The 125,267-nt window shown below is 45.0% G+C and overlaps 3 protein-coding genes across 7 annotated transcripts; 2 read left to right on the top strand and 1 right to left on the bottom strand.

The window, feature by feature from the left end:
* Nucleotides 1–1,814: 1,814 nt before the first annotated feature.
* Nucleotides 1,815–38,431, top strand: RRN3 (RRN3 homolog, RNA polymerase I transcription factor). Of its 3 annotated transcripts, none has more exons than XM_023189715.1 (18): nt 1,815–2,006; nt 3,546–3,651; nt 4,803–4,859; nt 12,041–12,130; nt 12,232–12,361; nt 12,823–12,882; nt 13,998–14,061; nt 15,088–15,157; nt 18,489–18,587; nt 21,646–21,738; nt 24,658–24,796; nt 26,436–26,566; nt 28,208–28,338; nt 29,206–29,390; nt 31,145–31,253; nt 34,043–34,195; nt 35,799–35,886; nt 37,497–38,431. In XM_023189715.1, exons 1-18 carry the CDS (start codon nt 1,918–1,920, stop codon nt 37,656–37,658), a joined length of 1,956 nt encoding a protein of 651 aa, XP_023045483.1. In that variant the 5' UTR covers nt 1,815–1,917; the 3' UTR covers nt 37,659–38,431. The 3 variants fall into 3 exon arrangements, with proteins under 3 accessions (XP_023045483.1, XP_031790321.1, XP_023045484.1); XM_023189716.1 differs by having other exon boundaries at nt 1,856–2,006; nt 3,597–3,651; nt 37,497–38,027; XM_031934461.1 differs by lacking the exons at nt 35,799–35,886; nt 37,497–38,431 and having other exon boundaries at nt 34,043–34,729.
* Nucleotides 38,432–43,967: 5,536 nt separating this feature from the next.
* NTAN1 (N-terminal asparagine amidase) lies at nt 43,968–62,358 on the top strand. 3 transcript variants are annotated; one of them, XM_023189718.2, is made up of 10 exons: nt 43,968–44,163; nt 51,799–51,901; nt 51,978–52,043; nt 52,347–52,455; nt 55,512–55,585; nt 58,411–58,464; nt 58,956–59,009; nt 60,002–60,099; nt 61,547–61,660; nt 62,013–62,358. In XM_023189718.2, exons 1-10 carry the CDS (start codon nt 44,083–44,085, stop codon nt 62,190–62,192), a joined length of 933 nt encoding a protein of 310 aa, XP_023045486.1. In that variant the 5' UTR covers nt 43,968–44,082; the 3' UTR covers nt 62,193–62,358. The 3 variants fall into 3 exon arrangements, with proteins under 3 accessions (XP_023045486.1, XP_023045487.1, XP_023045488.1); XM_023189719.1 differs by lacking the exon at nt 51,799–51,901; XM_023189720.1 differs by lacking the exons at nt 51,799–51,901; nt 51,978–52,043.
* On the bottom strand, nt 61,549–121,577 carry PDXDC1 (pyridoxal dependent decarboxylase domain containing 1). The gene is made up of 24 exons (XM_023189717.1): nt 121,339–121,577; nt 103,867–103,940; nt 103,292–103,357; nt 99,557–99,637; nt 97,084–97,230; nt 94,849–95,038; nt 92,602–92,670; nt 91,690–91,768; nt 83,906–83,990; nt 82,958–83,006; nt 82,702–82,803; nt 80,822–80,947; nt 77,340–77,390; nt 73,407–73,470; nt 71,172–71,260; nt 70,081–70,186; nt 68,242–68,413; nt 67,119–67,237; nt 66,702–66,823; nt 65,765–65,857; nt 65,590–65,686; nt 64,608–64,712; nt 63,910–64,142; nt 61,549–61,714 (listed from the first exon to the last, which is right to left on the bottom strand). Exons 1-24 carry the CDS (start codon nt 121,357–121,359, stop codon nt 61,655–61,657), a joined length of 2,400 nt encoding a protein of 799 aa, XP_023045485.1. The 5' UTR covers nt 121,360–121,577; the 3' UTR covers nt 61,549–61,654.
* Between the last annotated feature and the right edge of the window lie 3,690 nt (nt 121,578–125,267).

Consider the following 125,267-nt stretch of genomic DNA (forward strand, 5'->3'; position numbering starts at 1 on the left):
TCTCAAAAAACCAAACCAAAAAACCCAAATTGCTGTATTTTATTTTCTGAAATAGGGTCTAGCTCTGTCGCCCAGGCTGGAGTGCAGTGGTACGATCACAGCTCACTGCAGCCATGACCTGCAGGGTTCAAGCGATCCTCTCGCCTCAGTTTCCAAGTATCTGGGACTACAGGTATGCTCCATCTTATCTTGAACTCCTGGAGAGAGATACATATAAACACACACACACACACACGGTTTTTTTTTTTTTTTCTTTTTGAGACACAGTTTCGCTCTTGTTGCCCAGGCTGGAGTGCAATGGCACGATCTGGGCTCACTGCAACCTCTGCCTCCCGGGTTCAAGCGCTTCTCCTCCTGCCTCAGCCTCCCAAGTAGCTGGGATTACAGGCACCACCACCACGCCCAGCTAATTTTGTATTTTTAGTAGAGACAGGGTTTCGTCATGGCCAGGCTGGTCTCAAACTCCTGGCCTCAGATGATCCACCTGCCTCAGCCTTCCCAAGTGTTGGGATAACAGGCGTGAGCTACTGTGTTCGGCCCATACGTATGCATTTTTAAAAATTTATTTATTTATTTCGAGACAGGGTCTCGCTCTGTTGCCCAAGTGGGAGTGCAGTGATGCTATCTCCCCGGCTCAAGCAATCCTCAGTCTCACGAGTAGCTGGGACTACAGGTGTGTGCCACCACACCCAGATAATTTTTATTGTTTTTATTGTTTTTATTTTTTTGTAGAGATGGGGTTTCACAGTGTCACCCAGCCTGGATATTTTTGTATTTTTGATAGCCCTGTACAGTTTCCAAAGTTGCAACCTTTTCCCCTCCCTGAGGGTAGGGGCAGCCTCTGCTCTCCCTCTACATCCCCCACAGTCCGGAGGTTTTGGCCTCTGCTGTTTCCTGTTTCCTATGCTTCGCTCTTTTGTTGGTCTGGCTGACTCCTGTTCCTCTTTTAAAAATTTAAGTTTGGCCAGGCATGGTGGCTCATGCTTGTAATCCCAGCACTTTGGGAGGCCGAGGTGGGTGGATGACTTGAGGTCAGGAGTTCAAGACCAGTTTGGCCAACATAGTGCAACCCCGTCTCTACTAAAAATACAAAAATTAGCTGGGTGTGGTGGCATGCGCCTGTAATCCCAGCTACTTGGGAGGCTGAGGCACGAGAATTGTTTTAACCCAAGTGGCGGAGGTTGCAGTGAGCTGAGGTCAGGCCACTGCACTCCACCTGGGCAACAGAGACGGAGGTTGCAGTGAGCTGAGATCACGCCACTGCACTCCAGCCTGGGCAACAGGGCAAGACTAGGTCTCAAAAAAAAAAAAAAAAAAAAAAAAAAGTCAAGGTGGTAACACCTCTTGGAAACTCTCCTGCTATTTCTCATTCCAGCATCATCACAGCCTTGAGGCTCTGGGGTAGATCACTTCGTCGAGCTCGTTTACGTGAGGATAACGTTATCTTGGTGGTCTGTAAGAATGTTGCATTGAGTACAGAGCCCAGGCTCCTGGGTCAGCCGGATTCAAATCCCCTTTCCTCCGTAAGGATCTGGGTCAATTACAGTGCTTCAGTTTCCTTGATTTAACTGAGGGAGGCTTTGACTCCAAAAAATTAACACTCGAGTGTACCCGGCCACAGCTTAGCACATCCAGGGTATTTCCACCCTTTCTTTGGGATCCTTGGGTCTGGATGGAGCAGGACCTTCCTAACTCTCCTTACTCGCGCATTCGCGCTGGGTGGAACAAGTGGTCCAAGTAGAATGAGGGGCGGGGTTTGGCGGCGCTCTCGCTCGCAGAGAGCATACGCTCTCCCCACGCGGGGTCCCTGATTGGCTGAAGGTTGCGCCGGCAAGCGCAACTTCCGGGACAGAGGGCTGAGGCTGGAAGGAGCCGGGCATCCGGCCTGAGGCGCAGCGGTCGTGTTAGTTCGGCCCAATGGCGGCACCGCTGCTTCACACGCGGTTGCTGGGAGATGCGGCTGCTTCGGCCTCTGCAGTCAAGACGCTGGGCGCGTCGAGGACTGGGTAAGATTCAGGCCGCTTCCTTCTGCGCGTCCGAGACTAAAGCTCAGGACTGTGCTTAGGGGAGCGGATTGAAAGGGTCCGGGACAAAGCTAATGGCGTGTGGTAGGAGCACGGGATCGAGGGTCATCTCATGTTGGCAGGAATGAGCTCATTCCTCCTAACTGGGTAATAGACATGGGTGGGGCCCGGAAAAGTGAGTATATTCTCTGTTCTGGAGGCCCCCTTTCCCGACTGTGTTTCTTCATGATTTCCCAGGCCTCGGTACTGCCTTCTGCGCCTTGACTCCTCTTCCTTCCCGCTTCTTCGTCCAAATTTGGAAGGGATTCCGTGGGCTATTTTGTTTATCAGCCGAATGTTGTCACTCATGGCAAATTGAATATTGCATCTTTTTTGTTTGAAATTTGTTTCTACACACGTATTTGTTTAGCAGTCTTTATTTTGCTCCACTTTTAAATCCGTAACCCCCATAGCACACTTGGCGTTTAACTTTCAGAGTCATTAGAATGCTATGTTTTTTCATTAATTTACTCTGTGTAAGTGAAGCAGACCTTGTAAAACAATTAACATAATATGATTCATAATATTTACCGAGCTCCTGCTTATTGTGTTCAACACCGGGGACAGTGGTTTATCCAAAGACACTAATGTCCCTGCTTTCTAAGAGCTTACAGAGCTGACAGCCTGGGGGGGGAAGGCAGTACATAGGCCAATAAATTATGATGATTTCAGTTATACAGCAGGGTAGTGGGGGAGGGAAAAGGGAGAGAAGGAGTACTTGAGATTTCTCGTGGGGAAGACATCTGACATTTGAGCTTCCACTTGAATGAAGACAAAAATCTAGGCCGGGAGTAGTTGCTCACTCCTGTAATCACAGCACTTTGGGATGCCGAGGTGGGCGGATCACCTGAAGTCAGGAGATCGAGACCAGCCTGGCCAACATGCTGAAACCCCATCTCTACTAAAAATACAAAAATTAGCCGAGCGTGGTGGCGGGTGCCTGTAATCGCAGCTACTCAGGAGGCTGAGGCGGGAGGATTGTTTGAACCTGGGAGATGGAGGTTGCAGTTAAGCCGAGATCACACCACTGCACTTCAGCCTGGGCAGCAGAGGAAGACTCCATCTCAAAAAAAAAAAAAAAAAAAAATCCAGCCACGTAGAGATTTGGGAAAAGAGTATTTCCGATAGAGTGAACAGTAAGTGAAATGAGAACCAGCTTGGCATGTCGAAGAGCAGAAAAAACATTATGGCTATAGTAAAGCAAGGTGTTGGAGATGAGGTGAGAGAGGTAGGCAGGGGCCAGATTAATGTAGGATCTTAAATACCACACTGAGAGATTTGAATTTTTACTATAAGTGCAGTGGGAAGACAGTTTTCGGTTGCTGAGCAAAGGAGGGGTTGTTGGTTAGGAGTGGAAGCAGGGAGACCAGTAAAGAGGCCTTAACAATAGACCCACTGAATGATGTTGGTTCAATAAATGTTGGCCATTATAATTCTTAATATTTTCGTGAACTTAATAGCTTGTTAATTTTGGTTCCACAGGATTTCAAATATGCGTGCATTAGAGAATGATTTTTTTAATTCTCCCCCAAGAAAAACTGTTCGGTTTGGTGGAACTGTGACAGAAGTCTTGCTGAAGTATAAAAAGGTAAGAGGAGATAATGTATGAGGTTTGCTTTTGGTCAGGTCAGAATACAGCTATTGCTGTTATACTAAAGACCAATAGAAATAGCAAGCTTAATTAAGATACCAGTTGAGATCAAATATTGAATAATAGCATGATGCCGTCAGTGCAAAATTAAGAGTAATAGTGTCCTTTTTCCCCCACCTTGGCCCGTTTCACAGGTAATGAGAGAGTAACAATGTCTTTACTGAGGTTTCACCTCTTCACATGCTTCATTTATAAAGCATCTTTTAGCTTTAGCAAGTGCTGGAATTAAAAACAATTACAGAGTTTTATTTACTTATTTATTTTTATTTTTTTAATTTTGTGAGCTGGAATCTTACTCTGTTGCCCAGGCTAGAGTGCAGTGGAGTGATCTCAGCTCACAGCATCCTCCACCTCCCAGGTTCAAGCAATTCTCCTGCCTCAGTCTCCTGAAGAGCTGGGATTACAGACAGGCACCACCGCACCTGGCTAATTTATTTTTATTTTTTTAGTAGAGATGGGGTTTCACCATGTTGGCCAGGCTGGTCTCGAACTCCTGAGCTTGTGATCCGCCCACCTCGGCCTCCCAGAGTGCTGGGATTACAGGCGTGAGCCACCGTGCCTGGCCTGCAGCATTTTATTTTTTGAGGAACTTACCTAAGCATTACTTTGGGACAGTAAACCATCATCTGACTAGAGATTTTTGTTTTTGTGGTAGTTCAGAAGCATTTCTACTATATCTCAGGAGTAGAGGGAAAATGTTAAGTAACCGTATGTTTATATGTAATATCCATTTGTATCCATATTTGAGTGAATACTTTTTTAGATCCTCCTGAATAGATCATTATAGCTGGCTGTTTTTTTCCCTCATGCTTTTTGAGAATTCGCAGGAGTATCAACTGTTATATTCAAATGTCAATACAGAAGTATAGCCAAATGTAGTTTATCATTTTCCTTTTTCCAAGCCCTCTGGCTGCACTGACATGAGTGTTTAAATTTTTGTAGTCATGATTTTATAATCCGCAATTGACATGTGAAACTTAGTGTTCCTTTTATAATTTCATCTGATGTTAAGGTATGGGTAAAAGTCTTGCTGTTGCTACTAAACAGGAGACAAAAGCATAACCTAATTCTTTCCCCTTCTTGTTAAGGGTGAAACAAATGACTTTGAGTTGTTGAAGAACCAGCTGTTAGATCCAGACATAAAGGTAATTAATTTTGTGTTTGATCATTAGCAAAATTATTGCCACTTTATAGGGACATAGTTTGTTCTTTGGCTCCCATTCTGTCCTCCAGAACTTGCTGTCTCCATGGTCCTCCCTTACTTTAATCTGGTGGTTCTCAACCAGGGACAGTTTTACCCCCAGGAGACATTTGGTAATGGCTGCAGATATTTTTGTTTGTCACAATTGGGAGGAAGGGGTGCTACTGGCATCTAGTGGGTGAATGACAGAGATACTGCTAAACATCTCACAGTGCACAGGGCAACCTCCCATAACCAAGAGTGATCCAGCCCCAAATGACAACAGTGTTGAGGCTGGGAAACCCTGTTCTAATGCTTCCTTTCTATTAGATTACTACATCTTTCCTCCATGCTGCATGCAACTCTCTTGTCTCTTTAAAGCTAAAACAAACCAAAAAACAACCACTGATTCAGCTTTTCCAAGTTCAAGATACACCTATCATGTAGTAAAACTTTGATACATTTTGTTTCACCATTCTTCCTTTACTGCCCAATTTTGAAGAGAATGGTTTATTACCATGGCAACAGTAGTTAGATTGCCTGGAATAAAATTCCAATTTTATTATCCAGTGTGTGATCTTGAGCAAATTGTTTTAACCTCTCTGCCTCTATTTTTCACTGTGTAAAACCAAGAAAACAATAGAGATTTCAGAAATATGGAGTGTTTTGTTTTTTAAGAGATGAGGTCTTGCTGTGTTGCCCCGGCTATTCACAGGTGTGATCATAGTGCACTACAGCCTTGAATTCCTGGCCTCAAATGATCCTTTCTCTTCAGCCTCCTAAGAAGCTGGGACTATAGGTGCATGCCCCTGTGCCTGGCTTTAAACATGGAAATATTTAACAAGGATTCAATGAGCTAATATGCAAGAAGCACTTATAACAGTCTCTGACTCAAAATAAGGGCAGTAATTGTCATCTGTTGGTTTTGTTCCAGCTGACTTCGCTGTATCATTTCTCACTCACATTTAAGTCCACTGTTCTTATCACTGTAGTAATGAGAGGTGACAGCGTGCTGGCAGCCCTGGCTCGCTCTCGGTGCCTCCTTGGCCTCGGCGCCCACTCTGGCCACTTGAGGAGCCCTTCAGCCCGCAGCTGCACTGTGGGAGCCCCTCTCTGGGCTGGCCAAGGCCGGAGCCGGCTCCTTCTGCTTGTGGGGAGGTGTGGAGGGAGAGGTGCAGGAGGGAACTGGGACTGCATGCAGCGCTCGCGGGCCAGCGCGAGTTCCGGGTGGGCGTGGGCTCGTCTTGAGTTCCGGGTGGGCGTGGGCTCGTCTCGGCTGGCCCCTGCACTTGGAGTGGCCGGCTGGAGTGAGAGGCTTAGCATCCGGGCTAGCAGCTGCGGAGGGTGCGCCGGGTCCCCCAGCAGTGCTGGCCCGCTGGTGCTGCACTCAAATTCTTGCAGGGCCTCAGCTGCCTCCCTGCGTGGCAGGGCTGGAGACCTACAGCCCACCATGCCCGTGCCCGCCTCCCCGACGATGGACTCGTGCGCAGCCCAAGCCTCCCCGACGGGCACCGCCCCCTGCTCCGTGGCGCCCGGTCCCATCGACTGCCCAAGGGCTGAGGAGTGCAGGTGTGGCGCTGGGCTGGAGGGCGCCCAGCTCCAGCGCTGGGCTGGAGCCCGCGGCTCTGGTACAGGATTCAGTAGGTGAAGCCTGCTGGGCTCCTGAGTCTAGTGGGGACTTGGAGAACCTTTATGTCTAGCTAAGGGATTGTAAATATACCAATCAGCACCCTGTACCTAGCTCAAGGTTTGTAAATACACCAATCAGTACTCTGTGTCTACCTGATCTAGTGAGGACTTGGAGAACTTTTCTGCCTAGCACTCTGTCTAGCTAAAGGTATTATAAATGCACCAATCAGCACTCTGTCAAAACGGATGAATCAGCTCTGTGTAAAATGGACCAATTAGCAGGATGTGGGTGGGGTCAGATAAGGGAATAAAAGCAGGCTGCCCGAGCGCCAGTGGCAACCCGCTGGGGTCAGCTTCCACACTGTGGGTGGTTTGTTCTTTCACTCTTTACAATAAATCTTGCTGCTGCTCACTCTTTGGGTCCACGCCGCCTTCACCGCAAAGGTCTGCAGCTTCACTTCTGAAGCCAGGGAGACCACGAACCCACCAGAAGGAAGAAACTCCGAATATCAGAAGGAACAACTCTAGATACGCTGCCTTTAAGAGCTGTAACACTTTCCATGTTGGTCTGCAGCTTCATTCTTGAAGTCAGCGAGACCAAGAACCCACCAATTCCAGACACAGTAATTACCCGGACAGGTTACCCATTGTTTTTAGATGCTCATTTCAGTGGACTCTTTTTGAGACAAAGTCTCATTCTTCTGGCCTAGGCTGGAGTGCAGTGGTGCGATCTGGGCTCACTGCAACTTTTGCCTCCTGGGTTCAGGCGGTTCTCCTTCCTGAGCCTCCCAAATAGCTGGGATTACAGGCACCGGCCACCATGCCTGGTTAATTTTTTTATTATTAGTGGAGACAGGGTTTCACCATGTTGGCCAGGCTAGTCTCAAACTCCTGACCTCAGGTGACCTGCCTGCCTCGGCCTCCCAAAGTGCTGGGATTACAAGTGTGAGCCACTGAGCCCAGCCTCAGTGGACTTATTTTTTTAAGCCTTGTTTCAGCCGACACTGTTGGCCACCCCCTTCTTAAAACAGTGTTTCTGGGCCGGGCGCGGTGGCTCACACCTGTAATCCCAGCACTTTGGGAGGCTGAGGCAGGTGGATCATGAGGTCAGGAGATCAAGACCATCCTGGCTAACAGTGAAACCCCGTCTCTACTAAACATACGAAAAAATTAGCCGGGTGTGGTGGCCAGCGCCTGTAGTTCCAGCTACTTGGGAAGCTGACGCAGCAGAATGGCGTGAACCTGGGAGGCAGAGCTTGCAGTGAGCCAAGATCACGCCAGTGCACTCCAGCCTGGGTGACAAAGTGAGACTCTGCCTCTAAATAAATAAATAAATAAATAAATAAATAAATAAATAAATAAATAAAACAGTGTTTCTGATCCTCCTGTCTTGTGATCCTTTAATCTCTAATCTCTCTCGATAGGTTCTTGATCTTAAATTTGTTGTTGACTGGGCTTCACAACTCGACTCTTTCCTCACTCTGTAGGTTCTTCTGTTGATATCTTCATCTCCCTTCATGGCTTTGAAATCTACCTGTGTCCTAATATATTTGTATCTGTAGCCAAGATTGCTCTTGTGGGCTCCAGATTTGTTTCATTTTCATTTTTGGGGGCAGGGGCAGACCAGAGTCTTGCTCTGTAACCTAGGCTGTAGTGTAGTGGGATGATCTTGGCTCACTGCAACCTCTGCCTCCTGGGTTCAAGCCGTCTTCACTCCTCAGCCTCCTGAGTAGCTATGCTGCCACGCCCAGCTAATGTTTTTGTTTTTTCAGTAGATTTGGGATTACACCATGCTCGCCAGGCTGGTCTTGAACTCCTGACCTCAAGTGATCCACCCACCTCAGCCTCCCACAGTGCTGGGATTATAGGCATGAACCACTGCACCCGGCCTAGACTTGTTTCTTAACTGTCTGTTACATGCATTTACCCAGAATCATTAAGTGCTCCAAACTTAGCACATCTTAAAATAAACTCTTGGCCGGGTGCGGTGGCTCGCGCCTATAATTCCAGCACTTTGGGAGGCCGAGGTGGGAGGATCACGAGGTCAGGAGATCAAGACCATCCTGGCTAACACGGTGAAATGCTGTCTCTACTAAAAATACAAAAAAATCAGCCGGGCATGGTGGTGGGCGCCTGTAGTCCCAGCTACTCAGGAAACTGAGGCAGGAGAATGGCATGAACCAGGGAGGCAGAGCTTGCAGTGGGCTGAGATCGCATCACTGCACTCCAGCCTGGGCGATAGAGCAAGACTCCGTCTCAAATAAATAAATAAATAAACTCTTAACCTTTCTCTCACACCCACCACTTCTGCACACTTCTTTATGTGCTTAACTGTTCATTACTTCCCTCATCATTGAGCTAGCAACCTTGGGGTCTTTAGTACCCCTCAAATCCATTCACTGATCAAGCCCTTAGGGGGAAAGAAAGTCTTTCAAGCCTTCCTGTTTTGTTGGTTCTCTCTTGTATGGATTCCGGTAACCTCTTTAGCGGGTCTCTATGTTCCCAGTCCTCCTCTATCTCATACCTGTGTGGCCCTCACAACCACCATTTATTCTCAACAGTGTAGCCTAAATTATCTCTGGAAAGCACGTGTCTAGGCATGTCATTTCCCTAGTAAAAACTTCATGCCTATGGAAAATGAATATCAGCATGGCCTGCAACCTTTTTTATGTTTCCTCTTGCTAGATACTTTATTCCTGGAATTTGTCACTTTGCATCTTTATGCCTTTGCCTGTGCCTTTTTTTCCTGGCTGGAGGAGGTCCCTGTATGTACTTTATTTGCTACCTATTTGAGCACCGGCTATAGTTACATTGCCTCCCTTCTTGCCAGCTGTGTGACCAGGGACAAGTTGCTGCGCTTCTGTTTCAGTGTCCTCATCTGTAAAATGGGAATCGGTAGTAGTACCTACTTCATGGAGTAAGGATGACATGAGTTACTGTATGTTAAAGTCTTAGAGCAGTGCTTGGCATACAGTAAGTGCTATATTAGTGTTTACTGTTATTATTACTGTAGTTTAAAAAGCTCCTGCTCACCATTTAAACTGAGTTGAAGTGTCTTTAATGGAGCTTTCCCTGGTTCTCTAAGCACATGGTTGCTCCTTCATTGAGTCCGTTTCCCACACTTCCAGATCTCTCTAATTACAGACCTGGTTTACAAGGCCCTCCATGGTCTATTTGGTGCTTCTTTGTTCCCCAGATTTATTATCTGTTAGCTTGCTCACTATACATGACAGCCATACTGAACGTCTTTCAGTTTTCTGAAAACATACTTTTCCTTCTGTAAGAAATAGAACTTCCAGAAAAGACTCAACTGTGTTACTGTTTAAAGACCTCTGAAGCATCACTTTCTCTTTAAAGCTTTTCCTGACCCCTGCCTTCTTTCCCAGATACAAACGGACATTTGCTTGGTGTTCCACTGTATTTTGTATCAGCAGTTCTCATTCTTGGTATTTGAACATACCAAGAATTGCACTAGTTGTGTGGAGTGTTGCAAGTGGAACTTTTTTCATCTTGAGACAGGGTCGTGCTTTGTCACGCAGGCTGGAGTGTAATGGGCCCGATCATGGCTCACTGCAGCCTCAACCTCCCAGGCTCAAGCAGTCTTCCCACCTCTGGCTCGCGAGCACCTGGGATCACAGGCATGTACTACCATGCCAGGCTAATTTTTGTAGAGACTGGGTCTTCCTGTGTTGCCCAGGCTGGTCTCAAATTCCTGGGCTCAAGCAGTCTCCTCCTGCCTTGGCCTCTCAAAAGTGCTGGGATTACAGGCATGAGCCACTGTTCCTGGCTGCTAGTAGAAATAATAATAGTTCAGTACTAACGCATCAAAGCCTGTGACTGATTTACTTTTTTTTTTTTTCCTTTTCGAGACGGAGTTTTGCTCCTGTTGCCCAGGCTGGAGTGCAATGGCACGATCTTGGCTCACTGCAATCTCCGCCTCCGGGGTTCAAGCGATTCTCCTGCCTCAGCCTCCCTAGTAGCTGGGATTACGGGCATGCACCACCACACCCGGCTGATTTTATATTTTTAGTAGAGACAAGATTTCTCCACGTTGGTCAGGCTGGTCTTGAACTCTCAACCTCAGGTGGTCCACCCACCTTGGCCTCTCAAAGTGTTGGGATTACAGGCGTGAGCCACCACGCCTGGCCTGATTTACTTTTCAAAATGGTACAGTTTAAATGTTATCCTTATAGTTTTGTTGCAGTCTTTTTAGTGGAAAAGAGATGGGATAGATTTTTTTATTTGCACACTAACTTAGCTTGTTTTCTACGTGCCTTTGGCCTTAGCGAGCTACCATTAATGTTATCCTTAACAGTTGTGGATGTTACGAAATTACCATAGTACAAATGAGTTATGGTTTTACTTTATTTTACTGCCAGGCTACTTGGGATTTCATCAGAAAATGGTTGATCTGTGGGAGTTTGTCACATGGCATAGTAAGCGCTCAGTAGCTGAATTAAGGTGGGGAAAAGGTGACAGCTCCTTCTCCACATACAGGGAGGCGTGTGGGACAGTGGATGGAGGATAACCTTGACTGAGACAGACAGGTTTGGACCTGCTTCTTTACTGGCTTCTTGGTTGGGCAGATGGCTTATTAATCTCTCTTAGTCTCAGCTTCCTGAACAGCAAAATGGGAATAACTAAACATCTTGCAGAGTTTTTAGGATTAGAAGAAGATATGTATGTAGAGTGTCAGACACCGTGCCTGGCATATGGTGTGTTCTCACTAAATGATAACTCCCTATGAATATCCCTGTAGGTATGACCTTGTGTTCCTTTTATTTATATGTCTAACCCTTCCACAAATTAGGGGCTTTTTCTTAATGTTTGTATGTATGTGTATATGCATGAATATAATTAATACAGTAATATTTTACATAATTGACACTGTATTTTATACATTGCCTTTCAAATTTAGCAGTTCTTCTCATGTCACTAACAATTATTGTGAACAGTAATTTGATTTGCCTGAAAAATATTTCATGGAGGAATGGGATTATCATTTATACAGAGCAAACACATCATAATATATTTAAACTCAGCCACAGGTTTGGTTTAGAAAACTTATGTTTATTCATGACCCCAATTGATCAGCCTAGACTGAGTTTTATCAGCTTGCTTTCTGGTCAGCTTGAATGTAGAGGAAATAGAGGTAGCTGTTGTTCCTTTGTGATCTTCTAATATTTGAATCTGCTAGAATTCTGCAATTTTTAAAAGTCCCAGGTGTCAACATTTGAGGTGATTTTGTGCTTTCAGGGCAAACAAAAGTGATCAGGCTGAAGTATTGCATTTAAGTCTTTTTCCTACATTTTAGAGTTACTGGATTGCTTTTTTAAAACAGGAAAGTTTATTGTGACATATTTTTCTGTTTTGATACCCAGTTTCGATTTCCTTCCAAGTTTGTGACCTTTTCCCCGCAACCTATTCTTGATAGATGATTGATATAAGATAGCTGTAAATTTCTGTTATCTTAGAGGATTTGTGATTTTGAAAGTACTCTTCTTTGTTTAACTTAAGGATGACCAGATCATCAACTGGCTGCTGGAATTCCGTTCTTCTATCATGTACTTGACAAAAGACTTTGAGCAGCTTATCAGTATTATATTGGTAAGTTCACCATTTATTTCACTGTCTAGCATGTAATTCAGAACTTTATAATAGTGTATATTTTATTTATAACATGCTGTTTTTATCTTTCCCAACTCTAGAGATTGCCTTGGTTGAATAGAAGTCAAACAGTAGTAGAAGAGTATTTGGCTTTTCTTGGTAATCTTGTATCAGCACAGACTGTTTTCCTCAGACCATGTCTCAGCATGATTGCTTCTCATTTTGTGCCTCGTAAGTCATTACTCTTTGCTTGCTTGGAATTTTCTTTTTTGTTTTTTTAATACTTCTTTATTAAAATACCACCTTCCCCTTGTATATGAGAGATACTGCTACCATGGAAGATTCCAGATGCATATTGGCACCAGGACTGGTAGACATGTGTTCCCCATAATGACCCCTGTGGAGGTGTCTAGATTCATTTGTTGCTATGAGTTTTATGTATTGTAATTTGCTTTATTGAACTCCTGGTGAAGTCTTAGAACTCATCTAGGAATGTTTAGCTGTTTAAAAACTATAGTTGCTTTACATTTTTTTCAAACTGTGCTTTTAATTAATCATTGGGATAACTTTGGATTATGGAAAAAATAACTTTTCTATATAGCTGTTAATTCTCTACGTCAGTAACTTTTTTGTATGGCTGTTTATTGTCTAGATCAATGACAAAATAACATACTTTCTTTTTCCCTCAAAAGCCCGAGTGATCGTTAAGGAAGGTGATGTAGATGTTTCAGATTCTGAGGATGAAGATGATAGTAAGTATGAAAAGCTTTAAAGCCTGGGCACCGTAGCTTACACTCATAATCCCAGCACTTTGGGTGGCCAAGACGGGAGGATCACTTGAGGCCAAGAGTTTGAGACCAGCCTGGGCAACATAGTGAGACTTTGTCTCTACAAAAAACCATTTTTTTCAAACATTTTCTTAAAAAAGGCTTAAAGTGGCCGGGCGCGGTGGCTCAAGCCTGTAATCCCAGCACTTTGGGAGGCCGCGACGGGCGGATCACGAGGTCAGGAGATCGAGACCATCCTGGCTAACATGGTGAAACCCCGTCTCTACTAAAAAATACAAAAATCTAGCCGGGCGAGGTGGCAGGCGCCTGTAGTCCCAGCTACTTGGGAGGCTGAGGCAGGAGAATGGCGTAAACCCGGGAGGCGGAGGCTTAGGTGGGTGGATTGCTTGAGCCAGGAGTTCGAGCCCTGCCTGGACAAGATGGCAAGACACTATCTCTTTAAAAAAAAAAAAAAAAAAAAAAAGTAAAGCATAGAACACCTGGCACCTATTCTAATAAGTAGACTGCAACAAATGACAACCTTTGATAAAATGTTTTTGTTATATTTAGCGTTGATATGCAGTCAGTTGTCTTGAATGTATTGTTTATATAATTAGTCCATTTAGTTTTCATTGATGGTTGTGGAGAAAAAATCTTGAAATTATTATTTCTGTGATAAATTATTCTGTTTTGGTTAGCATGTGTTTTTAGCTTCAAGTATGTCACTTTTTTTTTTTTTTGAGACAGAGTCTTGCTCTGTCACCCAGGCTGGAGTACAGTGGTATGATCTCAGCTCACTGCAGCCTTTACCTCCCGGGTTCAAGTGATTCTCCTGCTTCAGCCTCCTGAGTAGATGAAACTACAGGCATGTGCCACCATGCCCGGCTAGTTTTTGTATTTTTAGTAGAGATGGGGTTTCACCATGTTGGTCAGGCTGGTCTTGAACTCCTGACCTCAGGTGATCCACCCGCCTTAGCCTCCCAAAGTGCTGAGATTACAGGCGTGAGCTACCGCGCCCGCCCAGCATGCATTTTTAGCTTCAAGTGCGTCGCCCTTTGGTTTCATTTTGATGCTCATACTCTCAACTTTTCTCCTTGCAGGTCTACCTGCAAATTTTGACACATGTCACAGAGCCTTGCAAATAATAGCAAGATATGTCCCATCGTGAGTATACTTTTCCTTATTTTGAATGTTCAGTTCACAAGAAAATTGTAATCAATTAGCAAAAATTATAAAGTGTTAATAGCATTAAAGCTTGAATCTTACATTGCATGTTTTTTTTTTGTATCCACTTGAGGAAACTTTACGTTCTACCAAAAGTGGCATTTCCATTTTCTATGTATTGTCTTTGATTGTTTTTCAAAGTTTGTATGCAGATTCTCCCCCAGTTTCGTATGGTGGTTGGAATTTTGCTTTTATCTTCAACAGATACACCATCCAAACATTTTCAGTGAGAAACCCCTGTGTGTGTTTGTGTCATGCCATATGAATAAAAATTGCACTTCTAAGAAAAGCTTTTCAGGTCTGTGGGTTTCTTTTGGAAGGGTGGACTTCTAGTTCCCTCTGTCCGTTGATTATTTATTAACTTGAAACAATCCAACTTGGTAATTTTTTCTTCTTTTAAAAATAATATACATGTGTAGTGGGAAATGTCAGCAAAAAGCTCCCTCTTCAATTTTGCTGTCGATATCAGAGTTAATGGAAGCTTATTTTCTCTAAGTCGTTATAGATTTTCTCAGAAGCTATACAATGTAAGTTCCAGTTCTGGCCGGGCGCGGTGGCTCACGCCTGTAATCCCAGCACTTTGGGAGGCTGAGGCGGGCGGATCACCTGAGGTTGGGAGTTTGAGATCAGCCTGACCAACATGGAGAAACCCCGTCTCTACTGAAAATACAAAATTAGCCGGGCGTGGTGGTGCATGCCTGTAATCCCAGCTGCTTGGAAGGCTGAGGCAGGAGAATCGCTTGAACCCGGGAGGCGGAGGTTGCAGTGAGCTGAGATTGCGCCACTGTACTCCAGCCTGGGCAGCAAGAGTGAAACTCCGTCTCAAAAAAAAAAAAAAAGTTCCAGTTCTTTGAGGTAGGGGTTCTTGTTTGCCTCCTATATCTATCCATATTTGCTTTTAGAATGGTAGTATTACTTTTCTAGAAAGTAAAGTTAACATGGATTGATTTAATTTTTTAAAAATAGGACACCGTGGTTTCTTATGCCGATACTGGTGGAAAAGTTTCCATTTGTTCGAAAATCAGAGAGAACACTGGTAAGAAATCTTTTCATTGAGAAAATCATGGAAAAGTTGTTTGCATGATTCCATTTTAGATGATGTTAGGTCTTTTTCTTTCTTTCTTTCTTTCTTTTTTTGAGACAGAGTCTTGCTGTGTCACCCAAGCTGGAGTACAGTGGCATCATCTAGGCTCACTGCAACCTCCGCCTCTCAGGTTCAAGCAATTCTCCTGCCTCAGCCTCCTAAGTAGCTGGCACTATAGGCACGCGCCACCATACCCAGCTAATTTTTGTATTTTTAGTAGAGACGGGGTTTCACCATATTGGCCAGACTGGTCTTGAACTCCTGACCTTGTGATCTGCCCGCCTCGGCCTCCCAAAGTGCTGGGATTAGTGAACCACCGTGCCCGGCCGATGTTAGGTCTTTTTCTTTTAAAGGTTACTTTGTCTTCTAGACTTTAAACTGATGTCTAAGAATTTGGCTCAGATTCCTTTCTTCTCAAGTGGCTATTGGAGATTCCCAGTGCCTTTTTCTGTTATTAGTATGTGCAAGTCAAGGTGTGAGTTCATTTCAGGAATATCTGTAGTGGCTTCATGCTTATACAAGAATTACTAGAAGATAATAGTTCTTGTATTACTAATTGTAAATATGCCTTATTTTAACCTGAAAGCAAAGCCTTCTGTGGAAGCATTCTGCTTAAGTTTTTGTATACTGTTCAGATCATTTGTGCAGTTTTTAATAATTAATAGTGGTTGCCTTAGTATAAAACCAAATCTAGTAACATACAAAAATAATTATGTGCGATTGATGCTAGGAATGCAAGACTGACTTTTTTTTTTTTTTCCGGGGAGGGGACTTTTTTTTTTTTTCCTGGGTCTCTCTCTGTCACCCAGGCTGGAGTACAGTGGCACCGTGTCGGCTCGCTGCAACTTCTGCCTCCCCAGGGTTCTAGTGACTCTCCCCCCTCAGCCTCCCGAGTAGGTGGGACTACAGGCATGGGACACCACACCCCACTAATTTTTGTATTTTTGGTAGAGATGGGGTTTTGCCACATTGTCCAGGCTGGTCTTGAACTCCTGACCTTAAGTGATCCACCTGTCTCCACCTTGCAAAGTGTTGGGATTAGAGATGTGAACCACCATGACCGACTGAGATTGATTTAGTACCTGAATATGAATTAATAAAACATTTTGTAGCAATAGAACAAAGGACAAAAACCACATAATCATCTCAGTAGATGCAGAAGTGTGTGACAAACACCAATATCCTTTTATGACAAAAACAGAAGGAAATTTTCTCAACCTGATAAAGGGCATCTGAAAAACCCACAGCTGACATCATATTCAGTGGTGAAAGACTAAAAGTTTTTTCTGAAGAATAAGAACAAAACAAGGATGTCCGCTCTTGCTGCTTGTCTAGCCAAGGCAGTTAGGCAAGAAAAAGAATTAAAGGCATCCAGATGGAATGGAAGGCATAAACTCTTGCAAGGTGATTTTATATGTCATCCTAAGGAGTTCCCACACACACAGACGTTTTAGAGATAGTAAATGAGTTCAGCATGGTTACGGGACAGAAGCCCAACAACATACAGTAACCACTTGTCCAAGACAATTGAATAGGGGAGAATAGACTTTTCAACAGATGCTGCTGGCAGAAGTGGATATGAACATGCAAAAGAATGAAGCATATGGATATCCATGTACAAAAATGAACTCAAAATCCATAAAAGCCCTACGTGAAGAGTAAAAACTGTAAAATTCTGAGAAGAAAATAGGGGTACATGTTGGATTAGGCAATAATTTCCATATGTGATGCCTGAGCCCAAGCGACCAAAGAAAAAATACATCAATTGTACTTCAAAATTAAAAATTGTTATGTTTCATAGTACATCTTCAGGAAGATGAAAAGAATCCCCAAATAATGGGAGAAAATATTTCTAAATTTTATGTCTGGTAATGGACTTGTGTATGTAAAGAACTCTTATAATGGAATAATAAAAGGGTAAATAACCCATTTGAAATGGGTAAAGGATCTGAATAGGCATTTCTGCGAAAAAGCACATGAAAAGAAGCTCAACATCATTAGCCATCAGGGAAATAGTTTCACTTCATGCCCACAAGGATGGTTATATTCAGAATGAGAAGACAGTAACAAGTGTTGACAAGGATATGGAGAAATGGGAACATTGTAACTGTCATATGTTGCTGTGGGAATGTAAAATAGTGCAGCTGTTTTGGAAAATAGCCTGGCATTTCTTAGAGGTTAAATGTAGAATTACCATGTGACTTAGCAGTTCCATTTCTGGGTTTATACCCGAGAGAAATGAAAATATATGTCCACAGAAAAACTTGTACATGAATGTTCATAGCAGCATCATTCGTAATAGCCTCAAGTAGAAGCAACTCAAATGTCTGTCAGCTGATGAACAGATGACAAAACGTAGTACAATGAAATACTAGCAATGAAAAGGAATGCTTTATATGTTACAACATGATTGGACCCTAAAAACATGCCAAAAGACTGTATTATATGATTCCATTTGTATGAAAGGAATGGTTTACATGTTACAACATGATTGAACCCTAAAAACATGTATAATATGACTCCATTTATAGGAAATGTCTCAAAGAGGCAGATTCATAGAAAGACTAGTGGTTGCCAAGGTCTTCATTTTTTAGGGGTGCACTACTAATGGATATGGGATTTCTTTTTAGAGTGATTAAATGTTATAAAGTTGCTGGCTGAGCACAGTGGCTTATGCCTGTAATCACAGCACTTCAGGAGGCTGAAGTGGGAAGATCCAGGAGGTGAAGACTAGCCTGGGCAACATAGCGAGAACCTGTCTCTCTAAGAGGAAAAATTAACCAGATGTGGTGGTGTACACCTGTAGTTCTAGCTACTAGGGAGGCTGAGGAGGAAGGATTGCTTATCCCAGGAATTCAGGGTTACAGTGAGCTATGACTGCACCACTGCACTCCAGCCTGAGAGAGAGCAAGACCCTGTCTCTAAAAGAAAATGTTCTGAAATTGATTATGTTGATGGTCACATAACTCAATATATCAATATATTAAAAACTTAAATTGTATACTTTAAGTTGGTGATTGTATGATTTATGAGTTTTATCAATACAGCTACTTAAACATCTATAGTTATGCAAATTAAAAACGTCATTTACTGAGGATAATTGAAATGATTATACTGAACATGATACGTATGTAGAAACAGTACAGTTTTTGTATTGCTGGATAGTCTGTTTTTTTCTGTTTAAATATTTGAAACTAAAGGTTGTGTAATTGATGTTTCGCTTACATAATTGTGAAACATTTATTCTCTGTTGAAATGTTTTATCTTATGTGTTCTGCTTTAGGAATGTTACGTTCATAACTTACTAAGGATTAGTGTGTATTTTCCAACCTTGAGGCATGAAATTCTGGAGCTTGTTATTGAAAAGCTACTCAAGTTGGATGTAAGTATTGAGCAATCTATTTTTATTTTCATTTACTGACTTGAATTTGTTATAATCACAGTATGTGGAAACAATAGTCAGTGATGTAAAAGAATCCACTTGGTCAGGCGTGGTGGCTCACACCTGTATTCCCAGCACTTTGGGAGGCCAAGGCAGGCAGATCACCTGAGGTTAGGAGTTCGAGACCAGCCTGGCCAACATGGTGAAACCCCATCTCTATAAAAATAAAAAAAAATTATCCAGGCATGATGGCGAGTGCCTGTAATCCCAGCTACTCAGGAGGCTGAGGTGGGAGAATCAGTTGAACCCAGGAGGCAGATCTTGCAGAGAGCCAAGACTGTGCCACTACACTCCAGCCTGGGTGACAGAGTGAGACTCCGTCTCAAAAAAAAAAAAAAAAAAAAAAAAAGAAACCACTTGCACCATTCTTTGCTTCCTTTCTTTAAATGTGTCTTGAACTCCATCTGTGTATGTGCTGGGAGTTGTAGACAGTTCCTTCTCATGATTGGAGAACAAGGCATTAAATACGTAGTTAGCCAAATGTAAAAGTATGGTTGTGGAAAATGCTATGAATGAAACATACATTATGAGTTAGAGAAACTGATAGAATCGCAGTGGGGTCAGGAAGGGATTCCTAAGGAAATGATTTTTCCTGTTTGGCCTTTCTTAAGGGCAGATTATAATTATAAGCATCTAAAACTTTGTTTCAGGAAGCCCGCATTAAGGTGCAGTGGGAATGAAAGGAAGTGGTGGATTCTGGTGACATTGTGAGGAAAGGTGAACTGGTCCTTGAGACTGGTTTGGAGGAGGGGAGGCAGACAGTAAGAGAAAGGAATTCTTCAGAGGTTGCTCCTTGTGGAGTCGAATCTTGGTGTTGCATTCATGGCAGTTAGAAATATCAGCAGGAGGCAGTTGGGAGAGGAGTTCCGTCTTGGCCAGGTTCAGTTGCTGGTGGGCAGCCTACTAGAGAATACTCACCGGCAGTCGTGGCTGCAGGTGGGGACCTGAGCATAAACCTTTGGAAAGATACAGTTTAGGACAGGGGAGGAGAAGGGTGATCAGAACTATGAGGAAAACCATGAGTCTGGGTGCTCAGGAAGGATCTGCTGGAAGGAGGAGTTTGGTCAGCAGCATCAGATACTGCTGTCATTTTTTGGAAGGATGAAAAGAGCAACAGTCCTCGGATTTAGTGGTTAGAAGGTAGTCTTTGTTGCTTTCTGGAGGACCATGTCAGTGAAGAGGCAGAAACTGCATTTCGGGAGGGGATGTGGATGGTGGGGAAGCAGAAGTAGGGCTGTTGAAGACCTTGGTGCAGGATTGTGGTGGAAGGAGGGGACAGAGCAGGGCTAAGGCGTGGTTCAGGAGTGGGGAGATATGAGCAGGTTTGTGGACTGAGGGGAGAGGAGCTTTGGTGGAGGAAAACATTGATGCTATAGGGAAGCAGGAAAATGGAACGAGGTCTTAGAAGAGCTGGAGCTTGGGCCCATTGGTGCAGTGTTCACTTGGAGTTGCACCTCTCTGGCCAACTGTATGTGTACTCTTTATAGTGTTTCTCTGGTATATACTTAAGGAGCATTTTAGAATGTTTACAAAGAAGGTCAAGCATAGATAATAAAAAATGGCATGGTTTGAGTGGTATGTTAAGATATTTGAATGGTGATATACCAAAATAAATATTGAATAATTCACATTTGGCTTGCAGTTCATCATTTTTCTGCTCAGTTGATTGATGATATGTTTATTACACGATGTGTCTGTGAGTGTCTTGTACATAGAGGTGTTATTAGTCCATTTTCATGCTGCTGATAAAGACACAGCTGAGCCTGGGAAGAAAAAGAAGTGTTTTATTTGTTTGTTTGTTTTTTTGAGACGGTGTCTTGCTCTGTTGCCCAGGCTGGAGTGCAGTGGCGCGATCTTGGCTCACTGCATCCTCCACCTCTTGGGTTCAAGCAATTCTCCTGCCTCAGCCTCCTGAGTAGCTGGGATTACAGGTGCATGCCACCGTGCCCGGCTGATTTTTTGTATTTTTAGTAGAGACGGGATTTCACTGTGTTAGCCAGGATGGTCTTGATGTCCTGACCTCATGATCCACCCACCTCAGCCTCCCAAAGTGCTGGGATTACAGGCGTGAGCCACCACACCTGGCTAAAAAAGAGGTTTAATTGGACTTACAGTTCCATATGGCTGGGGAGGCCTCAGAATCATGGCGGGAGGTGAAAGGCACTTCTTACATGGTGGCGGCAAGAGAAAATGAGGAAGATGTAAAAGTGGAAACCCCTGATAAAACCATCAGATCTCATGAGACTTATTCACTATCAGGAGAACAGTATGGAGGAAACCAACCCCATGATTCAAATTATCTCCCACCGGTCCCTCTCACAATGTGTGGGAATTATAGGAGTACAATTCAAGATGAGATTTGGGGCCAGGTGCAGTGGCTCACGCCTGTAATCCCAGCACTTTGGGGAGCTGAGGCGTGTGGATCACCTGAGGTCAGGAGTTCGAGACCAGCCTGACTAACATGGAGAAACCCTGTCTCTACTAAAAACACAAAATTAGCTGGGCACAGTGGCGCATGCCTGTAATTCCAGCTACTTGGGAGGCTGAGGCAGGAGAATCGCTTGGACCTGGGAGGCGGAGGATGCGGTGAGCTGAGATCTTGCTATTGCACTCCAGCCTGGGCAACAAGAGTGAAACTCTGCCTCAAAAAAAAAAAAAAAAAAGATGAAATTTGGGTGAGGACACAGAGCCAGACCATATCAGAGCTAGAATAAATGCTGAATTTGTTGAGGCTACCTGGCATAGAGCATCCTGTGATAGTTCTTGTCGATTTTATATAAGTATGTAGTAAAAGGGGCTTGGTTTATTATATTTAAATTCCTTCATGACCTAGGTCAATTTACAGGCTTGCCCCATAATTGTGTATTGTGTTGGAGTGCGATATAAGGCACTAATCTGGACACCTTGAACTTGTTTATATCAGATGAATTTCCATCCCAAAGTAACATAGTTGTATTTTTTAAATCCTTTTATGTTTTTTTTTCCCCCTTTGTTATAGGTGAATGCACCCCGGCAGGATATTGAAGACGCTGAAGAAACAGCAACTCAAACTTGTGGTGGGATGGATTCCACAGAAGGATTGTTTAATATGGTTAGCATTTTATTAATGAAATTGACATGAGGTTTATCATAATCAAAGGGTGGAAACAGCTAGTGCTGCTTATCTTTGTTAAGGCTTTAGATTGAAAGAATTAAAGTAGTTTAGCAAACTTGAAAACGATTCCTTATGAGTAATTTGCTGCCATGTCATTTAGCACTTAGCATAATTGGTTTATTTGGAAGGCTTTGTTTTTTTTTTTTTTTTTTTTTTTTGTTGAGACGGAGTCTTGCTCTGTCGCCCAGGCTGGAGTGCAGTGGCCGGATCTCAGCTCACTGCAAGCTCCGCCTCCCGGGTTCACGCCATTCTCCTGCCTCAGCCTCCCAAGTAGCTGGGACTACAGGCGCCCGCCACCTCGCCCGGCTAGTTTTTTGTATTTTTAGTAGAGACGGGGTTTCACCGTGATAGCCAGGATGGTCTTGATCTCCTGACCTCGTGATCCGCCCGTCTCGGCCTCCCAAAGTGCTGGGATTACAGGCTTGAGCCACCGCGCCCGGCCTTTGGAAGGCTTTGAATTTGGGTTTGGTGAAATACGTTTCCCTTTTGTTCTTATAACTTTAAGTGTTTGTTTTTTTTTTTTTTTGAGACGGAGTCTCGCTTTGTTGCCCGGGCTGGAGTGCGGTGGCCGGATCTCAGCTCACGGCAAGCTCCGCCTCCCGGGTTTATGCCATTCTCCTGCCTCAGCCTCCCGAGTAGCTGGGACTACAGGCACCCGCCACCTCGCCCGGCTAGTTTTTTGTATTTTTTAGTAGAGACGTGGTTTCACCGTGTTAGCCAGGATGGTCTCAATCTCCTGACCTCGTAATCCGCCCGTCTCGGCCTCCCAAAGTGCTGGGATTACAGGCTGGAGCCACCGCGCCCAGCCAAGTGTTTGTTTTTGTAAGCCAGATGCTGTTTGTGAGGGCGTGGTTAATAGAAAAGCACACCTGTTTAATTTCTACATTTTACCACTTGTACGCTTTATAGCATTACTTGTTTAGGTGGTATATGAAGTTGGGTACAGTGGAAGGAGAGTCTGAGACAGGGATTCAGGTGCCCTTGGGACAGAGGGTGTCAGGGAGCAGAAGAAGGCAGGGGAGCTTCAGGGCTGGGTCTTACTTGGGAGGTCGCTACAGCCTGTTCCCACCAGGGACTCTGGGGCATGGATTGCTCTACGGAGTTTGGTCCCAGCTTGAGACCAAGGAGATGTCCTTTTCTGACGCCTTGTCCATCAGTCATTGGTTCTAGGGTGGAGGGGCTGGAAAGAGTACAGCGGTGGTCCTGGCTCCTTTCTGCTCAGGGCAGCTCTTTGGAGAAAGTAGGCAGCTGTGAGCTGTTGGCCACCAGTTCTCACAGCAGCGGGGAGGTGGATATCCCGACCTGGAAAAGGGGGCCTGGCTCCAAAAGCACCCACTATGGTGGGCACCAGGAGCAGAGGTGGGGGACATCTGTAACGTTTGCATGGCTAGCTCTCATTGGGTTTTCTCAATGAGAATCAGAAGCTGGTGCTGTGAGTCTTGGCTTTTATTTTAAATTTCACAGGTGGTTCTGATTCACATTCCTGAATGAGACCGCTGCCTGGAAAGGTGTCTGCATTTCTTTCTTTTTTTTCTTTTCTTTTTTTAATTTTTTAAAAATTTTTTCTTTTTTTGAGATGGAGTCTTGCTCTGTTGCCCAGGCTAGAGGGCAGTGGCAGATTCTCAGCTCACTGCAAGCTCTGCCTCCCTGGTTCAAGCAATTCTCCTGCCTCAGCCTCCTGAGTAGCTGAGATTACAGGCACCTGCCACCATGCCTGACTAATTTTTGTATTTTTAGTAGAGACAGAGTTTCACCATCTTGGCCTGCTGGCTTCGAACTCCTGACCTCGTGATCCACCCACCTTGGCCTCCCAAAGTGCTGGGATTACAGGCATGAGCCACCACGCCCGGCCCTTTCTTTTTTTTTTGATTTGAGACAGGGTCTTGCTGTGTTACCCCAGCTGGAGTGCAGTGTTGTGTGATCTTGGCCCATGCCAGCCTCGACCTCCTGGGCCCAAGTGATCTGCCCACCTCAGCCTCCCGAGTAGCTGGGACTACAGTACTGCCGCGCCTGGCTGCGTTTTTTTGTATTTTTGTAGAGGTCTCACTGTGTTGCCCAGGCTGGTCTTAAGCTCCTGAGCTCAAGTGATCCTCCTACCTCGGCCTCCCAAAATTTTGGTCATCACAGGCCTGGTCCATTTCTTTGTTTTACTTTTTTTTTTGGTGGGGGACGGAGTCTTGCTCTGTTGCCCAGGCTGGAGTGCATGAACTCGGCTCACTGCAGCCTCTTCCACCTCCTGGTTCAAGCTATTCTCCTGCCTCTGCCTCCCGAGTAACTGGAATTATAGGCGTGCGCCACCATGCCTGGCTAATTTTTGTATTTTTAGTAGAGATGGAGTTTTACCATATTGACCAGGCTGGTCTCAAACTCCTGACCTCAAGTGATCCTCCCCACATCTGCCTCCCAAAGTGCTGGGATTATAGATGTGAACTGCTTTGCCCAGCCTCTTTGTTTTATCTTTTAAGGGAAATAATCACCTATGATGGTTTTCCTACTAAACCACTTTCACATTTAATTTTTTTTTTTTTTTGAGACGGAGTCTCGCTCTGTCGCCCAGGTTGGAGTGCAGTGGCGCGATCTCGGCTCACTGCAAGCTCCGCCTCCTGGGTTCACGCCATTCTCCTGCCTCAGCCTCCCGAGTAGCTGGGACTACAGGTGCCTGCCACCACACCCAGCTAATTTTTTGTATTTTTAGTAGAGATGGGGTTTCACCATGTTAGCAGAGATGGTCTCGATCTCCTGACCTCATGATCCACCCATCTCGGCCTTCCAAAGTGCTGGGATTACAGGTGTGAGCCACTGCGCCCGGCCCACATTGAATTTTTTAATGTTAGTATTTACTTTTTGTCTTCAAAGGATGAAGATGAAGAAACTGAACATGAAACAAAGGTTGGTCCTGCATGGCACGACCACATGGTGCATCCTGTAGCTGAGCGCCTGGACATCCTGATGTCTTTGGTTTTGTCCTACATGAAGGACGTCTGCTATGCAGATGGTAAATCACCCTAGCTACTGTTTATTGAACACCTGCAGTGTACCTGGCTTTGTGCTGGGCATTTTCCATCCATTATCTCTAGTACTAATAAAAATCCTGTAAAAATATCTATTGAGGATGAGTTTAAGATGGTTTAAAGAGGTCAAGTTACTTGCCAGTCACATAGCTTGAAAAATGGGACTAGGATTCCAGCTGAGTTATATTTGTCTTCCGTCTTTTCACTGATTGTTGTATTGAAAGATTGTGGAGTTTGGCCAGTTTTAGATGAAATTACGCTCAGGTTGCTGAATGCATTTAAGAATAGTGTAGAGGGCACTAATATATGGTGTTCTGTTATGTATTGAGTCTAGAGGGTCTTTCCCTGGCACCGTTGTGGTGCCAGTGTTAGTACTATATGTGCTTCTTGCCTTCATGGAACTTTAAAGGCTTTGCCATGCAAAAACAGAATTTTTTCCCATTCACATTGCCAAGATTTAAGATGAGCTCGGTGAGTTAGAATAATAGAACTGGAATCTGAATTGACTGCATTACTATTGTAACGGTCTTGCTGTTATGAAAATAATACACGTTGATTAGAGAAAATTTGGAAACTACAGGAAAGAATAAAAACAATTTAAATGGCCACATTTCTTCTATTCAGAGAACCGTTATGAGCATTTTGAAGTTTGACGTTTTTCCCTTTTCTGTTAACGTGTGTATATGTAGGAGTGAATTTTTTAGTGGATTTGGGGGGTCACACTAAACATAAATGTTTCATAATCTGCCCTTTACATGGATGCTGAAGGTGAACATTTTCTCATATCGTTGCCTGTTTTAAAATAATTGTTGTTGAATCCCAATACCTAGGCCAAGGTGGGAGGATCACCTGAGGCCAGCAGTTCAAGACTAACTAGCCTGGGCAACATAACAAGACCCCATCTTTAAAAAAAAAAAAATTTAATAATGAATGTTACTGATCACGTGGGTTTAACTGTCTCTTACTGTTTTCACCATTATAATTAACAGTTATAATGAACATCCTTGTGCCATTATATTCAGTTGTTTACTAGCAGTAAAATGATTGGATCAGAGGTCTTTTGCTACACGAATTGTAGAATTGCCCTTCAGAAGGGTTTGCATTTCTGACCTTGCCACAGTGTGTGAGGTGAGGACCTGCTTCCTTGCAGGTGTTAGATTATTATACTTGGAAAATCTGTGCAAATTAAAAGTAGCATTTTGTTTTAATCATATTTTAATGGCTAACGTCTTTTTTTTTTTTTCTTTAATAGACACAGTCTTACTCTGTAACCCAGGCTGGAATGCAGTGGTGGCACAAACATGGTTTAGTGCAGCCTTGACCTCCTGGGCTCAAGCAGTTCATCTGCCTCAGCCTCCCATGTAGCTGGGATCACAGGCATGCCACCATAATGTTTTGATTTTTTGTAGAGACAGAGCCTCACTATGTTGCCCAGGCTTCCCTTGAACTCCTGGGCTCCCTCCCACTTTGGCCTGCCAAAGTGCTGGGATTGCAGGCAGGAGCCACTGTGCCTGGCTGGATAATGTTGTTTTTTAATGGTATTGTGTTCCTTATGAAAAATCTGGCAGATGAAACTTGAAATTGTGCCTTTATAAAAACTGAGATGACAAATTTTCTCCATAGGTAAGGTTGATAACAACAAAACAAAGGATCTGTATCGCGACCTGATAAACATCTTTGACAAACTCCTGTTGCCCACCCATGCCTCCTGCCATGTGCAGTTTTTCATGTTTTACCTCTGTAGTTTCAAATTGGTAAGAATGTGATTAACATTATCTTAACTTATTTTGTTTTTGCTCGAAATTTTTCCCTAAAAACTGGGGTGGATGGAGACCTTGAAGTAAATAATTCTTTTCCTTGAGCTTACTTGCTAGTCTGCTTAATAAAATCGCATACTCTTTTCTTTGTTTTTTTCCTTTCTTTTTTTGAGACACAGTCTCGCTCTGCTGCCCACTGCTGCAACCTCTGCCTCTTGGGCTCAAACGACTCTCAGGCCTTACCCTCTCCAGTAGCTGGGACCACAGATTACCACACCTGGCTAATTTTTGTATTTTTAGTAGAGTCGGGGTTTCACCATGTTGGCCAGGCTGGTCTGGAACTCCTGACCGCAAGTGATCTGCCCGCCTCCTGCCCCCTAAAGCATTGGGATTACAAGTGTGAACCACTGTGCTTGGCTCACATCCCTTCCCATTACACTTGGAGAGAAAACAGATTGCTGCCTCCCAGCCCAGCTAGGTGCTCCGAAAATGTCATCCTGCCTTTTGGTCACTAGGTGGTGCTCTTCCCTTAAGCCTTTCTCTATTAAAATCTCGTGGGGTAATTAACTGTATTTCCTTTATTCTTTCCAAGGGTTAAGTTGGAAAGGATAGCCCAAACCAACTTATTAATCTAGAATTTTAAAAATGTTAGGCTGTGGATTTTTTTTTTTTTTGGTCGGGGAGAGAATATAGAAAGTTTTTCCTTCTCTGCGGTGGTTTTGTGGCTTCCTAGAGGTTGGGAAAGGAGGTTGAATTCTGTCTGTCCCCATGGGCGCGCCTAGCTTTAGAACAGGGCTATTTAGGAGAAGTTGGAAGTTACACCCTTTGGTGAGAAGCTGTGTCTGTTTTTTTCCATGATTGGCGGAATTACTGAATTACCAGTTGTACGTTAGTCCGTGTTTCTGTTCATGGTTGAGTTCAGTGTGTGCAGAGACCGGAAGGGAGCTTTGCACTCACAGGAGTGCCCCTGTGGAGCTCCATGGTATACAGGTTATTGTTGATCACCAGTTCTGGCTGACATCGGAGTCACTTGAAGAGCTTTTATAATATGCAGATTCCAAAGCCCTGTCACAAACCTATTGAATTTGTACCTCCCAGGTTGAATTTTGTTGTTTTTTATTTTCTTTTGTTTTGTTTGGAGACGGAGTCTCACTCTGTCACCCAGGCTGGAGTGCAGTGGCATGATCTCGGCTCACTGCAACCTCTGCTTCCTGGGTTCAAGTGATTATCCTGCCTCAGCCTCCCAAGTAGCTGGGATTGCAGACACCTGCCACCATGCCTGGCTAATTTTTGTATTCTTAGTAGAGACAGGGTTTCTCCATGTTGGCCAGGCTGGTCTCGAACTCCTGACCTTGGTGATCCACCCGCCTCGGCCTCCCACAGTGCTGGAATTACAGGTGTGAGCCACTGCGCCCGGCACCAGGTTGATTTTGATGCTTAGCTAGGTTTGGGATCCATCGAATTAACACCTGAGATGCCTTTTGTTTTTAATGTTATTCTCTCAACGTGTTTAAAAAATGAAGACCATGGCATACTAGAACTTTTCCCTACATTGGTGAAGTAAAAATCTTAGGATTTTGATAGCCAGATTATCTTAGGCATTAAAAAAGATCACACCGACACCCTCTCTTTTTATAGGGATTCGCAGAGGCATTTTTGGAACATCTCTGGAAAAAATTGCAGGATCCAAGTAATCCTGCCATCATCAGGCAGGCTGCTGGAAATTATATTGGAAGCTTTTTGGCAAGAGCTAAATTTATTCCTCTTATGTAAGTAGCCTAATTTTCCAAGTACTTTTTAATATCATGCTTTAAAAAGAGTATAGCATTGTCTCAAGTCAGAAATATCTCCCTTTTTTTGGTATGTTTTTAAAGTGAATAAAATTCCTACTCTGTGCAAGATGTTTGTATTTCTAAGCAGTGATTTTAGAATAAAGTGTCTCCCTTTTTTATATATAAAACCCCGTATGTAAGGCTTTTGTCATCTCTTCTGTGTGGTCGCACTTAAAGATCCATTTGTTTTTGTGGATAGAGAACAGTGTTGTATACTGTTTTGATTCTTTTTGTAGGTTTATCATTTTTTTCATTTGCGTTCCGAATCTATTGTATCTGTTAAAGCTGAAGAAAAACCCTTTTAAAGGTAATAGATCTCTCTAGAAGGCCAGTTTCTTCCAGTGGCCCGTGAAGGTATCTTTGGACAAGGATGCTATTGAAACCCTTCCCCAACCACAAAATTATTGACCATAGGACTTGACTAGGATGCATCAGGGAATACTGAAGTCCACCAGACTATCTTTCTCTTAGGAGATGTTGGTGAACTTGTCCTATTTGGCCAGTCACCCTAAGAGGGTGCCTTTGAGATGGTTAGGAGAACCTGCTTTCCATCCCTTGGGACGTCCTTAGGGGCTCACCTGTTCCTAGAAGGTCAGAGCTACTCTGCCTTGTAATTGGAAGGTTGTCTTCCTACGCACCCATCTATATCCTTCCTTTCTTTGCTTTTCCTCTGTGCCCATAGGTATTATTTAAAGAAATCTGTGAACTTAGCATGGTTTGTAATGAAAGGCAGTTGTGTGTTTTTATGTTATTCTGGTTTTTTTAATGAAGTATAAAGTTGACTTGAATTTTTCTTTTCTCTAGTACTGTAAAATCGTGCCTAGATCTTTTGGTTAACTGGCTGCACATATACCTTAATAACCAGGATTTGGGAACAAAGGCATTCTGCGACGTTGCTCTCCATGGACCATTTTACTCAGCCTGCCAAGCTGTGTTCTACACCTTTGTTTTTAGACACAAGCAGCTTTTGAGCGGAAACCTGAAAGAAGGTCAGTGTTGTGGGAGTGTGGACTGGATTTTCCTTGTGTTCTTGTCACCCTTAGAATGGTGATTCTTTACTTTTTTGAGATTTTTATTAAAAACTCTGGATTCAGAAAACTGCATGTACACTCAAACTTTTAATAATAATTTCAAGCAGCTCATAGGCCCCTGCAAACCCCTTAAGATGGATTTGAGGTTAAGAAAGAGGTTTCTGCTTTTGAAGGTTTGAAATGTGAAGATATCTCCAGAGGTGAGGCTGAGCCCTGGGCTCTGCCAGCGCCCTGTACAAAGCTTCAGGTGGATGCACCTTCTCTTTGTTGTCCTTGTAACAGCCCAGTAAATGGCAGGTATTCTCCCTTTACAGACAGCACCAAAGCGCAGGGAAGTCATTTTCCCAAGATCACATGGTTATTGGCAGGGTTAGAAAACCGAAGCCAGGTTCAGCTGAGCCTAAAGTTTGGGTTTATATAGATTAAACTCTGCCCGAAGCCTTGAGACTTAATTCACCAGTATTGCTTTGCTAATTTCTAATAGTTACTTATAATTCAAATCTGTTGGTTGAAACTTAGTAGATTAGTGTATTTTAGTTGAAGAGAGTCTCCAAGAACAGTGTTTATAAGTCATTGTAGATTGTTCTGTTTATGTTTACGAATAATTCACATGGTTTTGTGGGCCACTTCCTCTCAAGCAGGGTCCCTCAACCTCACACGATTGACATTTGGGTGCATCATCCTTCATTGTTGGGGGCTGTCATCTGCACTGGAGGATGTTTAACAGCCTCTGCCTACTAGCTGCCAACAGCAGTCCCCAATCACCCCCAGCTGTGACAACTAAAACTGTCTCCAGACACTGCCATGTGTCCTCTGCGGGTGACACAGTCTCCTTGGGTTAACAGCCAGAGCTCTAAACTGAAAGTTGTACGTGTTGCATTATATATATTTACCTACATTCTACATGCTTCTAAAAAGATGTTGTATGAACTAGTCGGATGAGGTTTTATCACAAGGTAAGTAAATACAAGCTCTGCTTTTCTTCGTATAAATTAATGCCAGGATCTGAATTGAAGATCTTGTTTTTGTAAGCTGTGACATCCCATTTAGGTAGTTTTTATCAAAGTATGCATCAAAGAAACTCCTAAGAAAATACACTTAAGTACAAGTTGGTCAGCTTGCCTCTTAAAATAAATGTGATGTCTTTCTTTTACTCATGTAGGAGAGAATTTATTCATTAAGAAAGTGGTTTCTGTCTAAATTTGCCTTCTGTTGAGGTAGAAGGCACATTTGGAGTTCTCTTGTTTAGAAAAAAAAACCAAAAAAACTACAAATGACTACTGTGTACCTGAAAACAGCGCTCAGCTTCACTAATGAGACGTGCAAGCTAGAATCAAATTGCTGTTTTGTTTTGTTGCCTGTAATGATCGTTAGTTGAAACCAAATCACAAGGTGTTTTTTCCCCTCTGTATTAACTCAGCGTATACTGAGCTTACAAACGTATGAACTTCCAATTGTCATGGAATCTTACAGCCTACTTCCTGAGTTTTCTTTAGAGAAGCTGCCTTGGTGATCAATGAATGTGGTTAGCCTAGTGAGATTCTTCTGGGCCATACACGGTGTGACTATCTGCATGGACCTTTATTTAAAGCATTTCTGCAAATGTTTTTTTTTTTTTAATGTGTGATAATTTGTGCTTTTAAAGATATCTTACACTTTTCACTTATATTTGTACCTCTAAAAAAATCTTTTGTTTTTTTTTTTAACCAAAGGTTTGCGGTATCTCCAGAGTCTGAATTTTGAGCGGATAGTGATGAGCCAGCTAAATCCCCTGAAGGTTTGCCTGCCCTCGGTGGTTAATTTTTTTGCTGCAATCACAAAGTAAGTTATTTACACTTTCTTGATGGGAGTTATTTAAAATATTTTTATTTATGTTTATCTAGTATTATAAGAGTCTTACATTTCTGTGAAATTAGTAACATTATAAAAGGCCAGGTGTGGTGGCTGACGCCTGTAATCTCAACATTTTGGGAGGCTGAGGTGGGAGGATTGCTTGAGGCCAGAAGTTAAAGACCAGCCTGAGCAACATAGTGAGACCCTGTCTCTACAAAACATTTTTTAAAATTAGCTGGGTGTGGTGGCCTGTGCCTGTAGTCCCCACTACTCAGGAGGCTGAGGTAGGAGGATCACTTGATCCCAGGAGGTCAAGGATGCCGTGAGCCCTGATTATACTGCTGCACTCCAGTCTGGGCTCCAGAATGAGGCCCTGTCTCTTAAACAAAAACAACCCAGTCCTTGCAGGAAATACTGTAATACAGCTATTGTTTTTGTACTTTAATTGCATTTGAAATTGCTACTACTTATTCCAAAGGGCATAATTCAGCAGAAGCCTAGGCGCTTTGAAATAAGTAAGGCAGCCAGTAAGCTGAGAGGGGCAAAGCCATAGATGCTTATTAGAGTGACTCCTGTAATAGTAACAGAAATAAACTGAGGACGTGAGACAAATGTTGACCAGTAAGAGATTGGTTTAGGGAGTACTGTTCTTTCAGGTCTGGTAGCTATGGCTAATTCATAGCCTTTCCTCTGTGCCAGGCAGTTCTCAGCACTTTACGTAGAACTCATTTGATCCTCAAACAACCCTCTAGGATGAAACCCTGTTTATCAGTGGGGAGGTGGAGGTACAGAGAGGTGAAATCACTTACCTGAAGTCACAGAGCTAGATTGGCGGCACAGATTTAAATGTAGTCTGGCCCCTTTGTAAGCTTTCACTAAGTTATTCTGCTTTATGGAGAAAGTGAATTGGAGAATTGAGTATTTAATGAGGATATTCAGTCCGGATCATAGCCTATAATCTTCAACAGGTAAGGGCCAGCAGCTTGCTGAGCTCCTTCAGCCTCTTTAGTTCTCCTTTGCTAGGCATCTGGTTCAAGGTAACCTCTCTTCTGAGATCTCAGTGATAGTAAAGGATTAGGAAAAGGCATCAAGAGACCGACAAGCAGCAGCGGTGAGTGGGTGAAGGATTCAGCACGTTGGTTAAGATGGTGAGCAGCTCGAAGAGTGAGGACGGATGAAGAAAGCAGAGGCCGCTGCCCTAGTATATTCTTGGGGTGGGGACAGAGGACTGCATTTGTGAACCAGCTGGTCCAGGGGCTCTCGATTTGGGGTTGGCATGCACATTGGAGGTACAGAGTGTGATGCCATGTGAGGCTGAGAGCAGGGGAATGAAATAAAGGTCTCTGCCTAGGTACAGATATGGTAAATAAAGGTGTGTACCGTTCTGTAGCTGTTGCTTTTGCCTGCTTGACAGTTTTGAGATTGAACCATATTGACACAAAGCTTTATTTTGATTTTAACTGCTGTGTTATGTTCTGGGAATCTTTTTTATTGAATCTTTGTTGGGATTTCATCTGTTAGTTTTTGTCTTTTTTTTTTCCGAGACAAGGTCTTGCTCTGTCACCCAGACTGGAGTGCAGTGGCGCAATCTTAGCTCACTACAAGCACTGCCTCCCGGGCTCATGCAGTTCTCATGCCTCAGCCTCCCGAGTAGCTGGGTCTACAGGCACCTGCCACCACGCCCAGCTAATTTTTGTATTTTTAGTAGAGATGGGGTTTCACCATGTTGACCAGGCTGGTCTCAAACTCCTGAGCTCAAGTGAACCACCTGCCTTAGCCTCCCAAAGTGCTGGGATTACAGGTGTGAGCCACCGTGCCCGGCTGGCTGTGTTCATGTTTTAGTGCTCAGGAACATTCTTGTGTGTGTGTCCTAGTGTGTGGACACATGCTTCCTTGTCACACACCCGGAAGTACGGTCAGCTGCAGGGTTGTAGGAGATGCAGATCTTCAACTTTACCTGATAGTGCAAACCACCCTCCAGTGTGGTTTGTGTCCTCCACCAGGAGGAGGGGTCAAGTGCCGTGAGCCTCGGCTAACAGGACAGAAACCGAAGTATGTGACTTGAAGTTGCCATGGTGACCTGAGAACCTGAGGTGGAGAGTGACAGAAGCGAGATCTAAGTCCTCATCTTGGAGAAGCTGTCCAATCAATAATTTTTCAAGTTGCTCAATCATTTAGAGACAACTACCAGAAAAATTAAAAACATAATTGTCTTTTTTAATTTTATACTTTTTTCTATGCATTTAACTGTTCTCACTCAGCATGTCTAGTCCTTTCTCTGCCTGTTTCTGAGGTCATGACTTAGTCAACCCTATGTCCCTCCTTCAGTAAAGGCTTATCTTCAGTGCTTCTTCAGCAAGTCTCTTCACCAACCACTATTTCCTCCTGAGTAACTCCTGAATCCCTTTTCCACCAACCCTTTAATTCTTTTGCAAACAGTAAAAATAAAGACACCTATAGTTACGGAATCTAAGAGTTTTGCCTTGCAAACAGGTATTTTTAATGAGTAATATCTATTACTCAGTAAAATCTAAGCCCAGTTTTGCATTCTGAGTGATAGCCACATTTTCTTTCTCCTTAGCAAACTTGCAAATAGAAGACCCAGAGAACGGTAGCCTAGAAGTGTTACTTTCTGCTTTATATTGTTATTTTTACTAGCACTTGTTATGTTCAGCAGTTTCTCTGTGGTGGGTACAGTTGTCACACGCAGCTCACATCTGCACAGAGTCACTCCAGCGTGTTAATGCCTCTGTCTGTGTTGTTGTTTTGTTCCACAGTAAGTACCAGCTCGTCTTCTGCTACACCATCATTGAGAGAAACAATCGCCAGATGCTGCCAGTCATTAGAAGTACCGCTGGAGGAGACTCAGTGCAGACCTGCACAAACCCGCTGGACACCTTCTTCCCCTTTGATCCCTGTGTGTTGAAGAGGTAGGTACCTTAAACCTTGACGCTGGAGGAGGTGGATTTATACGTGATACATGTTTGCTTTTCCCAAGATTTGGATTTAGGGCTCTTCACTGGAAGTGGCCCTTCCTCGCTGTTGATGAGCGTCTCGTGGTCTCCCTGCGTATGTTTCACAGGCCCAAAGTAGAGGATGCCTAGCAGGACTTGCCGAGTGGTGCAGGCACCCCAGAGTTGTTAGATCTTTGCCTCACTAGGAGCCAGATTGATACCAAGGGTTTTTGTTTTATTTTTTATTTTTCTTTAAACTGTTATTTAAACATATAAGGTTATGGGGATAACAGTGCCAGGATAGGGGAGGGTACTGTCTTTTCTTGCTGCATAATTTTCTGTCAAGTGCCTTGTTCCTTCCTCTAGAGACCACATCCCATTCTGTTGCACAGGATAAACAAAAAACAAACGATTGGCTGGGCACAATGGCTCACGCTTGTAATCCCAGCACTTTGGGAGGCTGAGGCGTGCAGATCACTTGAGGTTAGGAGTTCGAGACCAGCCTAGCCAAGATGGTGAAACCCTGTCTCTACTAAAAATACAAAAATTAGCCGGGTGTGGTGGCAGGTGCCTGTAATCCCAGCTACTCGGGAGGCTGAGGCAGGAGAATCACTTGAACACGGGAGGTGTAGGTTGCAGTGAGCTGAGATTGTGTCATTGCACTCCAGCCTGGGCAACAGAGTAAGACTCTGTCTCAAAAAAAAAAAAAAGGAAAAACACACACGATTTATGTAGATGAATTATTCTAGAAAACCACTGGGCCAGCCTTAACTTGGCACTTGTATAAGGAAGCAGGATTTTTGCTTATTATGGTTTCTAAAATAACTAGCAGCATCATGACCATCTGGGTTTGTCTGGTCCCTGAAGTCTTGGTTGACTGAAACCAGATGAGTTGTTTTTCCTAGACTTACTTTTCAGCAAATTACTACAGAAATATAAAAAGAGAGTTCCAGAATATTAGTTTCATTTTCATTTGGATATACTATATATAACTGGCTTGTCAGTCTTTGTAAAGTTTAGAAACAATTTCACTTGAAAATGGAAAGAGGAAAAACGGTAGTTCAATACTCCATCGGCGTGAGTGAATGAACTCTTATACAGAAAGAGCCACATTAGTTACAGCATTTACATAGAGGGTTATGTTGTTGTTGTTGTTGTTTGAGATGGAGTCTTGCTCTGTTGCCCAGGCTGGAGTGCAGTGGCGTGATCTCGGCTCACTGCAAGCTCCGCCTCCCAGGTTCATGCCATTCTGCCTCAGCCTCCCAAGTAGCTGGGACTACAGGCCCCTGCCACCAAGCCTGGCTAATTTTTTGTATTTTTGGTAGAGACGGGATTTCACCGTGTTAGCCAGGATGGTCTCCATCTCCTGACCTCGTGATCCGCCCGCCTCGGCCTCCCACAGTGCTGGGATTACTGGCGTAAGCCACCGCGCCCGGCCGGGTTTTTTTAATGTAATTATTTGAGCTGTAGTTTTCACTTCTTGGTTTTGGGTAATAGGTCTTGTGAGAAAAGATCCAAACCAGTTTTGACTTCTGCTGAAGTATTTAAGTTGACTTTGAAATGTGATCTTTGTTGACAGGTCAAAGCAATTCATTGATCCTATTTATCAGATATGGGAAGGCATGAGTGCTGAAGAGCTACAGGAATTCAAGAAACCCATGAAAAAGGTCAGTTTGTGATTGATTGAGCACACTCTCTCGGAATCTTCTTTCTGGTTTCATGTCACAGACGGTAAGCGGCAAGTCGCTCATGCGTGTAATTCCCTCACTTCAGGGGGTCAAGGCCAGAGGATTGCTTGAGACCAGCCTGGGCAACGCAGTGACACCCTGTTTCTACAAAAAAATTTTAAATTAGCTGGGTGTGGTGATGCACACCTGTAGTCCCAGCTCCTCTGGAGGCTGAGGTGGGAGGTCAAGTCTGCAGTGAGCTGTAAATGCAGTTCGGCACTCCAGCCTGGGCGACAGAGCAAGACCCTGTTTTCTTTAAAAAAGCACACCGAAACCATGTCTTACTCCTTCTGCCTTTAGGAAATTCCAAACCCAGGTTTTGTTGTTATGTAGAGTCTGTGGCTTTTTTTGATAAGATGCTTAAATGAGACACCTCACATACTGACATGTGAGAAGCAAAGGTTAATTACAAATTCACTGACCAAATTTAGATCTTTGCTACTTGCGCATTCTCACCAAGTAACAATCTCCAGTTGACTCATGTTAAAATTGCCCCAGCAGTTTCCATTGATTTTATAGATCTTCATGGACGGGTGGTGAAGACGCAGGTTGCAACATACCCTCCAGGTCACATGAGGCGGAGCTGAGACGGTTACAGTTAGAGAGGAAAGTTAGAATCCAGTGATGAAGAATTTTGCTGTTCTGTTGCTTGGGAGCACATTTGTTTTTGCGTTAAAAGCAGCTTCAAGATTTGTTTTTAATAAGGAACTATTGGAAAGCTCATTTCATCTTTTTCTTTTTTTTCCTTTTTTTTTTTTTTTTGAGACGGAGTCTCGCTCTGTCGCCCAGGCTGGAGTGCAGTGGCCGGATCTCAGCTCACTGCAAGCTCCGCCTCCTGGGTTTATGCCATTCTCCTGCCTCAGCCTCCCAAGTAGCTGGGACTACAGGCACCCGCCACCTCGCCCGGCTAGTTTTTTGTATTTTTTAGTAGAGACGGGGTTTCACGGTGTTAGCCAGGATGGTCTTGATCTCCTGACCTCGTGATCCACCCGTCTTCGGCCTCCCAAAGTGCTGGGATTACAGGCTTGAGCCACTGCGCCCAGCCTCATCTTTTTCTTTATGTTTTGCGTTTGTCGAGGGGCGTGTAATTCATTCATATTGTGTTAGGTACAAGAGCTCTAACATTGGGCAAGAATGACTTGTCATGTTTCCTGTCCCCATTGAGCTTCCAGTCTGTTTGCAAGTCAGACTTTAAACAAATGATTACAACATGTGATGAGCAGGTATGTGGATATGTTGGTAAGAAGGAAGTGCTTCTCAGAGGGAGCTTTGTTCTGTTCTGTTTTGTTTGTTTTTTTAGAGACATGGTCCTGCTATGTTGCCCAGGCTGGATTCGGAACTCTTGAACTCAAGCAGTCCTCCCACTTCAGGTTCCCGAGTAGCTGGGGCTACAGGCGTGTGCCACTACTCTGGCTTTCTTTTGAAATTAAGATACTTTCTTCACCATCTTTACAGACGTAACACCTTCCTGAGGAAGGAATTGTTGAAAGCTTTTCAACAATTGGTGATCTTACTGGTGATCTTACTGATGATTTCTGATGTTTCTACAGGAGATAGTAGAAGAAGAAGATGATGACTTTCTGAAAGGTGAAGTGCCCCAGAATGATACCGTGATTGGGATCACACCGAGCTCCTTTGACGCGCATTTCCAAAGTCCTTCAAGTAGTGTGGGCTCCCCACCCATGTTGTACATGCAACCCAGTCCCCTCTGACCGCAGAGATTTGTGACTGAGATGTGACATTTGGGATTCCCCATCACCCGTCATGCCCTCAGTACCCAGCTCGTGCCATTGGGCATTGATGGCATTGAACTAGAACGAGTGCCTGCCTCGGCTGTGGCACTGCCAGCTTAGACTGAATCAGGCATCGGAAGACTGGGTGGTTTTTTTTTTGTTCCCCTTACACACATAATGAAAAGACTGACTGTCATGTGCAATATTTTACAGTGGTGTTGATGATACATTTGGAAGGATTTGCTTGTTTAATATGTACATTTTTTGTGTTAACAGCTTTTTGACACAGTTACCAGGTAATTTCTAATATAGGCAGCAAACTGTTTTCATGGGTCGCTGTTCTGACATGGGTTTTGTCAGATCCGTGGTCCTGGGATTTTGCTGATCAGCTTTCAGTGAAGAATCCTCTAGGATAAAACTCCTATTTAAAGACTTTTAACTAGAAAGTGTTTGTTTTGGCTACATTGTTCACCTTCTGCTGTATTGGCATTTGTCTTTTGGGGTTTCAAGGGAGTGTAGAGAAGATAGAAGGAAAGCCGAGAGCTGGCGTGATGTGGTCTGGGACACAGAATTGGAGCTGGCACTGAAGGAGATCTCCAGGGACTTCAGAGACCAATAGAAGCCCATAGGGGGCCGGGCGTGGTGGCTCAAGCCTGTAATCCCAGCACTTTGGGAGGCCGAGACGGGTGGATCATGAGGTCAGGAGATCGAGACCATCCTGGCTAACACCGTGAAACCCCGTCTCCACTAGAAAATACAAAAAACTAGCCGGGCAAGGTGGCGGGCGCCTGTAGTCCCAGCTATTCGGGAGGCTGAGACAGGAGAATGGCGTAAACCCGGGAGGCGGAGCTTGCAGTGAGCTGAGATCCGGCCACTGCACTCCAGCCTGGGCGATAGAGAGAGACTCCGTCTCAAAAAAAAAAAAAGCCCATAGGGAAGAGAGAGAAGATTTAGGGAAACAGAATCAGACGTGTAATATACTTGGTACAGCGAAAACATGGATTTAAAAGACAAAAAATGGAGGTCCAGGTAGATGTAATTCACATGGACTAAAAGTGAGCCTGGGCTTGCGTAAAACACACGAGATTGTATTTGACCCCTTGGCTCTCAAGCGTCCTCGTTAGATCTAGAACTGCTCCTTGGTAGCCATTAGATCGAGTCGGTTTTGATCTGCATCAGTTGGTTATTGAGATTTCTTTGTTCCAACAGGAACATTTGTTTAGATTATTTGGTGTTACGGTTTTGCTCACAACAGTAGGTGGAAGTTCCTAGTGCGGTGTTCGTCTGATGGCTGTGCGTATCGTAGATCCAGCCTGGTGAAATCCTTCTCAAAGCCTCCTTTTGTATTTTTATGACTAAACAGAGGAAGTCTTCAGAAGACCTCACTTTATAACAAATTTGTGCAAAACACTGCTAGAGTCATTTTGAAGCTCAAGCATTTTCACTTTGTTTCTTAACATGTGTATTTTTGTTTACTGGTGAAAATGGCCATCTTTAAGCATATTTATTTTCTGCCACTTCTTTTTATTTAAAGGCAAGCAATATTTTCTTGATCATAATATTTTGTAATGAAATACTTCCTCTTTCCCAGGGCTTTGTATGCACTTGTATAATTACATTGAGGGAAATGTAGAGTTTGAATTTCAGTCTGTAAATACTTTTTTGGAAAATAGAAATTTTTATTGCTTTAAAGTTTTGGATATGGGTGGTTTTCTTTTGGGGGCTTGGTGGAAAGTCATTTGAGAATGTTAAGGTTCTCTTTTTAACTGCTGGTAAAATGTGGATTTTTGTATGTTAGATAAAATGAGTAAATGAAATTCCCCAGAAATTAATAGTAAGTGGGGTCTTTGTGGGTTGGGAAGTAGTTTTAATGTAGAAAGACATTTACAAATAAGTCTGTTGAATTTCAAAGGAGTTTGTGAAAAAAAATCCGTGGTGAAAATAAAACAATGACATGGTTAATCTGGAACTTCCATTCTTATACCAATAAAAGGAGGTGCCTCAATACATGTTCTTTCAGTTGCTGTGTGTGTGTGTTTTTTTTAATTTAATGTATGAAAGCATTTCGCAGTGGAAAGCTCCTGAGGCAATGCTGTTGCAGAGGGAGAAATAGTGCTGGCGTGGCCGGGAGCTTGATGAGCTTCACTGGATGCCGGGCTGAGGGTGGCTTCCACGTGCACCAGTGAAGTATCCGCGACTCTCTCTAATCACACCCAGCCAAGAGTGATTGAGGCTTAAGCAGATACAAGGGAAGGAGACACTTCTTGCAAAAAGTTACATGCTTTGAAGGGACATCTATGGGGAAAAATACTGTAAATTCTCCTTCTGAATTACATGCCAACAATGGGAATTTTCCCTTTCACTAAAAAGCAAGCTGTCAGTTGTAGGAGTCTCTAGGGTCTGTCCTTTTGTCTGTGTGCTCTGGTTTGGTCGTCCTTGATGAGAAGTGGCTGAATTTTTACAAGTCAACTTACCGAGTGCCACGGGCTTCCTTTCCTAACCAGCTGTTTGACCTTGAGCAAGTTACCTAACGTCTCTGAGCGCTAATTAAACTGTAAAATGGGAATAAGATACTAGTGTAAGGCTTTAATAATTCGATTCCTGTGCAATTTAATGGCCGTTGTTTTCTTGTAAGAAAGGAAGCACTTTCATGGGAAGCTTTTTTTGGTTAAAGGTAACTTCCGGCCAGGTATGGTGGCTCATGCCTGTAATCCCAGCACTTTGGGAGGCTGAGGCGGGCGGATCACAAGGTCAGGAGATCGAGAGCATCCTGACTAACACGGTGAAACCCCCGTCTGCTAAAAATACAAAAAAATTTGCCGGGCATGGTGGCGAGTGCCTGTAGTCCCAGCTACTCGGGAGGCTGAGGCAGGAGAATGGCGTGAACGTGGGAGGCGGAGCTTGCAGTGAGCTGAGATCGCGCCAGCCTGGGCAACAGAGTGAGACTCTATCTCAAAAAAAAAAAGATAACTTCCATTTCTTCCATAATACCTACCTCCCTGGTACCAACTTAGATCTGAACTGGAGAGAAGGAACCAGCGTGTTTCTCTTGCCAGGCAGTGCTTATGACGGTGGTTCTGAACCCTGGGTATGCCCTAGAATCAATCCCTCGGAGTGCTGAGAAACTAACGATGCCCAGGCTCACATCACACACCAATTCAACCTCTGATTGAATCAGTCTCCAGAAGAGGGATCTGGACATGCATGGTTTTTAAAGTCCCCTGGTGATTTGGAGGTGCAGGCTGCCTTGAGAACTGTTCATTGGTTTACAACTGCAAGTGTTTTTGTTTTAACTAATTGAACATCCAAATCCACCATGTTTTCTTCCATCAAATGCTTTCCTTTTGTGTGTTTCAGTCTGACTGGATCGTTGAGTAGGATTTATAATGTATGTAATAATTTGGGGCCAGGTGTGGTAGCTCATGCCTGTAATCTGAGCACTTGGAGAGGCGAGCAAAAGGATCTCTTGCAGCCAGGAGTTTGAGATCAGCCGGGGCAACATCATGAGACCCCCATCTCTACGTTAAAAATTTTGAAAAACAAATTGAGATCCTTTCACTAAATATTTACTAAGGTTCTATATAATGTTCCATCTTTTTTTTTTTTTTGAGACAGAGTCTCTGTCACTCAGGCTGGAGTGCAGTGGTGCAATCACAGTTCAACTGCAATCCCCACCACCTGGGTTCAAGTGATCCGCCCCCTCAGCCTCCTGAGTAGCTGGGACTACAGGTACGCACCATCACACCTGGCTAATTTTTCTATCTTTAGGTAGAAATGGCATTTCACTATGTTGGCCAGGCTGGTCTTGAACTCCTGACCTCAAGCAATCTGTCCGCCTCGGCCTCCCCAAGGGCTGGGATTACAGGCGTGAGCCACCATGTCTGGCCTCAAAAAATTGTAATTTAAAAAATACTTCCCTGTATATAGTCTTTGAACCTTGCCAGCAGCCTTTTTGTGAGGTAGGCAGGTTGGTTTTCTATCTTGAAACAGGCTTTCCAACATTGTAATTAGTGCTTTCTTTTCTTTTTTTCTTTCTTTCTTTTTTTTTTTTTTTTTTTTTGAGACAGGGTCTTGCTCTAATCACCCAGGCAGGAGTGCAGTGGCGCAGTCGTGCCTCATCGCAGCCTTGACCTCTCAGGCTTGACTGATCCTCCTGAGTAGCTGGGACTACAGGCCCGTCACCATGCCCAGCTAATTTTTGTATCTGTTGGAGAGGCAAGGTTCCCTGTGTTGTCCAGCCTGGTCTCGAACTTCTGGGCTCAAGTGAGTCCTCCTTCGGCCTTTCAAAGTGCTGGGGTTACAGGCATGAGCCGCAGTGCTGGCCACACAGCTGCTATTGTTTCCTCATTACCTGTAGACCAAAATTTGTGGAGCTGGGGTAGGAAGAGAGGTAGGGAGTGGTTTCCTGCTTGTTATCTGGCTCATTGAGTCATTTAGCGCAGGACTCAGCCTAGGAGACTGATAACCTGAGATTACTTGAAAAAAGATCACCCAAAAGTGAAAAACCAGTTAGGCAAATTGCACCAGCCCCAGGCAGAACCCATAGACGCTTGTTCTTCACCTTTGCACTTCCAAATGCCTCACTTTCATTGACTACTCTTTGCTCTGCAATTCCAATAATAGCTATCTTTAGAGTGTTTAGTATGTACCAGGTGAAACAAACATGCTATTCTACAAAACCAGTTCAGGGAAGTTAAGTAGCTTGCTCCAGGCCAGCCTGCTCATCATTGATCACCCTGGATTCAAACCCTGTTTTTAGCTCCGATTTTTCTAGTTGGGACTTACTTCATGTCACCTGCGTTAGAGAGTCGTTTACAGTCTAGGAGCATCTTATAGTGATGGAGAGCACTGCCTTTGGAATCATGCAAAGCTGGATTCTGTCTTGGTGCTACTACTTATTTCTACCACTTTGAGCAAGTTACTGTATCTTTTATAACGGAGGTGTTGATAGTAGCTCCTGGATTTGCGAGGACAAATGACAAATGAGGTGTTGATAGTAGCTCCTACATTTGTGAGGACAAACGAGAAATGTAGGTGTAATAATACAGAGAAATAATTTCCTGGTAGCTAGAAATAGAGTTATTTTGGGTGGGAAGTTGGATAACCTGGTGATGGGAACACCATCTTCTGCAGTTCTTTACTGTAGTAAATTTCCTGGTATGTTTGTTGAATGGGGTGTGTAAGCTGAGGGGGAGATTTATGAAAGACGATGAATACAGATGATAAAATTCTAATCAAGTTTCTGCTCTATCATGTGGCTCCTCTGTATCTTCTGTAAACTCACCACTGTATCTTTTGTAAAATTACTTTTTGTTAATGTGCTGCAGAGTCAGATGAATTTGAGCAATATTTTCAGATTTGAGAAGACAGCTCCACGGTGAGACGCCTCTCACCTTGGGGACCAGTCCTCAGATTAGGGGCTGTGCAGTCAGTATCCGCAAATCCTTCCCCCACGATTCCCAGCCCACCTGTGAGTGGCCTATTGGATTCCAACCACGAAGTGTTATCGATGATCTCTTTAGTACCTGGGGCTAGCACAGTTCAGCATATATTTTCCCAGTTTAAGACTCTTTACGTTTATTTTTATTATTATTTTTAGAGACAGAGTCTCCCTCTGCAGTGCCCAAACATAGCTCATTGCAGCCTCCCACTCCTGGGGTCAAGAGATCCTCCCGCCTCAGTCTACAGAGTGGCTCGGATTACAGGCGCATGCCCAGTTAATGTTTAAATTTTTGGCAGAGACGAGGGTATGGGGGAGGGTGGGTCTCGCTATGTTGCTCAGGCTGGTCTCGAACTCCTGGCCTCAAACGATCCTCCTGCCTAGGCACCCCAAAGCGCTGGGATTACAGGCGTGAGCCACTGTGCCCGCCTGATTAGGTTTATTACTCATTGAATACAATCCTACGGAGCTGCACAGCAGGGTCCCAAACTCAAGCTTGTGGAAGGTCACACACCTGGGAAGCGTGGAGCAATGACCTAAAGCGCAGTAGCCGGAGCCAGAAACCGACCCGGGAACTCGCCCGGAGGCTTTCTTGGCTCGCACAACTGCTCCCTGGCCTCTCCCCTTTCCCCGCCTCCTTCACTCCCACGCTTTTGGAACTACACTTCCCAGCGCCCCTTGCGGAGGAGGCGGGCCGCGGGCTGCTTCCGGGGCCGCTTCCTGGCTTTGGACTACATTTCCCGTTAGGCCTTGCGGCCCCGTCCAGAATTTCTCCAGACTCTTCGGCCAGCGCCGCCTCCGCCTGGACTCCACTTCCCAGCAGCCCCCGCGGAGGGGCGGGGCAGGACGAAGCGGGACGCGCGGCCGGAGGGGCGGGGGTGGCGGGCGGCCCGGGGCGGCGGGGGCGGGGGCGGGGGCGGGGGCCGCCGCCTCCCTGGGCCTGCCTGGGCGACCGCCTCCGCGATGCCGCTGCTCGTCGAGGGGAGGCGAGTGCGGCTGCCGCAGTCCGCTGGGGACCTCGTCCGAGCCCACCCGCCTTTGGAGGTGAGCGGGACGCGGCACGGGGCTTCGGGGCGGGCCCGAGGGGAAGCTGCAGGGCGGGCGAGCGTCCTCCTCACCCCGCCGCCGCCCGTCTCACGCGACACAGACTTGAAACTTGGCGCTGTCGGCACATCCGGAGCCCCGGCTGTTGGCTCGCGCCTTCCCCTTGAGGGGTCCGGGAGCTTTTGCCTTCTTGAGACTTCAGCGGACTGCCGCGGAAGCCACTCTCTGACGGGGAAGGGGACGGGTGCCCAGAGAGGTTAGGTGACTTGCCCAAGGTCGCACAGCACTGCGGCTTGAGGACACGCCGGGACCCTCATTCCCAGACGGGGCGGCTGCAGCCCCCAGAGGGGCCGGTCCGTTTAGGCAAATCCGGCCGCCCGCCTTCGGGGACCGGCAGCCTGCGGTGAACGTTGCCTCGTCCTTGCGTCCCCATGAAGCAGGAGGTTGTTATTCCAGGGCGGGCTTCGGAGAGCGTTTGGGCCGGGGAATCTTGGCGGGGACCCCTATTCCTTCCTCCTCTCTCCCCTACTCCCGGGGCGTAGGGCGCCGAGTTATTTTTAGCCGAAAGAGAGAGCCTTGCTTTCCCCAGCTGGGCCATAGGACCACGCCCTGATGCACGGGTTTTGTTTGTTTTTTTTGCTTTTGTGCTCAAATAGATCTCTCAACTCTTGTCCACGCTTCTGCAGGGGCTGTTGGCAAGGGGGTTCTTAGTTTTTAAAAAGAGCGGGGCGTGGAGCGGGGGAGGCAAACGTCCTACTCGCCATAGATCCTGTTAAAGGGGACTCAATCAGTTCGTTGATTTGAGAATCAAGTATCGAGCCCCTAATATCTGTTGGGCACCGTACTTACCACTGTCCCTACCCTCGGAGTGTTTATAGTCTAGAAGGGAGAATGGTTTCTGATGGAAGAAGGCTCAGATACTGTAAACTGTTAAGTGCCATAAAGAAAAAGCGTCGCCTTTCACTCTGAGATGTGAAGCACAGGAGCCTGAGCAAGTGTGTGAGGTTGGGGAAGGCATTTAGAGGTTTCATCTGTCACAGCTGTACAGTCTGTGATTATTTTGTTTGCTCGTTCTCTATTTGATCTGTTCCCAGAATGTAAGCCTCCTGAAGGCAGATAAGAGTAGTATCCTCACTTTTGTATCCTCAGAGCGTAGGACGGTCCCTGGCATAGAATTGGTGCTCAGTAAAGATGTGTTGCATAAATGAGGGCACAAAATAACCCCTGAACGTGATCTGAAGGGTGAGAAGTACTTACTGACGGGAGAAGACAGCTCTGTGTGATTCTCAGCTTGCATTTCAGGACCGACCATCGTCTGTTAGCCAACATGCACCGAGCTAGGTGTGGTGGTGTGTCATTTTATCCTTGCATTGTGTCACTGTCCTGTTAACTAGCGAAGTCAGGAGTAGGACTCACGAAGGAAAAATAATTTCAGCAGCCTGAAGAATTTAGGGGACGCTCTACTTTTATGTCTGTTTGAAAATGTTCGTGATAGAAAGTTAGATGGGTGTCCCGGGCTGCACACTTAAGTGTGGAGGGGGATTTGGTGACATACCGGGGCGGCTCCTCTGGAAGGAAGGTTTTGGACTATTTAAGAAGACATGTCTTAGAAAGACTGTGTACTGGGGACCAGTTTGTGTTACAGCAACTTTGGAAGGGGGCGATCACCTTGATTTGCAGCCGTGTAAGTGAAGAAGGATGCAGGCACGAGAGAGATTTGAAAAGAAGGGTGAAGGCATCGCAGCCGGGCAAGCCGCCTGGGGCGCGGTGGGCAGGAGGGGAAGGGCTCAGTGGGTGGGTGGCCTGGCCAGTTTCCCCAGAGCAGCCAGGGTGAGGAGGGGACACATGGAAAGGAAACCTCCAGAGGTGGGTTGTACCCAGATGACCAAATGACCAAGGGGCTTAGATGGACTTTTCACCTACTTAGCAATAGGGAGACATTAAAGGTTGGAATTTTTTTTTTTTTTTTTGGAGACTGAGTTTTGCTCTGTGGCCCAGGCTGGAGTGCTGTGGCACAATCTGGGCTCACTGCAACCTCCGCCTCCCAGGTTCAAGTGATTCTCGTGCCTCAGCCTGTAGCTGGGATTACGGGTGCACACCACTACGCCCAGGTAATTTTTTTATTTTTGGTAGAGACGGGGTTTCACCGTGGTTGGCCAGGCTGGTCTCGAGCTCCCGACCTCAAGTGATCTGCCCGTCTCGGCCTCCCAAAGTGCTGGGATTACCTACCGGTGTGAGCCACTCTGCCTGGCCTGGATTATTTTTATGTAATAAAGCAGGGTGTCCTCTTTGTAGGAAAGCAAAATATAATAATATAGAGAAGAAAAAAAGTAATGTATGACTACAACCATTCTTCAGTTTGGTGAAAGTCCTAATGGAGGTTTTTCTTTGTATATAATTTGCTTTTAAACAATGATAGCTTGCTATATGTTGTTTCATGTGTCTTTTTCATGTAACGACGTGTTCTGAGTATGGAGTACCAACAGTTCGAAGCGTGTGTGTAGCTGTGACTAGCAAATAACAATAACAGTAATACAGTGGAAGCTGCCAAGCACCACAGCAAGAGTTACTGCTATTCCCATTTTACAGATGAGAACTGTGAGGCACAGAGAGGCTGGGAAACTGGCCCCAGGCCCCACATCCTGGGAGTGGTGAAGCCAAGATTGGAACCCTGGCAGCCTGCCCTTAACTCTGGAGCCGCGCTATTCAGTGCAGTAGCCACGAGCCATGTAGTTACTTATGATTTAAATGAAAAATCAATTAAAATTAGACAAAAATTGAAAACTCAGTTCTTCAGTAGCAGTAGCCACATTTCAAGTGCTGAGCAGACAGAGTGGCTCCTAATGAGACAGTATGAATATGGACTGACCATCCCTGTAGAAAGTTCCTTTGGCCAGAGCTGTTTAGAGCCCTCCCTTAGTCACTCTTAACCAGTCACTGGGTACGCGGTAACCAGTCCTGCAACATCTTGGGTGATACAGTTCCATAGAGTCTACAAGATGCTCACAGCATAGCTTAGTTCCTGCTTTTATTATTTATTTATTTTTGAGAGACGCAGCCGTGCTCTGTCACCCAGGCTGGAATGCAATGGCGCGATCTTGGCTCGCCACAACCTCTGCCTCCCACGTTCAAGCGATTCTCCTGCCTCAGCCTCCCAGGTATCTGGGATACCAGACATCCGTCACCATACCCGGCTAATTTTTGTATTTTTAGTAGAGATGGGGCTTCAACATGTTGGCCAGGCTGGTCTGAAACTCCTGACCTCAAGTGATCCTCCTGCCTCGGCCTCCGAAGTGCTGGGATTACAGGCGTGAGCCACTGTGTTGGGCCTCAGAATTTCTTATATAGCATTGTGCTTTACGGTTCACAAATCACTTTCATGCCCCTCTCCTGTTTATAAAGGAAGAATTGACAAACAGGACAGCAGGGGTGAGGGCCGCATGATCATCCCCTAGGTCACAGCTCGGTGATTGGCTAAGACACAGGTCAACAAGCCACAGCTCATGCATGGGCCAGACCCTGTTTATGTATAGCCTGTAGGCCAAGAGTGGTCTTTATAGTTCTCAAAGGTTGAAAATCAAAATAATATTTTGTAACATGTTCAATTGTATTGAAATTAAAACTTCGGTGTCACCTATAAAGTTTTATTGGAACACAGCCACATCTGTATTGTGTGGCTGCTTTCACTTTGTAACAGCAGAGGTGAGCAATTGTGACAGGGACCGCGGCCTTGCAGAACCCCAAATATTTACCGTCTGGCCTTTTTCAGAAAATCTGCTGGTCACTGGGTTAAGAGAATACTGCCATTGAATAGGAATTGGAAAATAGGGATGAGGGACTGAGGGAAAAGTTTTTTTTTTAAAGCAAATATTAGTGTCTAGAGAATATTAGAGGTTAAGAAAACTGGGACTATTTGTATATGAATTTATAAAGTAGGACTGTGTGTTTTTCCAAAGAAGGGAAGTTTGGCTAAACTCTTTTCACTACTTAAAAGAGCAAAAGTTAGCCAAGTGTGGTGGCGTGCGCCTGTGGTTCCAGCTACTCCAAAGGACTCTGAGGTGGGAGGATTGCTTGAGCCCAGGAGTTCGAGGCTGCAGTGAGCTATGATGGGGCCACAGCACTTCAGCCTGGGCAACAGAGTGAGGCCTTGTCTCTTAAAAAAAAAAAAAAAAAAAACTTAAAAATAAAGTAGAGGCTGGGCACAGTGACTCATGCCTGTAATCCTAGCACTTTGGGAGGCTGAAGCAGGAGGATCATCTGAGGCCAGGAGTTCGAGACCAGCCTGGGCAACACAGGGAGACCTGCCATTTCTACAAAAAATACAAAAATTAGCCCGGTGTGGTGGCTCTCGCCTGTACCTCCCCGCTCCTTGGGAGGCTGCGGTGGGAGGATTGCTTGAGGCCAGAGGCTTGCAGTAAGGCATGATCTTGCCGCTGCACTCCAGCCTGGGAGACAGTAAGACCCTGTCTAAAAAAAGAAATTAAAAAATAGAGCAAAGTAGTCTGCTGCGTTGGTTTTCTGGCTTTCTCTCTTCCGATAATGTTTGCTTTTATTTCTTCGGGAAATCATAGGAGCTGTGTTGAAGAGAGACATGCTTTCTGGTCTCTGTGAAAGGAATAATTAATTTCTCACAAATAGCTTTGCTTTTGAGTGGTGACCTAATTGTGAAAATGAGTGTTAAAAATTCGCCTCCGTGCCCTCCCCTTCCCTCCCCTCCAAGAGCAAAGTAGAAGGTCAGTATTTCAGGAGTAATCGAGGGAATTCTGAATTCTCGCCTGTTATTGTGAATGAAGGTGAGGTAGGAAGTGGAATGAGAATGAGGGGCTTTCACCTGTAGAGGTGTTCCGAGTTAGTGCGCAGTCAGTCACACCCGTTTCTCATTGACTTCTGGAGCAAGCAAGGCTGTCTTGCCAATCTAATTTTACACTGCAGTTTATTTAATCTTTAGTTTGTTTCTTAAATTGAGGGGCTTGTCTCATTTTCATTGACACCTTCCTTCCGGTTGATGGAAGTGTATAAACAGAAGAAAACGCCGTGCAAGTAATCAAGCTGATCGTTACGTTTATTACATGTCTTCTTTTAGTTTAATCTTATTTTTTTTTTTTTTTTTGAGGCGGGGTCTTGGTCCCTCACCCAGGCTGGAGTGCAGTGGTACAATCATGGTTCACTGCAGCCTCCACCTCCTGGCTGCAAGTGATCCTCCCACCTGGGCCTCCAGAGTAGCTGGGACTACAGGCACACGCCACCACACCCAGCTAATTTTTTGTTTTGTTTTGTAGAGACAGGATCTTCCTGTTGCCCAGGCTGGTTTTGAACTCCAAGGCTCAAGTCGTTCTCCCTCCTCAGCCTCCCAAAGTGTTGGAATTACAGTTGGGAGCCATGGCACCCAGCTGCTCTTATGTTTTCTTAAGGGAGCACTAACCTAAATTAGGACCACTCATGCGAAATGGCAGGAAGTTGATAGAAGACTGAGACTGCAAAACTGTCCTCCCGTGTAGGCAATACATACATACGTTGCCTAGACATTTGAGGAAGATTTTGTTCATCCAGGAGTTTGGTGCAAGGAAGAAGGAAGTGATGATACATTGTAGTGTGATATCACTTTAACATTTTAGAAAAAGTTTTCATTAAATAATTTAACCACTTGAATTTTTAACCACTTAATTTTTTTTGCAAGCTTACTAAATAAGTTTGTACAAATATTCAATTAGATTATTGACAGTATTAACGTATCTTTCCTGCGCGGTGGCTCAAGCCTGTAATTCCAGCACTTTGGAAGGCCGAGACAGGCGGATCACGAGGTCAGGAGATCGAGACCATCCTGGCTAACACGGTGAAACCCCGTCTCTACTAAAAAATACAAAAAACTATCCGGGCGAGGTGGCGGGCGCCTGTAGTCCCAACTACTCGGGAGGCTGAGGCAGGAGAATGGCATAAACCCGGGAGGCAGAGCTTGCAGTGAGCTGAGATCCGGCCACTGCACTCCAGCCTGGGCGACAGAGCGAGACTCCATCTCAAAAAAAAAAACAAAAAAAAAAAAAACATATCTTTCGTAAATTTGCCTTATCCATTTGGTTTTTATATTCTAATAACTATGTGATAGAAGATTGAGAGAAGAGAGGACAGCAGCACCAGGAAATCACTCATGTTTGCTCTTTCTGGCACAGCCGTGGTTGTATTGGTGAAATTTCCTTCCAGTATTTTTCTCTATGGGTATAAGCATTTAATCATTGTCATATTAACGGCACATTTATAGCTCTTCAAAACATTTTTTATACTTCTATAGCTTGCTTTTCAATAAGCATTTCGAAACTCTTTTTCCCGTAGTTTTCATTTCTGATGACTGTGTAGTTAGTGGTTGTGACTTGGTTCTGTGCATAATGTACTTACCTTTACCATTGTTGGTCCCAGCTTTTCCCCATTACAAATTACACAGGGGACAGGGCACGGTGGCTCATGCTATAATCCCAGCACCTTGGGAGGCCAAGGCGGGCGGATCACTTGAGGCCAGGAGTTTGATGCCAGTGTGGCCAACATGGCGAAACCCGGTTTCTATTAAAAATACAAAAAGCCGGGCATGGTGGCGCCTGCCTGTAATCCCAGCTACTGGGGAGGCTGAGGATGAGAATCACTTGAACCTGGGAGGTGGAGACTGCAGTGCGCTGAGATCATGCCACTGCACTCCAGCCTGGGCAACAGAGCAACCATCTGTCTCAAAAAAAAAAAAAAAAAAAAAAAAAAAGACAGAACAAATAACACAGAGATGAACACATTTTGAGTTATTTCCTTAGGACAGATTTCCAGAATTGAAATGACTAGGTTAGGGACTAAGGTAAAAAAAGAGGAGGCCAGGTATGGTGGCTCATGCCTGTAATCCCAGCATAGTAGGAGGCCAAGGCGGGTGGATCACTTGAGTCCAAGAGTTTGAGACCAGCCTGGGCATCATAGGGAGGCCCCATCTCTACAAAAAGTATAAAAATCAGCTGGGTGTGGGGGTGCAGGCCTGTGGTCCCAGCTACTTAGGAGGCTGAGGTGGGAGGATCGCTCGAGCCTGGGAGGTAGAGGCTGCAGTGAGTTGAAATTGTACTCCAGCTTGGGTGACAGAGAGACTGTCTCCAAGAAAAAGGGGGGATGTGATTTCAGAGCCATCCATCCACTATTCCTGTGTAATCTGATTCTGTTTAAATTGTGAAGAGTCTCACACTCTTTAGTAAAGAACTGTGATAGCCGGGTGTAGTGGCTCACGCCTGTAATCCCAGCACTTTGGGAGGCCAAGGCAGGAAGATTGCTTGAGCCCAGGAGTTCAAGACCAGCTTGGGCAACATAGCGAGGCCCTGTCTCTTTAAAAAAAAAAAAAAAAAAAAAACTGTAAAAGGATTTTTGCATCTCATTTCATAGGTTACTATGACATCTGATTTCGTAAGTTAAAAAAACCCCTGCGCAGAACCTCATCGTTTTCTCTGCATTGTTCCGAATGACCGTGGCTGCTGCCTTTTTCTTTGAGCCTGTCTGTCCGCTAACACACTCGACACACTACCGTGCTGCCCACCAGAGCCCGCTTTGGCTCTCTCCACATCTTTAGTTTTTCCATCCTCACTAATTTACATCACTATTTTATTTTTTTTAATTAAACAGGAAAGAGCCAGACTTCTCAGAGGTCAGTCTGTTCAACCAGTGGGACCCCAGGGCCTTCTGTATGTTCAGCAAAGAGAGCTTGCAGTGACCTCCCCAAAGGATGGTAGGTTAGGAAGCAGTGCATTGGGCGTTATCCCAAAAGGCTATTGGATATTTTATTTTATTTCTTTTTTAAACAGGCTCCATCTCCATTCTGGGTTCTGATGATGCCACTACTTGTCACATTGTGGTCCTGAGGCACACAGGTATGATGAGAGAGGTGAAGGAAACCATTACTTAACCTGACCCAACCTTTGGGACCATTGAAATTCTCGCGTTGAGTTTCCTGGTGTCTTGTTGGAAGCGGACTCCGCTTACCTTTTTTCTGGTCTGCATGGTGTCTCCCTGGTGTCCTGGTCAGATTGGGTTGGCTGGGCAGCACAGACCTTTCCGTTTTTCCCCTACAGGATATTCAAAGACGAGGCGGTCCAGAGGGACAGGCGGAGTCTCAGCCTGCGCACTGCGCTCGCATCAGGAATAACTTGAGTCCTTTCACCCTTGTTCTTCAGGTAATGGGGCCACCTGCTTGACACATTGTGACGGAACCGACACCAAAGCTGAGGTCCCCTTGATCATGAACTCCATAAAATCCTTTTCCGACCACGCTCAATGTGGAAGGTGAGATCCACGCTGCTCTCATAGGTGAATTGGGATCTTGGAACCGTCGCGTACAGGACGTGGCCGTGGAAGCTGTTAGGGGAACACAGGATGCCACCACTGCTGTGTCTGCCTCGTTCCCCTGGAACAGAACCTGGCACGACGTGGGCACTGTGTCAGCAGTGGTTGCGTGAATGAGTGGGTGCTGGGCACAGGCAAGGAGTCCGTGCCGGACTTGAGGTGGAAGGCTTGACTTTGAACTTGATGTCCTCTTAGGAACGTCGCGTTTGCGATTTTCAGGTCGCTTTGCTCTCCTCTCTCCCGGGTGCGGTAGCTCTTCGTGCAGTTATTCCTCCCGCAGTTACTTGTTAAGTGCTTCCTCTCACCTACCCCTTGTAGCTTCTAGGGACACAGCAGTGAAGAGGAGACAGAAAGCCTGGCCTAAGGTGTTCGTATTCCAAAGCCGAGAGACTGTACACAAGAGGGGGTGTTGGGTGGTGAGGTGGTCTGTGGAGAAAACGAGGCCAGGAAGATGTGGGGACTGTCAGGGGGCGAGGCCTGTAGTTTTTTCTTGTTCTCTTTCTGTTGTTGTTGAGATAGGGTCTTGCTGTGTTGCCCTGTCTGGAGCGCAGTTGTGTGATCTCAGCTCACTGCAGCCTTGACTTCGCAGACTCAGGTGATTCTCCCACCTCAGCCTCCCGAGTAGCTGGGACCACAGGTGTGCACCACCATTCCCGGCTAGTTTTTTGTATTATTATTATTTTTTTTTGTAGGGACAGGGTTTTGCCATGTTGCCCAGGCTGGTCTCAAACTCTTGGGCTCAAGTGATCCTCTCAGCTGAGGGGGCGGGGGTGCAGTTTTAAATTCTAGCAGATTGGTAGTTTCCCACGGATTGCTAGAGAAGCAGCAGCCTCCAGCCTGGCTGCCCCCGCAGCACCTATCCTCTCTCCCTGCAGTCAAGTATCTGCTGCCTGCATTTGACAGACAGGCAATGAGGCCCAACATGCTGGAGCACACAGGAGCTAAAGTGGAGGCTGATGACACAGGCCTGCTGTCAAGTCCACTGTTCACACACCTGTCCCCTCCCCTTGCCCTTTGTGTAGACCTGGCAGGCATTGCTCTCATTTTATTTGAAGTCTAAGGCAGCCATTGAGTGAAGGAAAGAGTTCTCTGGGAGAGTTTTGCTAGTCAATAGTGATCGATTCTAAATTCTACCTCTGTGGTCTGTGCCCAGGCTGGGCTAACTTCATGAGCATGTGACCCATGCAGACCCAAAATGGTATTTTCATTTGCCTATCACCTTGTCCCCAGCAGGGGGACATAATCAGTGTCATTATGTTGGCACACACTGTGCTCCATGGTTCTCAGAACATGCTTGTCAGCTCTTCCTGATCTGTTGTAGAACAACTGTGATCACTTAGGGAGTCAGAGGCAAACCTCGTGGCCCAGTGGCGAGCAAAGCCATGGTGGGCACAGCTCTCCTTACTACTCGGAGTTTATGAGGAGGCCCCTTGAGGCTGTGCCCTATGCTGGGTACATCCAAGGTTCTGGTTCATCCCTTAGGAAGACTGTGTGTCTCAGAAGGCAGCGTGAAGTCTGGCAACACTTTGCCGAGCATGAATTCCCCCGGTTGACGGGCTCTGGAAAAGGGGGTAGTATATGAGTGTGGGAAACACTGGGTTCAACAAAGTTGGGTTTTTTCATTCGCAGGACTTCTCAGAGCTTCACTGTGCTAATGCGCAGTGTGACTCCTAAGGAGGGCTTCCAAGAGGCAGTTGCTCAGTTTTGTTTTGTTTTTTTAATTTGTTTTAGAGTCAGAGTTTCACCCTGTCACCCAGGCTAGTCTCAAACTTCTGGGCTCAAGCAATCCTTCCACCTCTGCCTCCCGAGTAGCTGGGAATAGAGGTATGTGCCAGCATACCTGGCCCCAAACTTTTTTTTTTTTTGAGACAGAGTCTGGCTCTGTCACCGATGCTGGCATGCAGTGGCACAATCTTGGCCCACTGCAACCTCTGCCTCCTGGGTTCAAGTGATTGTCCTGCCTCAGCCTCCCGAGCAGCTGGGATTACAGACGCCCACCACCACGCCCAACTTCTTTCTTTCTTTATTTCCCCTGAGACAGAGTCTTGCTCGGTTGCCCAGAGCTGGAGTGCAGTGGTGCGATCTCGGCTTACTGCAATCTCCACCTCCCTGGTTCAAGCAGTTCTCCTGCCTCAGCCTCCCGAGTAGCTGGGATTACAGGTGCGCCTCCATGCCCAGCAGCTAATTTTATTTATTTATTTTTTTTCCCTTGACATGCAGTCTCACTGCGTAGCCCAAGCTGGAGTGCAGTGGCACGATCTTGACTCACTGCAACCTCTGCCACCCGGGTTCAAGCAGTTCTCCTGCCTCAGCCTCCCAAGTAGCTGGGACTACAGGTGCATGCCATAACGGCCAGCTGTTTTTTTTTTTTTTTTTTTTTTTGTATTTTAATAGAGATGGAGTTTCTGTTCTATTTTGTATTTTAATAGAGATGGAGTTCTATTTTTTTGTATTTTAATAGAGATGGAGTTGCCCAGGCTGGTTGCAGACTCCTGAGCTCAAGCAATCCGCCCGCCTCAGCCTCCCAAAGTGCTGGGATTACAGGTGTGAGCCACTACGCCTGGCCTAATTTTTGTATTTTTAGTAGAGATGGGGTTTTACCATGTTGGCCAGGCTGGTCTTGAACTCCTGACCTCAAATGATCCGCCCACCTCAGCCTCCCAACGTGCTGTGATTACAGGTGTGAGCCACTGCACCCGTCCTGTGCCCATACTCTTCTAAAGCAGAGCTCCCCACTGGTGCATGGAGGCGGCATCACGTTTGTGTTCAGATATGGATCGCGAGTCATCAGGGCCCCTGGGCAGGGTCCCCAGAAGCTTGCCATTGGCCTTGGCCGTGTGCTGCAGGTATTTTGTTTTGCCGTGGCACGAAGATGACCTGAAGCTCTGCTCTAGAGCAAGGGTTCACAGAAACTGAGAATGAAAGTTCAAAGTGAGACCAGTGCACACACCGGTGTCATCTTCTGGCCTCTGACCCCTGTCCCATCTCTTTGCCAGGCTGGAAGTGCACCTCGTTGGAGGCTTCAGTGACGACAGGCAGTTGTCACAAAAACTCACTCATCAACTTCTTAGTAAGTTCATTGTTTTTTCTTTCCCCCAAATTGGACACAAATATGTACCCCTATTTGCTTGGGTTAAAAATCCCAACTAGTACAAAACCTAAGAAGGGTACACCCACTTGGAGCAGCATAGAGAAACAGACGGCTCCGCTTGGAATTTCACAGAAAGACTGAATGCATGGAGCTCATGTGTAGGGTAGCAGGGCTGGAGACAAGATTTTCTACTAAAACAGCAGCGGACACATTCCAAAACAGTAAGTGCCCTCGGTTGTGTGAAAACAGAGCCACCCTCCCTCCTGGCAAAAATGTCCATTTTAATCTGCAGAAAATTAAAACACTGATGATACCATTTTCTCCCTATTAGCAAATATGTTTTTTTCTTTTTCTTTCTTTTTTTTTTTTGAGACGGAGTCTTGCTCTGTTGACCAGACTGGAGTGCAGTAGCACAATCTCGGCTCACTGCAAGCTCTGCCTCCTGGGTTCAAGCAGTTCTCCTGCCTCACCCTCCCGAGTAGCTGGGATCACAGGCGTGAGCAACCACACCCACCTAATTTTGTATTTTTAGTAGAGATGGGGTTTCACCATGTTGGCCAGGCTGGTTGTGAACTCTTGACCTCGTGATCCACCTGCCTCGGCCTCCTAAAGTGCTGGGATTACAGGTGTGAGTCACTGTGCCTGGCCTCAATTAGCAAATATTTTCAAGAAAGAAAGAAACAAAGATGACATTGTTGTGTGTTGACTAACCACGAGGCTGTGAGGTAAGCTTACTCATACGATGGTACAGCTTGTCCAGGAAGCAATTTGGCATCATGACTGAAGGCCTCACTCTGCTGCCCAGGCTGTAGTGCAGTGGCACCATCATGGCTTACTGCAGCCTCAACCTACTGAGCTCAAGTGATCCTCCCTCCTCAGCCTCCCAAGTAGCTGTGACTAGGTGCATGCCACCATGCCCAGCTGATTCTTTTTTTTTTTTTTTGAGATGTAATCTCGCTCTGTCACCCAGGCTGGAGTGCAGTGGTGCGATCTTGGCTCACTGCAAGCTCCGCCTCCCGGGTTCATGCCATTCTCCTGCGTCAGCCTTCCCAGTAGCTGGGACTACAAGCACCCGCCACCGTGCCCAGCTAATTTTTTGTATTTTTAGTAGAGACGAGGTTTCACCATGTTAGCCAGGATGCTGATTTTTAAATTTTTTGTAGAGACAGGGTCTCGCCATGAGTTAACTCTTAAAAAAGGTTCATATTCGGCCGGGCACGGTGGCTCACGCCTGTAATCCCAGCACTTTGGGAGGCCGAGGAAGGTGGATAACCTAAGATCAGGAGTTCAAGACCAGCCTGGGTAACATGGTGAAACCCTGTCTGTACTAAAAATACAAAAATTAGGCCGGGCGTGGTGGCTCTTGCCTGTAATCCCAGCACTTTAGGAGTTCAAGGCAGGCCGATCACCTGAGGTCAGAAGTTCAAGACAAGCCTGACCAACATGGAGAAACCCCGTCTCTACTGAAAATACAAAATTAGCTGGGCATGGTGGCGCATACCTGTAATGCCAGCTACTTGGGAGGCTGAGGCAGGAGAATTGCTTGAACCTGGGAGGTGGAGGTTGTGGTGAGCTGAGATAATGCCATTGCACTCTAGCCTGGGCATCAAGAGCGAAATGGGCATAGTGGTGCACGCCTGTAATCCCAGCTACTCAGGAGGCTGAGGCAGAAGAATTGCTTGAACCTAGGAGATGGAGGTTGTGGTGAGCTGAGATCGCACCACTGCACTCCAGCCTGGGTGACAGAGCGAGACTCGGTCTCAATATATAAATAAATAAATAAAAGGTTCATATCCTTTGACGCAGTAATTCCCCTTGTGGAAATACATGCTAAGAAAATAATCTGAAATGTGCATAGAGATTTGAGCGTGAAGATGAGCAGCACATTACTTGTAACAGGAAATCTAATGTTACCAGAATAATAATTATGTAGTTGCTAAAAAATAACACGTAAAGGTGAAAATTACATGGGAAAATACCTGTGCACAAGCAAATCAGGATATAAAATTGTCGGCTGGGCACAGTGACTCATTCCTGTAATCTCAGAACTTTGGGAGGCCAAGGCTGGTGGATCACTTGAAATCAGGAGTTCAAGACCAGCAGCCTGGCCAACATGGTGAAACCCCATCTCTACTACAAATACAAAAATTAGCAGGGTGTGGTGGCGCACACCTGTAATCCCAGTTGCTTGGGAGGCTGAGGCAGGAGAATCACTTGAACCCAGGAGGCAGAGATCGCTCTACTGTACTCCAGCCTGGGTGACAGGGCCTAAAACTCCATCTTAAAAAAAAAAAAAAAAGTAAAATTGTCTTTATGGTCAGCTCTGCTGAGCACAGAAAAATATGGAAGAAAATACACTGTTAACAGTGCTAGGATTATGGACATTAAAAACCGACTTCTGTATGTTCTCCTGTATTTTTCAAATCTGTTACAGTGGCCAGGTTTTTGTTTTTACAATTCTGATAATGAGGAAAACAGTTTACTTAGGAGAAAAGTAAAAATCTTATGAATCCATGGGTCCCCACAAAACTCTCAGAATGAAGAGAAAAATGGGAAGGCTCAGCCCAGGCGCCTTTGGGCCTGAGGCTGAGAATGCGGGTCTTCTGGCGGTCAGGGTTCTGTGGTGTCAGCTCCCTAGAGTCTGGCCCCAGAGGCCAAGCTGTGGCTGCCTGGGCTTGGGCGTGGGTGTGGGGTGGAGCACACTCAGCTGGCTGCCGTCCCTCCCTGTCCTTGGCTTGCTCAGCAGTTTGTTCTGGTAACTAGAGGAACTTTTCTGACATCCAGTCTTGAACTTCTCATCGTAGGTGAATTTGACAGGCAAGAAGATGACATTCACTTAGTGACATTGTGTGTGACAGGTAAGTTCTGCCATTTGTCCCAAAGTGAAGATGTGGGTCTCAGGACCGTTTTGCCCCCAGCCTTGCAGTGGGCCCAAGCCCTGGCACTCACTGCTGTCACGGCTTGGCCAGCATCTGTTCTGGCTCTTCCTGTGGTGGGATGGCCTTTCCCTTGCCCTTGTCACCATCTGCCCAGCCTCAGTTTCAATGCGGCCCCCTCGTCTCCCAGGAAGGAGGGCACTGGATCTCAGAGGAGCTACCGCCTGTGTGGCAGACAGGGTGCACGGAGCAGGTGGGGGGAGTGGGGACCAATTCTGCAGCTGCCAGTTTGTTCAGTATAAACCCCCCTGCCTTGGGACAGGGTAGGGAAACAGGGCCACAATCCCTTTCATTTTCTGGAATTTTCCTCCTTTCTGCATTGAGGAGCTCCTTCTTGGCCTTCATTATACAAAGTAAAAATAATTGTTTGGTATTTCTTTAAAAAGTGTATCTTAAACATTTTTATTTTGTAGAATTAAATGACCGGGAAGAAAACGAAAACCACTTTCCAATAATATATGGCATTGGTAAGTAGTGTGCATCTTTTTTTATGGGTTGGAGGCTTGGTCACATGTGCGGTTAAAGTCTAATTCAGCAAACTAATGACCCCACTGCTGTCAGGATGGGACAGGCTTGGGTTCAGATCCCAGCTCCTGCGAACATCTGCTGTGAGACCTTGGGCAAGTAGCTTAACTTCTCTAAGCTTTACCTACAAAACTGAGGTAACATTCACTTTTTAAGACTTTGAAGCAGCAACGTGGTAGCAAATAGAAAGCACAGGCCCTGCCCACCCTTCCCAGGAGCTGGGAGGGCGCCTGGTTTTGTTTCCCTGTCTCCCCAGCACCCCAGGCCAGGCGCGCTTTTCTCCTGCCAGTGCTCTGCGGGAGGAAGGCAGGCACTGGAATCCTTCTATACGTCAGGAACTGAGGAAGGTTTTGCTTGAGAACAGAAGTCCTCCAAAGTGTAAAACTCAGGCTAGAGAAAACCTAGAACCATGCTCCCTGCTTGACGGCCCCAGGACTCCTGAGGAAAAGGCGAGGAATCGGCTGTATTTCAGAGAGCTTCTGCTGTATCGGTGATACCTGATTGATTTAGCTGGGTAGTAGTTACACGGTGTTCACTGTTCTATTCTCTGTAATTTCTTGTATGTATAAAATACTAAATTGTGAAGATTCCAACAGAACGATCACAGTTCACCAACCTACCCCTGGCTGTACACCAGTAGGGTTGACCAGAGGTTTTGCTACGTGTCCAACTGAAGGAATGGCTGCCTCCCATGTGGAAAGCAGCTCTTGGTTTAGAATAAAATCTCACCGAGTTCAGCTCGGGCCTCCCCGCACTTTTCTTGGGGTAAAGGTTGCATTTTCCCTCTGCAGGGAGGGGGAACTCCAGACACTTAGGAGCCATTCTGTTCACCTTCCTATCTTTCTCTTAGGAGTGGTGGTAGAAATGTTAAGACTGTGCAGACTTTTCGCCTTGGTCTTTTGTCAATTCAGAGTCATCCTGTTGTCCCTCACAGCTGTCAATATTAAGACCGCAGAGATTTACAGAGCCTCCTTTCAAGATCGGGGTCCAGAGGAGCAGCTGCGGGCCGCGCGGACTTTAGCAGGAGGACCAGTGAGTTTGAAATCATCTTTGTTAACGGGTAAAAAGAAAAAAAGGCATCAAATATCAAGGCCTTAAGTTTTCTGGATCTTAGAAAAGTGTATGCTGTATGTCAGCTTGTTTACAGTTGTCAGTTAGCAGGGACCAGCACATACATACATACCTCCCCACACTGTCTCAAAATAGTAATGAACATCTTGAGGTCATCAGCTCCAGTTCTCTGCCTAAAAGGTGTGGGAGGGATGTGTGAACCCAAGAATCTGAATTCAAAGAGAACAAACTTCTGTTACTTCGTAAGAGCCTTCCTATAAAGTTCCTACAAAGAGAGGAGACCTGGGACGCAGGAGTGGAGGTTTCTCCCCCTCTGCACTCGGGACTAGGCATTCTTTTGGACCGGGTCACCAAAGAGCAATTTGCTGAAACAATTTAATTAACCCAAAATAATGATCAAATTAAAGTCTGATTCCCTTAGCGTACTTAATTAAATAACACTGTAATTTTAAAAGTTAGAAAACAGAAAACTCAAGGTCTATATGCCATTTGAGGAATGCGTGAAAGCTTTAAAAATGCTCAAAGTGTGAAAAAACAGAAATCATATTCAGGCCACCCCAAAGAAATCTTCTCATTTATGAAATGCTGATGTTTTCACAGGAAAATGTGTTTGGATTCAGAGCGATTTGTTTTGCCACCCCTTTTAACATTTTTAGGACTTCTCAAGGAGCGTAACAGGCCTAGTTTAGTTTGATATTCAGAACATATTTCAGTCTCAGTTACCAAAGTGAATATTGCTGGGTAAGCTGAGGCTGCCATTGGCAAATTTGGGAATTCAAGGAATGGATCATTTGGCAAATTAGCTGCTTTCTTTTGATGGGGTAAAGGTTGCATTTTCCCTCTCCAGGGAGGGGGAACTCCAGACGCTTAGGAGCCATTCTGTTCACCTTCCTCCTATCTTTCTCTTAGGAGTGGTGGTAGAAATGTTAAGACTGTGCAGACTTTTCGCCTTGGTCTTGTGTCAGTTCAGAGACAGGGCGGCAGGCGCTGTATGCTTTTAAATTGCAAGGTAGTCAGTTGTTGGGGGTACAAATAATGAGGCAATGAGGAACACAGACTTCAGTCAGACGCACCTGGGTTTGAGGCCCAGCTCTGAGGCTTACTGGACACGTGACCTGGGAAATGGGCCCCGTTTCTCTGAGCCTCAAGTTTTCACCCCAAATGGGAAAAACACCCTTGTCCTGTGGGACTGCTGTTGGCACTCAGCAGTCATGTGTATGCCCCACAGCGTGCAGCAGCAGACACACGGGACGTGTTCAGTAGCTGGCACTTTTGTTATTTCAGACAGGCTTTAAGACGCTTATGCAGAGAAATGCATGAAAGGACTACATTGGAGCTTGCGTTACTGGGAGGGTTTGAAAAGTGGGTGACATTCCTCAAATTCTATCCTTGACACGTTCTTTTTTAGATGATTAGCATTTACGACGCAGAGACAGAACAACTTCGTATAGGACCGTACTCCTGGACGCCATTTCCACATGTGGATTTCTGGTTGCAGCAAGATGACAAGCAAATACTAGAGGTGAGAGTTTACAGGCTGGGTAAGTCTTAAATCTCTGGACCCTGGTTTCCCCATCTGTAAGGAAAAAAAAGGGTTTAGACCAGGTCATAGCTGCTTTCCCTTTTACTTTTTGGATGCCATTGACAGACCCCATTTAACTTGTGTATCAGCTGGGGATATGTCGAGTCCTGGATGGAAATGTGTGTGGGTAAAGCAGGAAGCATTCACCTTTTTCTTATTAATCCAGGCCACCTCATTTCTTATGTATTTTACTATATATATTTGTGTCCAAGAACAAAGATACTTTGACATCTTTATCAAAGCAGGGGACAGCAAGGTGACTTCTCTCATGCCCACCATCTTGTGTTTTCAGAATCTTTCTACTTCGCCTCTGGCTGAGCCACCTCACTTTGTTGAACATATTAGATCTACCTTGATGTTTTTAAAAAAATACCCATCTCCCACTAACACACTGTTTCCTGGAAATAAAGCCCTACTCTACAAAAAAAATGAAGATGGCTTGTGGGAAAAGATCTCTTCTCCAGGAAGCTAAAAAACAGGAATTACCAAAGAAAGCACCTTTTTGGCCTGACAGAGACCATTGGTGGGGCTGGCACGAATCCAGATTGGGAACCTACATCCGTTGGGTCGTAGGCCTCCTTCCCTCCTCAGTGTCTTTCAAATGACTTTCAAAATAAAACCTTATTTTGGCAAAGGCATTTGTTGAGACTAACTTTTTGGTTTACTAAAAAGTTGATGTCCAGCTTTTTTTTGGTCGGTAACAAGGGGCAGAGGAGACCCTACCTCCCACTGGTCTATCAGTAAGTAAGTCTTTTGTAATAACATTTATAAACTGAATTCACTGTTAACAATTTCAAGAACCTTTATTGAAACCAACATTCAAATAATATCTCGAGTGAAATGTTTCAGCAAAACCAGTTTTAACAATTCCAAATATATATAAAAACATGTAATTTTGTTAAAGGTGATAATTTATCCCTCCCCCATTTTATCTGCTATAATTCATTGCACCAAATAGGGAAGACTTTAATCATCTGCACCAACAAAAAACCACAAAAAACCCTGCATTTATAACAAGTGCCAAATGTCAAAAATCCCATCAACTCATAGGCTTAATATGGTATAACTGAGGCTTCCAATACTGCAGTTCAGAAACCCGGTGTGAATTCCCCATTTTCAGGTCTCCCAAAAGTTTGACTCTGCTGGACTAAGAAGGCACAGGGGCCATTACTTACTCCGAAGTGATGCAGTACTTCGGAAAAGTAGGAACAGGCAGTGTGAGTGAGCTTCTACTGACTTAAGCAGGGAGCCTGGCTGGATCAGCATGAGAGTGCTCTGCTGGTTCGTGTTTCTGAGTTGGGCCCAGGTGAGCTGCCAGGGCAGTAGAAGCTGCAGAAGCTTCAGTGGGAGATAAGTCAAAGGGGTACTTGCTTTCAGATTTTAACCCAGGTGGGTGCTATGCAGCACACGGAAGAGCAGGCTCTTAAGGGTAGCATCTATTGGGTTTTCAAAACAGAAATGAGCACAGTCTGTACTTACGTGCCAATTTAAAAGCTTTACCAGTATTTAAAAATATATGGTCAGGAGGAGACTTTACATAGTTTCTCTTTACAAACAGTATATAAAGGGAGAAGCGGGCTTGTGGCAGAAGACAAGGCTGGATGGCAGCCTTGCCACAGCTCAAGTGGACACAGTCCTTACTAAGTCTCCAGGAAGAGCAGTAGCTGGGGAGGGTTTCTGATGCTCTTATTTACAATCCCACAAACACTGCTTTCCTTGAAGCCTAGCAGTCCCGTTGTATATTCAACTTGATCATACTAAAGACCGACTAACACCGACAGCAAAGGAAACGGCCAGTCTCACCTCTGAAGTGTCGCAGAGAACCTGGAGAATGCTAATGAAAAGCTGTTTTACCAAAAAGTTGCCATGTGCAACCTCAGAGCAAGGGTCCAAGTAGTAGACACTTGAAGTGTTTTTTGTGAATAAAAAGCGTTTATGGTAACTTAGGAAAAAGTTCCTGGTTGGTTCTACATTTACATGAAGTTAGACAAGCTGACTGCCCTCCTAGAAAGCCTACCTTTCAGGCACATAATTGTGCCAAAATCCCAGTGAAGCACAAATAACAGTAATTTATATTAGTATGTGGCACAGTTCACATTTCCAATAGAACTTCATCTTCCCTGAAACAATACTCAGTACAGTCTCAAACCACACAGTGAGTCTTATCTTAAGCTCTCCGCTCCTTCTACCTGTGGGTGGTCATCTTCTGGGTGCGGGGCCCCCTTCTGGAAGGCCTCGGTCTGGTCAGCGTGCTGAGGGCTGGGAGCCCCTGGGTGTCCCTCAGTGCTGCTGGCCTCCAGGGTGATCTGCTCCGGCCCAACGGACAGGCGCTCCACCTTCTCTAAGTCTTCAATGTGGCTGACTGAGCTGGTCTCACTCAAAGCATCTGAACCTCGCAGGGACCTCTTAAAAGGCTTCTGGCCTACAAAAGGGCAGACAGACCGCGCCGAGGCTCAGGGAGGAGACTTCCGCAACACAGGCTGGCTGTGCAACAGATAATTGCTTTACTTCTGGACACGGCTTCAGCAGAAATCTTAACTACCGGCTCTGAGGTGTTTTAGGAGATGAGAAAACTGAGAGCTGCTAGGGTGACACCAACATGCTCCCCAGGCCAGGGAACTCTCCAGGTCATCTTCATTAGGAAACGCGCAGGAGGGTAAACACCACAGTGACAATGTCATCTTTCATTGTTGGGGGGAAGTTGGGGAAGAAGACCCCAAATTCCCCTTAGCATGCTACCGAGGGATTTCTTCAAGGCTGAATTCCACAGCCACCAAAATGGTTAGAGAGATGGCGGTAGCTGGTCTTAAATGAAGAGAAACAGACCTCGAGTTCAAGAACCCAGAAAACAAAGGAATACCTGAACTCAGCGTGGGGGGGCACTTACCTGGAAGCCTCTGCTTGGTGCGGCTGCCCGAGGGCGTGGGAGGCGGCGTGACTCCTGCACCTTGTGCTTTGTAGACGTATATGGGTTCCGTGGACTCCAGAGAGCCTGCGGGAGAGGAAACTACAGGCACAGGCTGCCCTGGAAGACACCACCTGCCCTCACATAGCCTTGCTCCCCAATAACCTCTTTCCAGCCATTGAGCCTGCCACAGACCGGTGGAGACAAGAGCACTTATGAATGTGCTGAGCTAGAGAGAGCCGCCTCACAGGGCCAGCACTGCCAGCACTCACCAGCAGTGCCGCATGAGCGCACCCAGGGAGCCAGGCCCAACAGGGAAATAGACTGTAGCCACAAGAAGTGGGCGCCTCTGCTGAAGGCTAAGGCTTGGGAGATCAGAAATCAGATTATCTTCTGCTTTCATGACAATGGAGTCATGGTTTCCTGGGGAAGAATGAAGGAAGGGGCTCGAGTGTAGGAAATTATTTCCTCGGTAGAACAGGAAAGGAGTCACACACTGTTAACACCCTCCCCACATTCCAGCGGCTGGAACGCTTGCTGGCTGCCTGGTTCAGAATAAACCGTGCCAGCGCTCCATGCTTCAGTCTGCATTTGCCACTTGCAAAAGCCGTCCTCTGCTGGCGCAGAACACACGTGAAGACAAGAAGTATTAACCCTGAATCAAAATGCCCAAGACACAGCACCCTGAGAGTCTGCACGGCTGAGCAGGCGCGTCCTGATGGCCTCACGGTGGCAACAGTTGCAGAGAGCGGGGAGCTGCTTCCCTGCTGTTTCAGCCGCCAGGGTGTGGGGGGAGGAGGACAGGGCACACCAGACCTTGTCTCCTCAGATGCCCAGCCCACACCCAGTGATGAAGAATGGGAACCAGGCCGGGCTTCTCAGTGCGAAGAGTGTTGGGACCCAAGGGCATCTGGTGAAACCTCCCAAGGTCAATGAGACCTGGGAGGAGGCTACGCCATCCTACCTGCTGTCAAGTTAAAAGTTCTTCCCTTCTGTAAAGCCTGGACCGGAGAAAACCAATTCAGCACGGAGCCCACTACAGGGATCTGCCGCAACACCCCCTGCAAGACAGGACCAGTGCTCAGGGCCACCTGGCCTCACGGCGGCGCCCCCAGCCTGCTGCCCGTCGGGGGCCTCACCTCTTCCAGAAGCCGTTCTTCATTTGCCTTCTGCAGCTCAACCTGAGCTTCCTGAATGCCTTTCCGAACCACCTCTGTCATGTTTTCCAGAAGCTGCGGTTAAGACCAAGAAATGCATTACTTGTTTAAGCTTCTTGCTTGGGACCCAGAAGAGCTAGTAACACGGCACTGAGGGAATATTTCAAAAGCAGGTCAATGAAATCCTGCATTGAAATGCCGGTGTAAAAAGAAAACAGAAAATCAAAGACAAGCGGATAAAATGCTCATAGAGGCCTAGGCAGACACACCTTGGTGACCAGCCTCATCTAGTAGCTATTCTTGAAAACAGAGAAGTCAAAGTCAGGCTCAGGAAGGAATGAAGCTGGCTCCTCGGCCGCATGTCTCTCTCCTCTTACAGCACTTACCTGGGTCCCTCTTCTCTCCTTTTGAGTGATTTTAGGGAATAATGATCTGTTTGGAGGATACCTGATCAGCCTTCTAGCCTGGTCCTCCACACTAAGGGACCCATAGCAGTAGGTCTATTCCTGGTGGGAAGTGCTGTAGGGAAGGGGTATGGGGGGAACCACACATAAAGAAGCCCCTGTTTCATTCACCCTCAGGACACAGCTCCAGAGCGGAAGTCCTCCCTGACCTTGGTGGCAGGGGTGAATGTGTCTGCCTGTGTGTCCAGCTACCCGCCCTCTTCTCCAAGGCGGGGTTACTACACAGCGTGGCTATGTGGCTCTTTCCCCCTGAGCTTGTGAGATCACTGGGGCATGGGCTGTCAAACCCACTTGGCATCCCTGACACCTGGCATAAGGCCCAGCTTACAGAAAACACTGACAGACTTTAAGAGAGAATGAACAGACATCCCAAGGGCAGCTCCTTTCCTCGTGACCCCCGCTGTTTGGTGGGACAAAACTCGGAAAAGGAATGAACACTGATGGGTGCCACGGACCCTGGAGTTCTCCTCTATCTCCCGGGCTGTGGCCGCAATGGTCTCCACGAGCTCAGCCACATCCATGTCCTCGCTCGCCATGCCGACATAAAGGCAGCTCTTCATGCTCTTATACTCAGGACCTGCAGAGGAAATGAGACAAACTTGGGTTCCCAAGTCCTCTGTCATGGGTGAGACGTGGACCTGCTCTCCTGTCCAGTAGCCTGACCACACACAAAGGGGTCTCCTCCATGGAGATTCTAAGGACAGAGAGAGAGGCCTGGCAAGGCTGCAGAAGGGGAGGGAGGTCTCAGAACCCCACCTTCGCCCGGAACTCAGCCGCAGAGATGCTAACCCTCCAAGAGATAAGCCATCTTCTTTAAAGCCAGTTAGCAAATGTCCTTCCAAACCTCACAGCTGACTTATAAAAGTAATTACCTATTTTAAATGTTAGGTCAGATTCCAGTTCATTTAACTTTTTCAGGAGTCCAGCGTGGATTTTTTCCCCTTCGGGATCTGATTTCAAACTGCTCTTATCATCATTAGCATGTTCATACCTAAAATAACATCAAACAACAGCATTTCAGCCTGAAAGATCAAATGTCTCTTCTGATACAGGATTAGAGGTGGAGTAGAAACCTCTAGATATTAGCAGGACAATGGAGTGGAACCAAAGGGCAAAAGAACTACTGCGAGTGTCTCCAGACCACAAAGCTTCAGGAAGGCCACAGGTGTAGAGATTGCCAGGAGTAAAAAAATCACAGGAAAGCCTTTTTTTTTTTCTCTCTCTTTTTTTTGAGGCAGGGTCTCACTCAGTGGCCCAGGCTAGAGTGCAGTGGCATGATCTTGGCTCACTGCAACCTCCACTTCCTGGGGTCAGTTGATCCTCCCATCTAAGCTTCCCGAGTAGCTGGGACTACAGGTGTGCACCACCACCCCTGGCTAACTTTTGTAATTTTGTAGAGATGGGGTTTCGCCATGTTGTCCAGGCTGGTCTCAAGCTCCTGACCTCAAGTGATCTATCCTCCTGTCGGCCTCCCAAAGTGCTGGGATTACAGGCAGGAGCCACCATGCCCAGCCGAAAGCCTAAGTCTTTAGTTCCATGCAAGCTCTGGAAGTCTCATGTGCAATACAAAAAGAGGTTTGCCTCACCTCTGAATGCGAGAGAAAGCAGCCACAGGATTGCCCCCACTGAACGAGAAAGGACAGGGGAGTTCTCTCTCCCCAAGAGCTGGGTTCTTTACTGATTTGCAATTCTCTATATGCCCTGGATAGTAACCGTAGTCAGTGATATATACCTGTCGGCATCTTCTCCTAGGTAGCTGAGAGTCGGCACACACAGGCAGGACATTCAGCAACTCCCCTCCCTGAGTGCCATGGTGGGCCGAATTGCCTGCTTGCACTGTGCTTTTGTAAATGCCCAGAAAACTGAGTTGCATTTTTGTTAAGTATATTGTGACTACACAGTCATCTTGGATTTCTAAGGTGGTTCACAAAATGACCCACCCGTGTTCTTCATACAGAAAAGTCTCTAACATCAAGTGGCAGGCCAAGACTTTACCTGACAACCCCTATTCCAGGCCAGTTAGGGTCATCAACATATAGGAGACCTGCCGTTGCTTCCACTTCCTGCTTGAACTCTTCACGCAACTGGAGCGTAGAGCTCAGCACTGGCAGTTTGCTTTCTATGCAGGCTACGAGCTGATCCACATCCTCTCCCCGAGTTCCTAAAACTGAAGATGTTCACAAAATGTCAGAGAAATGCTCACGAGATGGCCAATGACAAGAGGGCGGGGTTCCCTCTTCCACTATTGGGAAGGTCAAAAGCTCGAGGTACTCCAGTTACCTGGAACCATGGAGATTAAAAAAAAAAAGGCACTCAACCCAGACATGGAAGAATTAGGGTTAGAAACGACACAGCTGGCTGTAGCAGGTGTGGACTGTCTCCCTCACAGATGTGGCCCACAATGACATACTCCAGTGTCAGAAATCACTCTTCCCACAGCAAGCCTACTTCAGGCAGGCTGGAGACATCACACCACAGGTTCAGCACAAAAAGCCAGCCACAGATTCTATACATTCCTACGACTGAGAGAAAGGGAAGTACTGTGGTAGGCTGTGTCCCCACACAGGAACGGCAGGGAGATGGTGACAGTGCCGGGCCTCAGGGCTCACTGGCTCACTTGTGCAGTGTTAGAGACTAAGCCTCTAGAGCTGTGGCCAGGCAATCCTTATAGGGGCCAGTGCTTTGGGAAGCAGAGGCAGGAGGATCACTTAAGGCCAGGAGTTCAAGAGCAGCCTGGGTGACATAGTGAGACCACGTCTCTATGAAAAATTAAAAAAAAAAAAAAAAAAAAAAAAATAGATGTGGTGGTGCTCGCCTGTAGTCCCAGCTCCTTGGGAGGCTGAGGCAGGGGACTGCTTGAGCCCAGGAGGTTGAGGTTGCAGTGAGCTATAGTCAAGACACTGCATTCCAGCCTGGGTGACAAATGAGACCTTGTTTCTAAAAAAAATAATAAAAACCAAAGCACAGATCCCCAGACTCCACTCTAGACTCTCTGGAGGTGGGCAGCCACTGGTTGTGTGGAAAGCTCCCGGGCGACTGTCACGCGCAGTGGGGAGTGAGAACCCTTGCAGTGGGAAACCGAAGATCACAAGACATCAAAATACAGGAATCCCGGCCTGGCCGACATGGCAAAACGCCGTTTCTACAAAAAATGCAAAACCTAGTCCAGTGTGGTGGCTCATGCCTGTGGTCCCAACTCCTCGGGGGCTGAGGTGGGAAGATCATTTGAGCCCAGGAGGTCAAGGCTGCAGTGAGCCATGATCGCACCACTGCACTCCAGCCTGGGTGACGGAGCAAGACCCTGACTCAACAGCAACAAAAAAGGAATTCAGGTGGTGACATTTTTTTTGAGACGGAGTCTCCTCTGTCGCCCAGGCTGAAGTGTAGTGGTGTAATCTCAGCTCACTGCAACCTCTGCTTCCTGGGTTCAAGTGATTCTCCTGCCTCAGCCTCCCAAGTAGCTGGGATTATAGGCATGTACCACCAGGCCTGGCTAAATTTTTGTCTTTTTAGTAGAGACAGGGTTTCACCATGTTGGCAAGGCTAGTCTCGAACTCCTGATCTCAGATGATCCGCCTGCCTTGGCCTCCCAAAAGTGCTGGGATTACAGGCGTGAGCCACCAAGCTCAGCCAATTCAGGTGACTTCTGAATTCTCATTCTGATTCTGATAAGTTACATGGGAATGCTAATCTACCTAAATTTAGCCCAAAAGAAAAGGAAATGCCCCTCCAAAAAGAGATGCTAATGACTCCAGGAAGACGGAGTATCATAAGCGCAAGCCAGTCCACCCAGCAGCCCCAGAACAAGAGCAAGGGATGTCTGAGCCTGGTTACCTGCTGCCGTCATCAAAGGGCTGAACCGCACACACGTGCCCTCGGCTTCCAGATCCATGACTGTGAGGCCACTCGCAGGCACCAGCTGCTTCAGCTGTTCTCCCAGCTGTGAGGAGGACAAAATGAACACCCTCCTGTAACGAGGGACCCAGAAGTCTTCAGGACCCACCCACATCCCCTCGGCCCCAGACCAAAGAGGCTCCCGGAGAACTGGTTCCTTCTCATCGTTTGACTGTCTCTGAATACTTAGAGCAGCTTTTTAAAAACAGTAAATTTTATGTTTTTTTCTTACTAATACAAGTTCATCGTAGAAAAATTTAGGAAATACAGGTAAAAAAAAAAAATGACAATGACCCACAACACATTACTAAGCAACACCCACTGCTGACATGTGGTCCACACCCAGTGTCACTTCTCTGAGTGGCAGGTGGGGTGTTGTAGTTGTTGTCATAGAACAGGCTAGTCGACACTGCTTAGTAACCTGCACTGATTCATTTCGTTTATGATGACCAGTTCCCTTCTGCTTGAGACATTCAGCTCTATGGTCTCACAGCTGTGCTGAGCCCCAGCATGGGTGTACCAGGACTTACCCGCCAGCCCTGCTAGGCTGGGCGTGTCCAGCATTGGCTAGGACCGCTGCTGACGCTGTCCCACACTGTTCACAACACGCTTCAGACTCAAATCCTAGAGTTACTATTCAGTGCCCAAAAAGCTACCAAAGCGCAGGCCTGGCTCCACACTGCCAGCTGCAGATGCTCGGCAGACTCTGCCTGGGGCTCCCGGCTGTGCTGATCGGGCTCACCAGAACCCACCGCAGCTGCCCTGCAGCCCACATTTTGCCTGTTATCTCACAGCCTTATACGGCAGCAAGGAAAGTGAGGGAGCAATGCCGGAAGGACTTGCCAGAGGTGACCCAGCTCGTGAGGCGGGAACAGAACGGGGAACAGAACCCCAGAGCAGGCCCAGCACTGGCAGGGCGGCTCCTCCTGTGGGCCTCAGTTCCCATACAGGAGCGTGCGTCACCCTCACCAGCAGGTGGGACGGTGATGGGCCGGGACCTGAAAGGAAAGGCAGGCAGCTGCCATTCTCACCCAGCGATTCAGCGCGTCACACGAGTGCCTCTCCCGGCCAACTGCCGAAGGTGTCACGGTGGGCAATGGGACAGCTTTAAACACCGGATCTGACACCAAAACACAGAAAGGGAGTCACTCCCAGAAACACAGCTGACCAAAAACAACACCCTCCCAACCCCACTTCATTCCCATCCCAATACTAGCCCGAGGGCACTGACTCGTATTACTGAATTCTCATGTATTATCTGACAGAAGGGCTACGTTTCTTTTTCCTCATGATCTATGTAACACTTGAATACATTCACATAAAACAATTATTAATTTCATTTTTGAAAAGGTTTGCTTTCAAGGGATTTCAAGAGGAAACAGCAATTGTTGTAAGTTAGTAACCAGTCTCCCAAGCACCGTGTGAGGTCTGTGAGTGCCACGATCATCCAGCTAGGCCTCACAGTGGGTGCCAACCCATGCCAGGCACAGAGCCCGACACTGGAGACAGAAGGCAGGTAAGGTTTCTGTCATCTTGGAGCTTACATTTTAGTTGAGGAAACGGACCACAAAGAAAGAAAATCACTCCATGTGGTTGTTAGTGTCACGAGAGAAGCTGGGGGCTCTGATAGAAAATGATGGAGTCCTTCAGGCAGGATAGGCAGGGAAGGCTCTCTGAGGAGGTGGATACTTAGTAGAGACTGAAGTGGTGAGGAGGAGCTAGCACCAAAAGAGAGAAATGTGTGTGAGGAAGAGGGAACACCGAGTGTTACGCTCTTGCAGTAGGAAAGGGCAGAGTGTTCCTGCAGCGCGGAAAAGACCGGTCTGACTGAGGCACAGTGAACGAGAGGGAGAGTAGAAGAGGGGAAGGCAAAGGGGAAGTCGGGGCAGAGTGTGCAGGCCTCATGGGGCGTGGGAGAGCCTGGCCTTTGTTCCACTGAAACAGTAAGATACCCTTGGGCTCTGGGCAGGGAAGTGACACTGATACAGGAGTGCTGGGAAGGGAAGAGCGTGGTCCCTTTAAATGACACAGAAGCAGGGAAGAGAAGTGCTGGGGAGAGAAAGGCGGGTCCCTGGCGAGGCTCCACCCCACGGACCTACATGAGGACAGGCACTCCTGCCTTCCCCCACATGTTGCATTTCCCAAGAGCACCCTGGTCCGCCACACCACCATCCTGGGCCTATAAAAACCTGAGACCCTAGTGGGCAGACCAAAGTGGCCGGATGGCAAGAGGAACACATTGGTGGAAAAAAGACACAAGGGGCTGGTCATCGAGAGCAGGCCGGCAGAAGAGCACCCCGACCGGCAAGCCAGCAGGCCATCAGCCAGCAGGATGAGGCGGAGTTTGGCCAGGGCCGCTGACCGGCCCAACTCCAAGGGAAAACTATCTCCCTTCTGGCTCCCCCATTGGCAGAGAGCTACTTCCACTCAATAAACCTTGCACTCGTTCTCCAAGCCCACGTGTGATCCCATTCTTTCGGTACACCAAGGCAAGAACCTGGGATACATTAATCCCTCTGTCCTTGTGATAAGGAAGGGGGTCTAACTGAGCTAAAACAAGCTGCCTACAGATGACTAAATTAAAAGCACACTGTAACACATGCCCACTGGGGCCTTAGGAGCTATAAAACATTCACCCCTAGATGCTGCCATGGGGTCGGAGCCCCACAGCCCGCCTGTCTGAGCAGCAGCGGGGCATTGAAGAAGGGAGCCACACCCCCATCACGTGCCCTGTGAGGGGGACAAGGGAAGCTTTCCAGTTTCGACACCATGTGACTTCCACTTACAACCCTCACTCTGCCAGGTGGAGAATGGTCTGGAATCGGCTGTGTAGAATGTATGAAAGTCAGAGATCAGTTGAGAGGGGACAGTGGCCATCCAGGTAAAAAAATAATGGTGCCCTGGACTAGATTGGTGGCACTTGGGACATTCTTTAAAGATACAGATTCCTGGGTACAACCTACTGACTCAAAATATGTGGGAAGTAAGGCCCACAAATCTTTATGTTCAAGCAACTCTTTCTCAGCCATTCCAGCACTGGTCCAGCGAATGGCATTTGGGAACCCCTGGTTTAATCACCGCAAACTATCAGCAAAATACTAAGGCATTTCGAACTTAAGTTTTCATGAACATTATTACATTTTTCTGAAATGCTGACTGAAGATTTTTCGCAATAAAAATATTTTGAACTATTTAACTTGAAATGGTATCAAATTCAAAGCCTTTAACACAGATATGAAAATAACCCTCTTTTAAAATTCACTGACCTGAGTCTGGTAATTCCTGGAAAAATCTGAACACCAACACTGGGGAGCTGAGCTCATCTTCCACCTGGAAGAACGGAAGTCTCGTATCATCAAGTAACATTAAACTCCAGACACCTTCAAAATGAAATGCTGAGTTCAAAAACTCACTTAGAGATGCTCTATTTGTAAATAAACACACTAAAAAGTTCAGAGATTAATTTCAGTTGCTAGAAAAACAAAAAACAAATGTTTAGTAAAATTTTGAAAAATAACTATGAGCCAGCCCCTGAAAGCACACTGTGAATTATAAGATAGCTGACACTGGTACACTGAAATTAAAGCATGGGGAGATTTTAATAAGGGATAAACATAGGTCTAACATTAAAGATTCAAATCAGTAAGAAGCAGTGAAATTAGACTCAGTGCTGAGAGAGCCCATGCTTTCAAGAATCCCAGAAATTATGCAAGATTTATTGAAACTTAAACTTTTTTTTAGAGATGGGGTCTTGCTATGTTGTCCAGGCTGGTCTTGAACTCTTGGCCTCAATTAATCCTCCTACTTTGGCTTTCCAAGTGTTGGGATTACAGGCGTGAGACACTGTGCCTGGCCAACTATAAGTTTTTATACTCACAGGAAAAAAGAGGGGGAAACAAGTACTTTCTTCCCCTTTGTAAAACTTTTGGAACAAGATGCAAGTCCTGCTGGAGATGTAGACAAGCACAGCTGAGAACTGGATCTGTGTATTTTCTAATATATTTACTTATTATTAAAGGCCACAGACGACTAACTTCATTAGTGGGTTTCCTAACAGTTGAAAACATCCACTGCATTATGTATTATGATAATCCAGCAGCGAGTTCCTGTTCTGCATCAAACAGTATACCCTGACCTGGTCAAGCCATGGGGTCAGGGTACCGTAAGCAGCCACGTCCTTGACAGGCTCTGTGGTACTGCAGGGGCGTGTGGGCGGTCCTGGGGGAGAAGATCTCTAAGCATCCAACAATCCCAGAACTATAGCTCTAGTCATAAAACTTCTGTTCCAAGGCTCTTTAAGTGTGATGACTCACTGGTAGGGCCTCAACAGGAAATGCTAACTTGGAAAGGCAAGAAGCAGCGGCCCAAGATCTTTTCTACTAACTTTTCAAAGGACCGTGTGGACAGGATTCAGATCAAGCAGGATGTGAATTCAAATCTGCCAGTTATTTACGGGGCCAGTCCTGTGCTAAGTGCCTTCACATCCATCATCTTTCACTCTCACAGACAAATAAAACGTGATACTTTTAAAGGTGCGGTGGCGGTGGGGCGGGGGGGTGCTTCATATTTAAATAGGGGGGCAAGTTCAATAAGCAAGTAGGAACAAAAAGGCAACAAAATAATCCACCCATTCTCCCATCCTCAGCTAGGAGATGGCAGAGTGAGGTGAGTGCCAAGACTTCTATGAATATTATGATCATCTTTTCTTTCTTTGAACTCAGTGGTCTCAAATGTCAATGTGTGTAAGAAATACTGTACAGGGTTAGAGACACTCCTGGTTCTAGCAACGTGATAGATTGAGTGGATACTGAAGTTGTCAATTCTGAATATCTGAAATACTGGATTAAATATAACCAAGAACCAAAAAAAGGTTAAACCATGGCTGGGCTCACACACACAAAAAGGTGAATCCACAAAGAGGAAACAAAAAGACGACTGTCAGCTGAGTGGCAGGGGATGGGGGCATGTCTGGGGCCTGGCACTGGGCTTTCAGGGCTAGGGTCTTGGGTGTTAATGCCCAGGTGAGGGACAGTGGTGAGTCTGTATAAGGCCTTTACAAAGCTTCTATAGGAAAGACAAACAGATCTGATTTCAGATAGTAATAAGAGTGATGAAGACGACCCAAGGGATGGAGTGACATCTGACGGTGGGAGGGTATCGTAGGGTGGTCAGGAAAGGCCTTTCTGAAGAGGTGAGATCTGAATTAAGATCTGAAAGGTAAGAAACCAGTCATTAGAAGAATTGGGGCTGGGGAGGCCGGGCGTGGCTCACGCCTGTAATCCTAGGACTTTGGGAGGCTGAGGCGGGAGGATCATGGGGTCAGGAGTTCAAGACCAGCCTGGCCAACATGGTGAAACCCCGTCTCTACTAAAAATACAGAAATTAGTGGGCATGGTGGCGTGTGCCTGTAATTCCAGCTACTTGGGAGGCTGAGGCAGGAGAACTGCTTGAACAGGGAGCCAGGAGGCGGAGGTTGCAGTGAGCCAAGATTGTGCCACTGCACTCCAGCCTGGGCTACAGACCAAGACTCCATCACAAAAAAAATAAAAAGAATTGGGGGTAAGGGGGCGGGAAATGGTGTTTCCAGGCAGAGAGAAGAGCATGTACAAAGGAGACTGTTGGGAGGGTTAAATGAAATAACGCATGTAAGGTACTTAATACCACGCATGCATTTCACAAGCAGCAGCTGGGACGGTGGTGATGACAGTGATGACGATGATGACGACGATGACTCACAGGCCCTAACACCTCATGGTGTTAGCCAATTATTGTATCCTCTACCGAGAAAACAGCCACTGGAAGAAGGGACAGAGCAGGCTTTCTGCCTGGGCCAGTGTGGCCTACAGAGCTGCTCCAACACAACTGGTGATTAGCACCACTGGGTCCCCCGATTTGAGAATGAGGGAGCAGCAATGACTGAGGAAAAGCTGAGTGCGCTCGGCATGGCAGGGGCAGGAAAGCAAACAGGCCCGGCACTGCCTGGATCCCTAACAGCTTGCTCAAGCAAAGCCATAACTTGCTTCTCTGTTTGCAATCAGAGGAGTCCAACCAACATACTTTCATTTGACAGTGGAGCTCGCAGGCCTGGAAAGAAAATGACTCAATGTCACAGGGTCACCCTGTGGCACTGCTCAGAGCGGGGCCCAGGCCTCTGAACTTAGACTCATCCCTTCTGCTTTTCCCGTGGTCCACTTCCTCGTCCAAGGCTAGAACCCCCAACCGAGTTAGAACTCGGGTCAACTGGCTCCAGACTCCCACTCAGAAGGCAGAGCAGACACACCCCCTTCAACAAAACCATGCATCTTTTTTCTTCCTTGAGACAGGGTCTGTCACCCAGGCTGGCGTGCAGTGGCACAATCTCAGCTCACTGCAACCTCTGCCTCCCGGGTTCAAGCAATTCTTTCACCTCAGCCTCCCCAGTAGCTGGGACTACAGGTGTGTGCCACCACGCTCGGCTACTTTTTGTATTTAAACCAAACCATGTTCTAAAAGAAAAATAAACTCTACTGACTTGAACCCCAAATACGCTCAAATGTTAGTTGTAAACTTAAGCATACCTTGCAGAATTGTCAAAGAAACACTCAGAGAACCTATTTAAATCAGAATTTGACATATATTTCCTGAAGTTCTAAAATACAATGAAGCAAAACAAAAAAACAATCAAACCTGAACTGATCCTCTTTCTCTCCTAAATCCTTATTTCCTTGTCTAGTTCTGCCTAGGGAGCAACCTCTGCTGGATTCACTTCAGGAAGGTATCAGAAGACAAGAGCAGGGCCATTTCCCTTTCCCTTTCTCCCCCTTCATGCAAATGAAAACTGATGGCAGAAGGTTCCAGAAAGAGAAGCCCAAAGCATTCTGAGGCACACAGTGAGTTTTCATTTTGGGAAGATGAGTGTGCCCAAGGCCTTGGGCAGCTGAAGTCAATGGTGTTTATCTTTGTGCAATTCTGAACTTTAACACAACAAATGAAGTCTATGAAAAGCACCGTAGGAATTAAACATTGTATGTCAACTTTCTTTGCTTCAGGCTCACTGTATAAATATAGGCAGTTTATTGTTGTTGTTGTATGTTTTTACCGGAGCTGACACAATTCCACTGAAATGTGGAGAAAATCATTCTAAAGTTCTAAAATCATTCTAAGTTGCCGAAGTTTAAAAAAAGTTACGTTTTCAAAACATATGAAATTATATACTATACCAAGATTTTGATGTAATTCACTTTCTTCAAATTTTCCTGCAACCGTTGACTCTGCAAATGACAAAAAAATAGCACGTGTAATTAGACAGACATGGGATATGAAGAAGTGGTTTTCACCAGGGGCTGTGGAGGTCTGTGAACATGGATGTCAGGCAAAGTCACCTGCGACTTGGTGGTTTCTAAGTTCAGCCACCCATTTTTGTATTTCAACATCTGTAAATATTCACCAATCTTTCATTTAAAAGTTACACTAGTAATTCAAGAAAAGCAGTTTCTAATAAGACACAGAAATCTGTAGTATTTGCAGTGTAAGTCTTTCATTCAAAAGCTACTGAGTATAAACACTGGGGGAGACCAATGACAAATGAGAGGACGCAGCACACTCAAGAGCTGGTGATAAGAGCATGATGCTGCCACCTGTAGGACCATGGGTAAGTCACTTCATCTGCCAGTCACCAGCTATTTAACCTGTGCTTCAGTTCCCTCAATTATAAAATGGCGAGGACAGTATGTATCTCGTGTAGCTGTAAAGATTAAATGAGTTGATACGCAATACAACAAGTGCTTAGGAACGCGGTCTAGAATGTAGTGTCACTAGACTAATGTCTCAATCCCAGGTCCCTCATCACTAATCGTATCTCATCACTAATCGTCTCTCATCACTAATCGTATCTAACTCATGGGATTGGAGTACATTAATTAAACAGATACTCACTGAGTACTGCACAGTAGAAAGCCCCTCAAGAAATTCCTTTTTTTCTTCAAGAAAATTAATTCTGAATACACTGTCATAAGTGGAACTTATATTCTAGTGAAGCTGCAGGATCAAATGAGATGATGCATGAAAGTACTTCTTGGTGCCTGACACTGAGGTGTCAATAACTACTGAAGAAGAGAAACAAGAGAAGGAAGACGAGGATGAGGAGGCGAATGCTGATTTGCGCGCTCAGGAAATGTACCCTCCACTGTGGACTAAAAGGAATGGCTATATACAGATGACCATGTCTGCCAAATGTCCATACAGTTTAACACATGCATTTAGCCTGTGAGTCGGCAGCAGGACAGCATTCAAATCCTCAGAAGCATACGGTTCTGCCTGCAGGAAGATGCCAGAGCTGTGCTGACCTCAAGGGTTTGGTAGTTAATGGCATCACTCTGCACTCCATAGCCAAGGGGAATTGAAAAAATCTCCGAGTACCTAAACTGTCTCTAAATTAAGTTATTAAGGCTTCTCTTTCCTAAGAACCACATCTCAAGAAGTGAGCTAACGGCACAGTGAGACACTTTTCAAAAAATGCACCACTTTTGTAAACATAATAAGCATCAATCTTTTGTCTTTTTTTTTTTTTTTTTTTTTGAGACAGGGTCCTACTCTGTTGCCTAGGCTGGAGTGGAGTAGTGCAGTAGTGCTATTTGGGCTCACTGCAACCTTGACCTCCTGGGCTCAAGTGATCTTCCCACCTCAGCCTCCTGAGTAGCTGGGATCACAGGTTTGCACCAGTACAGCTGGCTAATTTTTGTATTTTTTGTAGAGACAAGATTTCGCCATGTTGCCCAGGCTGGTCTTGAACTCTGGGGCTTCAGTGATCCACCTGCCTGGGCCTCCCAAAGTGCTGGGATTAGAGGCATGAGCCACCGCACCCGGCCCAGAGCATAAATCTTAAAACTATTGAACTATCCTAACATATGATGAATAAATGGACTACTGCTAGAGCACTATGAAAATACTTGTTTTTCGTGTGTGTGTGTGTGTGTGTGTGTGTGTGTGTGTGTGTGTTTTAGATGGAGTCACCCAGCCTGAAGTGCAGTGGCACGACCTTGGCTAACTGCAACCTCCACCTCCCAAGTTCGAGCAATTCTCCCTGCCTCAGCCTCCTGAGGAGCTGGGACTACAGGCACCTACCACCATGCCTGGCTAATTTTTGTATATTTAGTAGAGACGGGGGGGGGGTCTCACCATGTTGGCCAGGCCAGTCTCAAACTCCTGACCTCAGGTGATCCGACCACCTCAGCCTCACAAAGTGCTGGGATTATAGGTGTGAGCCACCGCACCTGGCCACCTATTTTTCTTAAATATAGAAATGATACTTGAGGAAGTGCCAACTCCCCAAGAATATATTTAAAACAAAGATTTCAACCCACGTGCATAATTCACTACATGAACAGACACTACAGAAAGAGCTCTACCTGTATTCATTCCTCGAGCCATCCTGGCCATCCTGTGTCATGTATTTCACAGGTAAGGAAATGGAGGTGCCACACTTCTAAGCTTAGGCAGGGCTCAGCTCTAACCCTGAGTAAATGTGACCTTGGATTTTTTTCTTTTTTTCTTTTTTTTTTTTTTGAGACGGAGTCTCGCTCTGTCGTCCAGGCTGGAGTGCAGTGGTGCGATCTCGGCTCACTGCAAGTTCCACCTCCTGGTTTCACGCCTGGGTTCTCCTGCCTCAGCCTCCGGAGCAGCTGGGACTACAGGCGCCTGCCACGGCACACGGCTAATTTTTTGTATTTTTAGTAGAGACGGGGTTTCACCGTGGGCTCGATCTCCTGACCTCGTGATCCACCCGCTTCAGCCTCCCAAAGTGCTGGGATTACAGGCGTGAGCCACCGCGCCCGGCCTGTTTTTTTGCTTTCTAAATGCTATGATCTGAATATTTATGTCCCTACAAAATTCCTTTGTTGAAACCTAATCCCAAAGAGTTGAGGCCTTTGGAAGGTGATTAGGGCATGAGGATGGAACCCTCATGAACAGGATTAGTGACCTTCTGAAAGAGGCTCAAGGGACTGTGTTCACCCCTTCTGCCATGTGAGGCCACATGCAAGGCACTGTCTATGAGGAACGGGCCCTCACCAGACACGGAATCTCCTGGTACCTTGATCTGAGACTTCTCACGTCCAGAACTGTAAGCAGTAAATGTCTGTTGTTTATAAGTTACCCAGTCTAAGGTATTTTGTTATAGAAGATTGGTCTAAAACACTGAAACATAGCATAATTATGTATTTTTCACAATTAGAACACACCTAAAATGGAGAGAGAATTAGAATTGTCCCCAGGAGCCCTGCAATTTGGGAACCCAAGCCAGCTGCTTTTCAAAATATCCATGCCCTCCATAACCACCCTGTAACCTTCCCATTCCTTCGCCGTAGTCAGTCAATTAAGGGGAACATTCGCTCCCCACCCCTCCACCTTTTGCACCTTTCTCCACTCCTTGGAAGTCATCTGTGACTTCTTTTCTGATCCCATGCTGACAATGGTGTTCCTTTTCATCTGATTTCATCGGCACACAAATGCTGGGACAGACAACCCAGCACTTTCTCCCAGAACTTTGAACAAGAAAGATTTACATGCAGGGCAGTTAGTCACTGGCTCACAAGACAGTCAATCCAGACAACAGCATTCTGGATGGAAGGTACAGAAATGAGATGTTTTTCTGTCTCTGCTGTGGCCAAAGAGTCTTTCATTTAAATGTCAGGCTTCTACTCACCAGTTGACAGGCATGCTTGATCCTCTCCACAATCCCATCAAGTCCCAAGTATTGTAAAGACAACCACAGAGGCAGGGCACGGAGTTTGTCTGCGGGCTTATTTGATGTAAGACCAGCAACTAAAGTCTAAAAAAGCCAAAAGAGGTTTATTAATCAAAGCCATTGCAATCTCATAATAGAACTAACCAGCTACCATTTGCTACCACTTAGTATGGGCTAGATGTCATACTAGTCACTTGGCTTACATTTTCCATTTGATCTTTCAACAACTCTAAGAGCTAAGTATTCTAGGTAACTTCACTGAGAGACCTCGGTTTGTCCAAGGGTTCACAGCTCAGGAGTGGCAAAGCCAGGAAAAGCCAGTAGAAAACCCAGATGGGTCACATCCCAGAACCTAGGAGACTCCCCACTTCGAAGGTAGCTCTGAGCATCCTCAAACACCTGGCCATTATTAGCTGAGCAAGACAGCAGACAGTGTTTTAGTAGAAATCACTTAAACCTTATTTTGCATGCTGACCTATATTATCAAGAGCCACACTTTTTTTTTTTTTTTTTTCTTTTTTGTGACAGTATTTTGTTTTCACTCTGTCGCCCAGGCTGGAGTGCAGTGGTGTGATCATAGCTCACTGCAGCCTTCATCTCCAGGGCTCAACCACCCCTCCCACATTAGCCTCCTGAGTAGCTGGGACTACAGCCTCACACCACCATGCCTAGCTAATTCTTTAGTATTTTCCTATAGAGATGGAGTTTCGCCATGTTGCCCAGGCTGGTCTCAAATTCCTGGGCTCAAACGATCTGCCTGCCTCAGCCTCCCAAAGTGCTGGCATGAACCACAACGCCTGGCCCACAACTACAATGAAAAAAAAAAAAAAAAAAAATTTGGTTGGGTGCAGTGGCTCACACCTGTAATCCCAGTACTTTGGGAGGCTGAGGCAGGCAGATCACCTGAGATCGGGAGTCCAAGACCAGCTTGACCAACATGGTAAAATCCTATCTCTACTAAAAATACAAAATAAGCCAGACGTGGTGGCACATGCCTGTAATCCCAGCTACTTGGGAGGGTGAGGCAAGACAATGACTTGAACCCAGGAGGTGGAGGTTGCAGTGAGCCAAGATCATCTCACCATTACACTCCAGCCTGGGTGACAGAGCGAGACTCCGTATCAAAAAACAAAACAAAACAAAACAAACAAAAAAACACAGTTACAACCTATTGGACAATGTGGATCAGGAGGCTTAAAATTCCCCCACTCAGTCATTCCACATCTGGGAACCTATTCTAAGGAAATAATTAGAAACACAGAAGGATGTTCACTGCATCGTTATTTCAGTAACAAAATCTGAAAACATCCTGTAAGTTCATAAATGGAGAATAATTAAATTGTGACAGAATATTAGGCAACCATAAAATGTCACTAAAAAAAGTCTCACAGGCCGGGCGCGGTGGCTCAAGCCTGTAATCCCAGCACTTTGGGAGGCTGAGACGGGCGGATCACGCGGTCAGGAGATCGAGACCATCCTGGCTAACACGGTGAAACCCCGTCTCTACTAAGAACTACAAAAAACTAGCCGGGTGAGGTGGCGGCGCCTGTAGTCCCAGCTACTGGGAGGCTGAGGCAGGAGAATGGCGTGAACCCGGGAGGCGGAGCTTGCAGTGAGCTGAGGTCTGGCCACAGCACTCTCACCTGGGTGACAGAGCGAGACTCCGTCTCAGGGAAAAAAAAAAAAAAAAAGTCTCACAAGTTACTCTTTAAAAAACTGAAATAGAAGTAAAATTATGGGTATTTTTCTCTTTTTCTTGTATTTTTCTGTATTTTGCCCCCAAAGCCAGTAATGTGTATTAGCCACACCCACTCCCTCCCCAGGGTGGGGAAACTGACCAAGGCAGGGTCATCGTGTTTATACAGTGTCACTGCAGGAACAGCTGGCAAACCCAGCCACGGGCCAGGAGTCATCGTCATGCTATCGCATTTGGTTGCAGCCTACCAAAACAAGAAGAACTCTTCATTAGATGATCAGAATACACAAACCCAACACCCAGCCCTCCATTCATAAAAACTGTGAAGAGCTATGAGGGACTGAGTGATTTTAAATTCCTTCTTAAAAACACTAATATTCAGTAAATCAACAACATACCAGCACTGATGAGGAGACATAACCCAGAGCCAAAGTTGCCAGATTCACACTGGAAGAAAAAACACCAGCCTAAGAACTAATTAATGTTGCTTATTCACTATGTACTTAAAAAAATAAAGGTTGTGCTGTTGCAAGTTGACACTTAAATATCTTTTTAATGTGTTATTAGCTTTTATAACAGCAACAGAAGATGTGCTTTACACAAATGAAGGAAAATCCTGAAAATGCACTTTAATAAAAATGTGTCTCAGGAACTAACCCTGCTCATTTAGCATAATGGGAGTATTATTCTCTTTCATGGATCTCATTTTCCAGTTATCACTCTTTACTTACGGATCAAAAAGAAACCTCCCTGTATGATGTGGTGGATGTGGGCTACTCTGGCTGCCCACATCGGTTCCCCCTGCTTCTCTTAATGGCCCTCCAACAGCCTTCTGGGGCGCCACCCCCATTTCCTCCAGCAGAACATGAGCTTTGTGGGGAGGAGACACCACTATCTGCTCCAGAGGAGGGCAAAGAACCTGAACTATCAAAGGATTACTTCTCGCTGGCCACAGTGGCTGGTTCAATATGAGACTTGTTAGGACTTCCAGCTGACCACGAAGCTGGAAAGAAGGCTGGAGTTTCTGCAGCTACTTTACACTGTAACAGGAAGATCTGTCCACAGAGAGAGGAAACCAAGCCCAGTGCCTGTAACTGCGGGAGCAGAGGTGGGAGTAAGACACTGAATCCTGGTTGACGTCGTGCCTGAGGCAGTCCTAGCACTGCTCCTCGTAGTTACGTGAGCCAATAAGATCTCTTTCGGCTTAAGCCAATTTGGGTTATTTTGTGATCTGTGACCCAAAGAGCCCTTCGTGATAAATGTCACCAAAATGAGAGCCTGGATGTCCAGTCCTAATGAGGACTCTGTAGGCCCGAATGGAGCCCCCAGTCTGACCGTCAGCTTACCCCTCCACATGAAGCCATATGCCATACTGCTCACAGAGTTCTTTCAATCTCCCAATCTTGTCTGTGTGTCCTACTGCTGCAGTTCCTAGGATAAAACAAATTAGGGCATTAAAAGGAACAAATGTTTTCTAAGGCTTTATACCTTAAGCACTTTTATACACACTATCACCCTAGGAGGGAAGTGACTTGTTATATCCCTATTTTATTGAGATTTTCTTTGTGGAAGGACTTAAAATCAGTGTTTGCAAGTGGATTTATTACAAGCTTTGAAGAGCATGTAAACTCTATTACATGTATCTAATTGTGTTATTAAAATCTTTTATATACTTATTTTCTATCTACTTGATCTACTGCCTCATGAGAAATATATTCAAATCTCCCACCAAGACTGTGGTTTGTCAACATATACGTGTGTTCTATCAGACTTTTCCTTTAGCTTTCCTTTATATATTTTAAGGTTATGTTCACAAGCACTCATAACTGTTATTTCTTTTTTTTTTGAGACGGAGTCTCACTGTCCCCAGGATGGAGTGGCATGATCTCAGCTCTGCAGCCTCCACCTCCCCGGTTCAAGCGATTCTCCTTGCCTCAGCCTCCCAAGTAGCTGGGATTACAGGCACCCGCCACCACGCCCGGCTTATTTTTTTGTATTTTTAGTAGAGATGGGGTTTCACTATGTTGGCCAGGCTGATCTCCAACTCCTGACCTCGTGATCCACCTGCCTCGGCCTCCCAAAGTGCTGGGATTACAGGTATGAGCCACTGTGCCCAGCAGGCATAACTGTTATTTCTTTCTTTTTTTTTTTTTTTTTTTTTGAGACGGAGTCTCGCTCTGTTGCCTGGGCTGGAGTGCAGTGGCCGGATCCCAGCTCACTACAAGCTACGCCTCCCGGGTTTACGCCATTCTCCTGCCTCAGCCTCCCGAGTAGCTGGGACTACAGGCGCCCGCCACCTTGCCTGGCTAGCTTTTTGTATTTTTTTTAGTAGAGACGGGGTTTCACCGTGTTAGCCAGGATGGTCTCCATCTCCTGACCTCGTGATCCGCCCGTCTCGGCCTCCCAAAGTGCTGGGATTACAGGCTTGAGCCACCGCGCCCGGCCAACTGTTATTTCTTTTCTGTTTTATCCCACACTAATATTGCCATGGTACTTTCATTTTGTCAGCATTTGTCCAACATGAACTTTTCCACCTTTTTATTTTATTGTCACTTCCTGGATTATTTTGATTTAGATATGCCCTTTATAAAAATCATATAGGGGGGCTCATGCCTATAATCCCAGCACTTTGGGGGCCTAGGCAGGCGGATCACGAGGTCAGGAGATCGAGACCATCCTGGCTAACACGGTGAAACCTCGTCTCTACTAAAAATACAAGAACAAAATTAGCCGGGCGTGGTGGTGGGCGTGAACTCGGGAGGCGGAGCGTGCTGTGAGCCGAGATCGCGCCACTGCACTCCACTCTGGGTGACAGAGTGAGATTCCATCTCAAAAAACAAACAAACAAAAAAAAACCATACAGATGAATTTGGTTTTTTTCTACCCAGGTTCTTTGTAATACAGAACATGCATTCCGAAGTCAGCTTAAGCATATTAAGCACTTTCAGCCACTCCCTTGGTAACTGATTACACTACATATTTTGCTGGGGAGATCCCTTTTCACAGAGAGCTTAGGTAAAACGTCTAGTCAGGCATGCCCCCAACCATCCTAAATTTCCAGTTAGCAGCAAGCCAACTAATAAGATTTCAAACCCTCACCAACGCCCTCAACAAACACAGCTAAAGAAAGTGGTTCTTTTGTAAGGTCTACGCCAGGAAAATGGCTGAAAACTTGTTCCCCTCACAACTAAATCTACCTCAAATTTAAAAAAAAAAAAGTCTTAACAGACACATTTAGTTTAGCTGAAACAAGATCAAACGTCAATGCATGGGCTGTGCCACAGGCTCTTCCGGCAAAATAAAAGTGTACTGCTGTGTGTTAGTGCCTGGGTCGCATTCAGATTCTCTTTTTATATTTCTTGGCAACGTCTGGTGACTAACCCTTGAGATGTGTCTTCTGGCACCTGCAACATAGTCACACTGGCAAGTCACTCAGTCACATGCAAACTGCAGCCCCTCCAGTTTATCACGTGATTTATTATGGGTGAATTTGTGTTTTTAAACAACAATAAGGCAGGAAGTGATGGTTTTCCTGCTGGCAATAAAGTGAATACTTACGTGGTTTTTCTATTTTGTCTTTTTTGTTTTTTTTTTTTTTTTGGAGACAGAGTCTTGCCCTGTTGCCCAGGCTGGAGTGCAGTGGTGCAATCTCGGCTCACTGCAATCTCCATCTCCTGGGTTCAAGTTATTCTCCTGCCTCAGGCTCCTAAGTAGCTGGGATTACAGGTGCCCACCACCACAACCGGCTAATTTTTATATTTTTAGTAGAGACAGGGTTTTACCATTTTGGCCAGGCTGGTCTCGAACTCCTGACCTCAGGTTATCTTCCTACCTTAGTCTCTCAAAGTGCTGGGATTACAGGCATAAGCCACCATACCCGGCCTAAATAAGTAGTTTTAGTTTTTTTTTTTTTTTTGAGACAGTCTCGCTCTGTCGTCCAGGCTAGAGTGCAGTGGTGCAATCTTGGCTCACTGCAACCTCTGCCTCCCCAGGTTCAAGCGATTCTCCTGCCTCAGCCTCCTGAGTAGCTGGGACTACAGGTGCGCACCACAAGAACTGGCTAATTTTTGTATTTTTAGTAGAGATGGGGTTTCACCATATTGGTCAGGCTGGTCTTGAATTCCTGACCTTGTGATCCGCCTGCTTCAGCCTCCCAAAGTGCTGGGACTACAGGCATGAGCAGCCAAGCCCGGCCTACTGCAGTATGATTTACATGCAATAAAACTCACTCATGTAAGTATACAGTCCAATGAGTTTTGACAAATATATAGAGCATGTAACCACCAATATAATCAAGATTTAGAATACTTCCACCAACCCCCAAATCCCGTCAACCCTACTATAATTACCCTTTCCCCAACTCCTCACTGGCCCTGGAAAATTCTGATCTGCTTCTGTCACTGTAGTTTTTTGCCTTTTTTTTTTTTTTTTTTTCAAAACAGAGTCTCACTCTGTCGCCCAGGCTGAAGTGCAGTGGCGCAGTCTCGGCTCATTGCAAGCTCCGCCTCCTGGGTTCACGCCATTCTCCTGCCTCAGCCTCCCGAGTAGCTGAGACTACAGGCACCCGCCACCATGCCCGGCTAATTTATTATTATTTCATTATTATTATCTTTAATAGAGACGGAGTCTCACTCTGTCACCCAGGCTGGAGTGCAGTGGCACGATCTCATCTCACTGCAACCTCTGCCTCCCAAGTTCATGCCATTCTCCTGCCTCAGTCTCCCGAGTAGCTGGGACTACAGGCGCACGCCACCACGCCCAGCTTATTTTTTGTATTTTTAGTGGAGACGGGGTTTCACTGTGTTAGCCAGGATGGTCTCGATCTCCTGACCTTGTAATCCACCCACCTCGGCCTTGCAAAGTGCTGGGATTAGAAGCATGAGCCACCATGCCCGGCCTAGTTTTGCCTTTTATAGAATGTCTTATCAGTGGAATCATCCATTATTGTAACTTTTGTAGAATTTCTTATCAGTGGAATCATTCATTATTGTAACTTCTGAGTCTGGCTTTTTGTATATGCTTTTGAAATTCATTCACAGTAATATGTATGTCAGTAGCTCTATTTACTGCTTAGTTGTCCATGAGCTGAATACAGCACAATTTGTTTATCTGTTTATCCATTCACCAGGTGAAGGACATTGGGGTTATTTCAGTTCTGAACATTTGCATACAAGTCTTCTATTTTTTAGAGAAAAGGTCTTGCTTTGTCACCCAGGCTGGAGTGCAGTGACACTATCATAGTTCACTGCAGCTTTGACCTCCTCGGCTCAAGCAATCCACCCATCCACTTCAGCCTCCCAAGGAGCTGGGACTACAGACGCCCACCACCACGCTGGGCTAATTTTTTTCTATTTTTCGTAGATATGAGGTCATGCTATGTTGCCCAGGCTGGCCTCAAGGGTTCCTCCCACCTTGGCCTGCCAAAGTCCTGGGATTACAGGCAGCATACAAGTCTCTGTGCGGAGATATGTTTTTATTACTCTTTATTATTATATGGCAATTCTATGTTTATTTACTTTTTTTTCCTAGCCAGTATAGTGACTTAAAAATTCCATGTTCAGCTTTTTGAGGAAGTGCCAAGCTTTTCCAGAGCTGCTGTAACAACTCACATAGCCTGCATTTGACGTTGTATCCGCATTTGACTTGCTCCAGGTCCTCCGCATCCTTACCAGCATTTGACCTATTTTTTTTTTTTTTTTTTTTGAGACAGTGTCACTCTGTTACCCAGGCTGGAATACAGTAGGGCTATCTGGGCTCACTGCAACCTCCGCCTTCCAGGTTCAAGCGATTCTCCTCCTTCAGCCTCCCAAGTAGCTGGGACTACACGCAAGTGCCACCACACCCAGCTATTTTTGCATTTTTAGTAGAGACAAAGTTTCACCATGTTAGCCAGGCTGGTCTCCAACTCCCAAACCCAGGTGATCTGCCTGCCTCAGCCTCCCAAGGTGCTGGGATTACAGGCATGAGTCACTGTGCCTGGCCTGACATTGTATTTTAAAGAATTTTTTTTTTTTTTTTTTTTTTTAAGAAAGGGTCTCACGCTGTCACCCAGGCTGGGGTATGGTAGCGCAATCTTGGCTCACTGCAACCTCTCTCTCCTGGGCTCAAGCCAATCTCCCACCGCAGCCTCTCCAGTAGCTGGGACTACAGGTGCACACCACCACACCTGGCTACTGTTTAGTACTTTTGGTAGAAATTTCCTAGGGGTTTCGCCATGTTGCCCAGGCTGGTCTCGAACACCTGAGGGCAAGCGATCTTCCTGTCTCAACCTCCCAAAGTGTTGGGATTACAAGCGTGAGCCACCTGTAATTTCTCCATTCTAACAGACATGTAGTAATGGCTCATGGTGATCTTAATTTGCATTTCACTAATGACTAATGATGTTAAACATCTTTTCAAGTGCTATACATTTTCATTTTCTTTGATAAAGTATGTGCTCAAATCTTCTGTTCATTGAAAAAATTGTATTGTAGGCTGGGCACAGTGGCTCACACCTGTAATCCTGGCACTTTGGGAGGCCAAGGCAGGTGGATCACCTGAGGTCAGGAGTTCAAGACCAGCCTGGTCAACACAGTGAAACCCCATCTCCACTAAAAATACAAAAAAAATTAGCTAGGTGTGGTGGTGCATACCTGTAATCCCAGCTACTTGGGAGGCTAAAGCAGAAGAATCGCTGGAACCCGGGAGGTGGAGGTTGCAGTGAGCCAAGATTGCACCACTGCACTCCAGTCTGGGAAACAGAATGAGACTCCATCTCAAAAAAAAAAAAAAAAAAAAAATTATTGCTAGTCTCCTTATTGAGTTGTAACAGTTCTTTATATATTTTGGATACAAGTTCTTTGTCAAACAAATGTTTTGTAGCTTCTTGGGAAAAGAATGAAAAAGAAATTTTAAAAGAAGACAGGCCTGGGACAGTGGTTAGCAGGGTGTGGTAGCTCACGCCTGTAATCCCATCACTTTGGGAGGCCAAGGCAGGTGGATCACTTGAGGTCAGGAGTTAGAGATCAGCCTGGCCAACATGGCGAAATCCCATCTCTACTAAAAATACAAAAATATTTTGTGTTTTACAGGCGTGGCAGTGTGCGCCTGTAATCCCAGCTACTCGTGAGGCTGAGGCAGGCGAATCGCTTGGAGCCGGGAGGTGGAGGTTGCAGTGAGCCGAGGTTGCACCACTGTACCCCAGCCTGGGCAGCAGAGCAAAACTCCATCTCAAAAAAATAAAAAATAAAAAAGACAAAAAAAAAAAAAAAGAGAAATAAGAAAAACATGTGTCGCAAATATTTCTCCCAGTCTGTAACTTACCTTTCATCTTACTAGGGGCTTTCAAACAGTGAATGCTTTCAATTTTTGATAAAGTACAATTTATGGTTCACATATTCTATGTCCTAAGAAATGTAACCTAAGGTCACAAAGATCTCCGTGTATTTTCTTCAAGACATTTTATTGTCTTAGGTCTATGCTTAGGTTGATGAACCATTTCTAGTTAATATTTATATATACAGAGAATAAGATAAGGGTTAAGATTCAGTTGTTTTCCATAAGGATATCCAAGCTCTAAGACCACTGATGGAAAAAGATTGTCCTTTCTCACTTGAATTACCTGGGCATCTGTAAAAACCTGAAGTGACCATATATGTCACATGAGTCTATTTCTGAATTCTCTATTTTCTTTGGCCAATCTCACACAGTCTTACTTGTAGCTTCATAGGAAGTCTTGAAGTATGACAAGATAAGTCTTCCAATTTTGTTCTTTTTCAAAATTCTTTGGGCTATTCCTAGATCCTTTGTATTTCTATATAAACTTTAGAATTAGCTCATCAATTTCTATAAGAAATTGTAGCCTGTTGAGATTTTAAGAGGGACTGAGTAGAATCTATAGATTAGTTTGGGAAGAACTGACCTCATACTTAGTCTTCCAACCCATGTGTATGGCATATCGTTTTTGGGTCTTCTTGAATTTCTCTCAGTAACATTCTTAGTTTTCAACGTATAGATCTTGCATATATTTTGTTAAATTTATTCATAAATTTTTCATGTTTTTTGATCCTACTATAAATGACATTTAAAATTCAATTTCCAATTGTTCTTTGCTAGTATATAAAAATCCAGAAAACGGTTTAGATTTGATAATTAGTTCCAGTAGTTTTTCTTTAGTTTTCTATCTATACAATCATGCCTGCAAACAAAGTTTTACTTCTTCCTTTCTAATCTATATGTCAGTTATTTTTTTTACCTTATTGCACTGTCTTAGATTTCAAGTATGATGCTGAAAATGATAAATGGAGCAGAAAGTGGTAGTTGCTCTGCTGCCTATAAGGTAGATATTTAAGTGTGACATTTCATGTATTTTCTTGTTTAATTTTTACAACAATCTTACAATGTCAGTACAATTATTTTTATTTATTTATTGAGATGGGGTCTTGCTGTGTTACCCAGGCTGGTATTGAACTTCTGGGCTTAAGCCAACATCTTGCTTGTCTCCTGAGTAGGGGGACTATAGGCACGTGCCACCACACCTGGCTTAAATGTGTCATTTAAAAATTCAGGCCAGGCACAGTGGCTCATGCCTGTAATCCCAGCAATTTGGGAGGCTGAGGTAGGCGGATCACCTGAGGTCAGGAGTTCGAGACCAGCCTGGCCAACATAGTGAAACCCTGTCTCTACTAAAAATACAAGAAATTAGCCAGATGTGGTACCACACACCTGTAATCCCAGCAACTCAGGAGGTTGAGGCAGGAGAAACACTTGAACCTGGGAGGCAGAGATTGCAGTGAGGTGACATTCTGCCACTGCACTCCAGCCTGGGCAACAGAGTGAGACTGTCTCAAAAAAATAAAATAAAATTCAGTTTAGAACAGAGAAAGGAAGTACATGAAGGAGAAGATAGAGAAGCATTTACAATCTAAATGAAAAAGTATACACACACATAAAATGACTTCCAAAACAAACCAATGATTAAAGAAAATCTAATGAGCCAACTTCACTCTTACAGTTTTTGCTACAATGTGGATACGGACTATCTTAAACATATGGCACACACACATTTCTTAAGACTTTATCTTTTATAGGCTGAGGACTTAGCCTCACTCCTATATCTTCAAAATGGTAGATTCAGCATCATGCTACCTACCTGCATTTGCGACAAGCAACAGGGGCAGTCTTCCTCGCTCTATGTCATCTTTAATCATTTTCTCCAGGAAGGCAACATCCTGGAACCAAAACAAACCATTAAAAAATGAGGCATCTAGTATAAAAGCTATAAAATGAAAAATTATGACTTACAAAAGAAGCAGATAACTCTCAAAAGTAATGTCAAATCAATTCTTACTCTTGACAATTTTTCTGTTTTCTCTCATCATAGATGTGAAAATCAAATAGTTTTCCTTGAAGACTAGAAAAATCAGTTAAACAAGATTAAAGGTAAAAACTGTACACATGCAGGAACATTTCTTTGGTTTTAAACATTTACATTTAAATGAAATGTTCTCTCAACTCCCCTATAATAGCCAAGAATGTATCTCTACTATTACTCATTGACGTACCTGAACTAGAAAATCAAACTACCTTGACAAAAGAAATACAAAACTCTAAAATCCATCCCTTCATTTTCCTTTCGGAATCATTAAGGAGAGATTTATCACCTGCATGTCTGAAAATAAGCAGAACTCAATCCCACAGTGACAATGAAGAACCTCATTTTCAAAATCTGCCCATTCATAAATCCAGGCAACAGTGCTAACTCATTAAATGTACGAGCTTTAGAAGAAATTTCTGGTGCTTAATTGAGCTGCTATGTTTCTACTTAAAGCAGGTGATACAGTAATTACAAGACTCCTTAAAAGCCAGGTGCCCCTGACCTATATACCAACCAACCTTCATAGACATTCACATATTAACAGAAGCATATATTACACAATGCAAGGATCCAAGCAATACATGAGTAAGCTACTAATTATCTGGAGGCCAGCAAACAGAACTTCATTTGAAAGGCAGTTTCAAAACACAATCCCACATGATTTTACAAACCAGAAGTAAAACTCACCATCTGATGCTGGGATCCAAACATAGTGTTACAGGGTACACGGCACAAGCAGGGAAAGGGCAAGCCGAGCTGCAGGAAGAAACACATGACTTGACAAGAAAGCTCTCTGCACCATTCACTTCAGATTGTGAAAGGCTGTGGCTCTAAGACAAGCCACGATTATTCTAAGAAATCTCTCTCCTTATGAAGTCTTAATATTATAAATCGATGTAAAAGTACATTTAGAAAGCCAAGCCAAAAAAAAAAAAGGTGAATCTCCAAGTGCCTTATAAGAGGATATAATGTAAAATTTTCTAAATGAGTCAAGTTACTATCTTTGGTATATTCTAGAATATACCAGAAACACTTTGGCAAACACGGAAACAACTGGGTTGTGAGCATTTTCATGGGGGCAATTTTGGCTTCTTTCTCCAAGTATTACTGGTAAATAACACAAGCTGAAGGCATTCAAAGAACAGTATCTTATTTTTGGGTCCACCCACACCTAAAAAGTAATAAATATGGATTAGCAGATGCACATTTCTCAAGAGAAGTGAAGTCAGTGTTATGCATAGACACAGTGATTGTCAACTTAATTTTATATTCTTAATGTTTAGCTTCCAAGTCCTTGAGGAGTTTACAGTTTTAGGAATTGTAAACAGTTGCAACATATTGTTCTGTATGACTAAGACTTGGTAGCTTTCAGAGACCAAAAATTTAATAAGCACATTTTTCTCCTTAAAGGATTAAAAATTATGAATGTGACACCCGAGTAAAATAAATCATCAAAAAAATACAGGTATTAAAAGTGAAAATGCCTCGCCCCCTACCCTATAAGCCACCAATCCACCCGTGAACAGTTTAATACATAACCTTTCAGATATTTTCTAGGTATAAAATTATGTCTTTTTCTAGGTACAAAAACATAGGTATAAAGGATACACACACTTTAAAAAACATGAACATAACCATCTTACATACGCTGCTCTGCCAGCTGCCGTTCTCAACAGAACACTCTCACACACCTTTTGAAGGTCAGACTGTTGACCCCAAACAGCCTTGTGTCCCCAAGAGCCTGGCTTGCAGTAGACACTAAGTAATTCCTTTCACGTTTCAGAGGATTATTATTAAACTCCCCATTTTGTACACCCTCAAGAAGAGGACATAATTTCTTGCCACCAGTGATCACAGCTCAGAATCAATTTCAAAATCACTGAGTGTCTCCCAAACATACCCCTGGGACTCCTACAGCTTACAAAAGAGGAACCCTCCAACCCTATGGGTTTTGCTTTCAAACGTTCTTGGTAAAGAAGGTTAACAGTGTCTTATCTCGATGTAGTCCCCCCACTTGGGCTAGAAGCACCATGAACTTTAAAAATAGTCATGCTCAGCCAGGCGCGGTGGCTCACGCCTGTAATCCCAGCATTTTGGGAGGCTAAGGCGGGCAGATCACAAGGTCAGGAGATCGAGACCATCCTGGCTAACACAGTAAAATCCCCTCTCTACTAAAAAAATACAAAAAAATTAGCTGGCCGTGGTGGCAGGCGCTTGTAGTTCCAGCTACTTGGGAGGCTGAGGCAGGAATAATGACGTGAACCCAGGAGGTGGAGCTTGCAATGAGCCGAGATTGCGTCACTGCACTCCAGCCTGGTGAACAGAGCGAGACTCCATCTCAAAAAAAAAAAAAAAAAAAAAAAAAGTCATGCTCTTTGACCCAGCAATTCTAGACTGACTCTGAAAATCCATCTGAGGACCATACCCCTAAATAAAATACAAAAGAGCTTTATGCACAGAGAAGTCCCTAACAGCAGTACACAAAGAGCATTACCTGAAAATGGCCACGGAAAGCAAGAGAACGCAAACACTATTTTCCAAAAAAGCAACAGTTAATTACTATATATTCACTTGAAGAAATACCATAAAGGCATTAAAAATAAACTATACTTTGAAAAATTATTATTAAAATGATATATTCCTGTTTTAACAGTGAGTGAAAAGAGCCAGATACAACCATATAAACACAAACACACCCCCTTCGACTAAAGCCTGGGAAGAAAGAGAAATTGTTGACTGTGGTTGCCCTTGGGTAATCTACCACATATTCTTTATTTCTAAATTCAGTAATTTTTACAAATATGACAAAAGCATATAAGACCATCTTTCTTTTCACTCAACAAGAACAGCAACTACAGAAATGGGTCAACTTTAAAACTTTCAGGGCAAAAGAAGACTTTATTTCTTTAAAATAGCCACCTGATACCACATTACCTGATTACAAAGGTATTGGCCCAGGCCAGGTCTAGCAGCAGCACTAAGATATATGACAGGCTTCTTGTTATATAACACATTGAAGCCATCCACTACGAAGTCTTCATATCGAGAATGAATGGCAAGCCTACATATCTTTGCAAGTCCTTCTCTTTCCTCTTCATGGAAATAAGCACAGCCATTTTCATATCTGTTAAGAGATACATATGAATATGCTCTTATTTCTAGTTAAGGATTGTATAAGTCAACCTTAATAATCATGGAGACAATTCTTTTCTCAAGCTAGGAATTGTCACTTACACCAGGCAGAGAGGACAGGAATGTGAAAAATCCTCATAGATGGCTGACACCTCATTACAGCTAGGGTTACCAAGCAGCGAGACAATAACCCTCCATCCACACCCAATTCCATAAAAAGCAGAAACGGAAAACAAGTAGAGATCAAGAGTTCCCAGATATAAAAAGCCTGAAGACCATGGTTCTGGCTTATTATGAACTAAAGCCAGCACTGGATAACACAGGCATAGTTTATAGCAGAGTTTCAGCCCTAAAACATCCAAAGTAAATAAAACTGTCAAAAATGCTAGTCAGAGGCTGGGTGTGGTGGCTCACACCTGTAATCTCAGCACTTTGGGAAGCCAAGGCAGGCGGATCACCTGACGTCAGGAGTTCGAGACTAGCCTGGCCAACATGGTGAAACCCCGTCTCTACAAATTGCCAGCTGTGGTGGAGTGCCTGTAGTTCCAGCTACTCAGGAGACTGCGGCAGGAGAATTCCTTAAACCTGGGAGGTGGAGGGTGCAGTGGGCCAAGATTGTGCCATTGCACTCCAGCCTGGGTGACAGAGCGAGATTCCGTCTCAAAAAAAAAAGCTAGTCAGGCTAATTTTTGGTTTTACTATAATCTGCTGAGGCTCCATCTCCTAGAGGAGGAGGGACAATTTCAACTACAGGCATTAGATTTTTACTAGAACAACAGAACACTGCTCCTTTAATAAAGTTGGGCAAACTTATACTCCTGCTTGGCCAAGTTCTTTCTCAACACTGAAAGTGAGGATCTCTCAAGTTAAATGTCTGAAGTTAGGCAAACATTCCTTCTCCATAAAAGTAACAGCATAAACCCAATACCACTAGTCCTATGTCTCCTGCTGAATCCTTCATCTGTTGTAATTCCTTAATATTGCTAGGATTATCACAGAATAAAACGAATTTCAATTTCATAGCACATATTCATCTTCCTTATGAGAGAGTTTTCTTTTTTTTTTTTTTTGACACGGAGTCTCGTTCTGTCACCCAGGCTGGAGTGCAGTGCCTCAGGCTCCCGAGTAGCTGGGACTACAGGCGTCCACTACCACGCCCGGCTAATGTTTTTGTATTTTCATTAGAGACGGGGTTTCGCCATGTTAGCCAGAATGGTCTCGATTTCCTCACCTTGTGATCCGCCCACCTCAGCCTCCCAAAGTGCTGGGATTACAGGCATGAGCCACCGCACCTGGCCTCCAGAGTTTTCTTTCTAATAAAACACAAGCTAATATTTTCAAAGCACAGCTGGCCCTCCGAACCTGTGGGTTCTGCATCTGTGGATTCAACCAACCATGAGTAAAAAAATCTTCAGAAATTTAAAAAGATGGGTGCATCTATACTGAATATCTACAGACTTTCTTGTCATTATTCCCTAAACAATACAGTGTAACAACTGTTTACACAGCACTTACATCATATTAGGTATTATGTGTAATCAACAGATTAAAGTATACACGAAGATGTGCCTAAATTATATGCAAATACTGTGCTATTTTACATAAGGGATTTGAGCATCCATGAATTGTTTTATCCATGGGGTGAGGATAGGAGGTCCAGAACCAATACCCCAAGGACACCCAAGGATAAGGGACAACTGTATTTGAATCTAGATCATTGCTCTATCTTCTACTGACATGTGCCATTTAGATACCCCACAAATAAATAACTGCTCACCCTATCAAACACATACGTGCTTCTATTCTCCACCCTTCACACGTGTTAGTCTATTAGCTCATTTAATCCTCACAACACTTCTATGAAATAGGTATTAATACTATCCCCATCTAACAGACGATGAAACAGGCATTGAGAGGTTAAACACTCCTTCCAAGAAGGAGGAAATCTGAACCCAAGTAGTACAGCTCCAGAAAAAAGATCTTTCCGACTATACCCGACCCATAAAAGTCTTCACCGGAAACTCATCATGTCTTTACCTGAAAATTCTGCATAGCCACAAGGTAGTATCTGAAAGTATCCTAGTTGTAAGTTTTCTCAGTTTCTCTTTGTCCAGAGTTGAAATATAAGCTCCCAGACTATGTCCCAGCAAAGCCATATGACCTTGTTCTCCAATATTTTGGATTCTATTAAGCAAAGTTAAAGTATTAGAGTCAAACCATAAAAAAGGACATAGAACTTAGAGACACAGAATTCCACAGAAATATCTGTCAGACTTGAAATCTACTTAATGGCCCAGAAAGCAAATGAAAATTCAATGCATATACAGTATTGATAGTCTGGTGAGAATTTTCTCTTTTTTGAGACGGAGAAAAAAAAAATACGTATATATATATATGTTTTTTTTTTTTCCTGAGACAGAGTCCCCCTCTTGATGCCCAGGCTGGGGTGCAGTGGTGCTATCTCGGCTCACTACAACCTCCACCTCCTGGGTTCACATGATTCTCTGGTCTCAGCCTCCCAAGTAGCTGGAATTACAGGCGCCCACACCAAGCCCGGCTAATTTTTTGTATTTTTAGTAGAGATGGGGTTTCACATGTTGGCTAGGATGCTCTTGAACTCCTGACTTCAGGTGATCCACCTGCTTTGGCCTCCCAAAGTGCTGGGATTACAGGCATGAGCCACCACACCTGGCCAGAAAAATATTTTTATAATTTGAGTTCCAGGAGGTAAACGTCCCTTTTTAAATTGAGTACCTACAAACTTTTAAAATAATTTCCTATTAAAATATTTTAAAAATTAAATAGCAGCCTTAAGAATTATGGAGGGTAGAGCTAAGGTAAAATGAGCTGAAAGCATTTTTTAAAGAAAGAAATCCTGGCCAGGCGTGGTGGCTCATGCCTGTAATCCCAGCACTCTGGGAGGCCGAAGCAGGCGGATCACGAGGTCAGGAGACTGAAACCATCCTGGCTAACACAGTGAAACCCCATCTCTACTAAAAATACAAAAAAATTAGCCGGGCATGGTGGTGGGCACCTGTAATCCCAGCTACTAGGGAGGCTGAGGCAGGAAAATGGAGTGAATCCAGGAGGCACAGGTTGAAGTGAGCCAAAATGGCACCACTGCATTCCAGCCTGGGTGAAAGAGTAAGAATCCATCTCAAAAAAAAAAAAAAAAGAATTAATTCCCAAGTCTCTGCATCAAATAGGATTTATTGCAATAATACAGCAAATTCATGTGGGACTAGGTATTATTTTATATATAATTAAAATTGATTATATAAAATGTTTTATATATAATTGAAACTAATTTCCCTTATAAAGAATAACTGTAAAAAGAAGGAATAAGTTTACAATTGTTAACTGTAAATAATGAGACAACCTAATAGGATCATGGGTAACAGACAGTTCCTAGAAACATAAATGGGTCTTAAAGCATACAAAAAGACATTTCACTTGGTTCATAATAAAAAAACCCACAAATTCAAATTATGCTGAAATACCACTTCTCACTTATCAGATTTCTCATCAGAATATCACTTATCAATGATCCTTCAGTCTGATAACGCCTTTGCAGGTGAAAGTGTGGAAATAAAGTACTCTCATACATTGCTGGTGGGACTGCTAAATGCCACAACTCCACGGAGGGAAATGTGGCAGGATCTATCAAAATTCCAACAGCACGCACTGTCTGAGACAGCAACCCCATTTTCAGGACTTGGTCCTCCAGACACTTGCTTCTGTGAGAAGGGACACATGTCGAAAGTTGTTTGCTGCAGCCATGTTTGTAACAGTGCAGCATGACAGGGGACCAATAAAATAAAATACGGTTCATCTGTTCACAGTAAAATACATAGCTTTGACAAAGGAGAAAGCTCCTGTGCATTAATATGCAGTGAGCTCCAAGACATAAGTGAAAAAATGCAAGGTGCAGAACATGTGCGCAGTAATTATGTATTAGGGTGGGCATGGACATTTTGCTTGTGTGTAATACATATAAAATCTCTCTGGAAGAATATACAAGAAACTGGTAATGTTTGTCTCTAGAGAAGAAAACACGGTAGGGAGATAGAGGTAGGAAGGAAAATTCCCTTTGTATATCGTTTTTTATTATCTGAATTTTGAACCAAGAGAATAATTTCACTTATTTCAAAACATTAAATTTAAAATAATTAAAGAGAAAACTAACTAAGTAACTAACACAGGTGCAGCAATTCTTAGGAAGCAGAAGCACAGCAGCAGAAAGACATACAACACTCACTCTTCAGTCCTTCTAGTCAGCACCTCTCTAAGGCATGATACCATAAAAACTACGGGATCTAATTTCAATAAATGCATTCATTTCACAAAATATATATGACATATAAATATCTTTCTGAAAAGAAAAAGGATTATTTTAATATCATATGTAACTCGATGAAATATAGCTTCTTACTGGAGCAACTGGTCAGAGTGCAATCACTACTGAAATCAAGAACATACACTCGAGAAGAGAAGCTGCCAGGTTCATTACCTGGGGCTCTGGGGCTCCTCATCTTCATCTCCATGCATCAGATTCTGAACTAACTGGAGGATGCTCACCATATCTTGTCCACTGCAGAAGAAGAAGAGTTGATGGGCTGATGGGAACAGCACACATCCCCCACCACTCTCCCGCTACTTCCCTCATCCAATTAGCGTTACTTAAAGTTTTTTTTTTTCTTAAGTAACTATAAGAGAAAGAATGTGGTATATAGTTTATGCTTTTTAAAAAACAAAGCTTAAATTATTAAGTGAATTCTGATATAAACTTACTTGTGGTTAAATAAATCTACCTAAATGAGAGTTTCATTTTAATAAATGTCACCACTCTTTTCATTTTTATTTACTTTTTTGAGACTGGGTCTCACTTTGTCACCCAAGCTAGAGGGAAATGGCATGATGTGGGCTCACTGCAACTTCCACCTCCGGGGTTTAAGCGATTCTCCTGCCTCAGCCTCCTGAGTAGCTGAGATTACAGGTGTACAACACCACACCTGGCTAATTTTTGTATTTTTAGTAGAGACGGGGTGTCACCATGTTGGCCAGACCGGTCTTCAACTCCTGGCTTCAAGTGATCCACCCTCCTAGGCCTCCCAAAGCACTGTGATTACAGGCGTGAGCCACCATGCCCAGCCGTTTTTGTATTTTTGGTAGAGACAGGGTTTTGCCATGTTGCCCAGGCTGGTCTCAAACCACTGAGCTCAAGCAATCCTCCTGCCTCAGCCTCCAAAAGTGCTGGAATTACAGGTCTGAGCCACCTTGCCCAGCCACCAGTCTTGCTCTAGCAACATTTCTACACATTTCATTTGAATCTTGGAGTACAAGAGAATATTTAATAAGCATGTAGTAAGAGCCAGAAGTCCTTGTAATATGTACTTATATGTTATATAAAATATAATAAATGTATAATCATCCTTAGTATATTATAATGCTAGATAATCATAGAATACTCCATTGCCACTGGTATATCTAATTTTCCTCTTTAATCTTGTCTGTTTGGACTAACAGCCTTTATGCAAGCTTCATTTATTACCAGCTCTTCCCCAAGCTGGGAAACCTGAGATCTGCTTAGAGTGTAACACCATTTTACTTCTAGCCAAGATATGTTGCTATGAAATGCTCATTACATGAGGAGATGGAAGGTTATGAAAAGAATTCAAATGGCTGAAGTAGCAAGCATTGGCAAGGCAACTTGCAACAAGAATAACGTAAAGCTATTCCTCTGTCAATGAGAATAGACTAAAAAGATGTTTCCTCTTTCAAAAAAGGAAGTGCCATCAAAACAATGTCCCCAAACCAATTGTCCCCAAGGTGCTGCCCTTCAAGTGAGAGGGGCTCTGGGCCTTAGACACTGTAGAGATTAGGGCAGGCAGGGGCCCCTGAGGCACACTTGGCTGCCTGCCACATGACCTTGAGCAAGCTATTCCAACTCCCCGAGCCGGATGTGATGGATTTGGGAGGCTTCAGACAGTAAGGGAACAGCGCTTAGCTATGCCTGGCATGCTACTACTCTTCAATGCTGGGTAGCAGCATTCTTAAGTGTGAATCCTCCTAGTCAGTGGCTTAAGTCGCTGTCATTCTGAGAATTACAGATGCTGCTGGGAGTGTATCTCCTGGGAAAACTTGCGTAGAATCAGGAGACTAAACCTTATAGCCTTTGGCTTCCATCAGTAGGCCCGGAAGAAGGAGATTTTATAGGACCTGCCTCCTGTTCTGAGCTGAGAAAGCACTTCACACCTAGCTCCACATCAGCATTATTCATGCTATGAATAGGAGTGACTGTTTTAAAAGTATTAGTATCTTGGCGTGTTATTGGCACACTGTGATCCTTTATCTATACGTTTCTTTTCCAACCTGGTTCCATTTATATTCAGGTCAAAGGATATTTAAAGGAGTTGTACTGTTTACTTATGTGCAGTTTCCTGGTTATAATAGGAAAAAAAAAATAAGTTTGTCTCAGGGAAGCAGGGCTGGGACACTAATTTCAGATTAACTGCTAACGTCTTGGGAAAATTTTAGTCAGCTATTTACTTTTTTGCTACTTTTCCTGCTACTCAAAGCATGAAGATGTGACAGATTTACCTCAGTTGCCAAAAAAAAGTAATTAAATTTGACATTTTCCTTTCATTTACATTATGAAAACAATATATCTTATCAAATTAAAATAACTCTTAGAATAAAACTCAGTCCACCAAATAGATTACAGGTTTCAACAGTGAATTAAGTATGATATCCCAGTTATAATGACGAATTTGTATATCACTTTGATTTGATAGGGTCCCGCCATGTCGTTCAGGGTGGCCTCGAACTCCTTGACTCAAGCGATCCTCCTGCCTCAGGCTCCCAAGCAGCTGGGACTACAGGTGTGCACCACGGTGCCTAGCTCCATGTATCACTTTTGAGTCATGAGGTTGTATTAAATTGTTGTTGTTTTTTTTTTTTTTTTTGAGACGGAGTCTCGCTCTGTCGCCCAGGCTGGAGTACAATGGCCGGATCTCAACTCACTGCATGCTCCGGCTCCTGGGTTCACGCCATTCTCCTACCTCAGCCTCCCGAGTAGCTGAGACTACAGGCGCCTGCCACCTTGCCCGACTAGTTTTTTGTATTTTTTAGTAGAGACGGGGTTTCACTGTGTTAGCCAAGATGGTCTCGATCTCCTGACCTCGTGATCCGCCCGTCTCAGCCTCCCAAAGTGCTGGGATTACAGGCTTGAGCCACCATGCCCGGCCCAATTGTTGGTTTTTAAAAAAATTTTTGGCCGGGTGCAGTGGTTCACACTCGTAGTCCCAGCACATTGGGAGGCTAAGGCAGGCGGATCACCTCAGGTGAGGAGATAGAGATCGTCCTGGCCAAAACAGTGAAACCCTGTCTCTACTAAAAATACAAAACTTAGCTGGGAGTGGTGGCGCACGCCTGTAATCCCAGCCACTCCAGAGGCTGAGGCAAGAGAATCGTTTGAATCCGGGAGGCAGAGGTTGCAGTGAGCTGAGATCATGCCACTGCACTCCAGCCTTGCAACAGAGCGAGACTCCATCTCAAAATTAGAGAGTGTCTGTATCACTCCCACTGGAGTGCAGTGGTACAATCACAGATCGCTGTAACCTTGAACTCCTAGGTTCAAGTGATCCTCCCTCCTTGGCCTCCCAAAGTGCTGGGATTACAGGTGTGACCCACTGTACTCAGCCTCTATTAAATTCCAAATGGGAGAGGGAGAGGGAGAGAAGCCAGTAGATACAGCAGTATCACCAACTAGCCAATGGCACTTCAGTTTTCTAATGTTAGACTGCACATAAGTCTATTTAAATTTGCTATGTGTTCATTAAAACTAAAACTGTAACTCAATGAAGATAAGATACCGGTTTAAGAAAAATGTAGGCCAGGCACAGTGGCTCACACCTGTAATCTCAGCACTTTGGGAGGCCAAGGTGGGCGGATCACCTGAGGTCAAGGTCAGGAGTTAGAAACCAGCCTGGCCAACATGGCGAAATCCCATCTCTACTGAAAATACAAAAATTAGCCAGGTTTGCTGATGCATGCCTGTAATCCCAGCTACTCGGGAGGCTGAGGCACAAGAAAGAACTGTTTGAACCTGGGAGGTGGAGGTTGCAGTGAGCCCAGATCGCACCACTGCACCCCAGCCTGGGCTACAGAGCAAGACTGCGTCTCAAAAACAAACCAACAAAAATTTACAGCTTAACTAAAGGTATGGATCCTCACTGCCACCTACCTGCCCTGGAGTGGGCCTGGAATATCTCCGGATATGAGCTTCTTTCCATTTTCCTCTTCTGTTCTTCTAATTTAAAGAAAAGAAAAAGCTGTTCATTTATTTCATCATACCAAATTTCTAACTCCTGAACATGCAAACATGGTCGTGTTGCCTATAACTTCCTAGTGACTGAGGCGGGATTTCAAACACATTTATCACATCTCCCTGCCTCCAGTTTCAGGTATCATTTGAGTTTCTGGAAAAGACAAGAATATGCAACAAAAAAGTTCCACCCACTTCTTGTTTACTTGGTGCCCCATATGACCTGAATATATAGTAAGTATTTATAGAGTCAAATCAATATATTAAGTAAATGAAACTCTTAATAGAATTAAATATTGTTAAGTCCTTCCTTTCAATTTCAAAATCCTTAATTACAAGGCACCCTTTACCCAAGACAAATACCAATTTTCAAGTCAGCCTAAGCTGTGTGTGACACTGTGAAGCCAAGAGGCATCTTTAACAGAAGGAAACCGGAGTTGCTGGCTTCACAGCAGGCTGAACTTGTTGAACAGGGTCACCTCTGTCCTGCTCACCTCTGACTGTCCTCCAGCATCTTCATTGCCTCCTTCAAGTTTTTTCCCATTTCAGCTAACGTGGGGTCTGCTATCTGAGAGACAAAAAAAAAAAAAAAAAGAAATTTTAATAATCCTCTATTACCTCTGCAACACAATTCACCCAGAAAAATCAAGTGCATCATTTCTTCTGGATTTACTGTAAAATACATGCATGATTTTAAAACTTCCAACAGTACAAAAGTATAACAGAAAAAGTAAAAGTCCTCCAGCCCCACTTCCCAGACGAAGTCGCTGTTTTTATTTTTATTTTTTGCGATGGAGTCTCACTCTGCCACCCAGGCTAGAGTGCAATGGCACAATCTTGCTCACTGCAACCTCTGCCTCCCGGGTTCAAGTGATTCTCTTGCCTCAGCCTCCCAAGTAGCTGGGATTACAGGCACACACCACCATGCCCAGCTACTTTTCATATTTTCAGTAGAGACGGGGGTTTCACCATGTGGCCATGCTAGTCTCGAACTCCTGACCTCAAGTGATCTGCCCACCTCGGCTTCCCAAAGTGCTGGGATTGCAGGTGTGAGCCACCGTACCTGGCCTCCCTTTGTTCCTTTTGAATTTTAGTACCATGTGTATACCTACCTCCCATCCAAAAAGTAAACAAAATAGAATTTAAATTTTCCTGCAGAATTATTATTTTTTCACCATTCATTCTGGGAAGAACCACATGAGGCCAAAACCAAGGACCTTGCCCTTCTTCACACTTGGTGCCACCCTCTCCCTTGACAAGTTACAAGTCCCATGGAGGTAACCACAAGGTCCCCTCAGCCTGGCCTTTGTACACAGTCCCGGGGTACCGGCAACGCATGACCCACACTCCAGGGCAGCAGGACAACTTGGTCTTTGATGAGACCACTTCTGATAACAAAGTGAGTCAGCTTCACTTCAGACAAGCAATGTGGCAGTGATACAAAGACATGCTATTTTGACAAATATTATTATTTTTGAGACAGTCACTCTGTTACACAGGCTGGGGTACAGTGGTTTGATCGTGGCTCACTGCAGCCTTGACCTCCAGGGATCAAGTGATCCTCCCACCTCAGCCTCCTGAGTACCTGGAAGTACAAGCGCTCGCCACCATGCCTGGCTAATTTTTAAAATTTTTTTGTGGATACAAGATCTAATTATGCTGCCCAGGCTGGTCTCAAACTCCTGAGCTCAAGTTATCCTTCTACCTGGGCCTTCCAAAGTGCTGGGATTACAGGCGTGAGCCACTGCGCCTGACCTTTTTGCAGAATTAAAACACACACATTCATTTTCCTTTCTCTATTTTTAATCTCTGTAGTTATTTTTCGGGAGAAAATTCTTGTTGACCTCAATCTCTATGTAGTATGAGTTGTTATAATAATTTATATTACATTATATATATTATACACAATAATACATACAATATTATATATAAGCTAGAGCTCTTTTGTTCCCCTCTTACTCTTCTAAGTGTGCTGCTTAAAGGAAGAACTGTGTTTATCTTTTCGTATTGCTCACTGTATCTAGCAATATCTTACAGCGTGGCATACAATATGTACATACTTAAAACTGCATTGCCTCCTCAAAATTGTTTTTAAGAAACTCCACTCCATTTATCAATGTAAGATTCAGAAATTGTTACATTCTAGATGGGACCTAAGGGATCTAGGCCAGAGATTTTCCAGCTGTGCTCTCCTGAGCTTTAAGGCCCCTGGGAGAACTCTGAGAAGGAAAGGTTAAGTCAGCAGCTGGGGCCTCCAGCTCTCTAGCAGATCAGCTCTGTTTTATATAACAGGGTTTTAAGTAAAGTTTTATTTGTAAAAAGTTTCACTGAAAAGGAAAAAAAAATTGTTTGGGAGGCCATGGCAGAACAATCACGTGAGGCCAGGAGTTCCAGATCAGCCTGGGCAACATAGTGAGACCCCACTTTTACAAAAAAACAAATAAATTAGCTGGGTGCGGTGGTACACTCCTGCAGTCCTAGCTACTTAGGAAGGAGAGGTAGGAGGATCACTTGAGCCTCAGAGTTTGAGGCTACAGTAAGCTATGATTGTGCCACTGCACTCCTGGAACAGAGTAAAACCCTGTTGCAAAAAAAAAAAACCAAAAACATATAGCATAAAAACATCTGATTCTGGTCTAATATTTTGGAGGTGAGGAAACTAAGATGCAGAGAGGTTAAGTGACTTGCCTACGGTCATGGAGCTAATAAATGACAGTGAGGTGCCAAAACCTGGAGTCCCTGACTCCTGTTTCTGGCCTCTATTATATCACACTGGCTCCCACAAGGGCTTACAAGGTAATCATTTAGCCACAACCAAATTTTTAGATAAAATAGACAAATTTTCAAACAGGTGTTTTCAATAAAATTCACCACTTTAACTATGAAAAGGCTCAGAAAGCACTTGAAAAAGGCCTCAGGGCTGACAGTTAGTGAGGAGAATGAGGAACAGATGATGGTCAAGAGAATTTATCTTCACCCCTGAGTCAGCTGGTGATGCTCCTGATAATCCTCACTCCTGTGACACTCCCGTGTGTCCCCTACCATCTGGCCAAATGAAAAGATAAAACAGTTTGGCTTGGTTCACACCTTCATGCTCCCAACGACCGTCCTGTCTCAAACATCCTCATGACTTTTATCTATCTCTCGCCTAGCACCTATTCAATTTCAAGTCAGTAATTCCAGGAAATCTTTATGGATAAAGCCACTTTTACTCTTTCACATACCCTCTAATGACACTGACGCCTTTTGTCCTAAACCAAAAATCTAGACTTGTTGCTTGACAACGTTGGTTGTATGGGGACAATGGGACAGAATGCTTGCAGTTGTTGCGACTGCCATTTATCCTCAAGATTCCTTACACCCTTTACTGTGAATTGTTTTACAGAAGTGCTTTCCAGTATAAATGTGCTCCCCAATTAGATTACAAGCTTCTTGAAGGCAGGGATTCAGACTCCTACTAATTTTAACTTCTCTTTAGATCGAGCGTCTAAAGTTGGCTCAATTCTCTGATTGTCATATTACCCTGAAAATCCCTTAGGAAGGCATGCCAGAGTGGGTATCAACATACTGTTCTCTAAGCGCAACACAGCTATTTCTTTCAATAGAATTATAATGTATATTTCCAGTAAGACTAGATAAAACATGCCAGGCGTGGTGGCTCATGCCTGTAATCCCAGCACTTTGGGAGGCCAAGGCAGGAGGATCAGTTGAGTCCAGGAGTTTAAGATCAGCCTGGGCAACGTGGCAAAACCGCGTCTCTACAAAAAATACAAAAAATGTTAGCCAGGCATGGTAGTGCATGCCTGTGGTCTCAGCTACTCAGGAGGCTGAGGCGGAAAGATTGCTTGAGCCCAGGCCAAGGCTACAGTGAGACAACATCATGCCGCTGCACTCCAGCCTGGGCGACAGAGCAAGAACTTGTCTCAATTAAAAAATTTAAAAAAATAGACAAAATACAGCTCAGGCAATAGGGCAAAACCCCATGGCTGCAAAAAATACAAAAGTCAGCTAGGGCCGGGCGCGGTGGCTCAAGCCTGTAATCCCAGCACTTTGGGAGGCCAAGACGGGCGGATCACAAGGTCAGGAGATCGAGACCATCCTGGCTAACAAGGTGAAACCCCGTCTCTACTAAAAAATACAAAAAAAAAACTAGCCGGGCGAGCTGGCGGGCGCCTGTAGTCCCAGCCACTCAGGAGGCTGAGGCAGGAGAATGGCATGAACCCGGGAGGCGGAGCTTGCAGTGAGCTGAGACCCGGCCACTGCACTCCAGCATGGGCGACAGAGTGAGACTCCGTCGCAAAAAAACAAAAAAAAAAAAAAAAAAAAAGTCAGCCAGGCGTGGTGGTGCGTACCTGTAGTCCCAACTACTTGGGAGGTTTAGGTGGGACAATCATGTGAGCCTGGGAGGCTGAGGCTTTGGTGGTGAGCCATTATCACACTACTGCACTCCAGCCTGGACGACAGAGTGAGAACCTGTCTCGACAACAAATACACACACACACACACACATATATCTATATACATATATAATACATATATATACACACACAAAATAGTTTAGAAGCCATATTGCGTGCATACGCATTTATAAACACTAAAATCCCATGCAATGACAAGATGTTTAAACTGTGAGAGGCACGAGGGAAATGCAGATTCATAATCCCCAGGTGAATCTCTGACTCTGGAGTGCACAAGCACTGCATGGACTGGCTTACATTTAAATTGTTCTTGCTGGCTAGGCGTGGTGGCTCACGCCTATAATACCAGCATGTTGGGAAGGTGAAGTGGACGGATCACCTGAGGCCCAGAAGTTCAAGACCAGCTTGGCCAACATGGTGAAATCCCGTCTCTACTAAAAATACAAAAATTAGCTGGGCATGGTTACGTGTGCCTGCAGTCCTAGGTACTTGGGAGGCTGCAGCAGGAGAATCGCTTGAACCCAGGAGGTGGAGGTTGCAGTAACCTGAAATTGCGCCACTGCACTCCAGCCTGGGCGCCAGAGCAAGACTGTCTCAAAAAATTAAATAAAAATAACAGTTCTTGCTCTTCAGGGGGTAAGCCGGGGGTGGGGGGAGTGGGTGGGCAGGAAAAGCAGCACTGATAGTTAAGTTTGGGTGAAAAAATGTGAACAATGACCCCAATGCTGTAGACCCTCACGTGTTTGTTGCATTAACTGGATAATCCAAAATATAAAGTATTACCCAGTTTCAGGATAATATTAAGATCTAAACCAAGGAATGCGCTATGAAAAGTTGTAGGTTAACTGATCCCTTAAAACTAAAAACAGCATCTTCATAAGCTTCTACTGAGGGCAGTTACCACTTTCTTCATCACATTTCTTATGCTCAATAGCTGTGGGCAATGCCAAAATAGCTGTATGATCAACATTAATAAACAACAGCAGGGCAACAGCCAGACACAAACCTAAATGAAGAATTAAATTGTATAAAGATGCATAAAGATGTCTATTAGTTAGTACATAGGAGACTGTTTGATAATGTTGGCAGAAAAAAAAAACAGGCCGGGCACGGTGGCTCACATCTGTAATCCCAGCACTTTGGAAGGCCGAGGTGGGTGGATCACCTGAGGCCAGGTGCTTGAGACCAGCCTGGCCAACATGGCAAAACCACATCTCTACTAAAAATACAGAAATTTGCCAGGCCTGGTGGGGGGCGCCTGTAATCCCAGCTATTCAAGAGACTGAGGCAGGAGAATCGCTTGAACATGGGAGGCAGAGGCTGCAGTGAGCAGAGATGATGCCACTGCACTCCAGTGTAGGCAACAGCAAAATTCCATCTCAAAAAACAAAAACAAAAAACAAACAAACAAACAAAGGAAAAACAGTATTCTATGTCAGGTTCCTGAGAAGAATGTCAAATAATTTCTGAATCCCTTAGCACTGAGTGCAGGGTCAGACACAGAGTAAGTATTCAATCAGATTTATGATCCTTATAATTACTAGTATTTACTGGGTTGCTTACTATATTGCAGGCATCGTGCTAATAATTAACGCCTCTACACACATTACTTCCTCACAAGCCCCAAATCATAGTATGTTTTAGAGTCAGAATTTAAAACTAAGTAAAATTCTAGGACCAGTGCTCTTAACCACTGGGCAATACTGCTTCTCAATTTTATCAAGTAAGTAAATGAAGCAACTCAATGCTTTAAAAAAGCTCGTACTCAAAAATCATATTTAGAACCACAGTTTAATTTTAAAGATTATCCTTGCTTGATTAATGGTTTCACCTGGGAAGAAAGTGACTCTTTACAGGGAAAATTTCTATTTTACAACCAGTCTCAACTAAATGGCCATAAACTCATCATCCAGATCAGGGCATTTTCTTTTTTTTTTTCCTTTTTCCACCAACCCTTAAACCTGAGCATTTTTAAGAGTGAAAGGGTGGCCAGGCGTGGTGGCTCGTACCTATAAAACCAGCATTTTGGGAGGCCAAGGCGGGGCAGATCACCTGATGTCAAGAGTTTGAGACCAGCCTGGCCAAAATGGTGAAACCCCATCTCTACTAAATATACAAAAATTAGCTGGGCGTGGCGGTGTGCCTGTAATTCGAGCTACTCAGGAGGCTGAGGCACAAGAATCACTTGAACCTAGGAGGTGGAGGTCACAGTGAGCCAAGATAACGCCACTGCACTCCAGCCAGGGCAACAGAGCAAGACTCTGTCCCAAACAAAAATCCCAAAACCAAAAAAAGTGCGACAAAGCATTTACAGAGTGGATGTATCTACGTGCACATTTTCTGATAGATGCTAATTGCTGAGAATTCAGACACAGTTATACCTCTCTACAAATTTATAAATGATATTTCGAGTATGGTTAATTCTGTTGTATAAATGAAGTGGGTTCAATATTTTTGCTACAATTTTATCTAACACAGATGCATGGTAGGTATGATTTAATTCTCCTTTCCTAAGAAGAACCATTCAACTGTATCCTCACTATCACAAAACTGAGACTTTTTTTTGAGATGGAGTCTCATTCTGTCTCCCAGGCTGGAGTGCAGTGGCTCGATCTCGGCTCACTGCAAGCTCCACCTCCTGGGTTCAAGTGATTCTCCTGCCTCAGGCTCCCAAGTAGCTGGCATTACAGGCGTCCGCCATCACGCCCAGCTAATTTTTTGTATTTTTAGTAGAGACGGGGTTTCACCATGTTGGCCAGGCTAGTCTTGAACTCCTGACCTCAGGTGATCTGCCCGCCTTGGCCTCCCAGAGTGCTGGGATTACAGGCCTGAGAAACTGCACCCAGCCAGAACTGAGACTTTAATAGGTAGCTCATTTTATAAAACAAGCCCTACTACTCATACCTTCATGAGCACTTTTTCAATCTTTTTTTTTTTTTTTTGAGACACAACCTCGCTCTATTGTCCAGGCTGTCACAATGGTGTGATCATAGCTGGCCATAGCCTTGAATTCCTGGGCTCAAGTGATCCTCTAACCTCAGCCCCCTGAGCAGACAGGGCTACAGGCACATGCCACCATACTTAGCTAATTTTTAAAATTTTTTTGGAGAGACAAGGTCTTACTATGTTGCCCAGGCTGATCTCAAACTCCTGGCTTCACGAGCAATCCTCCTGCCTTGGCCTCCCAAAGTGCTGAGATTAGAAATGTGAGCCACATTGCCTGGCCAAGAATCGTTTTTATGCTACGTGATTTTTATCACTTTCAGACAGTATGGGATATTAAAATACTCCCTCACTATCAGAAGAAATATTACATATGTAATGTTAACATTGCTTAAAAGTTCTGACAATTTAAATGTTGGAGGAAAAGTCAAGAATCAAACACAATGTAAGACGATTAAGGAGGTCAGGGAGCAACTCTCAATTTTTCAAAACAGCTAATAGAAAATTATAAATTGGCAAGGCCAGGCGCAGTGGCTCACGCCTGTAATCCCAGCACTTTGGGAGGCCGAGATGGGTGGATCATGAGGTCAGGAGATGGAGACCATCCTGGCTAACACAGTGAAACCCTATCTCTACTAGAAATACAAAAAATTAGCCGGGCATGGTGGTGAGCACCTGTAGTCCGAGCTACTCAGGAGGCTGAGGCAGGAGAATGGCGTGAACCTGGAAGGTGGAGCTCCGTCTCAAAAAAAAAAAAAAAAAAAAAGAAAAAAGCTGTTTATCCTATCTTCCAAAAGTAGAAGCTACAGTAAAATAAAAGGAGTCTTTAGAGCCTAAGATTTGAGAATTAATGAACTAGTCACTTTAAAAATTGTTTCATCTTAGGCCAGGCGCAGTGGCTCACACCTGTAATCCCAGCACTTTGGGAGGCCGAGGTGGGCAGATCACGAGGTCAGGAGATCGAGGTCAGGATATGTAATTTTTACATAATTAGATCGAGACTAATTATGTAAAAATACAAAAATTAGTCAGGCACGATGGTGGGTACCTGTAATCCCAGCTACTCAGGAAGCAGAGGCAGGAGAATCGCTTGAACCCAGGAGGTGGAGGTTGCAGTGAGCCAAGAATGCACCACTGCACTCCAGCCTACGTGACAGAGCAAGACTCTGTTTTGGGGGGAGGGGGGAATCATCTTTTGAAAACACACTAATAAACACTTTCCTCAGTTAAACCAGTTCACCAGTGTGAATTTAAAAAATTATATATTTGGCCGACAGCAGTGGCTCATGCCTGTAATCCCAGCACTTTGGGAGGCAGAGGCGGGCGGATCACGAAGTCATGAGTTTGAGACCAGCCTGTCCAACATGGTCAAACCCTGTCTCTACTAAAGATACAAAAAATTAGCTGGGCGTGGTGGTGTGCCTGTAACCCCAGCTACTCAGGAGGCTGAGGCAGGAGAATCGTTTGAACTCAGGAGGCGGAGGTTGCAGTGAACTGAGATGGCACCATTGCACTCCAGCCTGGATGACAGGATGAGAGTCTGTCTCAAAAATAAATAAATACACACACACACACACCTTTATGTGATTTGGAAAAAACAAAAACCCACACACACACCTCAAATCCCAGAATACAGAGACATTACAGTTGAGCACAAATTGAAGTTAAAAAAAAAAGGGGGGGGGGCGGGGAGGGGGGGGGGGGGTAAAGAGGGTGAGAATGACAGAAAGCAGGGCAGGGATCCACTGCAAAGGGACATTTTCAGGGAGATGGAAACGCTCTGTACCTTTTTCAGGTGGGTGGGTAGGGGACTTGTTTTTTGAGACAAGGTCTCACTCTGTCACCCAGGCCAAGTGCAGCCGCACTATCGTGGCTCAATGCAGCCTCACCCTCCTGGGCTCAAGTGATCCTCTCACCTCAGCCTCTCAAGTAGTTGCGACTACAGGTGTATGCCACCAAGCCTGGCTAAGTTTTTTTTTTTTTTTAATAGAGATGGGGGTCTCACTATGTTGCCCTGGCTGCCCTCAAACTCCTGGGCTCAGATGATCCTCCTGCCTTGGCCTCCCAAAGTGCTGAAATTACAGGTGTGTGCCACTGTACCAGGTCAATGCTTCATATCTTGATCATGCTGGTGGTGATATCCCTATATACAACTTCCAAACACAAACTCTATAACTAAAATGGGTATTTTTGTTGTATGTAAACTGTCCCTCAATTTTTCATAAAGGGGGAGTAAATCGACGTAAAGTAGATTTAAAAGAAAATATTAAGCAAATAATAGTATAGGTGGTACACTGATGTGGCCAAATTCACAGATGGTACATGAATAACTGCTGTTTGGGAGATACAGAGCTAAGCCTTTAAAGAGAAGGCTTTTTTTTTCTTTTTTTTTTTTGAGATGGAGTCTTGCTTTGTTGCCCAGGTTGGAGTGCAGTAGGGTGATCTCGGCTCGCTGCAACCTCCACCTCCCAGGTTCAAGCAATTCTCCTGCCCAGCCTCAGCTGGGACCACAGGTGCATGCCACCACACCCAGCTAGTTTTTTGTATTTTTAGTAGAGACAGTGTTTCACCGTGTTAGCCATGATGGTCTCGATCTCCTGACCTCGTGATCTGCCCGCCTCAGCCTCCCAAACTGCTGGGATTACAGGCATGAGCCACCACAGCCAGACAAGAGAAGGCTTTTAAGAGAAGCAACCTCTATAAAAAAAGAAAGTCTAAAATTTATTTTTAAAAGTATATTAATTATAACATTCATCAAAAATAGAAGTATGTAATACTTTCATTTCAACAAAGTTTTTTTTCAGGAGAGAAATAGTCTTATTTGGGGGACTTTTAGGGCTTATTTCAGGGGCCTCTTAAGGCTAAAGAGAAACCAGCTGCTCATATTAGAAGACCTTGGTGTTATCAAATGCTAGTTTATACCATATGCATCAGACATATAAAAAATCACTACCTATCTTTGGCTGAGATAAAAAGCAAGAAGTAAAGCTCCAAACAGCCGTTCCTAACTTACCAACTACTCTTGCCTCCCACAGCTTTCTGAACAAGGTAAATCCTGAACAGTGATAATCATTCAACTTCATCTCTGCAAAAAGCATTTCTTTTCCTCCCAGGCGAAAACAAACAGTGCCTGCTGTCTAGCAGTAGTTAAACAAGTCCCCCAGACACCACACACATCTACTATAACACATACCTCTGAGAAGCCACGGCAAGAACACAATGTTCCTTACGGGCCAAGGATGAGAGAAGAGGAACAGGTATCCTCCAAGTTGATACAGTGACTTGTAAACCTGCTTTATCTTATTGGAGTCTCAGTTTCTACATTTGTAAGTACTTTTTGCCTGATTCAATACTACAGTATATAATTAAGAACCAGAACTTTTGTCTCCTCCCATCTTCTTTTTTTGTTTTTGAGATGGAGTCTCACTCTGTTGCCCACACTGGAGCGCAGTGGTGCAATCTCCTGAGTAGCTGGGACTACAGGCGTGAGCCACCACACCTGCTAATTTTTGTATTTTTAGTAGAGATGGGTTTTCACCATGTTGGCCAGGCTGGTCTCGAACTCCTGACCTCAGGTGATCCACCCACCTTGGCCTTCCAAAGTGCTGGGAGTATAGGCATGAGTCAGCACGCCTAGCCGTTCTCCTCTCATCTTCTAAGAACTGGATAATATCATTTGAAAGTGTTATTCTTAACCATCATGGTCTCTACCCTTGAGTGTGTCTGTGAGAATATGAAGACATATTGTAATTACTGGCTCATTAAGCAACATAATCTTTCTAGTCACAAAGGGTTAGCCAAGTATTTTATAAGGTGTAACTACGAGTATTTAACCTCACAAATTCCTCAAGAAGATAGGCGGAAAACAGGAAAGAAAAGGGCAAAAATAGGCCAGGCACAGTGGCCCACCTGAGGTCGGGAGTTCCAGGCCAGCCTGGCCAACATGATGAAACCCTGTTTCTAGGAAAAATACAAAAAAGTAGCCAGGCGTGTTGGTGCGCACCTGTAATCCCAGCTATTCAGGAGGCTGAGACAGAAGAATTGCTTGAACCCAGGAGGCAGAGGTTACAGTGAACCGAGATCGTGCCACTGCACTCCAGCCTAGGCAACAAGAGCAAAATACCGTCTCAAAAAAAAAAAAGAAAGAAAGAAAGAAAAGAAAAGGGCAAAAATACCCAACAGTGGAAAGGAGGGAGCAAAGTTAACTGCACAGATCACATCTCAGTCACAGAGAACAGTATGTGAAGGGGGGAAAAAGCCTCTAATCACTTGACTCAGATATATGTGGGAGATGCTAGAAATCCAACTCCGCGTTCCAAAAAACTGTGTTCCCAGAGACCACTACTGCAGTGTTGATTCACACAGCCCTTCTAACATGAGTAAACACTTCCAGATAATGACACTGATGGAAAAATAGCATACAATAGGAAAGCTCTATTTCTAAAAACTTTACTGTTTAACTGGAATCACACCTTTATTCTGCAACAAAAAGAAAATTGCTGAACAGAAGCAGATACTGTTATAACTCTTCCTTAAGATAAGCTTCTTCCCTAGGGCTTGTTAGTGCGTGATCAAACCAGAAAGGTAAAGATGAAATGGCTTTCCTGTTTCTTGATTTTTATCTACCAGCAATAATATGAGGCACGCTCATAAAGAGTTGCATTACATTTACAATTAAACTCTAGAAAAGCATAATTCTGAGCTAAATATTCTGCCTAAAGAATCTTTTCCATGCAATCTTTCCTGGTCACTTGCTCCTTGCACTCACAACTTGTTTCTTAATTCCTCTGCTTTTTATCCCTCCTTTCTATGCAAGGTTTTATCCAAAAAGTATGCCCCTTACCAGAAAGTGACCTCCTGCAGGGATCACATCTTACTCACTTTGTGTCTCTGTCAGGACTCAGCACTGGGCTTTGGCCACAGCTCAACTTCGATTGATAAAAATTACACATCAAGGCCGGGTATGGTGGCTCACACCTGTGATCCCAGCACTTTGGGAACCGAGGCAGGCAGATCACTTGAGATCACTGGAGTTCCAGACCAGCCTGGCCAACATGGCAAAACCCCATCTGTATTAAAAATACAAAAATTGGCCAGGCGCAGTGGCTCACACCTGCAATCCCAGCACTTTGGGAGGCCGAGGCAAAGGTCAGGAGATCAAGACCATCCTGACTAACACTTGGTGAAATCCTGTCTCTACTAAAAATACAAAAAATTAGCTGGGCGTGGTGGCGGGCATCTGTAGTCCCAGCTGAGGCAGGAGAATGGCGTGAACCCAGGAGGCGGAGCTTGCAGTGAGCCAAGATTGAGCCACTGTACTCCAGCCTAGGCCACGGGGCGAGACTCCATCTCAAAAAAATAAAAAATAAAAACAAAAACAAAAATTAGCCAGGTGTGGTACAAAAATAATCCCAACTACTCAGGAGGCTGAGGCAGGAGAATTGCTTGAACCCAGGAGGCAGAGGTTGCAGTGAGGCAGAGGTTGCATCGAGGTGAGATCGTGCCACTGCACTCCAGCCTGGGTGACAGCAAGATTCCGTCTCAAAAATATATATATAAAAATCAAAATAGGTTTCTGCTTTAGGTGACAACAGATGACATTAAGCTCAAGCAACTTCTACCTATAACTCATAATCCTAGATACAGTGGAGCAAAGACGGAAATAGGGACCATCAATAGCTCTGCCACTGACTTCCCCTGCAATCTTGAATAAATCAAGAATGAACAAAGCCATAAATATCTAGTATCAGGAACTTTGTATTATGGCCGAGTCCTATCAGTTTTCCCTGACAGCCAGTATTAGATAATCATTTACAGCCTTAGCCACCATGCACCTGTATGCAAAACCCTCACATTGTAACATTGGAATTGGCTTTATATGGAAGCTACAATTACAGCTTCTCATCTCCTGCCATTCTATATAAAAGAGTGGGATCTACAAAGCCATATACGGAAACTGGTCATTTCAACCTTGCCTAACAGGGGTTCTTTTCTCATGCTTTTTAAGGAAGGAGCAGGAATAGATATTCTCGGAGTCCTCATCAGTAACTAATGATCAGGAATGTTCTATTGATGCTGCTATAAACCTCTAGCATAACAGCAAGGTGACAAAGAATTTTCTAAAATTAGGCCCAAATAGGAAGAAAGAAACGCTTAGCTCAGGATGAGTTCAAGAACCAAAAATGGACTGAGTTGTGCTGATTGAGGTCAGAAACAGGGTCAAAGTTGCCTCTTTCAGAGATGAGAATTAGATATAACAAGTAACCGGCTGGGCACGGTAGCTCACACCTATAACCCCAGCACTTTGGGAGGCCAAGGCGGGTGGATCACTTGAGGTCAGGAGCTTGAGATCAGCCTGGTCAATATGGTGAAATCCCATCCCTATTAAAAATACAAAAATTAGCCAGGTGTGGTGGTGGGCACCTGTAATCCCGGCTACTTGAGAGGCTGAGGCAGGAGAATCGCTTGAACTCGGAGAGCAGAGGTTGCAGTGAGCCGAGACTGTGCCACTGCACTCTACCCTGGGCGACAGAGTGAGACTCCGTCTCAAAAAAAGAAAAAAAAAGTAATTGCCAGCTCTTAGCACTGTCCAGTGGAACCTTCTTTGGCGATGGAAATGTTCCACGTCTGTGCTGCCCAATGTAGCAGACATCAGCCACGTGTGGTTGTTGAACACTTGAAATGTGGCTAGCATGACTGAGGAAAGGAATGTTAAATTGTGCTTAATCTTAATCTCAATGTAAACTGCCAAATATGGCTAGTGGCTACCAAACTGGAACTGTAGCTCTAGATTCCCTAAATTAGGGACTTTCAACCAGAGGCAATTCTCTCCACCCCTTGGGGGACAGCTGTCTCCATCTGGAGACATTTATTATTGTCACAACCAGGGGTAGGGAGTGCGACTAGCATCTACTAAGCGGAGGCCAGGGACACTGCTAAGTACGCTGCCATGCACAGGCCTGCCCCCACAACAGCGAATTATCTGACCCAAAATATCAGTAGTGCTGATGCTGAGAAACTGCTCTAAGTTTGCGCAAGGATAGAATTAAAGTAAATGCAAAACAAACTGTAGCATACCTTGTCTAAACATAATACCCAGGAAGAATGAGATCTCTTAACCAACAGAAAAAGATCTGGGCTATTCTACAACTTTAGAGTAGCAGGTTTTGACCTGGCATGGTGGCTCATGCTTATAGTTCCAGCACTTTGGGAGGCTAAGGCAAGAGGATGGCTTGAGCCCAGGAGTTTGGGACCAGCCTGGGCAATAGAGCGAGACCTTGTCTCGATTAAAAAAAATTTTTAAATTAGCTCAGTGTGGGGGTGAATGCCTGTAGTCCCAGCTACTCAGGAGGCTGAGGCACGAGGATCTCCTGAGCCCTGGAGACGGACGTTGCGGTGAGCCGAGATTGTACCACGGCTCTCCAGCCTGGGTGAGAGAGAGAGATCCTGTCTCAAAAATAATAATATAACAGGTTTTTACTGAAAGGTGTATGTGTTTAATAACTTAAAATCTTCATGATTATAGTGATTGCTTCCTGTGGCATTTTCTTTATTGAATATTAACCTAAGTACACACTGTGAGGCTCTGCTACAGGGCCTTGTTCCTTATGCCTTGAACATACAGTGGAGGGCGGGGGCAAAGCCCCTACTGCTACTCTCCTAGTTTGAATTCCTTGCCTCCTCAATTAGCCCATCTGATCATCTGATTTATTGGGACATCACTATCTCAGATACAAGAAAACTGATACTGTTGTGAAAGAAAAGCAAATCATGACAAGAAAATGGCTCTGTTATCACAGGTCTGCAAGTTTACATATCAACAGAAAAAGCAAGGGACAGAATTATATTTGGACCAAATCCCAATCATCGAGTGATTCTACTAAATGATGATCGCATACTACATTTTTTTTTTTCACATACTACATTTTAAAGTGAGAGATGTTATTTTAAATTTTAGAGGGTGAGTATCAAATAACATTGTGGTTTCTGTAATCAGTATAAATTATGCAAGGAGCAATTTAAATGGGTTCATAACTGCTCACATAGCTCTCGAGTTTATACTAACAATGTAGAATTTAACGCAGCATAGTATATTCCTCAAAGAAACAGGAATAACGAACACAGTTGCATCTTTCACTTTGACTCAGACTATTTTTCAGAACATAAAGTCATCAACACTCACATCATAGCAATGCTTTTTCTTTTCTGCCCAATTAGCACCAACATAAATTGTTCATTCCATCTAAGGCCCTCTATTACTTCAGGGAATATAAACGTAAGTCCTGGCCAGGCGCAGTGGCTCACACCTGTAATCCCAGCACTTTGGGAGGCTGAGACGGGCGGATCACAAGGTCAGGAGTTTGAGACCAGCCTGACCAACAAGGTGAAACCCCATCTCTACTGGGAATACAAAAATTAGTCGGGTGTGGTGGCATGCGCCTGTAGTCACAGCTGCTCGGGAGGCTGAGGCAGAAGAATCACTTGAATCTAGGAGGCGGAGGTTGCAGTGAGCCGAGATCGTGCCACTGCACTCCACCCTGGACAACAGTTTAAAAAAAAAAAAAAAAATTAAGTCCCAGTCATAGTTCTGAAAAACTTAGACTCAGAATTTTCACACTGACCTAAGGCAGAAACTTCCAGCCCACATGTTCCGAATTCCTAAAAGATCACAGCAATTTTTGTGAATGCTCCAATATTAAACACACTGGAATTGCAGTCCCTCTTGATATCTTGAGAGAGTTTAAGATATTTTATCATCAATTAACACTTAAGGAGCAACCACTGTAATCTACTGATCAAACGCCAGAAAAGTAATATTTAAAGCAGGATTCCGACCCACTCTGCAGATTTTCCTATAAAGGCTAATTACTCCTGGAGGAAAGATCATCCCAGTTCTTTAGGATTCCAATTACAATCACATGAAGCCCATCCACCTTCTTAGGAAATTGAAAACACCACTTTGCATCATTTTGTACTCAACTGCTGGCGGTATAAACATGATCTTGACCAGGATTTCTCAGTCTCAACACTGCTCACATTTTGGGCCAGAGAATTATCCAGCGTGGGAAGCTGTCCTGTGCAATGTAGGATGTTTAGCTGTGTCCCTGGCCTCTACCCACTAGGTACCGGTAGCACCTCCCTGCCCCCATTGTGACAATCAAAAATATGCCCAGAGATAGCCAAATGTCCCCTGGGGAAATAAATTGCCCCCTGCTTTAAGAACGGCTTATGTTGACAAACTTAAAGTACCAAAAGGTAGACACTCTGCTAATCAGAAGACCGTAAAGACTTTATTCCCAGCCAGGAAAACACGTAACATTCACTCCAGAGATGGCACAAGAAAACCATATTATCTTTTTCTTGTCTTCCACCCAATGTATGCTAAGCAACCGAGGAGTAGGCTATACCACTGTGAGCACATGAAGACATCTGGCCTAACTTTTACTATTATTGCCGTCAACTCTCCAGTGACAAGTGAACAACTCTACAGCAGCTTCTGCCTTGAAAAAAGACAAAATATATTATTCCTACCAGCTCAAAATTCAAATGTAGCCGTCTTAAAACACTAGCATTGCTCCTGAATGCCACATGCATGAAGAGCCGGGTGTGCACTGGACTGGACAGGCTGACTCCCAAGCTGGAACACAGAGAAGGGCTTTGAGGGAGGGCAGAATGTGGGGTACCGAAAGCAGGAATCCATGAAGAAACCCAAACCGGTTCCCATTTACAAGCCCTAACACTGGGATCCGTTTCACATGGTAGAGCAGTCAGCCAGGTACACCAAGCTGCCGTCCTAAAAGGAAATCAGAGGTAGGCTCTGTTACCAGTGGATTTCGAGTTGACTCGGGGATCCCTCCTCGCCACTGGAAAGGGGGAGTCAGGAAGTTGTGCAGCAGCTGCGATCCCTGAAACTCAATTCGCAATCTACGCAATACCCACCCCTTTCTGGAACTCACAAAGGTTCTCCCCGGTGTTCGCAGGCTTAGCATCGGAACCCCCTTCGTGGGGCGGAGTGGGAGGGGAACGGCGGCGGTTAAATATGCAGATCTCGGTCCCGCCCCCAGAGGTTCTGACCCCGGGACTGAACCTCCACATTTTACCAAAGGCCCCAGGTGATTCCCACGCAGGCTGAAGTTGGAAAACCACTGCTTTAGCAATTTTCATTCCTAACTTGGAGACCAAGAAAAACCTACAGGTTTGCAGCTGGCTCCGAAATAACTGCGGCTTCTTTCGGGGAGCATCTGGGGTCGCCAACGGAGAGCTCCCAGTCCTCCGAAAGGGCCAGCCGAGTTCAGGCCGGCCACTCACGGAACCTCGGCAGGGCCCAAGGTCGGCCCCACGGTCCCAGTCCTGGGCTCCGGGCCCTTCAAGGCCCCCACGGAACCCCGCCCAGCCTCTTCGGCCCACGGGGACCCGAGAGACACCTGGCCCCGTGACGCGCCCGGGACGCAGCCGCCCTCCCGGCGAGGCCTCCTCAGGCGGGGCCCATCAGCCCGCGTCCCCCTGCCCGGGTCACAATGGCAGCTTGAGACTGGCAAACAGTCGCCTCGGAGGCGGGAGCCCCGGGCCGCAGCGCCGTCCCCATCGCCCCCTCCCGGTACGGACCTTCTCCAGGGACGTGTCCATGGCTGAGGCGGCCGGTGGTGGCCCAGCGGTACCGGGCGCTACTTCCTCCTCCCGCGCCCCGCCGCTGTTTCCACGCTGGCAGCGCTGACGTCCTCCGCGCCCGTGGCCGGCGGGGCGGAGAGGAGGAGGAGCTGCCCGGCGGCGCCGCGGGCTGGCGAACCTGCGGGTTGAGGGGCGGCGGGGCGGGGCCCCGTGGAGGTGGGCGGAGCCCTCTGGGTTTCCGTACCTGGGCCTCACGCCAGCCCTCCTTAACGTACGTAGGTGAAAAGGGGAGGATGCCCGGTGGATTGTTCACCAAACTCACTCTTTCCAGCAGCCTGTCCCAATCAACAAGGTAGAAGTATAATAATCACAAAGTATTATTCATGGAGTGAAAGGCTGGAAATACTAGTGACGCACCTGCACTTCCGGACCCAGGCTTCCAAGTCTCCCGCCTCCCCTCCCGCCGTCATCCCTCGAGAATGGAACAGGCCATTCGCCAGGAAGGCGGTGAGCGAGCGAGCGAGCACCCTTGCACATGCGCAGGACTCACAGCGTCCTCGGCGCCCAGGGACTTGGGGGTTTTGGGTTTGGGGGCTACTTGGTGAACGTCGTTCAGAGAAGGCACTGATCTAAGCAGACGTGTTTGTCTCAGACCTTCCCGCCGAATTATAGACGGAAAAAATTGTTCAGACAACTGGGCCAGCCTTCTCCTTCATGTCACAATTATAACTTGTCAGGTAATGCGTAATAATAATAATAATATTAATACATCAGCTGCTGGTCTTCCATTTTCCTATTTCAACAGCTCTAGGAGATCATCATTATCCCCATTTCGCAGTGCCGATCTAGGTACGATTCAGACCCGAGCCCCATGAGTCCACATACCGCTTCCACTCCCACTTTACTTTAAATGTTTTAAAAAGTTAATTTTTTATTAATTTTTTTATCTTGTTACCGATGAATTGAAGGGAAAAAAATTTTAAATCTCATTTTAATAAAGAAGCGGGGAATGTCTCACTATGTTGCCCTGGCTGGCTTCGAACTCCTTGTCTTAGGCGATCTTCCCGTCTCAGCCTCCCAAAGTGTTAGGATTACAGGCGTGAGCTACCACGCCCGGCCACTTCTGCAGTTTTATTGCAATGTGTTTCTAACGAATGGGGAAGGCGTACATTTGCTTAGTAGATTCCTCCGACCTTAATGAGGGAAACTGATGTAGACTACCACAGTTGCAGTCAATGGAACACTTCACCTCTGCGATGACCCTACAACCACAAATCTTACTCCTTTTCTCCCTTTCTTTTCTTTCTTTCTTTTTTTTTTTTTTTTTTTTTTTTTTTTTTTTTTTTTTTTTTTTTTTTGAGACGGAGTCTCGCTCTGTCGCCCAGGCTGGAGTGCAGTGGCGCGATCTCGGCTCACTGCCAGCTCCGCCTCCCGGGTTCACGCCATTCTACCACCTCAGCCTCCCAAGTAGCTGGGACTACAGGCGCCCGCCACCGCGCCCGGCTAATTTTTTGTATTTTTAGTAGAAACGGGGTTTCACCATTCACAGGATGGTCTCGATCTCGTGACCTCGTGATTTGCCCACCTCGGCCTCCCAAAGTGCTGGGATTACAGGCGTGAGCCACCACGCCCGGCCTTCTCTCCTGTTTTATACTCTTCCTCCCGAAATGTGTGTAACACGGTCACATTTTCAGCGCAGTAACTCCATGTTTTGAGCTATCTGTGTTGTATTTGGTAAATTGCCTGGTTCTGTTAATAAAATTATTTCTATCAAAAAACTCTTGTGTGCTGGTTTAGACTGTACTGTGGGAATTATTCAGACTCTTCAAAGAACTTTCCAAACAGAAGGAATGACAGATTTATATCTTTCAAGAACCGAAGACAATGTATCCCCGCTTGAACAAAACAAGTCACTTTTCCATGTGTTATGAAATTCTTCAAACATGTAGAAAAGTTGAAACGATTGTACAGTGAACAACCGTGTACCCACTACCTAGATTCTACAATTAATTTTCCCTGTATTTGCTTTATCACACATGCATCCATATATCCACCCATCGATATAAGTACATTCAACCTCTGAGCACCTCAGCATGGGTATCATTCAAAACTAGTAAATTTTAAAGTCACCTCCAAGTTTCTGTGGATTACATTACAAAGTACAATAGATTCTACAAAACAAATACTAGAGAGAGAAAAGTTAACTTTACTGTTTGAAAAGTAGACTTTGAAAACCCAACATGAAAAAGTGGAAATAATCAACCGGATTATTTATTATATTTAGCCAAACATTTATTGACTGCCATCTTGGACAGTTGTGCTGGAAATAGTATGTAAAAGAGTAAGAGGCTGGTTCAAGACCAGCCTGGCCAACATGGTGAAACTCCGTCTCTACTAAAAATACAAAAAATTAGCTGGGCGTGGTGGCAGACACCTGTAATCCCAGCTACTTGGGAGGCTGAGGCAGGAGAATCACTCAAACCCGGGAGGCAGAGGTTGCAGTGACCAAGATTGCAGCACTGCACTCTAGCCTGGGCAATAAGGTAAGACTCTGTCTCAAAAAACAATAAAAGTAAAAATAAGAGGCTGGGCCAGGCACGGTGGCTCACGCCTGTAATCCCAGCACTTTGGGAGGCCGAGGCGGGTGGATCACAAGGTCAGGAGATCGAGACCATCTGGCTAACACGGTGAAACCCTGTCTCTACCAAAAATACAAAAAGAAATTAGCCGGGCGTGGTGGTGGGCGCCTGTAGTCCCAGCTACTCGGGAGGCTGAGGCAGGAGAATGGCGTGAACCCAGGAGGCAGAGCTTGCAGTGAGCCAAGATCTCACCACTGCACTCCAGCCTGGGCAACACAGTGAGACTCCATCTCAAAAATAAAATAAATAAAAAATTAAAAAAATTTAAAAAGGCTGGGTGCGGCGGCTCATGCCTGTAATCCCAGCACTTTGGGAGGCTGAGGTGGGCAGATCACCTGAGGTCAGGTGTTCGAAACTAGCACGGCCAACATGGTGAAACCCCCTCTCTACTAAAAATAAAAAAATTAGCAGAGTGTGGTGGTGTGCACCTGTAATCCCAGCTACTCGGGAGGCTGAGGCAGCATAATCGCTTGAACCTGGGAGGTGAGGGTTGCAGCGAGCCAAGATTGCACCACTGCATTCCAGCCTGGGTGACAAGAGCAAGACTCTGTCTCCAAACACAAACACACACACACACACCGCAAAGACAAGCTCTCTGCCCTAAAGAAAAACACTATTTTCTCTCTGCCCTAAAGAAAAACACTATTTTGGGTAGAGGTTTTTACTTTGGGATGCAGATGGAGGTCTCTGAAACTATACTCAAAATTTTTTGTGTGTGTGAGTGCATTTTTCTGGGGAAAACATCCATCGTTTTCATTATATACTCAAGTCTGTGACTCCCCCATCCCCAGAAAAAAAAAAAAAAAAAAGTTGAAACCATTTGGCTTGTGGATGCACAGATAGGAAAACTGATAAATTATAAAACAGCATTCTATGGACCAGTGAAGAGAGATAAGCAGAATATTGTACAATTTGGAGCATGAAGCCATCAGTTGTGGGGAGGTTTAATCTCTACGGACATACGGCTTTATGTGCTGCTAACAGACTTTCTTTTTCTTTTGCTGAAGTGTAGTGGCCTGCTCTCAGCTTACTGCAACCTCCGCACCCCCCCAACCCAGTTCAAGTGATTCTCCTGCCTCAGCCTCCCCGAGTAGCTGCAATTATAGGCATGCACCACCTCATGCACTATATTTTTAGTAGAGACAGGGTTTTACCATGTTGGCCAGGCTGGTCTCAAACTTCCAACCTCAGGTGATCCTCCTGCCTCTGCCTCCCAAAGTGCTGGGATTACAGGCCTGAGCCAGCAAGCCTGGCCTCAAACACTTCTTTTTTTTTTTTTTTTTTTAG

This window comes from Piliocolobus tephrosceles, chromosome 17, assembly GCF_002776525.5.
Source record: "Piliocolobus tephrosceles isolate RC106 chromosome 17, ASM277652v3, whole genome shotgun sequence".
Classification (NCBI taxonomy): Eukaryota; Metazoa; Chordata; class Mammalia; order Primates; family Cercopithecidae; genus Piliocolobus; species Piliocolobus tephrosceles.

Bases quoted from the DNA above. Each gene is read 5' to 3' on its own strand.
- RRN3 (XM_023189715.1), top strand. From the start codon at position 1,918: ATGGCGGCACCGCTGCTTCACACGCGGTTGCTGGGAGATGCGGCTGCT. The intron at 12,131-12,231 runs GTAAGTTCACCA...TCCCAACTCTAG, and splicing joins AGCTTATCAGTATTATATTG to AGATTGCCTTGGTTGAATAG. The intron at 21,739-24,657 runs GTTAGCATTTTA...TTGTCTTCAAAG, and splicing joins CAGAAGGATTGTTTAATATG to GATGAAGATGAAGAAACTGA.
- NTAN1 (XM_023189718.2), top strand. From the start codon at position 44,083: ATGCCGCTGCTCGTCGAGGGGAGGCGAGTGCGGCTGCCGCAGTCCGCT. The intron at 52,456-55,511 runs GTGAGATCCACG...TCTCTTTGCCAG, and splicing joins GACCACGCTCAATGTGGAAG to GCTGGAAGTGCACCTCGTTG. The intron at 58,465-58,955 runs GTAAGTTCTGCC...TTTATTTTGTAG, and splicing joins AGTGACATTGTGTGTGACAG to AATTAAATGACCGGGAAGAA.
- PDXDC1 (XM_023189717.1), bottom strand. From the start codon at position 121,359: ATGGACACGTCCCTGGAGAAG. The intron at 92,671-94,848 runs GTAATGTGGTAT...TTCTTCCTGCAG, and splicing joins GCCAATACCTTTGTAATCAG to CTCGGCTTGCCCTTTCCCTG. The intron at 61,715-63,909 runs GTAGAAGGAGCG...TTTTCCTTACAG, and splicing joins CAGAAGATGACCACCCACAG to ATGGGGAAACCAGGGTCCAG.